At 38.0% G+C, this 143,001-nt stretch overlaps 5 protein-coding genes across 6 annotated transcripts; 4 read left to right on the top strand and 1 right to left on the bottom strand.

The window, feature by feature from the left end:
* Positions 1 to 5,026: 5,026 nt before the first annotated feature.
* On the top strand, positions 5,027 to 26,284 carry LOC145774842 (uncharacterized). The gene is made up of 8 exons (XM_082586169.1): positions 5,027 to 5,152; positions 5,642 to 5,797; positions 6,765 to 6,855; positions 12,463 to 12,611; positions 16,297 to 16,438; positions 21,623 to 21,780; positions 24,008 to 24,157; positions 25,590 to 26,284. The coding sequence occupies exons 1-8, from the start codon at positions 5,080 to 5,082 to the stop codon at positions 25,808 to 25,810; spliced, it is 1,140 nt and encodes a 379-aa protein (XP_082442295.1). The 5' UTR covers positions 5,027 to 5,079; the 3' UTR covers positions 25,811 to 26,284.
* A 5,969-nt stretch (positions 26,285 to 32,253) lies between these two features.
* LOC145774890 (dihydrolipoyllysine-residue acetyltransferase component of pyruvate dehydrogenase complex, mitochondrial-like) lies at positions 32,254 to 40,509 on the bottom strand. The gene is made up of 11 exons (XM_082586221.1): positions 39,891 to 40,509; positions 38,506 to 38,674; positions 38,243 to 38,340; positions 37,976 to 38,098; positions 36,822 to 37,001; positions 36,414 to 36,568; positions 35,833 to 35,956; positions 35,100 to 35,202; positions 34,395 to 34,557; positions 33,967 to 34,106; positions 32,254 to 32,729 (listed from the first exon to the last, which is right to left on the bottom strand). The coding sequence occupies exons 1-11, from the start codon at positions 40,408 to 40,410 to the stop codon at positions 32,600 to 32,602; spliced, it is 1,905 nt and encodes a 634-aa protein (XP_082442347.1). The 5' UTR covers positions 40,411 to 40,509; the 3' UTR covers positions 32,254 to 32,599.
* An 11,484-nt stretch (positions 40,510 to 51,993) lies between these two features.
* LOC145773900 (uncharacterized) lies at positions 51,994 to 63,727 on the top strand. Its single transcript, XM_082585024.1, has 6 exons — positions 51,994 to 52,245; positions 54,582 to 54,695; positions 56,596 to 56,758; positions 59,415 to 59,522; positions 61,581 to 61,715; positions 62,562 to 63,727. Exons 1-6 carry the CDS (start codon positions 51,994 to 51,996, stop codon positions 62,789 to 62,791), a joined length of 1,002 nt encoding a protein of 333 aa, XP_082441150.1. The 3' UTR covers positions 62,792 to 63,727.
* A 16,122-nt stretch (positions 63,728 to 79,849) lies between these two features.
* Positions 79,850 to 97,027, top strand: LOC145774315 (uncharacterized). Its single transcript, XM_082585530.1, has 6 exons — positions 79,850 to 81,374; positions 81,809 to 81,941; positions 83,190 to 83,400; positions 90,240 to 90,420; positions 93,832 to 94,026; positions 95,451 to 97,027. The coding sequence occupies exons 1-6, from the start codon at positions 79,866 to 79,868 to the stop codon at positions 95,892 to 95,894; spliced, it is 2,673 nt and encodes an 890-aa protein (XP_082441656.1). The 5' UTR covers positions 79,850 to 79,865; the 3' UTR covers positions 95,895 to 97,027.
* A 6,749-nt stretch (positions 97,028 to 103,776) lies between these two features.
* LOC145774256 (alpha-1,3-mannosyl-glycoprotein 4-beta-N-acetylglucosaminyltransferase A-like) lies at positions 103,777 to 139,398 on the top strand. Of its 2 annotated transcripts, XM_082585448.1 has the most exons (8): positions 103,777 to 103,861; positions 121,711 to 121,844; positions 123,118 to 123,303; positions 123,726 to 123,905; positions 133,642 to 133,854; positions 135,409 to 135,558; positions 136,153 to 136,268; positions 137,142 to 139,398. In XM_082585448.1, the coding sequence occupies exons 3-8, from the start codon at positions 123,124 to 123,126 to the stop codon at positions 137,197 to 137,199; spliced, it is 897 nt and encodes a 298-aa protein (XP_082441574.1). In that variant the 5' UTR covers positions 103,777 to 103,861; positions 121,711 to 121,844; positions 123,118 to 123,123; the 3' UTR covers positions 137,200 to 139,398. The 2 variants fall into 2 exon arrangements, with proteins under 2 accessions (XP_082441574.1, XP_082441573.1); XM_082585447.1 differs by lacking the exon at positions 103,777 to 103,861 and having other exon boundaries at positions 121,529 to 121,844.
* The last annotated feature ends 3,603 nt before the right edge of the window (positions 139,399 to 143,001 follow it).

Genomic DNA, 143,001 nt, shown 5'->3' with positions numbered 1-143,001 from the left:
AGTTGTTGCAAAATCGGCAGATGGTAAAATAACGTTTGCAATATTTACGTTAAATGTTCTATTGCTGCAAAAGCGAGCTTCAAAGCTTTTACTCGTCGTCGTCGTCGTCTGAGCTTCTGGGGCCGAGGGTCTATCCTTTTACCACCCCAGATTCACGATGTTTCCGGACTACACTGGAAGGCTGCTAGAGAGCAGCCAGTCTTTAGTTTCATCATCCATGACGCGCAGACCTTTCACTCCGTTAGGTGGCTTGAAGATGGTATAGCTCAGACGACGACGACGACGAAAGCTTTTACTTGTAAGGAAAAACCACTTTTTCCCAACAAAAAGGATTCATTTCCTGCGGGTTTGGCTTGCGAGTCTGGCTTGCTGTTTCAAATGTGCAGGGGCAAGGATTGTTGCAAGTGGATTTGGAGGTTAGGAAAGTTTGGCCATCAGTAAATGGCTGGATGCTTGTACTACCGGTTTTGCTAAAAGCTTTTATGTTGTTTGTTTGTCTGTATAACCCATTGGTTTGTATCAATCCGTAACTGCCAAACCTTTTCATCAACAAAACTACAATGTCATGATTAACCTTATGAAAAATGACAGGTAAAACGCGCGCAAACGTGGCTATTTTACGAGGTTGCAGTTTCGGTAATTGCAGCAAGACAAGATTGATACTTTGAAAGATATTTTGAGCTAAAGTCTCAAAATGTAGTATGGCCTACTGCAGTCAATGTGAAAAAAATGACTTAGGCTAACTTATCTTTTTATTTCGTTTAGACCAAAAGCTTTTGCTCATGAATTAAAATTTTATTAGACTTTCGACTCAAAGAGTCGAGAAGACTGAGAAAGCTCCAAGATCTGATTGAGAGATCTGTGGCAAATAAATTAATTCCACGAAATAGAAGCCAAAGGATATAACTTTTAGTTTTGGTTTAGTACAAATTGTAGAGTTGCCCACATTTTATCTTGAAGTCAATTGAACAAAAACTTGTGATTTCTGGTAGGTACTGTAGATAGGTGAGTCTCATACTTGATCCAAGGATCGGGGAGTGAGAAGATAAGGTGCTCATTGTACTAAGCGGTGGGCATTAACGAGAGTAGGGTGGCCAGTTTATTTTTTTTCGGCCGCCTTTCCTTTAGCAACTATGCCCACACAATTTATTACACTCTGGGTAGAGGTGAGCAGTGTTTTCTACAACCAGCTAAAGCCGGGAATCGAGCCAGGATTGCATCGTTATCCGCTGCGCCACCCCATTGCCCGATTTTTGGTAGACTATTATTTTTATAAGGTAATATAGGCGTAGGCCTACTAACCAGAGCAGTGTTGCGAATTTTATTTTAATTTTAAATAATAAAATTAATTAAATCACTTTCAAAGTCAATATTGGCACATCTCAATTAGGATATAGCCTATTTTTCATAAAATTTGCAAGCATCAGGATATTTTCAGATGTTGAAAATAAGTTGAAAAGTTATTTAAAATCTTATGAACTAAACTTGCAGACTACAATTTCAGCTGAGCCTCTGAGCATGTTGATATTGGAGTTATACGTTTGAAGCATTACTTTCAATATTGGAGCTCATTGGATCGGGGTAGGCTATACTTTTCATAAACTTTGTAAGCATTTGGACATTTTTTGCTCAAATTTTTCAAACTCTCAACAAATTACACATGTATTTCTTAACTCTCACAAGTCAATTTCAATGGATATTTTAAGTTTTACATGCATTAAATTTAACATAAAATATAATTTTGATTATTTGAGCAAAAATTCAAAAAAAGCTCCCTGTTATGAAATTTTTAAAACATGCTGAAAGTTTTTGCCCAAATTTTCGACTAATTGAAAAGTTTGGGAGTACGGTTGCCCCTCCTGCACCAGTGGCTGCTACGCCTGTGATTTCGAAAGACAAGTAAGGTAGAACTACCAATTAGTTGGCCTACTATAACATCATAGTTATACTTGGTACCTCCGAACAACTGTTGCCAAGTTTTATACAAAAGAGCTAAAGTTATTCCAGAGTTGAAGTTCAAGCAGGTTACAAAGTCAGGCAGCTTCAATTTGCACCAACAATAATTGAAATGTTTCAGCATAAGTTACCGCCTCTTAGATCGATCACAAGTCGTAGCAAAACCTTGTCAAATCATCGATTTCTCTGAACAGTAATGTAAAATGTGTAGCTTTGCAAGCATCCAGGCTTGAAACTAACTAAGGAGTTGATAGCTATCAAAAGCGTATTGAAGTGGTTTGGTCATAAAAAAACAACTTGTAATGCGTTTGAGCTATAATAAAATATTGCACAGTTTTTTCGTATCTACAGGATGGATGGATGGTCATTTTATTTTTGTTTGGATGCGAAACGCCGAAACACACAAAAAACAAAAACTGACAGTGTGCATCCAATGAGAGAGTGCGAAAGACCGTAGCCCTGAAGGCGTAGGAGGTCGTCGAGTCTGCACTCTCTCATTCAAATAGTTACACAAAAGAAAGTATTGCGTTGATAATATTGTTGCAAATTGACACAAAAAAGAAGAAGGAAGGAAGAACAGAAAAAACAAAACAAATACAGATACTACAAACAATAATAACAATTAACATAGTCAGGTAGTGGATGTCGTTTTTATAGCTCTTGATTATTGAAGAAGTGTATTTTGCACATTTTACTGAAATATTTGAAGCCTTTGTTCATGTTTTTTTTCATATTTTGAGGTAAATTGTCCCATACCTTGATTCCCATGCATTTTAAACTTTTTTGAAATAATTGGATATTTGCCAGTTTAGTATAAAGTGAATTGGAACTTGAACGTCGGGTGTTATACGAATGAATAGATGATACATGTGTAAAGAAAGTTTTGAAGTTTTCCGGTAGTTTATTATTATAAAATTTGTACATAAATTTGCTTATTTCTAGTTTATAAGTAGAATTAACAGTTAGTATTTTATTTTCTTGATAGAGTGGCAGTAATTTAGTTTTCATTTCAAATGCTCCTGTAACGATTTTAATTATCTTATTTTGTCTAACCTGAATTCTATTCAAGTATTTTGTGGGTGCGCATCCCCAGTTGATAATTCCATATTGTAGGTGCGAGTGTACAATGCTATAATAAATATTGATTAGAACTTTTCTAGTAGTGAATTTTCTAAGTTTGCTGAGTACGCCTGAAGAAGAGGATAGTTTTTTGGAGAGGCTATCAATGTGTTTATTCCAGTTGAGTTTGTTATCTATTGTGATTCCTAAGTAGCGCGTGTGGTCAACTTCTTTAATTATTGTATCATTTAATTTTATTTGCATATCGGAGAGTGTAGTCTTTTTATTGTTAAAGAGTATGTAGTTAGTTTTACTCAAGTTGAGTGTCAACTGATTGTTATCAAGCCAAGTGTAGAGTTTACATAATTCTTTATTCATTATCGGTTGGAGGTTGCTGGTACAGTAGTTACATTACCTGAGATTGAAGACTTATATCATGGGCACCGGGAAATAAGGAACCCAGTCTTCACTTTCGCCTTCAAGGATTTCTTTAAGTGTCTTGCGAATACACAGCAGCGTGATCTCGACCAAGTTTCGAACCGACTTCCTTTAAAGCTTCGTACCACCTTCCTCTCTCATCTCTTGGCCATGCAGCTGAGCTCATTGAGTAGTGAGAGACATCGCGGGACTAATGTGGGCTCGGTACCAATGACATTCTAGTGGGCCTCATATGCAAGTCACCACTAAAAAGACCTTACTAAAAAAATTTCAAGAAAATAAATTATGAATAAAGCATTGAAAAAAGAGATAGTTTTGTCCCAAAAGCAGGAATTTGATGCAAATGCACTAAAGAAAACAAAATAAGCTATGCATTTTTAACTTTTAAGCCCCTTATGTCATTCCTGTCCCGGGTTTAAAAGTACCCACTGCCCACTTTTGTCTAGAGTCCAGACTACTGCGTGTAAAAACAGAGTGAAACTGTTCACCAGGCATTTGATAAATAAAGTGACTTGCATTCTTCTGGTGACTATAGACTTGCATTCTTCTAGGCTACTATAGGTTACCTCCTGATGTCAAGGATGATACTTAGCTTTTGTTACCGACGTTTCGTCAGTCAGCACGACTGACTTTATCAAGTGGGCTGAAACAGGTAACCACAACCTGTTCAGCAGCAACTATACTGTGTTGGTTGGTTAGTTTCGAATGTTTATCCTCGCACTGACAAACCTTGATTGGTTATTCCTGGTAGTTTCGCATACTTGTAGAGGCTCTTGATGCAGGGCCGGTTACAGAGATGGGCAGAGTGAAGTTTTCGGATTTCCAGTCACTAGGTGCCACTGAATGGAGAGCAGTCCTGAAATACGTTGCTCAAGCGCATACCCCGAGAGTCGAACCGCAGCGGCGCGTGATCTTCAGTTAGACGCGCATCCACTGAGCTAACCGGGCGGATGATCCAATATGCAATTTTTTGTTTCCATACTCAAAACAGACAAGATTTTATCGATCATTTTACACATTTATCTCTAGCTTTGAATTGCGTACCGATAGGTTGGCTGAGTCATCTTTTTGCTCAAGCGTGCACATTTAGAGCGTATTGTAGCCAACTTGTCCGATGCGTTATCTTATTTTCGGTGTCAAAATGATTGGTTTTACTTTCAATAAATCCACAGCAAGGAAATATTCCTATGAATCTCTCACAGACGTACACGCAACACTCTTGCGAGCTTCAAACGAAAACAATGGAATTGCTGCCAATGTTTTACAACAGACGACAGGCTTTTGCACCGTAATATGCGTTGCTTAATCATTCCGAAAAATATAATCAATCAATCAATAAGTTTATTGAATCAAAAACAAAAAACACAAAGGTGATACGAAACAAAAATACGAACGCACGTTATTGCAATCATAATATTATATAAGTAATTAGTATATAATATGCTTTGTAGCAACGTACATATGTAATACCTACTGCATTAATATGATCTTTAAGTTGAAATGGTATACAATTGTCTATCACTTATGCATAACTTAATAACTGTATATATAAAATATGTTTTCTTTTAAAACAGCAATATCTAGGAAACGGTTTAAGTTACATTGGCGTATCTACAGTAAAGCATCATGAAAGTGGTTATTCTTGTATATACCCTGTTGATTATCAACGGTTACACTAAGAACAAGGTCTCCGCAGAAGGTAAGCAGACATACGTTTCATGCTCCCAGTCCGCTGTTTAAGTAAATACATATTGCAATATTACAAAAAGCAATCTCCGTTTATTCTTGGAGCATGTCGTCGGGAAATTTATCTTGCCAAAACACGCTTGTGTTCTTGCACAGACGCCTCATGGAGCGTTGTGCCGACTGCTCACTAAACATTCGAGCAGTTCTCAGTTTCAAAAAGTTATTATGGATTTTGGTGAATAAGAAAAGTTGGAAGGCTCAACTTGAAAAAACAAAGTTTTTCGCTTGAAAATTGTATTTTTAGAACTTTTGTTTTTTTATTTGTTGGACATCGTATTTGTTAGAAGCTTATATTTTTTTTATTCAGGTTATAGAATAAACATAAAAATATTTTCACTTTTTATCATTTCTTTTTGAATGAGATATTTTATTTGTGAAGTTGCACATGTGTGGCAAAAGCAGGGAATTTAACGTGACACCTGGAAATGGCCTTGCTTTGCAGATTCTGTTCAATCCACCTTGGCAAACTCGACAAGTATGACCATTGAAGCCAGTAGCACAAGGGACACAGGAGCCAGCAGCGCAACAGCAGCAGCAACTGAAAGACCGAGCACAGAGGCTACGACAACATTGGTCAATGCAACATCTACTTTTGGAGGTATCTTGTCATTAGATCCTAATTGTGAGCTAAAGACCCAAATGTAAGAAAATTAATTGCGAATGCTAAACAGAAAAACATCATTACACCTCAAGCTGTTGGTAACACTTTTCGTGCTTGATTAATAAAAACAAAACAGACAAAATTTGTTACACCACTCCTGCTATAAATATTTTTAAACTATGAGCAAGATATTAATTTTACATATGAGTAAGAGCTGGTAGATATAATTCAACGTGCCTCTGAACGTGGCAGTTTTTCAGTTTTGCAATAATTTTGACATTAGCCCGGAAAACAGTTATCTGTCGCAAAATATCCAGTTGGTGTTATGTCGGGTGTGTAAATTAACACGTAGATGCACATCAACTGTACCGTAGTTATTTTACAATAATGAAATTTTAATTGAACAAAAATTCATTGCAATAAGTGATTTTAATATTTAACTTCGAAACTCTCATTTAAAAAACATCACTATTGAAACATGTTGTCTGATGATCTTGCATCATTTATTTTCGCTTTCCCTCATTTCGAAAAAGCTGGGCTTTTAAGAAGGTCTGGCGTGGAGCTTTATAGATACAGTATGTGAGAGCTGGACTGGAGTCGGCCCATCGTATGATGGGTAAAAGTTGATGTGTTTGCGGTTCTAGCTTTTTAATTTTTGAAACTTTCAAACCCAAAAGAAGTAAACATTTCAATAATTTGATTTCTCTAATTTTTAATTATTTTTCTGTAGTCACTTTATCACTTTCAACTGATTCTCCCTCACTTGAGCTGACAACAATAAAAGAAAGCAGGCCTACAACGGAACAACAGACCCCAAGTATACATGAGTGTTTCATGCTAAGATAAATTAAGATTTAGTTTCAAGTTCCAGTACAAACAAGAGGGAAGTATAGCCTAAAACATTAACTTAAATAATCCATGACTAAACATGCTGCAATGTGATAACTGTTCTTTTTATGTTTAGAAACGTGCAGTATCAACAATCCATTCAACTGCAGCTCAGGAGGGGAGTGTATCTCTCGAAATGACTATTGTGATTTTACTTCTCACTGCAGGTACTACGCCCATTGTAGTTTAATAAAAGTTTCATAAACGTTTTTGAAAAGAGTATTAATTTTTTTTAGTCTTTTTAGTCAATAAGACAGTTTGTGTTAATAAATAGGCCACAAGAATTTTCTAGCAGGGTAAACAACAGAAATCACATCAACATGACTTTTGATAAACTTGTTTCAATCAAGAATATCCAATTAAATTTGAACCAGCTGACTTCTACTTCCTTCCAGTTCATCACTAGTCGTAATTTGTTGTTCTCATGTTTATGTATTCCGGACTTTAAATTAGAAATACAAATTGGTTTAACATCTATTGCCTAGTCATCTTTTGCATTCGTGATAAAAGGCGTATTAAAATTGTTTCCTTTTAAATCAAATAAAAAATATATCCCTTTTTGGTTGTATTTTATTTGCAGTAAATTGACACGCAGTGTATTCAAATAACATGGTATTCAAATAAAAAAAAGCCAACTGGATGTAAGCTACTAGATCAGTGGTTCCCAACATTTTTTATCCTGTGGACCCTTTTAGTCGATATTCAAATTTAAATTCCACTCCTATAAATTTAGTTTGTTAAAAACTCGTTTACATTAATACTTTAATCTTAGTCTTGGAGGATAAACTAAACTTTTACTAGTAATAAGCTTTTTAGCCTTTAATATTTCTTTTCATACTAAAATAATTTGATTAATGAAGAACAATAGAGCTTCGGTAGAGAGTTTGTCTTGTTGAACCATAGGCGTACGAAGCCGAGCAACGTTATGAAGTTAATGAAGAATGTTGCTGAAAAGTATTTTATTCAAAGAAGAATACATTCAAATTCAGAATACAAGTCAATGCATTCAACAGTCTGTGTGAAGCTTGTGATCTTTTTGTTTCGACAACTCATGAATGTGGTGGAAGAGTATTGGAGAGAGCACAACGAATATCACTCTCCACGTCTAATCTGTTTCTCTGTTTTGTTTTCATTTGCAAGAGTTGAAAAACCTGATTGGCATATGTAAGTGGAAGCAAACGGAAAGATACTTCGAATAGCTTTCTCTGCCACTTTAGGATGAGAATTACACATTAATGGCCAAAATCCAGTGATTGATTTTTCTCTGAATAAGTATTTTGCGCGAAAATTTGTTTTAAGTTCTAAAAATTCATTCTGCAATTTATCGGGAAGTTTTTCCATCAACAATGTGAATGAATTTCGTGTTAAACAAGCTCATCGTCATAAATTTCAGGAAAATATTGAATGAATTCCAGTTCTAATGCTGTGAGATGTTACAAAATCAATTCTTTTTCCAACTCTGGAAGAACTTGTTCTTTGCTGTCAACAACCAGCACTGATAATAATTCCTTAAACATGATGGTGACATGTTTCATTGTTCATTCTAACTTTTCTCTTTCAATTATCAAGCTTGCTGGTGAAAGCTTCCAAAGCATCTTTAAATGCTGAGCAGTACTGGCATCTGCTCCAGGAAGGGCCACCCAAGCCAGGCTAGTCGAAAGGTAGAGGCTAGACAAAACGTAGTCACCCCGCGACCAGGACAGCAAAGCCTTCTAGCACCTAAGACAATCTTCTAATGACAATGACATAAATCAACCACTCTTTTCCAACCTTTCTTGAACCAGCATGGAAACAGTACTGTTTGTAAATTCATATAGTATCAATGTGTCAATGGCTCATGGATACAGATAACCCATGTTGATGCGCGGAGATGACGATTGAATACCGTATGTTGATTGAATACGCTTAGTTTATTCAATGGACCAAACATATCAACCAAACAAGCAAGGAATCTAATCCATCTGTCATAATTCAGCAATGAAACAAATTCCAATTTTATTTAAAAGTTAAAAATAATTTAAGCTCGTCTATGAGCTCAAACACTCGCTTGGTTACGTTTCCTCTTGAAAGCCATCGAGTATTTGCATGAAACAGAAGTAGGCCTACGTGATGGTCTGCATCCATGTCAGTACACAGTTGCTTAAATAATCGAGAGTTAATCTAATAATAATTTCCTTTTTAACGCTCTAGTCTAGACCAGGGGTCACCAAACTTTTTTCTCTGTGGGCCGGATTGCTGCAAGATTAACAGCTGCGGGCCGGATGCAAATTGCGAAAAGATATACAACTATTTAGACTCTCCATTGACTTGAATTGAGCACAATTAATAACAAAGTCAGCGGTGGAATAGCAATGTTGTGATGAAAATCGAAAGGTTGCTGCCTTGCTGGAAAAGTCATCCCCTGCTGTGATACACTACAGGGCATCGTTCTCTTGAAAAAACATTACACTGATGAAACATTGGTGTTTTGAACAACAAAGTTTGTATGATGTTATAAGAAGAAACCATATTGTCAGACTAATAAAATCATGGCGTAACTCATTTTTTCTTGTTTTGAGATAATCGAAAAAAACTGTCTACACGGTTGTTTTTATCATATTTATTGTACAGTTAAACGAAAATAGCATGTCGACACAAGTACAATGAGCATGTATGCTTTGATTTGCTTTATTTTGCATCCCATAATGTGCTGGGATAACTTAGGCCATTTTCCGAATGCACAGTCATGACTTAAGCCATTTGATATTTTGAGTTTACCAATAGGAGTTTTTTAACGGTGCCATAATAACAGTAATAATACGACTAGAATTAACAGGAAAATCCCTAATAGCAACTCCAATCTAACGATAAGAGTTATATTTCATGCTAGACTGCATATTTTGCCCAAAAACAGTTCAGAGTTGGCAAGACAAGCTGAATAAAATTATCAGTGATGAGGCAAATTATCAAAAAAGAACTGGCACCCTGGTGGCATAACATGTTTCAAAGATTGGAGATCATTGTATTTTCTCAATTTGATTGGAAGATGGTTTGAAAAAATATAAATCCGTGCAGTGTCGCGTAAGTTTGTTTGTGACCGCTGTGGCAGATCCTCCCACAGTGCATCCTCACATAATGAGACCTTGTACAATACCTTTCCACTGCTTTCATGATTCAGGCCTCTAAGATCATGAACCGTGGGAACTCCAGCTTTCTTTCCAGGCCTGATACTCAACAAGCATTATCCATCGATTTACATAAAATCACTGTGTTGCATCCTCTGTACATTGAGATGCGGTCTGATCCTGGCATTCTGGATGATAATTTCGTAATCTCTCGTCGTAAAAATGTCGTTTACCAATTTTCGCTCGATAGTACTGTGCATGCTATCGCACTCCATTTGAGTGTGACCAGCCACGAGGTACTTCTGAGCAATAGTGATGCCATGCTTTCATTCAAGGGCACAGTAGGCACTAAAGACATTAGAGTTTCTATTTTGATATCTACACTACACCCATCACTCCAAATAACTATCTCATCCAAACCGGGGCTTCCAGAAGTTACCCGTTGGAAATGATTAAACTGCAAGAAAGCGAATACTTCACTGCGTAAATCACCTTCTGTTTTATTCCAAATAGAGCAATAAGCATCTTTTGATTCAAGACTGAATAGTATAAAATTGTGTACCTGCAGCTTGGTTTTATAGTACATACATACTGCTTGCCTTAGTTTTGGGACACAGAAGTACAGCCTGTAAATACATTGTCCATACGGATTTTACTGTGCTAGCCGACTCTTTGTCTTTCCTCTTCTCATCTCAAGCTTCATTCTTCAATTTGATATGGTCATCGTATTGTTCCTTGGTAATATTACTGTGTTTGAATGAAACACACACGTCACACTGATGCTTACATAGTATGAACAGAGCACCCGGCAGCCCGTTGCAACCAGTTTCCCTGAAGCTGCACATTTCGATCTTATTGGACCACAGTGGACATGGAGCTGGCCAAGAGTGTGTGTGTAGCCCTCGCGTAGTTACGACCACCTTAAACAACCATACGAGCGAATGGCCTTTGTCTCAATTTGGACCTGAACCAAACAAAGTCCAATGTAGATGATATCACGGGTAACGGAGGCAAGCTTGGTAGAGTTGGAAGCCTCCAGCCCGGTTTCACACATTGGCGGCGGATCTATAATGATCGTCTCCCAGTGCCTTTCGCACACATTTTTTTTCCATGATAGACTGGGCCTCCAAAGCCACATACGACATCACCATCCAAAGCCAAATTCAATTTGAAGACAAACCAATGCTCGGACACGAGCTGGAACCGACAATGAAGATGGAGAACTTCTCATTATGAAATACTTCACTAAAATAGGCTGTGCTCAATGATCATGTTCCTATTAATGATTCAGCAAGCTCTTTGTATTGCCGATGAAGTTGGATTATGGTAGTTCCAGGGTACAAGAATTTCTTCTTTTTGTACGTTGTGACCTTTCTACAGTAATTGGAATGCACAGTAATGGACAGTACATGTAATGGACACTACAATAGGCAAGTCATTGAGAAATTTCGCCAAAAAGTGATTTTCCTCTTTTTCCATTTTAGCACATTTACCTACACATGAAAGTCAATTCAAACGTTTTGAAATCTATGTTTTCCTATGTTCTCCTACCATCAGTGAAATTCAAGAATGATGGCGATGAACCAGCAATGAGCTTATAAAGTTGCTAAGCGTGATATTAAGCTGAGAATCAATTAAGTATCCAGCAATGGCTTCCTACAAAAACTTGCCATGGATGCAAGAAGACTGCGAGAAACGGTGCATTAAGAAGATCTGACCTGTATCACAATATGAGGTGATAAGTCGCACTACCAGAGTACTAGGAAAATGAAGCTTCTCAAAGGAACAGAAAGAAAACAGATTGATTTAAGTAGGGTAGTTATTTGGAAATGGCCAAGATTACGATGCATAGAATAGAAAAAAACATAACTATTTTGTGCTAAAATAATCGTCTAGACTCGTGATGAAGTGGAAGCTTTATTTCTGTACAATTTAGATCGTCGTCTTCTGACCATCTGTTCTGTTGGAGGATAGCTTTACTTCCAGCAAACGATTAAAAAGATTTGTAAAATGGCCTAAGTCATGCGTTTGAGTTAGGCCATTTGACATTTTTACGAAAATATCACTTTCTCGTTAACGTAGGTCTTAGAAAATTATGTGGCAGATACGCTACATTTTCGGGACCAACAAAACACTAATATCTCAATTTCGTCAAAAAGTGAGTTACGCCATTATTTTATTAGTCTGACGATATGGAAAAATCATTAGCAGGTTGCGTGTAGCTCAACAGCAACGTTAGTCTTTTACAAAAAGTTTGATAACTTTTTTTCTTAACAATTGTAGTGCAGCTGTTATTTACGTAGCACGTGGCGGGCCGGATGAAATCAGTTTGCCGGTCGGTTCTGGCCCGCGGGCCGTAGTTTGGTGACCCCTGGTCTAGACCAACTTACTAGGCTTAAAAAGGTTTACAATCCTAAAACAAAATCCCCCCCCTAGTGGAGAATTCCCCCTTGGTTGGGAACCACTGTACTAGATGTATACTACTTCCAGAACCGTTGAAGGCTCCGTACCAACTAGAGGCCAAAAGCCTCATACAAACACATTTAAGAAAAACAACTTTCTTGTTACAAACCTCTAGCTACTCAACATTGATTTGTGGTTAAATGTTAACTGTTGCAAAGATGTAACGCTCCAGTAAGTTAATATTGATAGAAGGTTGTACGTTTATAGTGACGGGAGCGATGAGGTACGCTTCGATAAAAATCTTCATCAAGACATCGGGATAGAATGCCTTGTACGTGACTCTAAAACCGGAAGGGTCAAGCCTTGCCTTTTACCACACGAGTACAGGTGTGACCATGAACTGGACTGCACTCTTGGTAAGTAAAGTATTACTTACTTTACTGTCAATGCAAAATGTTGTTTCTGTAAACCCGCAATATACTGTCTGCAGTCTACTTGACTTAGACTCAAAGTTTAAAGGTGTGCTGGCTTTTTTTAGTCGATTGAGATTTGGCCGGTCTTGGGCCTATAAAACCATTTTCATTCAAACTTGGCTCTAAGTTATATAAATTTTTATTAACTTCATACAGAACTGTTTGTTATTGTCAAGTATATTCAAGGGATGGACGACAAATGGCTCCTCGTGCCCCATCCTGTGAGTACCATCTGCTTTCAACCAGATGAGAAACGAAATTTGTCAACAAAGAGCCTCCACCCGGACGGCACAGCTGCAAGGGGCAATTGATAAGTTCAGACGCCCCACCATTCTGCAGCTCAACATAGAAGGCTACACAACAAGCAAGACCAAAGTTGTGGAGCAGCTTGCCCATACCAACCGGGCACTCGTCATCCTCCTCCAGGAGACCCACTGCACTTCTGCAGATAGGCTAGCCATTCCCAACTACACGCTAGCCGGGTCTACCTTAAGCAGGAAGCACGGCATTGCCACGTTTGTGCATGAGAGCCTTAAGTGGACGTTTGTCGACCAATCTCCAACTGATGCCGAGATTTAGTGGGTGTGCATATGTATCTCAGACTACAACATCGTCAACATCTACAAGCCCCCACCCTCGCGAATGTTGCCATCATCCCTTCCAACGTTCCCCTCCCCCAGTCTCTACGCTGGCGACTTCAACTGCCAGCACATCGACTGGGGCTACAACAACACAAGCAGCGACGGAGAATTGCTTGCTGACTGGGCCTCTACAAACCATCTTGCCCTCCTATTCAATCCAAAGGAACCAGCCAGTTTTCACTCCGACCGCTGGGGAACAGGGACAAACCCTGACTTGGCCTTCGCGAGTGTCGACAGCTCTCTTCCAGACAGACGTGTGCTTGAGAAGTTCCCGCGGTCCCAACACCGGCCGTCCCTCATCATCGCCCCAAAACTTGTGGCTCCTGTCCCGAGTTCACCGGTGAAGCGATGGAACTTCAAAAAAGCCGATTGGAATCAATACAGCCTCCTGACCAATGAGTCTGCTGCAAAGTTACCACCGACTGAAACATGCAACGCAGACGAGGCATACCAGGACTTCTGCAATGCCATAATAACTGCGGCAAAGGCCACAATACCACGTGGCCATCGAACCAGCTATAAACCATGCTGGGACTCTGAGTGTGAAGCTCTCTACCGCTCATACCTAGCCGCCACAAGTGGTGCTGCTTCTAACACCGCCGCCACCAGACTACTTGAGCGGCTGGACACAAAGAAGCTTGAGCGGTGGAACGAAGCTGTCCAAACCATCGACTTCTCACACTCAAGCCGCAAAGCATGGAGCATCATCAACAACCTCACTGGGCGCTCAGCAAACTCCCCTCGTCAGTGCCCCATTTCTGCTAATGCCATCGCTTCCCAGCTAGTGCAGAACGGGGTGTACAAGACAAAGGACAGCAAGGCATCCCGCCTTGTTGCCAAGGAAGTATCTGCCCTATGGCGAGTGGAAACACCACCAGAAGAAACAATCTCTGGAGACTTCACTCCAGAGGAACTCGCCACCGCCCTCCGCCTAGTGAAACCACACAAGTCTCCAGGGCCCGATAAGATCTGCCCTGAGCTTGTGCTCCATGCTGGCCATGCCCTAAAGTCCTGGTTACGTAGATTCCTCTCTTCCTGCCTGCACCACCTCACAATCCCAAAAATCTGGAGAAGAGCTTTAGTAGTTGCGATCCCTAAGCCTCACAAGCCACCAGAGGACCCAAAGAGCTATCGTCCGATATCCCTCCTCTGTGTTCCTTTCAAGATCCTCGAAAGACTGATCTATGCCCGCGTCAACCCAATCATCGACCCGCTCCTTCCAAAAGAGCAAGCTGGGTTCCGGCGCGGAAAATCCACTGTAGATCAGGTCACACTGTTGACCCAGGACATCGAGGACTGCTTTGAGGCAAAAAAGAAGGCCGGCGCTGTCTTTCTAGATCTCACAGCTGCCTACGATACTGTATGGCATCGCGGCCTTACTTACAAGCTGCTTCGCCTGCTTCCTGACCGACATATGGTCCATATGATCATGGAACTTGTCAGGAATCGAAGCTTCACCCTCACCACCGGCAACCCACGGCGAAGCAGACTGAGACGCCTGAAAAACGGCGTCCCACAGGGATCGGTCCTGGCTCCACTTCTTTTCAACATCTACACCCACGACCTGCCAACCACGGTCTCCGCAAAATACGCTTATGCGGACGATCTGGCAATTCTCCACTCCACAAAGTCGTGGGAAAATCTAGAAGACACCTTGAGCCAGGACATGCAAACCATCTCAGCTTATCTCCAGAACTGGCGACTGAAACTCAGCGAAACCAAAACTGTGGCGGCAGCTTTCCACCTACACAATCGGGAAGCTGATCGTGAGCTACATGTCCACAACAACGGAAAACCTCTGTCCTTCTGCCCCGAGCCAAGGTATCTTGGGGTGACATTAGACAGATCGCTCACATACCGCCACCATTTGGTGTCACTGCGCAAGAAACTGACATCCCGCGCTGCATTACTGAAGCGCCTGGCAGGCTCTAGCTGGGGGGCGAGGGCTGACACTTTGCGAATAGCAGCCTTAGCCCTTGTCTACTCTTCAGCAGAGTACTGTGCACCTGTCTGGTGCCGCAGTGCTCACTGCCACAACATCGACACTGCCATAAACAGCGCCCTGCGCACAGTGACCGGATGCCTGCGTCCCACACCATTGGACAATCTCCCCATTCTCGCTGGCATCCAACCTGCTGAGCTTCGTCGCGAAGAAGCCACTCTGTCCCTCGGTCGACGGGCACTGGAGCCTAATCATCTTCTCCACCACAAGATCTCTGCCTTCCCAAACGGGCACCCCCGCCGACTGAAATCAAGACACCCATTCGTGCCAGCCGCTCGGCTTCTGATCAACGAAGCTGACGAACAAGACATCTCTGCGGCTGCTTGGGCGGACCATAAATGGCATTCTGAATGGAGGTCAAGCACCACCAGACTCCATTCATTCATCCCCGACGCCGACGCGCGCCCCATCGGCCTGACACTACAGAGACAGGCATGGGTGCGCCTCAACCGTCTCCGTACGGGCGTCGGGCTTTTCCGCTCAACCATGCACCAATGGGGAATGGCTTCTTCCTCCTCCTGTGAATGTGGTGCCGAGGAACAGACCGCAGACCACATCATCAATGACTGTACCATCTTCAAGCCACCTAACGGAGTGGAAGGTCTGCGCGTCATGGATGATGAAACTAAAGACTGGCTGCTCTCTAGCAGCCTTCCAGTGTAGTCCGGGAACATCGTGAATCTGGGGTGGTAAAAGGATAGACCCTCGGCCCCAGAAGCTCAGACGACGACGAAGTATATTCTGTGTAAAAATCTAGCTTTTATGCCTAGTTCGGGAGGCTTCAAATAAATATGCAGTTTCGGGCATGTTTTAACTTACGTTTTCCAGTTGGGGCGTAGCCTAGAATATAGGGCGCGTTTACAGTTTGATAAGTTACTGAATACCGTACTATAGTTCAACATTGTAGCAATTTCATCCATGATTTTGACTAGCAGGCATAACAAAGCTGTGACTTTCAAGTTAGTAAGACATTCTATTTGTTTAGGGGAAGATGAATGTGGTTGCAATCACACCATGGTTTGTGATTCATCTCCTATTCCAGTTAGAGAAAAGCAATGTATTGTCAGGTCCCAATTTTGCGATAACGTCGTGCATTGCTATGATCGTTCGGACGAAAAACCGTACAGGTAGGCAAGCCCATGGCCCACCAGTTTTTCACCTCTTTTGCTTTCCAGATTTTCAATGACTTAGCCTAGATACTTAGGTCGAGATGACTAATGATAATATTCTACACATCAGAATGATATAGGTCTATCCTGTAAGACATTGAAAAGTGTAGATGCTTCTGTTGCATGCAATATTTCAGTTTTGTCAATTTACGTGGTCTACGAACATAGATGGCTTAGGCAATATGCATAACAACCAGTTAAAGGTCAGTTTTGAAGGATTGTGCGCGTGATCCAAGCCATCTATTTTTGTAGGCTATTCCTAGTCTACGACTTTGTTATCAATTACTATCCTTTGACTCCAGCTCTGAGCAACAATAAGATTTCCTCAAATAATATCTGAACAAATGTCAAAAAATTCGGAAATGTTTGGCTTTGTCTTCAAAATATGCTGTCAATTTTTTAAAGGACTTCTGGCAGGCTTTGCCACGCTGTTGTTGAATTATCAAAACCGAATTGTTTTCAACTCATAAAGCATAATCTTAAAGTCGCTTCAAAATACATCCTTTCCGGTTTTCTCTACAAATCTAAAATTTATATTGTAAACTTTATAATACACAATGAAAGAACTTATTTCTTATGCGTAAAATTGAAAAGAAGTAGGCTAGTAGCCTTAAACAGCTCATACCAGCAGACCCTCATTGACTACATGCAGGGGCGCCGGAAGCGGGGGGGCAGGGGGGCGGATGCCGGATGCGGCGGATGCCGGGGCGGATGCCCCCCCTGCCCTCAATTTTTCTGCAGATGGAGGGGCAGGGGAGCAATGGTGCCCTTTTAAAGTCATGTAAGCTACTGCACATTTTGCAATATAACAATTTCTGCTATTCGCCTTTAGCCTATTTATAATCTTTCATTCTTGCCTCAAAATAATATTTACAGCACAAAATTTTGCAACTGCAACACAGTACAGGCCTTAAAACTAGTTTTTTTTTTTCGGCAGCCATCGTAGCCTACCGGGAGATCCTTGTCGGCGGCCAAATCTGCGTGCTTGGAGGCCAAAATACAAAATAAAAATAACGATAGCACAAGTACGGTAAATAAAATTAAACTTGCAACAATGCTAAAATGATCACTTAGCGTTGTTGAAGTCTGGGCCTGGGCGACGTCCTACAATAGAATCGTTGCACCACGCAGTAACTGCTTTATCGGGATTGTAATCCAGTACTGCGGGACCATCGAACGACACTCGCACGAGTGTCTCCAATGTGGCTGATTTTAAAGAAGTTCGCCACTCCCCTAGAATTCTTTTTAGCAACGAAAAACAACGTTCGACAGGTGTTGACGATGACGGCAAGGTAATAAAATAAGTATTTCAATGATGTGAAGGACATTACTAAAAGAAGCATAATTTTTGCAAAATAACTTATGATCAAAAATTTTTTTCCCTGGGATGTCAACTAACCTAGTTTTCCTTTTTAACAACGATTCAATGTCCGACAACATCAAATCGACATAAAAAGGACAGTATTGCCAGCCGATGTAAATTAGCACTTCGGATTAAGACTTTGTTAAAATGAACGTCCGGAATTACAAACAAGACTTACAGCGCTGGTGATCGCAGATGGATATATTCCATCAATAACAAATATTTCCGCACAATGGCGATTATGGCGCGCTGGCCTAATTTTGCGTCACTCTTTGATACTACATATTTTCGACAGCTAATCCACGATCATTCTATTGCGAAATTGAATAATTGGCTAGAAGAGACCGGCGGCCAAACTGGGCCGATTGAGGAGGTAGCACAGGCGGTCATTCAAGCACTACTTAGCGGCCATGGCCGCAGTCTGCTTTAAGGCTTAACAGTAGGTTACATCATTATAAAGCCAAACATAGCATGATGCCCTTCTTTGTATACCGGACACTTGTAGGCTATCATTACTTAATAGCCTACATGGTGAGCTGATAGATTAGCATTATCGCTACATCTTATTTTAAAACTTGAAAAGAAACTAGCCTTTTAGTAAACACAAGTGCCCTTTTTTTGTAATCTTGCCCCCCCCCCCCAGTCAAAAATCGTTCCGGCGCCCTTGACTACATGCAACTAATTCTTAGAAGTTGTGTTTCACTTTTTGAATCAAGTTTGCTACTTTTTGCTCCAAAGTGAAGTTAGTGGTATATCTAATCATATTAAACCATAACGATGTGTTTGTTTATTTTTCGCAACAGGCGCTTTCTTTTTCATGTAGGTGTCTTCAGTTAATATTTGTTTCAGGTTGCGTTTAAATATAATGTATCTTTTTAATTTACATTTGGCAATATGTCCTGATACAACGAAGACGATAGACGTCTCTAGGCCATGTGTAGCCTACATTCTGTGTGCTTTTAGTCCTGGCGCTACCGGCTACCAATGCGCTGTAACAAAAACAAGAGTGACGTCATTTTGCATGCTCCCGACACCGAATGTTTGTGGTGGGATCGCGGATTGCCAGGATGCAACGGATGAGTGCTTTTGCGACGGAACTGGAACAAGACTAATTGAAAACTGTAAGTAGGCTACAACACCTGCCAATCTTGAAGTAGAAAACTTGAGATGACATCAAAAGAACCAAAAGTAGGTTTTCATTCCTTTCTTTCCCATCCATAACGTATCGTGGATTGTGCTTTGTCACGAAAATGAACTTCTGTGAATTTGGCAGTATGTTTTTAAACCTTATTTTTGATTGAATAGTTGATCACCTGAGAGAATACTTATACTTTGACTCATAGCCGTAGGAGATGGAGGTGCAGGGGGTACAGTCGCACTCTGCTACAAAAAAAAAATAGGCTGAAATGTCCATATATTTAGAAAAATTGCTAATTGTTGCGTTTTAAAACTTATTTGTAAAAACAAAATTTGGTCAAATTTTGTTTGCACTCCAAAATCTTTCATTCCCCTACGGTTACGCTTAGACTCCATGTAGAATCATAGATAACTTAGTTTTTTTTTGTAAAATACTGTAATTAAATAACTTTTGCCAGAAAGTGGAGATCTCCACTGTTCTAGTTTACTGATGGATGGTTGAACGATTGAACAATGCTGGCTAGTTGACTGAATGGAAAAGCGCGCTGCTTTATGTTGGAAAGACACAAATAACATTGCAAAGCACAACAGAATCGATGACTTGTTTTCAGCTGTTACGTTGTTATCTACCTGCAATTGAAGACCTGAGTTTAAGAACCTAATGAAACACATCGCATCGTTTCGAAGTAAGCACATTGCTCACTCAATTAGCCAACAATTAAATTCACCTACTTCAGCTTGAGGTATGAGGTAAAATGTGCTTAGTTAATCTCAGGATGGACACCTTAAATAGATTTTTGAAATTTCATTAGAAGGCTATGGTTTCTGCGGTTGTGGAAAAGTAGCCTATGTCATGGTAACCAAACCTTGTAACTCTAACTTCCACATAAATCTCATTAAAATTTGATGGAATTTGTCAATACAAAGTGAACGTCTTCACAAAAAAAAACAATATTACGCAATAATATACACAAAAAGCGATCAAAACAATTTAAAATTTGTCAAAATGTTCTCTGGGACAAGCTTCTTCAGATCTCACTATATGGGTAGCTACTTTAGATTTTAACCTTTGCATTGCCATTTTCTTGACAATTTGTAGTTCGTCGAATCTCTTTTGTCCCCCCATTTTTTGCCTGCTTACAAGCACACATATTAGGTATCAAGTTTTCAATCGCTGAAAGAAGACCTACATAACTTTTCAAATGCAGCTTTTAGGTGTATTTGTGCTTGCTAGTGATTGAATGTCTGTATATTTACAAACAAATCTCGATAGTATTTTTCTCATTTTACGCGGTCGAGAAATCACAAAGCTCCCAAAAAAAGAAACTTTTATATCTGATTTGAGCTTACATTTGCTGCTTACGCATAGCACGTTTTTTCTGCGACCGTTTGAAACACGGTAGACGGTCCGCCTGCTTACATGTGAAGGCTTGATTACGAAATATCGGATCTGCCTCTAAAAATTCAGATCTGTGCTGACGAAAGTCAGCTCGCATAAACATCGCTTATGATGTGAAGGAGTAGTCAGTCGTAGTAGGGTAACAACAAAATGTAATTGGAGAGCAGTGCCATAAAAATTTCGTTCTGCATTTTGAAGGTGTTTTTCATAGAATTAATATACTGCAGGAGTGTAGGGATTAGGCCGATATACAAACAAAAGAAAAACTTTTCAATACTTCAATATAACTTTTTTTCAGAAAGCTTTAGTCGGTTAAGAGATTTCGTAACTACCCTAAATGCTTTCTTCAGTATAGCCTATGATTTTCTGATTTCATTCACCCTCTGTCATAAGATTTACAATCCTGTTAAAAGCAGCTTTGTTAAAAACCATCCCAGACAGTTATTTTATAAGCAATAAACTTAGATGGTGAAGCAGATTTTCAGTCGACTGCTGGATTTCATATTTTAAGCAAAATACAAAAGCTTAGAATATTTGCTTTAGGACAAACTTTACGTACTTACTTACGCTCAACTTCACACTCTGAAGGGGGCATATATGTGTTTTCAATAAAAGTAAAAATTAGCATATCCTATAATTGACAGAAAACGTGATAGGCTATATTATGCGTTTTATCGACTAAAAAAGATCTGGCGAATGCCTAATATCATTTTTGCTCGCGGTGGCAAATGTTTTCAATAAATTTAAGGTCTCTTGACCTAGCACAGAAATGCTGAGTTTTGTCAGAATTGAATAATTTTTTGACTTTTTAAAAAAATTTTGGGGTTGCTAGTTCACATATAAGTTATTGACAAAAGTTAACAAAAATCTTAGGGTAGTCGTTTTTGGCAAACAAAAGTGCTTATTTATTGACAAAGCCAAACATTTGCAAAGTCCTAGACGTTTCATTGGCAGAGCTTAATGATTTGCAAATGAAAATAAACGTTTGTTGAAAGAGCTGGCTTGCTATTTTGAAAAATTGCCAGCTGTTTTATTGCACCGTATTTTATTGAAAATGCAGTTATTTGCATTGATGTTTAATATGACGTATGGTATTTTTATACTGTTGCTGCATGCTTCTTGGGCTACGTTGTTTTATACACCACAATATATTTGAATGCAATGCATGATTATAGCATAAGCTACAAAAATATATTTAGAACAGCATGTCTTGTTTCCTGAAACGTTTGTGTTATTTTTGCAGCCCTTACGCTGAGGGATTCCATTGCGCTGTTACCAAAACCAGGGTCACTTCCCACTGCATGCTTCCTCATCGTTACGTATGTGATGGGATATCGGATTGTGATGACGCGGTTGATGAGTGCTTCTGTACCGCGCCAGGATCAGGAGTCAGAACAAATGGTGAGTGTGATGTTTAACTTCAAGTTTGTTTGCCAGAAAGGAGCAAATTTGTTTTTAAGCATCACTTGCCGTCAAGCTATTGTGGTGTCACTCATGCTTAGGTATTTTGTATATTTTCTCGCTCTGTCATTTATTCTCAATTTAAATTAATCTGTTGATGATACGACACTGGTTAAAACAAAAATATTCCAAAGAAATTTATATTCCAACAGCCCTAATGACAGTCTAAGTGGTCATATCACAGCATATGCCATCATCAGAGATGGGCGTGATCTTGATCTTGATCTTCAAGATCACTTTTTTTTTGGTGATCTTGATCTTGATCTAAGATCACTTTTTTTTGTGTGATCTTGATCTTGAAGAACAATAAGATCAAGATCACTTTAAAATTGAAGTTTACTTGCTGGAAAGAGGCATTTTTTTAGAACTCGTACTGTACAAAGTAATTAGTGGCAACTACTAACATTAAGCCACTGTTAATACGATATGTGCCCAACAAAAGACGATTTAAAGTCCATCTAATCTGGTCAGTGTTGCCATTTCAAATAGAAAAAAGTTTTCTGTGGTGGTCATAATAAAGAAGTCAACTTCCGTGTAGCCTACTTTATGTTGACTTATAATAAAAATGATTTAACTTTGTTCACAATTTCCATGTGTGAATTTTAAAGAAATGTTTGCTTTCTTTGGCTCAATTTTAGATGTTTCAAAAGTCTAGAATGGCGGTGTTAAAAAATCTGGACTCTAGCCGACTTTGGTCATGTAAAGTGGTTTATTGCAGAAAATCAACCAGACCAAGACTTGTTTACAATGTTTGGGGTCTGAGTATGGAGCGGTTTGTCTGACCGAAAACCTCTGAACTTTTTTGATTACAGACAACAGTATCAAGGTTGCCAGATGGGTCAATGGTGCAATAAACATTGACATAATACAGTGAAAGTTAAAACTACTTAGTAACACGAATAAAACTCCCACATGAACCAGACAAAAATTTGATAAAAAATGATGCAGTTCAGAGTTTATTTTTATTTATTTATTATAAATAAAAAGCATAACACTAATTTGGCGACTTTTTCAGTACTAGTGTATGTAACCTCGGCCTTAGGTGTGACGTTGCGATTATACGCAAACTACGTCAAAAATTGATAGGCCTAAATAGCAACAGTCACTAACTTATTACAATTCTTAGGCCAGCGATCGAGTAGTTAAAAGTTAGCAATACCAACTATATACCTTTACCCAGGTTGCTTATAGTAGGCTAATTATTTTATGCAACATCATTGATCAAAAACTTGATTTTTTTTCAAGTACACAAAAAGTGATCTTGAAAGTGATCTTGATCTTCAAGATCACGATCTTGATCTTCAAGATCACATAGTTTGGTGATCTTGATCTTGATCTTCAAGATCACCAATACTGGTGATCTTGCCCATCTCTGGCCATCATTTTGATTTTAGACGACTTTGAAGTTAGATATTTCTTTTTATTTAGGCTATACGTCTGTATGTGCGGTCAGTTCTGGTGATAGCAAGTTAAACATATCGTTCAATGGCATTATCACATATTACCTATATATGGTAATAATTACCTATTCCAAACCTTCACAGCAAAGCTGTGCTACCATGATTTCTTGCTTCGGAGAAGCTTGCAGAGCAAATGTAGATTAATTGTTTGTTGATAGAGATTCTGTAACGCAATTTCAATTACAATCTTAAATTATTATGCATGAAAAAAGCAACCGTTTGGTTGTATTCCTGCAGTCTGCACCTAACAGGGCAATTAAAGTGGTGTTTACATTCTATAATCTTGCACTGTTTAGAAAAAAGGCCACTCTTAATGTGAGCAAGCCACAATTAAAATATCATCAGAAGAAAACTGAAGACATGACAATGACCAAACGATGTTGTATGTTAAAGCTTTTTGGTACAAGCAGTCTTCATTCCGGCATTGCAATTTTCAAAAAAATTTATGCTGTTTTTCTTTAATATATTGAACTTCCAGTGCTGAAGTATTGATAGTTGTGGAAAATTATTGCTATTTTTCACTATAAAGTATTTCACTAAATACTTTAAATCACTTTGGCTTTGCCCTTTCTCTCTTTACCTCATTCAAATTTATACATCTTTTCAGATTTTAGATGCTTACGTCTTCAAAGAAATGCAATGAATTAAATTGGAAAGTTGGAACGATGCACTATAATGTTAATGTAATGTAAAAATGTTGTTTTCAGCTTTCTTGGACGATCATTGTTTTCGTTGTCTGGATTCATCGTTGGTGATTCCCAAAAGTCAACTCTGTGATAAAACATTTCAATGTCAGGATTTCAGCGATGAGTGTTTATGCGATACGAGGCCAAAGATTTGCGACCAAATATGTAAAGGTAATGATCTGTCGATTTTAAACATAAATAACTGTTGCGTTCTGTATCTGTGGTAGCTCATGAAGAATAGAGAAATAAAACATAGTAACTTTAGCGGGTTTAGCATACTTTATTTCACACAAAATATAACATTTGTTTTGTTGTGAAGAAAGGGGCGTTCTTCCCGGCTATCAGCACAAGGCTGAGCACTCACTAGTACAGCGAGCAGCTGCGATTCGCCAACCATAACGGTGTAGCTTCCACGCTAAGCCATTCAGACCATCCAATCAACAATATGTTTCTCGGCAGCCGATTTGTAGCAAGAATTGACAGCGATAGACACGTGTTTCGCCCATGAGGCTGGGCTCATCAGTATCGCACCGTATTCTGCCACAAATTTTTAAATTTGTGGCAGAATACGGTGCGATACTGATGAGCCCAGCCTCATGGGCGAAACACGTGTCTATCGCTGTCAATTCTTGCTACAAATCGGCTGCCGAGAAACATATTTGTTTTGTTTGTTTGTTTATCTTTATCCTGCATTGCGGGAAAGCGGACTTGAGCGCTATGCATCGGTGTACGCCTTCCGACATACACCTGACCCACGCTGCAGCCGACGACAATGTCAGTTTCCGGTTGTCTACTCTACTTATGACTTAAATTTGGTACTACCCATTACTCGAAATCGATCACTAGGTAGAGGCAATTATCGTTAAGTTTCTTGCCCAGAGAAACAACAGCAAGTGCGGGTAGCTGGAGTCGAACATGCAGGCTCTCGACTGCGAGCCCAACGCGCTAACCACTCGGCCACGAACATAATTAAATAAAATAAACTCAAACGTTTTCGACAGGTAGCCTACGTGTGTCTTCATCAGGAATTAAATCTGCAATACATAAAATGAAAAATCGTAAGATAAATTTGACTATGCACTGTAACTGTAACGACACTCTGGACTGAAAGCACAAACTGAACAATCCATCTCTCAACCGGCAGTTATTCGCCTGTGGCTCATCGTTCCTTTTGTGTGTGTTCTAATTGTTTTGTCCAATGCCTGTAGTCTACACCTCACGTGATCTGTTTCCCACCGCATAATTTACTCGCAATCATTCTCGTATCATTTGTTCAGTTTGTGCTTCCTGATGAGGACACACGTACGTGTCGAAAACGTTTGAGTTTATTTAATTATGTTATATTTTGTGTGAAATAAAGTATGCTAAACCCGCTAAAGTTACTATGTTTTATTTCTCTATGGTTCAACAAAGCAAACTCTCTACCAAAGCTTTATCATGAAGAATACTAGATAGCCTAACATGTTTTGTGCAGAATAATATCCAATTTGAATGTCAGTTAGGAAGTCAGTAAGCTAGAAAAAGTCTGATGTTAGACCATCCTGTTAGCGCTAGTGCAGATAGAAGCTATGTTAAACTGGAAAATCACTTCTTTGTGTTTTAGTTGACGAAGACTGCGGGCCATGCACCGTCGGGCAAGTGATCTGTCAACAAGACGGCATGACAAAGGAAATTCTTTGCATCAACAGAGTTGATGTGTGTGACGGAATATACCACTGCCCTCTCCAAGACGATGAGACTAACTGTGACCAAGGGCTCGGAGAGGGAGGGAAAGTCGGGCAATTTTCCCCCCTAGCTTTTGTTATCTGGCTGCTACATTTGTAAAGGAAGAACGAATAGTTTTTCGGGTTTTCACTTTTGAGGTGGGCCCGTTTTTTGCTGCTAAAATAAAAATTTACCAACTTAAAAATGAACAAATTTTTTTAGTGAAATGGGTAGTTTCAAGTATTTTTCCATAATTGTACTGTAGATCATTTGTTTCATCAAGAACAAATCGTTGTCGTATTAAGGCAGGCTAGGTTCATTGTTCAACTGCTTCAATACGCAAAATCTGCTGCTATTAAACCGCTTCACCGACTCAATCATACAAACGAAATTAATTTCTATTGCAGGCTATATGTTGTAAAAGATTCGCTAGCTGGTTGATAGTTTAGTAACAAATGAATCAAGAAACTGAAACACATCATCGATTAGTTCGAAGTTCTATGGAAATTTCATGGCATGTCTGATGTGCAGTTGCAAGCATGTAGAACAATTTAAACAAGTTGTAGCCTACAATAATGACATTTGGGATGATATGGTACTTTTGAAAGAAAGCTACCCAGCAAACTTGAGCTTCAAACCGGAACTCATCACTCGGGATCTTTACTCAAGGAAATCATTAATCGCAATTTTCCAAATACAGTATTTTGTTGCTTTGAAAATCTTTTACGTAAACCGGTGCCTCCAACGGTTGCGTGTTGAAAACGTGGTTTTAACACACTAAAATTTGTAAAGAATTGCTTGTAAACCATCACTCAAAACCGATTGAACAGCCAGTACATGCTGTGCACCAAATCAGACGTTGCATTTGATGCTGTGATCCACAACTTTGCATTGCTAAAGGTCAGGACTGGATTGAATGCTTTGTTGCGCCTGCAACCTATTGTGTGCTCATAAATTTTGCTCCATCTAGGGCTCTAGGCTATGGCCTACTAAAATTACCAGCTACAACAATTTCGATTCGCACCATGATCGGAAACAATCTTCTTCTCTCGTTTGACTTGTAGTAGCTTAGATTGGCAATGCCTCATCGTGCAGCCATGATACGGTAGTTGGGTCCAATTTTCGAATACCAATGATTCCACTTGGGGGCCGTAAGATGGGGCATTCGTGGAGTATGTGTTGCATTGTTTGTTCTACCGCTCCGCAGACACATATCGGCGTATTATGCAACCCCCACCTAAATAGATTAGCTCCAGTGCAGCCAACGTCACATCTGATCTTGTTCAATGTGACCCATGCCTTTCTTGAGAGGTCTGCTCCAGGAGGGATGGAGAGTGCTGGTATAACTTCTCTTTGCTACTTGTCGGTTTGTTGTCATCAGTCGAATCCAGGGCTCACCACGTGGAGGTTGACAACTTGAGCCCATTTGGAAACAATACTGACCTGGCACGCAGCCTTGTTAAGTGGAGGCAGGGAATGGGATGGAATGGAAGACAGGTTTTGGGATGGAAGATGGAAAATGTCAAGGATGGAAAGGAATGGAAGATCTTGATGGGATGGAAGACAATCTTCCATCATTCCATCCCAATTCCATCATTAACTTTCTAACGCTTTATCAAGACATGCAAAATATTGAAATAATTCGATTTTCGGTTCGTATTAAACCAACGGGACTGTTGCCTGACGCGTATTTGTAAAACCCGCTGCCACTAGGCAGAATTGAGGAAATCAGAAAGCTATGGGTTTTAGGTTTATTTGTGCCATATTCAACGCGGAGATCACAAAATGTGAAGATGGAAGAGATTTCTGAGATGGAATAGAAGATTAATCCATTGCATACGAGATTAATCCATTGCATAGGCTACCAGAGACACAAGGCCTGGACAGGAGATTAACACAATGAGTCCCCTCAAAGCATTACTGTAGTACCGTGGCCAGTGACTTGGTCCAACTTGTCCTTAATACCTTCAATGAAGGTCCTTCTAGCGTCAAATCCGTCAAATCACAATTTTGAACTGTGATCAAGCATCAATAAAAGAAAAACAACAGCAATTCGAGAAGCTTGCAAACAACTAAATCGAAGTAGCCTACAACTTCATAGCAAATAATTTTTTTCTAAATTATTGGGGGGATGCTGCCAAAATATTGGAGGGGTATATCTCCCCCATCCCTCCTACTGCGGCACCACTGCCTGTGCCTCATGGTCAATCGGACCTGCTAATAACAAACAAAATAAAGCAAACGTTTTCGTAAGGGTAAGGGCTATATGTATGTAGGGGAAGGTTTGGTTAGTTGAGCCGGCTAACGGTTGATCCATCCGGTTTTATCGCAACGTCGTGCATCATTAGTCAACCGTTTCATAACAAAAATATGGAAAAAGTTAACGTCCATCAGCACATGTAATTTTAGGGATTTTCTACAAGCAGAAAAGTTGTGCAGCAGTTAAATGTAAAATGGTATAGAAAAAGTAGTTTTGAGAGAAAGAAGAAATGTGCTATTTTTTCCTACGATGTTTCATCGTTGTCTTAATCTAAATTCTGGGATAGGTAAGGGTAACTTAGGGGAAGACGGGGCAAAGCGGAACACTTTTCGTAAAAACGTAATTTCAGCAACAGTGGTTGTTGGATTTAGTTAATTTCTTTTTTAATCGAAAGCCTTAGTTGGTCAGCATATTTGGTTCGAAGATCAAGCGGAATCTTTCTACTGTTATAGTACAAGGGCAAAGCGGGACACTTCATTTTTGCATGATTTGGTACTGTTTAGCCGCTTCTCTCAAAGACAACTTCTTGCTCTTCACATCTTCTATTGCATTCTTAATATTGATAGGCTATCCGTCCATTTACCTATTTTAGTTTTTCTCTTATAGCGACGAACCATTGTCAGAATTAAATTGTGTAGGCCTACCGGTACAATTTAAATGAATGCTGATAAACATTTTACAATCTTGAAGGCTGAAAGAGTTATAAACAAAAATTCAATCAACAGAAGAACCACAGATAGCCTACAATCTAGACTTCTAGAGTCTTATGTTGCCCTAATGCACTGTCCCACTTTGCCCTAATACAGCTGTCCCACTTTGCCCCAAAGTATAGCCTTTAGAAAATTACATCTCTGCTGAAACCTGTAAAGTTTTAGGTAAAAGTTGCTTTTGTTGCCAACAAATACTGTCTCAATGTCCAAGATAAAAACAAAGCTACCAACAAATTCGCTTATGCTAACGAATGTGGTAGGCCTAGCTATTTTTCTATCTCTTTCTTATAACAAACCATGCCAAAACACATTTTACTTCCTCGCGACACGCGTTGTGCTCTGCCAGTCGCCATTTTTTCAGAACAAATACAGTTTATAGTTGCCTAACTAGTGCTTCCGGTTAGAGGGAGCCAAAGAATACAAAACGTGAGAAATCGCGATGTCACGCTTTGCCCCGCGTCCCGCTTTGCCCCGTCTTCCCCTACTCTTTGTTTTAGTAGTTCTCGTTGCTTGATTAGCCAGTTTGTTCTTGGAAATTTTAATGAACAGTTGAGCCATGTGTTTATCATAAGGACTGTAGTTTATGAGCCGATGGTCCTTACGTACTGCCCCAATTTTGTTGTACCGTAGCCTATGCGTAGAACTGGTGGCGTAGCCGGGGGGCGGTCTACTGCCCTCTTTAAACTTCTATAAAAGTAATTCTTTCTGTAATGCGCCAGTTTGAGGGTAATTTTTTTAGCACTCCCCCCTTACATTTTTCTCGATAGCAACGCCACTGGTTGCTAATGTTCGTTTTCTTCACAAACCTCGCGAAATCGTTTCAGAAAGATAGAAGCACCTTCGTGCAATATTTCCTATTCAATGATTCTCACTGTTTTCAGTAGGCCTAAATTAGTATAAACTTCTGTTCGTTCAGCGTTCACTGTTAAGTTATTTCATTTTAAGACACAATAGCCTACACAGTTTAAACATTTTTTGATTGTTTATTTGCAAGATGAACCATAGGCATACGAAGCCGAGCAACGTGATCAAGTTTAACATCTTCAAGTTTATTACATTTACATAAACATAAAACTATGCAACAAATTAAGTATCGAACGTTTTCGACATCACAAGATGTCCTCTTCAGGAATAATATAGGCCTACATACAGCTTAACTACATCTGAAAAAAAATTACAATGGTTAACTAAATCTATAAACAGAAAAAGACAAAAACTGCACAGTACTTTGACTAGCTCAAACTCAACGATATAGGCTCCACGAGAATCAAAGTTAACTGCATCAAAAGGTGTTAAACAGATCACATGATATGGTAGAAAGGCAAGGTGCGAAAAACTAATTTTAAAATACAGAGAGCAAGAAAGACGAGCCGCAAGCAAACAATTGTCTGTTCAAAAGTGGATTGTGACGTTTTATGTACAAGGCTTCCAAGATCTTAGTTTGATACTCAGACCTGCCTCTGGACATGATCTTAAACTGCTTGATAGAAACGTTATTTTATTTGCAAGATGTTTAAGAGAAGAGTTTATTGTGTTTGCTGCAGATTGAGCTCTCTTTTGGGATATCTTTTGCAAGTGAAATAATAGTGGATCAACCGTGAACAATAGGTGGCTCAACCGTGAAATTTAGGGTATCATTTGAGCCGGTTGAGTGTCAATTTCAAAATGCCAATAAATGATATGAATCGGGATCAGTCGCAAACACAAACATGCTCACAAGAACTGCATAAGACTGAAATTTATCATGATGGATTCGGATTTTTGGTAAAGTTTGTCGTTAAATTTTTATTGCAGAAACATCGATTTCTGGCTCAACTAAGTAGACCTTCCCCTAGCTGAAAACGTTTGCTTTATTTTATTTTACAATAGATTGAATTTCGCTTTTAGCAGCGTTGCTTACATTAGCCTACATGTTATTTTATTTGTTATGTTGTTAAATTTTGTGGTGTTGCTCAGCAGCAGCTGTCGTTTAATGATTGTAAAGTTGGTCTCATATTGAGTTTCTGGAAATGAAGAGATAGGATTTTCATAACACTAGGCTTTTGCATTATATAATAATATAACCCTTTGGCATTATACCGAGAATAGGTGGTCAGTTGCTTTCTCGCGGCCGCCTTTCGCTCAGCAACTACTGAAGGCTACTATGTGCCCACCCACAGTAGCGTAGCCTACGTAAGATTTTCTCAAGGGTGGAGCAATTCGAAATATTTTTTGAATCGAAACAAAAAGAACAAAAAAAAAACGGCCATTTGCTAATAATAACCAGTAAGTTGTATTATACGATTAGCCTACCAATCCTACCGCGCTCAGCTTGCACTGACGATAATATTTCAGTTTGCAGCAGCTAGGTTACTCAGTTGGGTAAATTTTGTATTGAAAACAAACAATAAAGTATGATAACACTTTTGATGTAGCCTAGCATATAGGCTACTGTTTTTCGTAAACGACGTAGTTGGCTTACTCAATCCAATGAATCACGCGTAGGCTATTGAGGGCAGGGTCGCTGAGACGATATTTCCAGCCTTGTAGCTACCGTACCAATGAGATTCTCGGACCGCAAATGAAGACACTTCGAAGAAAAATGCACAATAACCTAAGAATACGTGGCGGTTTCTTCAAATTTCCGGGCTTCTTTAAATTCCCATACTCTCAAAATACATTACAATTTACAAACAAAAGGCAGATGGTTTTGCATCACCTTCTTGGGAATAACCGTGCCAATGTCGCTTTGTTTTAACGTTAGGTCTAAGTTCGTATGAAGCAAAGTTAATGGCGGTTATGGAAATAGAGAATCAAACAGGATCAAGCATAAAGTCGATGCAACTATAGTTTTGCTGACAGCTAATCACCAAGAAAATCTCAGCTGGTTCATCGCAAGACTGCCTACTTGTTACAGTAAACCCACTAAAAAGCTAATAAGAACACACCTGGATTCTTATGCAATATAGGCTATTCATAAATTCGTATGCCTTAATTTCTTTTGTTTCGAATTGTGGTTTAGACACCAAACATTTGAGTAACAAACTAGTTTAAGCAGTTTCATTGCAACTTGTAAACTTTTTTGGTTTGTCTAACCTAGCGTATTAGCCTATGAGGGTTTATTAATTTGACGAGTGTTCTATAGAATACCGCTTAAAAACCAAAATTACAAGAGCTTCGCGTTTGTTTTTCTGCAATTCCTGCCCAAATATTAACTTTGTGTTGATCTAAACAGGCCAAAATTTCGCACGGAGAAGAACTGACAGCGAATAAATTGTTCTTTATTTCAGTGTTACGTAAGATTTTTTAATGCATAAAGTGTTCTGTGGCTCAAACAAGGTTGAAAACGCTGTTCTGCAGAGTTTTATTGTGTTTGGATTCACTTTTGGCTTTTTTTTAAAAACGCTTTCTGTTTAGTGAAACACTGGGATTACATCTTTCCTTGACGAACTTAACCTGCCCACGGTTTCTACTTCCTGAAAGAAACGTTTTTTTTTATAAGATCTTGTTTAGGGTGGGGTAGGACTGCAGGAGACTCTCTAGATAGGCTTCCAAACCCGAATCATTCCTTCTGTAGGGACTTCCTCTGTTGATACGAAACACCCAGACACAACGACCAAACATACAAAGTTGTATCTTTCATGCAAAAGATAAGTACAGGATTTCTATACTTTACACAATAAACACATAAATAGAATACGCGAAAAACGTGAATAAATTTGTTTCTTTTTGAATAAACATCACCTCCAGGTAAAATGGCATAACTTTTCGTTGTACTGAGGATTGGCAAAACGGGCTTACAATGGTCAATGGGGTAGGGTTAGTCATTCTACCAAGCTGGACGAGCAGAAAAGATGGAATTGAAAAGCTCCCAAGAACCGATTAAAACAGTGAATTGATCGTTGTTGTAATATGACAGCATCTCATTGGTACGGTTTGTCATCAGACGCGAGTTGCGGGTTACAACAGCATTCTGGTTGGATCTTCAAGGAACATCTTAAACTTTTGCAGCCACTGAGCCCCCACAGCCCCATCTACAACCCGATGATCGCAGCTCAAAGTGACAGACATCAACGTAGCTGCTCGCATGCTGAAAAGAACATTACATCTGATAAATTTTTTCAAACTTTTGCTTGATAGATACACTGCCGTGTTAGATATTTTTAAAGTTAAGCTGTAAAGTCTTGGTGAAAAACAGTAGCCTTGTAAAGAACCAATTACAGAGCAACAGAGACTGACACACATGATTAATTGTGGGAATTTTAGTCTCAGACTGAGAAAGATTCGTTGAAAGCTTAATCCTGGCATATTCGCACACTTGTTTAGGGATTGAACCACTGACGCAGAGCCGCTACCGAGTTTGGCAGAGTGAAGTTTCCGATTGTTGTTAAAGTGTTATCTGAACTATTCCATCTACTACTATGTGCCGCTGAATGTACAGCAGCACTTAAACGCATTTCTCAAACGCACAACTCGAGAATCGAACTAGCGCTACTTGATCTTAATGATTTTGTGTTTATAAAGTCAGACGCTTGACCAATTAAGCTATCTGAGCGACTGAGCTCGACTAAAGTATCGGCTGTCTGCGTTTACAAACACGTGCCCAACAAAGCAGGGTTGTCGGTATTTTACCCAACCCAAAACACCCGGGTGTGATAAAACAACCCATAAAAACCCAGAGCTCCATATCTGTCTAATTTTTATCAGAAAATTGAAAAAATGAACCAAAGTAGGCTACTACAAGTCACTTAAAACAAACTTCAAATTAGGACTTATGGATGTGATTGTGAAGGAAATTTCCAAGGATAAATTGAAAACACAGTGGATATTTCTGTGCACAAAATTCAAGTAATGCCACTTTGTACTACGCTAAAACTCATTTATGCAAGAAGGCCTCATAGACAGCCCTTGTGCATTATTTTATTGAGTTATGCTAGCATGTACTGTGAGTGAGAGGCACTTCATTGGTAAAACGTAGTACTTGTGGTGAAATAAGCATGAATCTGCCTTTTTTGCATCTTTTTTAAATAAAACCCCAAAAACCCCGTTTTTTTAAAAAAAAAACATGCGGGTTGGGCTTTTTTAAAAAAACCCGGGTTTTTCTCAACCCTGCAACAAAGCCATACAACAAATACAACACAGCTTATGTATTTTTCTACATACATTGATAAAAACATTTTGAAAGTTTAGAAAAATGCAAATAACTCTTGAAAACCACCGGTTCAACGGTATTTTATTGTACAACAAGGTGGATATTTATTCGTGCATCATACTATTCAAAAAATTGCAAGTGTAGCACTTTTCATTTGACTCTTATAAGCACTCACCCATCATCGGATGTGGAGTCGGGAACAAATTCTCTTCGAGCAGACCCGACCGCAAGAATACATGCTTGAGGAGGATTTATGATGGCGCTGAAGTGTTTGACACCAAACATTCCAAGATTGCTGATCGTGAACGTTCCGCCCTGAAATGACAGTGGGGGGACGTTGTTAACATGATACAGACAGATCATTGAAACCAAACCACTTGTACTCGATTTCATTGCAAGCTCAATGCCTTAAAGTGATAGACCATTGGAAAATAACACACAATTTTCATAATTTCCTGAAAAAGGTAAAAGGGCATAGCTGGCAAGAACACCTTATTGTACTATAGAGTATGCAAGTGTGTTGCAAACTTCAGAACACTTTGTGCGCAACACGGATCAAATTGAAAAAAAAACAAGTTCTGAAGCCGTGTTCTAAAAACTGACCTGAAACTCTTGAGGCTGAAGTTTTCCATCTCTTGCTTTAGCAGCGAGTGCAATGACATCTTCAGAAATCGACACCAGACCTTTTGCGTGAGCGTCAAACACAATCGGAGTGATCAAACCGGATTCCGTACTGACGGCGATACTCATGTCCACAGTGTTAAATCTGAAAGAACAATGCGCAATCAGTTGCAAGTCAAAATCAACATCACACTACGAAAAAAGCACAAAGATCATATTACACTGTAGCAGTGTAGCTATTTGTTGATTTCAAACAAATGTACGAAGATCTCACCGACACACCAAAATAAACCAACTTTTGTATCCTCTTCAGATCACCAGTGAACAAACTTTTAAATGTTTCGTTGCTTGTCTACCAAACAAAGATTTCGTTGGATTCTTCAAAACTTTCACTAACGTTGCGATCAGATAAAACTGAATTACGAAAGAAAATGACTTCAGAAAATTTGATAATTTTCCTAAACAGTTGGTCAGTAAGGGATTTGGCAAGTTTTGTCAACACCAACTTAATAAAAAAAAAAACTTATTGAATTAGTTTTTCGTGATGAAGGATTTTTGCTTTTTGTCCACTTCGAAGCCCTGATCGCAAAACTCTGTTTTTTAAAGCTGGATTAACACAGCCGAGTTGAAAGGACTCTTTCTAAAATTAGCTGAGTGCACACTGCACAGGTGATGTAGCCTACTTACTGTCTAATGAACGTATCCCTCCACGATGAATTGGCCTCAGGAACCTTCAAGCAAGCCTTTGCAGCCGCTTTTATGACGAAGTCATTGACGGACAATTTGGAACCTGACAAAAAAAGGTAAAGCAAAGTTTCAGCAAAATTTGAATTGCCTGGATCATCATCGGCGTATGAGCAGATCTTTCCAGGCTAGATTGGAGGGCAGGAAATCATCAGTCAATCAACAGTCTCGTCGTCTAGGGCCCTCAGACCATGCGCACCGTGGTCTGAGGGCTTGGACGACGAGACTGTTGAGATTTCCAGGATGAAGCCACAAAACATCTAGTTTGACAACAAACATCAGAATTTCAATGAATGGTGATGCACATAGCTTCTCGGCGACGATTGCAAGAAATGTACGTTCAAATGGTATGGAGTGGTGTTGGTAACACAGTTGTGTCTTGACATGACGCTCATATGTAAATGCAAAGATTGGCTTTCTTGCCTTTTACTTAATTAATCTAAATCTTAATTCACTGGCTATTAGCCTCACTAATACCAGACACAAAATTGGTGATATAAAGCATAATAATCAATACAATATTCAACATAATAAACAGCTTAACCAACTAAGAGTTAATTGCCAAAGCTAGTATTACTCAGCTCTGTATTTAATCACTGTTGGATAAAATTATACAGAGTTTTATTCCTAAAAAAAAACAGTCTCACCGCACACAACTACAAGAAAACCGTGATACCTTCACTAGCCAAGTCCTTGTTAAAGGACTTTCGTATATCTAGCACCTTATCCATCTCCACGTCAATAGTGAGGTAATAATGAGGGATGGATTGTTTTGACTCCAACAAGCGCTTGGCAGTGACCTGGTGAAACGATTTCAAACTGATTGATTCAAACTTATATATTTACATCGAACAAACGTTTCTATACTTAAAATGCAGGAGCAGGCAAGGACAAACTATAGTTTTTCGATTCAAATCTCGCTCTTGTAGTAAGAGAAAGTCTTCAACTGTTTGGTAAACTACTTTCGCATTACGTTGTAAGCGTACTTCGTTTTATTTTAATCTGCAATACAGCATGAACAAACTTTATCCTTAAGTAAAATAAACACGTTAAATCGGGTTGTGTGACTTGGCTTTAAAACACGGGAAAATCTCTTGCAAAGTTCAGTATGATGAGTTTGTCGAATAAACAGAAATTCAAGCTTGTGAATTACAAGTTAGAGTCAAGATTCCCAGTCAGTGTGGCAACATGAAATTATTAAAAACTGTCTGTTTCTCTAGTTGAGTTTGTGATGGCCTTTGTCAATAACAAACAAACCTTTCTTATATTAGACAATGGGAAGTCGGTGAAGTCCCCATCGGTAACTACAGGTGATGTGGAGACCACTGGATGTGGAGCATCCATGGGAACAGCTGCTGGCGTTTGAGATAAATCTTTGGCTCGGATTCTTCCTCCAGGACCGGAGCCCATACCTACACAATATCTAACCAGTAAAATCCATCTTTTTTTGCATTGATTCAACGTTTGCAAACGACTGTAAAAAGGACAGATTTTACTAACTGGGTTTGAGGTATTGTACATATCTGATGGAGCATGAAAATTTGGGGGGAAAATGCAACATCTTTCAGAGCAAAGTGTCCTACAGAATAAATCATTGCAACATTTCCTTGTAAATCTTTATTCATTAAAACAAGATCAAGTTGGTTCAAAATTTTAGTCACTCACCAGAAAATTGGCTTAAATTTAAGCCTTTTTCAGCAGCAATTTTTCTTGCAAGAGGACTAACAAATAACCTGTCTCCAGGTTTGGTTGCAGAAGATTGTGCAAGAGGAGCAGGCTCAGGAGGCGAGATCCCAACACTATCTTTAGCAGGGGGAGCAGATGTGGCTTGTGGTTTAGCTGAAGCTACAACATAAAAAAAAATATTAAAATGAAAGCATCACTGTCCAAAGGAAAGTTAAATGAGCTAACCCCACAACATAGCAATAGCATTCAATCAAATCAGTTGTGTGTTGAATTATCGGCAAAACCTTTTAGGCCTGATCAGTGATCATCTACCTTTTTGTCCCTTTTGGTTGTCGATGTTCGTAAGCTTTAAAGCATTTTATTTCAAAAGTTTTATTTTTTATTATTATTTTTTCATAGCTAAGTTTTAATGCATTTCACATACTTTGGTCAGTGTTTTCCGGGTCAGTTGAATATATTTATTACTTTGGCATGAAAAACATGACCAATAATCAATATGCAATATCATGCAATTATCACACAAACCGTAATTGTAATTTGTACAAGAATGACAAAATAATGTAAAATTTCTTCACATCCTCTTTCAGAGCTTGCTTGCACATGAAATTACGAGATGTTTCCCATGAAGGTTACAGCTGGTTCTCTCTAAAAAAGTTGTGATTGGTGCCAAAAAAAGGGAAGATAAAAGAAAACATGGGAAGACATTGCGAAGGATGCCCTGACAAGGGAAACTTAAAATGGAAAATGCCAACAATATAGAGAAGTGGAGGGGTTGCTGCATACAACTGGTCGACCTTGATGTTTCAGGATGAAGACCAGGCTTCTTTGAAGTAAAATGACAAGAGAGAGATTCTAACCACCACATTCCAGAACAAGTATATAATTAAATAATTGATGAATCACCCTTGAAGCAAAACTGACTTACAAAATGTTGTGTTGTTGTAATCGAGTGAATACAATAATTGCAACATATGTTAAGTACACTGAAAAATGCACAGTGACCTCCCCCATTTTCACATCGTACAATATACCAACGCAAAACATAGTCTGCTCAATTTAATGTTATCACATGCACTGCCTTGCAGTTTCTGCAAAATAGATGCCATAGAAAGTATAAACGTACAGTAACTCACCTGTGGAAGAGGCATAGTCTGCAAATGCAGCAACATCATCTTTATTTGACACAATCACACAGAGAGGAGTGCCAAGTGGCAAATCTTTTGTTCCATCTTTTATTAGGATTTTGGCAAGATAACCTATGATTGGGTCAGACTGTTAATTTTTATGTTTTTTTACACACGAAAAGAGTGTTAAAATGTTGTATTTAGTAAAAACGAGACAAATAAATCTGAAAGTTTTGAATAAGAAAGTTTTGACTTTGATAAGAAATATTTCCATACCCTCTTCTTGATGTTCAAGAGCCATCGTTGCCTTATCGGTTTCAATTGTCGCTATAGGATCACCTTCCTCAATTAAGTCACCTTCATTTTTTTCCCACCTGAACAAACGCAAAAAAACTTGAATAAAATACATCACACTTCAACCTTTTTGACATAATATAACCAAATTGTGTTGCAAAAACAGTAAAAATAATAAAATGCAATGATAATACTATACAATATGCGACTATTCAGTGTTGTAGTTTAAAGTTAAATAAACTGACGCTACGATTGTGCCAGTGGTCATGGTGGGTGAAAGTGCCGGAAGGGTGACTACATCGTGTGATGGAAAGTTGCTGCTGGGTTGTTGAATCGGTTGAGAAACTGGCTCTGCTGCTGTTGTTTCATGCTTTTCCACAGGAGCAGGTATTGCACCAGCACTTGTCAATTCATCTGAAATAATTTAGAAAATATTACTTTCAGCAAGGCAATCACTCTAAATATTAGTTTTTATCAACTTGATAATAATAATTTAACTAAAATTAAGACTTCATTTTTCAAATTTGATTGTGAGCCAACATAATCATACCATATGTCGTTTAAGCTGGTAGGCTGTAAGTTGAGTCTCACAGCCATCATGGAAGTATAGTTTAAACACCCTTTAAAGTCTTTTGAAATAATGACATATACAAGAAGAGCATGTACCATTCCATTCATCAAAAAGAGACTGGAGATTATCTCAAACTATCAGGGTTGCCCAATTTTTTTGCAGTGATGCTTTCTTTTACTCAATTATTGCTATCAAAATGCCGTCCCGATAGCTCAATTGGTTAGCGTGTCACTTATGGAACGAAGAAACTTTAAAATCAATAGCGGCGCTGGTTCGACTCTCAGGGTATGTGCTTGAGCAACGCACGCTAAGGACTGCTTTCCATTCAGCGGCATCTAATGAATGGAATAATTCCCCGGCAACAAGACTTCAACAATCGGAAACTTTAATCTGTCAATCTCGGTGACCGGGCCTGCAATACTGATTCAAAGCCTCTAAATTCTACAAGTATGGGAACGTTCAAATATTACGTAACGCCTTCGAGGGGGAGGGGGGGTTTATGCAAAGCGTTACATTAGCGTCACATCAGGGGGGAGGGGGTTCAAGCAAAACGTTACGTAACGCTTTCGAGTACGAAATGGTAGTTTTTTGTGCTGAATTCGTAGTGAAAAAGTGTTACATGGGGGAGGGGGGGATTGAAAAAGCGTTACGTTGGCGTTACATGGGGGAGGGGAGGGTCAAAAATTCGGAAAAAAAGCGTTACGTAATATTTGAACGTTCCCTATGTGAAACTGCCAGGATTACGCTCTGCAAGAAGCTTTCCCAGTCCAAGGATAAAGATTCAATCAATCAATCATAGTTAAACTTTTCTAATACAAATAACCAAGTAAAATGGAAGCGTCATTGCACAGCAACTGTACAACCGTCAATGTCAATTATAACTTGAGAATCAGTTGAGTTTAAATTCAACTAACATAGCCCACATACATAACTAATAATGACACTGATCAACAGTACAAACAAATAGTTATCGTATCCTTCCTAGATGCCAGTATGCTACATATTATTATAAGCCTATGATGAAATTGCCTTCACCTCGTTTAGTAGTAAATATCATACCTAAATTAATATTTTTGAAAGCTTGTAAGTCTTCTTCATTCTCTACAGTTATGGCAACAAGAGTTCCAAGTGGTATATCTTTTGTTCCTTCTTTGACTATTATCTTTGCTATATACCCCTCGTCAGCAGCTTCAAAACCCATTGTTGCCTTATCAGTTTCTATATCAGCCAACAAGTCACCGGCCTCGAAGTGGTCTCCTTCTTTTACATGCCACTGTACGATTGTTCCCATTTCCATGGTAGGAGACAAAGCAGGAAGCAGGACTTTGGTGTGTGAAGGAAGTGAAAGACATCGTACTTGATTGTTAAACAATGATTGGTATTGACTTGGTATAAGCTTATTGGAACTCAGAAAATGATAATATTTTGTGTTGTATTTTATGTGTTTGTCAGTGAGTAAATTTGAATGTAACAGTGCTGCTGTATTACATCTCCCGCTTTTGTCAGCTAAAAGCCTTTCGGTCAAAAAGCAATCATGCTTTGTTTTACTTAATGCACGAACCAGTCCACGACGTAACATTTTCAGATAAAAAATTGTACTAACAAACTTCAAAAGTGACTTCAATAAATCCACATTTAAAAGTTTAAAACACTACTCCATTCCAATGAAAAGTAACAAGCATCTGCAATTTACAGCAATGTATCTTAATCCTTCACAATAGATACAGTAGAACTTGGATAACTCGTCTTCGGAAAACTCGTCAGTTTGCCCAAGTCGTCAATGATTGGCAGGACCTGGCAGAAAGCCTATCTTTTGTACACAATCAAGTTCGGTTAGGTGGTCATTGCATAATTCGTCAATTCGATTATGTCGTCACTGTTTTTCTTCCCCTGGGACCTAAAATTCGTCTAAGATGTCATCCACCCAAATGCTGACGTGACATTTACAGACTCTTTGGAGAAGAAATTACTGCGCTAAGACGTGTGCACGCACACACTCTATCGGGCCAGACGCACATGCGTGGAGTATGTTGGTCTGGTCGATTGCGGGTGTGCGCGCATGTGCTCTGTTGCCGATAAGAGAAGCGCTGTTCAGACAACGCCGGTTCAGCACGTGAGTGGTTCATTTGCGACAATACTGTTTTGTGTAAACAAAAGTTGCAGCAACGCAAGATATCGAAGAGAAAGTGGTGAATTTGCAAGCTCACTATCAAAAATGCATGACTACTTGGTTGACAAGACACTTGCAAGCAAAACACAGTCAAAAATACCTGTGTTCTTCAGTTAAGCTGTTAAGTGCGTTATTACTATACTTTATTGTGTACCGTAATTAAATTCTTTTCTTGCTTTCCTTTTCGTCTCACTTTACCACTATCGCATTTAATTAGGTCGCGGAGCACCATTAAATTAATGCAACGCGAAACAATGGCAAAATTTAGCTGTTTGCATTGGTCGTCAGTTCGCGTAAGTCGTCACTTTTTCTGTTCTCCCTGGGGTGACGAGTTATCCAAGTTCTACTGTATATATAAAAATTTATACATAGTCATTATATTTACCGTTCAATGCAACAACATACTTTTCACATTGTGAATTGCAGATAGAACACAACTCTATAGTTGTCGAGTCAATTTCCAGTGTGGCATGTCATTAAATATCTTGGCAAGACATATCCACATTCTGAATTGGATGCCTGTTTAACTGTCAAACAGAGACTTTCGCCAACAAAGCAAGCAGCCCAATAAGTTGGTAAAAGCAGTATGACACTCTCCTGCAAACAAAAGCATCTAGCTGAACCCTGGGGCTTTTTTCGCTGAGACTTTTCGGTCATTTGTCCGAAATGACTTGAAAAAATTCGGTCATTTTTTACTTATTTTGGTCATTTTGTCTGATGAAAATATTTCCTTTCAAGTAGCTGATACAAACCAAAATTTGCACTTCCTGACTAGCTACAACATTAAGTTTCACTGAGAAACGTATATATTTTTTCGGACATTTTGACCAAATTGACTATATTTTTTTCGGACATTTTGTTAAAAAATCGGTCAATGACCGATAAATGACCGAAAAAAAAACCCAGAGCTGAACTAACTTTGCTTTAGATTAGGGTTTCTCTTGAAATTTCTCCAGATTTGACCGTGACTGAACAAAACACTTACTGGCATGCCTAAATAATGGGAGCAGCTGACATGATTACTCTCCACTCCTTTGCTGAGCTTCCTATTATGTGTTGTATTGCATCTGCAATTGCAGTGTGTTGTTGTTGCAGGGTCTGCTACTATTTGGTGAGTCCGATTCGGTGAGTTCCTAACCTCTAACCCCTAACCCTAAAACGGCAATGATAATTAGGCTACGGTACCAGATAATTTTTTTAAAAAATTGAAAAAATTCACCGAATAAGGATCGGACTCACCGAATCGGACTCACCGAAACGGACTTACCAAAACGGATCATAGCGGTTGTTGCAATGGGTGAAAAATAAAATACTATTAATTTAACCACTCTTTTGCAAAAAGAAAAGACAACATTATAAGCATTTGGTTGCAGAATTAAGACTTTATTATGCGTGTTTGCAACTCACATATCAATCAATAAACAATCTTAACAAATCAAAGTAAGTTACTAGGTTAATGCAACAAAAACGAGTAAATATTACAAACTAGCATAGACCTAAACAAATTCACCTAAAAGTGTACACTACCCTAATAGAGAACAACTTTATATCAATATTATACAACATGAATTAGAAACGTTGAGTGAACACTATTTATTGCATATTACCTTGTAGGCTAAATGGGTAGCCTACTTTTATGGTAAACCTGACAGTAAACGAAACACTATATATGCATACAGTATGCATAGGCGCCACCTTTTCAAAAAACCGTGGGGGGCGAGAAAGGTGATGACGTCATAACCATAACGCTATTTTACTCAATTAAAATAGTCTTTGATTAAGCTTAGTGTCTTGTTTATATTGACAGTTGACACCTCGGTCCTAGGTCGCAAACCGAATTTATTAGAACCGCTGCTTGAAACGATTAGTTTTACGCATGCTGTACGCCTAAAGCTGTATTTTAAAGCCTGTATTTTAAAGCCTAGTTGTAAAAATTTTGATATTGTTAGCTCATAATTGGAACTGTTGGAAAACAAGCCGATTCATTTCCTTTTCGTGCGAGTGAATAACAACGATCAAGACAGTGAAGTTATCGAAATAAAACGCAAAAAATCATGATCTCAAGTAGAGTAGAGACCCGCTATCAGTTTTATTAACCTCGTTTTGCTAATTACTTATTTTTAAAGCGCTAACAACGACAAAGTGTTTTCTGTTTTTTTATCAAAAGTCTTTACTCTTTATAGTCTTTTATCGAATACCGTATATACTCGAGTATAAATCAAGATGTTCGCAAGTGATTTTCACCTCAAAAAGACAGGTTCAACTTATACACAGGACAAGCTGTTGTCTCCAGCTCGGCAGTTTTCAAAATTTTTGCTGGGGCGAAATCATTGCCGACGTAGATTACGGAGTGTGTAATGGCGTAGTCGTCGGCTGAAATCAAAATTTTGAATACGTTTATTTGCAGTCATTCAAACTTATGTAAGCTTCAAATTTAATGATTACTTGTCAATTCTAAACCTTATGCAATGTTAAGCAGTATGCAAAGCTCACGAGACAAAAACAGCGGAAGGAGCTGTTTTAAGAGATCAATTTTTTTATTTTTGCGTGTAGGATATAATCGTTCTTATTACGTAACATTCCATGATCGTTGAAGTCGATGTCAAACCTTAGCGGCCGCATAAAACGATGTCAGTTGGCTTGGTGATAATAGCCGTAAGAGGCGTCGTTAAGGCAGGTAATATCTGCGACCAAAACCATTGAACACCTTTTCTTTTATCGGTTTTCGATTTAATTCTCACACATTGCGAACAAAACAATGCGTTCTGTTGAATCATAATTGATCTCACAGCGGGAAGACCTCGTTGACAATAGCGCGTCTAATTTAGCTGGTTTACTTAATATTGCAATGAAGAGTTACATGACTATTCTAGCAGCGTAAGTTACTCTACCAATCTACCATCTACTTTGAAATTTCCATACCGTATGAGAAAGCCAGCTGCTGTTTTGCGGGCAAAAGCAACGTAAGTGTTTTATCTTGGCAGTGGCTATTTGACCGGCTCCGGTCTTTGAATCTGAAACACTATTTGACCGGTCATGACGTCACTACATAAGCACTTTTTTCTTTTTCTCTTTCAAAGCAACAGACGAGAAGCGCCGATATAAGTTCTAACTTCAACACGAATTTTTCGACTCAGTCCGTGGCGCGTGCGATACGTCTCCGGCTGCCAATCTAGAAGGGATGAGTTCGATACCATCCGAAAGCATTCTTTTTTTTCATTTTTTTTTTTTATCTAAATTTTGACCCGAAGCGCATTTTTGTGGTCAATTTTTAATTTGAGTAGCCTTTCTCACACCGACAAAGAATGTTGCTGAGGAAAGTGTCACAAAAAGGCTGAGTTTTAACCTATGGAAATTCCGAGACTAGCTCTACCCTCAGTGGGAAGCAGTGCAACAGATAAAATTTGGTCGGTTGGTTAAGGGGAAATGCTTTTTAAGGTAATGATGGATTTCGACTTGGCTGGATGGGGAAGAAGCTCGAGTAGGTCATACATGGGTGGAAAAATAACAGAGTTAAGAGGCCTGGTATCTTCATCTCAACCAGCTACGTACAGACAGTGCGTACGCAAAGTCTGAGTGTACTTGTATGCAGTGTTTTTTTTAAGGTGTATTGGGGGACCGAAACGGTCCCCCAAATTTCTCCAGCGGTTTCCCAAAATTTGGACTTGCAACTACAGTAGAAAAGTAATGGTTGTTTCTCGCTATGTCTTGTCGATAATACGAATATAGCCTACGATCAATAGTTCACGTCCGGAAAAAAGAATAAGTGGAAGTACAGCTAACAGCTGAATCAAAGAGTTATTCACAAAAGAAGTGCACCTTCGATACTCGTCAATGTATATTTCTGATTTATGGCGCATAATGATCAGTTTTTACGTGTGGAAACATAACAAGCAGAAGCCAACAAGCACACTTTCTTTGATTGTGCAGCAAACTTGTTCGGCGGCCGTGTTGGCCAGGCTGTTTGGTCGCTGTCACAATCATTTAAGCTGTGCCTTGTCGAATAATTCATTTTATGTTGCGTTGATTGTATGTAGTTATGGCTATTTTTTGGTATTTAAATGAAACACTTGCGGTTTCTTAAAACTACTTAGCGGTCACCCAAATCAAACCTTAAAAAAAACCCTGCTTGTATGTACAGTAGCCTAAACAAAATCTATGTATCATTGCTGTTATCAGTCACAGTAAGATATCTTGCTTTATGCCTCTCAACATCCAACATAAGCTCTAAAGAAAACTAGCGAGGAAATGAACAAATGAGACTTTTGTTTCGACAACCAATTTGCCAAATCCCAAACCCAAATGATTATTGATCAAATCAGAACAAGACAGTAAAGTTGCCATTTAAAAATTGATTTTTTTTTTGTTTACATTGCAAATAGATGAAACAGAGTATTTAAATGTCAATTCAAGTTGCAAAAACAGAACTTCAAAACAAAACGCCAAAAAATGCCAATATACTAATCCAAAAAAAGCATGCTATTTGCATTTAAAAACTTTAACTTTTTCGAGCTTTGCAATAAAACTCCAATATGGCAACTCTAGCAATGACCTTCTGAAAAATTATGATAAAAATTTGGCGTTAATTTGTGCCACATTTTCTGGCCAATTTTGAGAAGATTTTCTTACAAGTCAGCAGTGCCAGTTAGGAACTGAACAAATGACAGTTGAGCGATAGACAACTGAGCGAGTAACATTTCAGCAATTGGCAAATGATAAAACTGAGCAAGTACGTAACAACTGAACAAGCCGAAGCTTAGCATGTCACAAGTAAAATTCAGTTTAGCAAGGGCGAATTGAATAAGCCTTTTTCGTTGCTCGAAAGAAAAGAAAAAAGCAAGTGATGACCAAGCAAGTCCAAACTGAGCAAGTAAATCTCATTTGTTGCCTTGACAGTACGGTAGCTAAAGTGTAGCCTACTTGCTGAATTAAAGCACTTGCTGTCAGATAGTGTACGCTTAAGCAATGCATATTTAGGATAACTCTCCGTCTAGCGACATTTATCAGACGACCAGCTCATGTCGAGAGTCGAACCAGGTTCCTGTTATTGAAAAGCGAGCGCTTTATATTACCTTTGCCATCCCATTTTATCGTACTACCCAATGCAAAATTATCATCACTGCTCTTTTCCAAAAAATGAAAAAAATTCTATTTTAATGAAAAATTTGCAGCGGTTTAATGTAGACTAATAGTAGGCGAAATATAAACAACTGCTGGTTCGATACCGTAGCTCATGCAATTCATCCGCATTTTTAAAATTATTTTCGAAACGTAAACACTCTTCTAAATAAAAAAAAAAACGATTTTTTTGCAAACCATTTGGTGTGTACGATTGAGCCTACGTTTGTGTCCAAAATGGCATTTTCACTATTTTTTGTGAAAAAAACGGATGAGTAAGCTAATTTATAAAAAACGCCGCTTCGATGTTTCCAACTGTTGTATCGCGTTCATGTAGAGGGCGCTTCAGTAGTTTTCCTTGGAGATTTTGCAAGAAACCCCCATTTTATGATGTGTAGATATGTAAGGTGTTGCGATTTTTCATACGAAATCAATCAGTTGTAGGTTATAGAATTTTTCATTTTGGACAATTGACAAGCGTTTTGTATAGCAGCAATCAACAGTCACGTCATTCATTCATTAACTAAAATTCATTTAGTAAATTATTCAAAAACAACCTACATAGTAGGCTATTAAATAAATTTCCTAATCGCACAGTGGTAACAAAATTTAGTTTAATGATAAGATGACCTATAGGCTAAGTTAGATTAGATGACCAGCTGATCTGGTCGGATAACATAAAACATGTATCGCATCAGTTGGTAAGATATTCAGAAATTTTATATCAATTACGTGACTATATATCGCAAAATACGCTAATATTTTTTATTACATCTTAGTGTAGGTAGGAACAGCCACTAAAACTTTTCTTAATGAGGTTGACGTAACACTCAATAATGTTGCTTTTTTTGTGCGGGAAGGATCGACAAATAAAAAAACATCTCTCTTTTCCTTTATCACGAAAACTCATTCACCCTATCCTTTCCCTCATGGTGCGCGTTGTATCGCTCATATTGTCACCGGTGTACAGTTAGTCTACATAGGCTTGCCGGGAATCTCACAGTGTTAAAAAATCAAAGTTTTCATAAACCATTGTATCTCTTATTTGAGGGTTTTGAAATCAATCCTTTCATAATTTGACATTCGATAGGCAGCATTGTTTTTTTTTTGTCTTTCAGCAGAAACAGCTGTTTTCCATTTACATGTAAATTGCTTGGCCTGCAAATCTTTTGTTTCAAAGGTTCTTTTTTTACTCTTGGGCAGCGGTAGTGGCGGACTGGCGGTGACTCTGGGTGGGTGCCAGGGAGTGTAGAAAAGCCATCTGCAAATATACATTGTCTGAACAATCCGATAGCGGGCAAATCGGTCCAATAAAATTTGTAGACTTTTTCAGAAACGTGCTCAAAACCGGACAATAGAATGACAATTTAGTTGTATGGCAGCACAGCCAGTTAATAGCTTTTCAGTAGCCATCGCACATAGCCTACAGGGAGAAAAAATGTTGCTGGGCCAAATAGTTGTGAAATAATCTCCTAAGGTTGAAACAAATTTGATCAAATCTAAATCATCAGGAATTCATCATCAGGTCGGCTACAAGAAACGCAGAAAATGCTATATGTAGACTTATGTTTTTTTCAATCACCGTATGCTAAGGGGAATAGTTTAGCGGTTTAGCCTACTATGCAGTGAAAACTAGAATAGCCCATACTTTACACTCGTCACACCACAAAAGTTGTTTCACTTTTAAGTAAATTCATAATTAACCGACATAAGCTACGCAATACGCATACTATATTGTAAGCAATAGGATGCAGACTACTTTTTTCTTGATTGGTAATAAAAGCCAGATAATTAGTCTTTAGTTTTTTTAATCTTGATTTTTTTAGGTTGATTCAACGTTTGTTGATGTTGAATTCGTGTAAAATACGTCAGATTTCGTGGCTGTAAAACTTGCCGTTGTGAACATTTTGATGTTCATTTTTTTCCTGTTAATTAATGGATGATCTTTAATCACGTGACCAAGCGATTTTATTGTAGCTTCTATCACCTACAAGTAGAACAATAAATCAGTAAGTTACTTTTTAGTTGGCACAAGGTTTTGTCAGAGATTTTGCACTGATATGAATCAGGGAAATGAATGCGATTATAACACATTAGTACCACATCAGTAGGCTACACTAATGGTTGGACGTTTCGGACTTACATCTATAAAGAAGATATAGAATTTATATCTAGCCGACAGTAGCCCATTACGCCATTAGGTACTGGTTTGTTTTTAGAACAATCGTGTCACGTTGTAGGTTTACGTCAGGGTAGAAACCTTTTCAAATGTTAATAACTTTTGTGCAATGATATTTGCAGATCAATGTCTGCTGTGTGAGTCACATTTGACAAAGTTAACGATTTTGCTTTCGTGATGCAATGATTTTGTCTCATTCTATTGACATTTTGTTGCTCTGTTGCCAAACCCAGACGCCTACGTGTAATTACTCAACCAAACCTGGCTTGATGTGTACTCGACAAACTGTAGATCAGTAGCATAGCCAAGAACTTTTAAAGGGAGGATTTGAATCAGGGATATCTAGAGAAGGGGATATGAAGGCTCGCAGCGATTGCCTTATTCTCATGACACTACCAGGGCGATAGTTTGTAGTGCTTTAAATATGTGGTTCTTTTTAAAATCATAAAAAGTTTTGTAGTGCAGCTGGTGCAATGAGCTACAGAAGACAGTTAGCGAATGTTACGTAAAGCATATTTAAAGAATACTTGTAAAGCAAGCAGGCGCGGATTTATGGGGGGGGGCCCAGGGGGCCCGGGCCCCCCCCCGAAATTTTGTAAAAAATTGTAGAAATTGTATGTTTCCGCATCAAATGGTTTGATATGCTTCTAAACAGCTGATATTAGTCCCTCGGCATCACAAGTGATGAAAATGGTTGTTTTAATGTCTATTTTATAGCATATCGTATATGTCGTAGTATCATTGTTCATATCTGTTTAGCTTTTTCTTTCTTTTTAATTGATTTTCAATTTTTCTGGCCCCCCCCGAAAAAAACTCTTAGATTCGCGCCTGAAAGCAAGTATATCGGTAGTTGAATTAACAAGCAACCATGAGCATGCTGTGAATATCCAGGCCTGATACTAATAGCGCAATGCAAGTTATCATAACACGATTTATTAAACTACTATCGAGTACCAATTGTCATTTTACGATAAACACAGATTATTTACGACAAACAAAAGCCCTTCTATTGTCAGACGTAATAAAAGCCTTCGTATCCCCTTCTTTAGATATGCCTGATTTGAATTTTTAATCGTATCAGTCATGTATCAGTGAACAAAATCAGTTATTTTTTTTGCAATGCATTAAAAAGTGAAAAATCATCAAATTGCAATTTTTGCAAAGAAACACACAATGTAAAACTTTTAAACGTAACTCCAGAATAAACACCTAAACCAAAGGAAACAGCTACTAGCCTACTGCTACTATAAATAGTTTGGTTCATTTATTGTCACTCTACAACTGCTAAGGTCATTTAGCAACAGGGCTCATTTTTCGCTTTGTATCATATTTAACATGTCACCACATTGTTATCCGACCTTACTTCACTGATGCAAGAAATAACATAATCGGTCATTTTTATCCTTGGACTGGAAAAGCCTCTGACTGGCTATTCCTGACAGTTTCGCAAACAAAAAACGCTCATAGTACATGGGAAATGTTTTACAGGAAGTCGGCAACAAATAGCATCATTTGGGAGATAAACAAACACAAGAAATATTATCATAATTTTAACGTAATTTTTTAACATCGCAAAGTAAATAATTAAGCGACTTTTAACAATGAATTAAAGCTACCGTACGAGCACCACAACAAAGGCATTGTTTGTGGAAACTAGCCGACGAAAAGCAGACTTCGATATCTATGACATCAGTCAATACTCAGGCAGGAGTGTCATTAATTTTAACCTCGATGGTCAATTCGATCAACGCCCATCTTTTTTAAATTATTATTATTTAAAACAACTGACATAGACCGTTCCAGCTAGCCTAGACCCTAGGCTACATCACATACAGAAGGAAACTTAAAAAATGCTTACGCATACATGTAAGCTGTCTTACATTGTGGTTGCAATGTTATATGTTGTTGCATTTTCAGTGTGAAAATATTTGAGCTTAGCTAATCGCTTCTCTAATCTTGAGGTGACGAAAAAGGCGATTTGCAACACATCCGGGTCCAGACAACGCCAGACCACTTCACATCGCGTGTCAGACACGATTCTGTGAGAATATAATGGTGCACAGAAGTAAAAAAGACTAAACATAAAATCTGGTGCCTTTGAGGTCGTGATAATCCGATTCTTCTGTGCCTAGAGCCTTGCAGACTATCTGTTTACAAATTACTTTATCACGAGCTTTGAAAGCAGAGTCGATAATCATGTTCTTGTTGTGTGAGGTGGATTGTATTTCAGCTGTCAAAGTACATTTGTTTAATGTTGTTTTCACGTCTGCAGACGTGAAGTTAATGTATAGTGGATGCATAGTGTCATCTGGAATATGATTGGAATGAATGTACAAATACATTTTGACAACAACAATCATGCTTAGAATTTTAATCTTTATTATAGCCTAAGCCTATTACAAATATATAAGACATCGCTAAAAGGTTGGTTTACTCCAGTTAGTTTAAACTCTTTTGAAAATTTATTGTCTACTAAAATTGCAAAAAAAAAATTTGAACAAGATAGAAGTTTGCATAGCGATCATAGCATAAAAACGATCAAAAAATGTTTGCCTGAATTATGCAGCGTCGTATAAAGTCAGCTCATACAGTTAATCTACCTATTTCTGTTGCGAATAGGTTTAATTTAGTATTATCTTTATACGCAACGTACTAGCCTACCTGCCAGAACGTTTCTAAGCTAAAATAATTTTATGGGCTGTTGCAAAGAAAAAACTTTTTTTCTGCTGCCTGTAATACGAGCGTGTAAGTTACGTTATGTACAATAAGCTATTGTGAGAAGTGCACGAGTTTTCTACAGAGCGTAAGCTTACTTTTTAATTCAACTAAATTTCGTTTATCCAGTCTTCAAAGGGTAAATTTACTAAAGCAAGAAAAGGAAACTACATAATGGATATTAAAATTGGATTCTAGTGGGTGTAAATTTGTGTTTAAATCTTTGACAACGGATAAACGAGAACAAAAAGCTTGAAAACAACCGGAATGGGGCTTTATAAAAGTGAATTTAGCACAGTTTTGGATGAAAACGCATAAAGAAACTCAAATTATTTCCGCCTCGAGACCATATGATGAAACAGCACTGGTTTCGTAAATAAAACTCCCTTTGAACACAATATTATAATTTTCTATCAGCGGCTGCAGTTTTCGTTTGATAAAGCTGCAAGTAAAAAAGTAGAAATTGTTTTTAAACGAAAAGAAAAAATACCTGGCAAAGCTTTAACAACAATTTTTTTTTTTTTGTTTCTGTTTCTGTTTTATCGAACAACTCTGGTAGAAAAGCGAATAATCCTGTTACGTAGGCTACGATATCAAAACTGCAGGCCAATATAACACTAAACATAATAAGTCTATTGCAGAGTGTAAGCTACTGTTGTTGCTTTGATGATGAAAATACATAATTCCACAGTAAATCAGAAGTCTTTTTACAGTTTATTGTCAGTTGTCAACGTTTTCTCTCATAAACTATTTTATTTTGTCCCAAATAGCCTAATTTTTGCCAGGTGAATGACATAAACAAATATACGCATAGCAAAATATTTAATTAGATCCAAGAAATTGTTTCATTTTGTTTTTTGATGAAAAATCTTATTTTCAAAGTTTTTTACTGACATAATGTGACATGTTGACAGGTGGTGTTTTGTTTACAGAATTTATTGATTGAGTTGTTTTCTAAGTAAACCTCCAACTCAATAAAAATGTTACTCGGCCGAAAACTGCTGTATCATCGAGGAATCGATGACTCAACAGGAAATTATATCACCAATTATTTGTTGTTTGTGGAATGCTACATATTTGTTTTATACTTCATTCGACTTTTTGTGAAAAGTCGTGGAATTTCTAAAACACAAAGAGGAATTGGCAAGTCAACATACGCCATCGCTGCTCTATGCGCGATCGTAGGCACTGCTTCATTTATTGCTGGTTTAACCCACCAATTCCTTCAAACGGTAAAAATTGAAATGTTGGTTAAAAATAAGTGTTTGATTTACTTACATTATACTTTTGACTTGAACTAGAATAACCTCTTCTGTAAATTGAATATCAGACAACGGAAACAAAATGTCGACTGCATAGCCGAGTGGTGAGAGCCCTGGTGCAGCACTCGAAAGGGCGCCGGTTCGATACCGCTCATGAGCGTTCAGCTATGCCTTTGAGAGGACACTTAAGACATGCTTAAAGGTCGAATCGAAAATTGACTTCCTTGTCTTCCCGTCCAAGTAAATAAAATCTTCAACCACCAGACGTAAAATACGACAAAAAGAAACTTTCAAATAATTACCGAAGTCCGTCATTTCGGCTACCTCACGACTTAAGTATATAGGCTATGTGAGGTAGCCTGCAATATCCACAACGCACAGAGCGAAATGTGAACTAACTTCAAACAAAAATGATGGAAACCATTCAAGCGATGATAGATTAATATCAGCTTAATTTGGAAAAAACGTGGGTTTAATTCATTTGCTTGGCTAGATCTTCATTTTTGCTTTTGCTGGTTCAATAACTCTTCAAAGTCTTGAGCACTGACATTAACCAGGCCATCCGTATTACCGGTTTGAAGGTTCTGCCAATTGGCAAAGCAACGAAGTAGCGATTAGCTACAAAAAAGAACCGGTAATGTTTTGTTTAACTCAATAGGGAAAGGACTGGCAGTTGATACACTTTTTACATTTTTTCTTTTTGCGTAAAAAGTAAATATGGTAAAACCTTGAAATTTCCAGGTAAAGTAGAATATGAGCTGTGGTTGTATATTAAAGTAATTAATTAAAGTGGTGTTTGTGCTGTGGTTTTTCGATTTGAATTATCGTTAGCTAGCAATATTGTTTTTAAAAAGTTTTCTTTTTCTAGAAGGGGGTATATCAACTGACCTTCCGGGATGTATCAATTCACCTACAAAGAGCCACTCACTAATGTGCAGCACAATTTTCAAGAAAGATTCCGTTTAGATTTTTTAACATGATAAGTTGGTAGCTTGCTTTACATTTCTACGCATTGCCAATCTTGTGCAAACTTTGGGTTTGCAGGCGTCTGCAGACGTTGAATCAATGTAAAAACAGATGATCTGCTGCCTGGGTTCCACAAATGAAAATTTCAGCTATCACGTGAAACCATTATCGAATTTTCAAGAAAACTTTTGAAGATCTTGTTTATATTTTAATATTTATGTTTATATCTCATTAATCAGAGATTGGAAAAGCTTCATGTCAAAATTTTCGAATCGGAAGCAAACTTATGTGAGATGTTTCATTAACCCTATTTAACCTAGCTGGGTAGTTGTGTGATACCTTCACAAAAATATGTTTACCTTCTTTGTCAAAAATTAGTTAGGCCTACAATCAAAAACAGAAAGTGACAATCTAAAGACATCTAAAAACAAAAAGAATATGAAGATAGCTAGCAAACAATGAGTGATAGCACAACACACTCCTAAGCAATTTGGATGGGGGAGGGCAGCAAAAAAAAACTTTATTGGGTAAATATGTTAAACAGCCAATGTAAAGGTACCCAGAAATATCTTGTTATTGTCAAAAACATTGTCTTCTAGGTGTAAGCATGGCCGCCTGGAGATGATGGGAGGAATCAAAACTTTGTATTTCATACCAACCATTCCCGTAGCTACTTATAGGCCTATACTTGTCTTATGGCCTGTTTGAAGCACCTAAGAAAACTTGCCGTTGATCTCAAACTTTGACTCTGCCCGGCCAGAAACGTTTAATTTCGACGTCAGTAAACAACGAAACGCTGTAAAAACAGCATATTTTGATGTTTAGATATACTGTAAAATGTAGATAAAAAATATGATTTGCCACTCAGTGGAACTGCAAACTTCAATAAGTTGTTGCAGCACCAGCGTTTGGCTACTGTAATTTAACAGGGCAGTGCATCAATACAATAGTAAATTGATGCAATATTTAGCTTGAGTTTGACGTACTATTCAGGTCTTTAACATTTTACCAGAAAAATAATGCTTTTAATCTACCGGCACGTATAGGTTACTTCCTGGGTAGCACTAAGTTCACATCTTGTGTATTTCTTCGTAATCTGTTTGCGTTTTATTTCACCTCATCTAAAACAGCTTCGGTTGGTCTTTGTTTTGCGAGTGTACTGTAGGCTATAATCGTGTTAAAACAATTACACAAAGTTTTGCTATGACATAGTATGTTTCAGCATTCAGCGTAAGCTGGTATGCAAACACACCTTATGAAAATTTACCTAGCAACTTCCGTTTCAACAAACGCAGGGTTGCCAAGATAAAAATTAAAATAGTTTATAATTCTTTTTTTAGATCGAGCCTTACAAAAATTGGCATGACAGTAAAGGATGGCTGATCGCTTGGAGGGTGGCGGCTGCATTATCTGGAGCAGTATCCTTTGTTTTTTTATTTCTTTCTGAGCACATGGTAAGAGGTTTGCAATGTCTACTGAGTTAATGTTTGAATGTGAATTAACTGCATGTTGCGGTACTCCTGCATTTTTTATTTGTTATCATTCTTATTAAACAAAACACTGACGCATTTAGTTGTTTGATCTTGCCAAGACATAAAAAAAGTTTCAAACAACTTCCTGGTAAAAATGCTTTTGTCATAATATGAAAATATTTTGTTTAATAACAGCTGACAATTTTATGGCAGCTTTTATAAACATTTCACGTTTTCATCCGTAATCTCACCATTCATGGTGTGAAACACTTCAGCTTAGAAGAGAGATCTGCTTCTGAGAAAACCGTAAACTAACAAAGAAAATGTAAAATTGTAAACCTTCTTTCTGCCCATTAGCTTTCATTTGGTAACAATGCAGGCTTTTGAAGTGGCAACGTCGTAAGAAGAAAATATTGATTGTATCCGATCAGAAACAACAAGGTTGGTTTCAGAGTTTGTTAAACTGCTGACTCCTTCCTGCTTATCTGTAAATCCAATGCAGGTGGTAGCTTACCTGGAACAATTAAAGTCATTGGGTCAAAAACAGAAATCTCATCCAGCAATGTATTTAGAAAAAATAATCGTCGCAATGATTGTTTAGTGCTGTAATCTTCATTATATTTTATATTATATCAATTAGCAGTTTGTTTTTAAAGTATTGCAAGGATTGATTATTACAGCAGTATACAATCCTTGCAACAAGTATACAATCCTTGCAACCAGAGCAAAAAAGGCAATTTCCTTCCCCTCTCCCCAAAATATTCTCAATAAACATTACAACCTGTTTTACAGCATCTTTTTACAGAGTCCTACTATTGATTTAAGATGAAGGTACTCTCATAATGCAATATTTTGAGGTATTTTTTTCAAAAAATTCTAGGGCAAGCCCCTCACACTTCGCTTCGGGTGCTTCGCCTTCGCTGACTCGTTGCCTGGCTCACTGACATGCGCAGTAACACTGATTTTCCACCTCCCTTCCGAAATTTTGTGTTGGCTACGCCACTGATTATGTAAAAAATATAGAACGCACCCAAAGAGCCAAAAATTTGAACTAGAGAGGAAGCGCAACCCAATCACATTTAATAATTGTGCCTGGCTTGGTCCCAGCAAAGATTGCGTTGTTTTCTCAAATTTGCGATAGTCAGTACTATTGTGTTTTGATGGCCAGTGGCCACACTTATCCAGTATTCGTTTGTAGTTTGTTTGCGGTGGCTAGTCCAGGGATCACTCGTTCTCGTGAACCCTCTCTAAAAAAAATCATGCAAATTTACTAGTTTTATTACTCACGCTTTGTGCACACGCACGATATACAGGCCTGCTTCAATGTAAGTTGAAAAGGAGATTTTCTGCAAACGGTTCTGTACAGTCAAGTGCTGTCACAAAACGCTGACTTAATTTATTGTCAAAATTTTGTTTTTTGATTGCAAAAGCGGTTTTGGAAATAAAATATATAGCAAAAATATTACAGTTTAAAAAAGGGTTTCTGTGGTTATAAAGCTTAAACAATTATAGGTTTTAAAGATTATCATATGTACACAACTGGGAGGCTTTCGTTTTATTTCTTATAGCCACAGCAACCCTAACTGTAATATTTTTTATCGAAGTTATATTACGCAGTGGCAGGAAACAGGCTAATCGCGGTTATATCAAATCAAATTCCAAGCAAAGTTGCGATAGGCTAACATGAATGACAAATGTTTTTTCGAAAACGTGATAATTTTATTATTTTGCAACATTGCAGCTTACTGCAAAAATAAATGACCAAAGAAACAATCTCGCTGTAGTTGAGTTAAAAGGTTTTAAGATTTGATAAAACTACATTATCTCAGCCTTCTGCTTGTTTTTGTTGATGTTTGAGTAAGTTTTTTTTCTTTTGTTTCAGCTCTCTGCAGAGAAACTATTGCAATTCAAGAGAATTCCGTTTAGAATTTACTACACCTTTGCAGTACTTGTGTGCATTGGAATCACAGCTCATAGTTTTTGGCTCATAACGGCGAAAGATAATCCTTGGACTTTGACACTTACCCTTTCATTTACTTTTGGGAGTAAGTAGCTTTAGTGTATGGCAATAATTATAACAATGTGTGTTATGCGTATTGCTGTATTGTATCAATCACAGATATGCGTTGTTCTCAGGGCTTTTCAAAGCAAGCAATATAGTTGGCACTTGGCAGCAAATGTCTAATCAAGCATGTGATTTGGCGAGAGGCCATAGTAGCCATAACACTTACATTACATCATACACGTTTTTATATTTCCATTTGCTACTAGTCATCCCTTAATCTTGTCGAGATATGAAGTTACCGGAATCCATACACAGATTGGAGGCTGGCTTTTGCCATAAATGTGTCTAATTTTCAGTGTTGTACGCGTCATTGAAATAATTTGACGGCGTCAGCGTCAGCGCGAATCGCCTAAAAACTTTACGGCGTAAAGGACTGCGTAAGATCTTAAAGAAATTGACGGCGTCAGCGTCAGCGCTAATTTCTAGCGCTATTTTTTGCCAGCGTCTCATAAAACGGAAATATTTCAACCAAGTTCAGGTTAACAATAGCTATGAATAAAGAGCAGGTATTATGTTTTGAGACTGTATTGTAATTAGCTGCTCAGTCTATTAGTTGTTTCCTTGTAGAAAAACAAGCATTTCAAAACGTTTTTCTGACAATCTGCAGCGTTTGGGACGCATATTCAGGGGCGCCGGAGCGATTTTTGACTGGAGGGGCAGGAGTATGAAAAAAGGGCACTTTTGTTGCTGAAAAGCCAATTTTTTTAAGATTTAAGATAAGATATAGCGATAATGCTCATCTATCAGCTCATTATCGAGTAATGATACAAGTGTCCGCTATAGCCTACAAAGAACAATGGCACGGAAGGGCATCATGCTATTTTATAACTTAATGATGTAATATAACTTACTGTGATAGAGAATTTTGTGTCGTGAATATTATTACTTTGGTGCGTTATCAGCACTCTTGATAACGCACCATGGCCGATCTTCATAGCAACTGTCCATACAAATCTTCAATATATCAGCTAAAGTTATGTAGGCTAATAAAGTTATAGCCTATAGGCTATATGTTTATTTGTTTTGTAACATTTTTTATTTTTTTAATTTTCCCTTTATATCTTAAATTTTTCTGAAGGTGTTGCGACCGTGCCAAATTTTTTTCAACTCAATAACTTACTTCGATCACAAGCACGTTTTAACGTTCGCGTTTTGTCGCTTCTACCTTTTTCTTGACCTTTGCTATGTTGATGTGTATTGTTTTGATATGATGGTCAGAAATAAAAAAACAACTGAACTGAACTGAACTGAACTGATTTCGAGGCAAAAATAGAACCTTATAATTAGGCTAAAAGCGAATAGCATAAATTGTTATATTGCAAAGTGTGCAGTAGCTTACATGACCTTAAAAGGGCACCATTGCTTCCTCTTCCCTCCCCATCCACAGAAATTTGAGGGCAGGTGGTATCCCCTCCCTCTGCTCCCCCCCCCCCCCCGCTTCCGGCGCCCCTGCGCATATTGTCCATTCTAAGTGAAAACATGCGTTCCACAGCAGCGCTGGTTGGCATTGGTGTGTTGTATTTCAAAACAAGTTGAAAACGTTTAGTCAGAAAGGTATCACTGTTCCAAGCGTGTTGTGATAGTTTAGCATGTATAAATCTTTTAACGAGGTCCACTGCACCAACATCGCTCTTTTCAGGGGCATAGAGCTCTTGAAATAAAGTATCTTCAACGTCCGCGATGCCATTCATGGATTTTTTCGCTTTCTGTCTCTGATCCCTCGTTCTCAATACATGGGTGATCACCATTTGGCGACCTTCTTCCGCGTGTATTCCAGGGAGCCATTCCAACCAACGCAAAAGCCGGCAATTCGGATGAGTCGCGCTGGCCAGAATACATTGTGAAACCATAGGTGAAACTCTTATTGTGAAACGAGATTTTCCATGAAAACAAAAAATGACGCTTAGCGCTTGACGCTTAAAATCGGAAAAATAGTTGACGGCGCTATCACTTCCGTCAACTGAAAAATAAATTGACGGCGCTAGCCTCAGCGTCAACAAAAAGTTGACGGCGTCAACGTACAACACTGCTAATTTTCCACAAATATGACAGACAGAGTGTCTTTGGTCTATCCTAGAGGGCGATTTGACCATCACAGCAATGAATATCTCGTCACTGGATTTCATTTAACGCATCAAGACAAGAGCTTTATCTCTCACGTTGATCGCCAACACTCATAATGTCGCACAACGGACAACCAACATGTCTAAGAAATATTTATTTGCTTTATGTTATTTTTTTTCAAAACACTAGTTTTTGAGATTTTCTTCCTATTTTCATCCCTTTTTAAATTTTCAAGGTGTTAAATTTTCAAAATTCTAAAATTGAGGCCTCACTGACACACTGGTAACCTAACTTAGGCCGATATTTGAGCTTTGATGTGAAAATACTTGGGTCAGATTGTTTTCTGAAATTTATTAATCTTTATTTCGTTTGGCTTGCCTTTGTCAAATGGTGTTGTTTAGGAAATTTGACCCTATTATGGATTTGTTATGTGGTTAAATCTTGAAAAATAGTTGAAAGTTGTCTGGTTTAAACTTGCGATTTCGTGTTCTGAGCAAATTACAACCTAAAATTGAAGGCTCCATGACGACTCTGACGATTATGGGCCCAGTGCTCAATAAAAATCATTTCAGGCGCCTTGATCGAGTTGCTGGTTCTTGGAGTCGTTTTAATGAAACGTTACCGGACGGATGGAACTAACTCGGCCTTTTCTAACGATACAGTTGCTCTAAATACTGAAAGTGAGTCTAATACTAGATATTAATTTATACAAACAAAACTTTTTAACACTAAATTGTGTATAGATTTCCATGTTGTATTTCAACCATTGCTTGTCGACAGTGTTAGGCAAGGGTGGATCTAACTAGTAGTTTTAATTTGCGATTTTAACAAAACACAATAATGTGTAAGTCTACATTAATCCAACCCTGCAAAAACACCGTAATTACAGTTTTTTGCAGTGTTTTAGAGCAGGTGATAGCCCCAATCTCCCCTGGTATTACGTTTGGTTTTGTTTTACGTCAATAATTTGTCCACGAGAAAAGAAATAAAAGCTACTTCACAATATCACAATAAACTAGCGTTTCATTAAACAAAAAAAAGATGCTTAACCAGGGGGTTTAAAATAAATTTAACCTTGTGCAAGTGATTGGTTTCATACATGTTTGATTGAGGAGTTTGGAAGCGGTCTTTTTGCGCATATCAATTCTTCAGCTTTTTACTGATGGATTACCACCATTGCAAGTGGTTATCAGTTATTCAGGAACTTTAAGATAACGATTGAGAACCACAGCTCTTTTTTCACATAACACCACAAATCATGTATTCATACAACATTAATACAACGTGTTATTACGTCAAAGACACGTAAACAAATAGCATTCCTACCGAAACAACCGAAACGTTTCTACACTATCACAGTGTTTGCCACTTTGAAAGCACAAGTTTTTCTTTAAGTTCGGTAGAAGTAACGTAAAGGTAGTCAACACCATTTGTTGGTCGTTGTCCTTGTGTTTTTGTTTTCTCCACATGAGCACGTACTACGTGATAGCCTAATTGTCATGTCGGTCTTGAAACACACTCAAGATCAACTTTGCCCTTTTCAATCAGCCAGGTGGACTGGCTACTGTAAAAACCACGACGTGAAACCATATAAGGCAAAGCAAATCAAACTGCACCACAATGATGGTAGAAGCCAGCTAATGTTGTTTTTTTTTGCATTGTATTTAAACTAAGAATAGCCTATCTTGGAGGTAAGAGAGAACGTAAACGTTTATTTCGTATGTTGTGAGAACAGTTTGGTAGAAGCGTAAAATCAATGCGAAAAGACTAGCAGTAGCACTATCAAAAACTCAATTTTATAACAGACGGAGAGCAGCGAAAGAATATCGCCTACCAATCATTCGGCCAGCTGTTTCCCGTGTCCTTTCGGACAAGTGTCAAGCATTGGAAAATTACGTTTAAACTAGATAGACTGATGTACAATAAATGTTTAATAAAAATTAAAAGGAAAAAATGTTTGCTCTTGCGACACTCAAGTAAAATCGCATGGTTTCATGTAAACGTTTCAAAAAGATTATCTCTTACAAAAGCAGTAGGAGAAAAACAAATATACAATAACGACAACTGTTATTGATGCAGAAGCCCACGCTAAAAAAATAATTTAAGTTCATTGGGCCGTTTTTTGTTGGCTTGTTTTGATAGTAGGCTGCTCCATCTACATAAACAGTAGTGGATCCCGGGGGCACTTGATCAGGTGACCCCCCCCCCCCTAAAAACACAAAATAAAAACAAAAAACATGTGATTTCTCTCTTTTTTCAATCTTTTTTGTTTGCTTAATTTGCTGGGAAAAAAACACGCTACAGTAGGTATGCCATAAAATTCCAAACTTTCAACAAACAATTTATTGAAAACGGGACTTCACCGGTAAAGTCAATAATAAAAGTTATTTAAAACGTAACTTTACCTTCAAACTAAAATTTGTAACTCAAACTTTTACGGAAATCCAGTTTTAATTTGATAAATTTGGTATAATGCAAAATGGGCGCCTTAATCGAAAAGATAAAAAAAATGTATAAAAATCGTCCAAAACAACGTTAGTTTTTATTATTCTTCTGATCTGGTCAATATATATTGCGGATCTAAACTTTTTGATTGTTCGTTTTGCTTTGTTGAAAATTCAGTGCGCCCCTTAAACGATGTTTTAGACCCTCTACTCTCTATTGAAAATCACTTGTGACAACTTCCGTGACGTTTTGCCATCAAAAACCATTGAGTAATATTGCGTCACTTGTCAAAGGTACAGTGGAATCAAACAGTTTGACCGAAAGAAAAAACAAAGAAAACATACTTAATAACAACCCTACACCAACACCTTCTCGAAGAACTGATTTGCTGTTACATTTTATGGCTTGTCTGCTTCTTATTGCTGGAGGTAAGTCATAACTGGTTTTTCATTTTTATTAGAAGGTGAGAGTTGCCAGATTAATAGCTCATACAGCTCAACGGAATAGCTCAACAGGAGAAACTTTTTTCACCATTAAAGAGAGATTTTGGCATTAACATACTTTGATTCAAATTGATTGAAAACTGCTTATATTTGCTTGTATGTTTATATAAATACCAAAGTGTCAAAACAGAAAAATCACCTAATAGGGTGCGTGTAGTCAGAGGTGGGCAGTAGTGCGCTACTTTCTAGTGATGCTACTTGTACGCTACTATATTGGTAGCAATAACGGCCCCAATTTTTCGTTAAAGTAACGGTTGGAATGGCGAAGCTACTTTTTCGCAAAGTAGCCTAGCGGAAAGAAGAGTCGTTTGTTTCCTTCGAACTTTTTTTTTTGTAACATTTTCTTTATTTTATTTTCCCTTTGTATCTTAAATTTTTCTGAAGGTGTTGCGACCGTTCCAAATTTCTTACAACTCAATAACTTACTTCGGTCACAAGCACGTTTTAACGTTCGCGTTTTGTCGCTTTTACCTTTTTCTCGACCTTTGCTATCTTGACGTGTATTGTTTTTGATATGATGGTCAGAAATGAAAAATAACTGAACTGAACTTCCGCTACTTTCCAATTAAAACAAGAAAAAAAGACTCATTTTTAGAGATTTTCAAAATAGCGGATGCCCACTTCTGCCTGTACTGGATGCTAGGCTTTAATAAAAATGGGCTTCAGGTTCAAGGTCAAATTTTGCAGTGACGCTGTGACATAGATTGACAACTTTTCAAGATGTTTTAAACACTGTTTTGGGTCCTTAATAATACTTTTTTATTTTTTTAGGGGTTTTTCAAATCCTTATGGGATCATTTGGGAAATGCAGTCAACACCGTAATTCGCAATCTATCGGATGTCCTCTTCCAGATGAATTCAACCATAACGCTGTTTTCCATATCTCTCAAACCATCGCAATTGCAATATTTTTTGCTGCTGAACTTAGTAGCATAAAACATCGGCGACAAAAATTACTTCTCGAAAGAAAATCGAGTGAGGAAGAAAACATTGTTAATTGATCACCTTGATAATTTTTTAATTATTGTTTTTGCTTAAATTTTTTTCTTTCCCTACTACTTTATCAGATAGCCTATAGCTACTTATTATTGCTGCACTATTCCTTAACTTAGTGATTTCCAACAGGTATTCCACGGGTGTTCCGTCAAAAATTCTCCAGGTGTTTCACAAGAAATTTTATTATTACTTTGAATAGAGTTTTATAAAACACCGGTCGAACGTCAATATCACAAGAGCTTTGTCTTTGTTTTTCTTTTCGTCCGCCCCGTTAGCTCAGTGGTCACGCGCTCGACTCAAGATCACAAGGCGCTGGTTCGGCTCTCAGGGTGTGCGCTTGAGCAGCGCATTTCAGGACTGCTCTCCATTCAGCGGCAACTAGTGGATGGAATAATTTTTCGGCAACAACACTTCAACAATCGAAAAACTTCACTCTGTAAGTCTCGGTAACCGGCCCTGCGTCAAAAGCCTCTGCAAGTATGCGAAACAACCAGGAATAACCTATCAAGGCTTTGTCAGTCCGAGGATAAAGATTCAAAACCAACCAAACCAAACTAGCTTTGTGCTTATCCAAACAGACCCGAATGTCGCACTGAGAAAAAACTGACAGAAAATAATTTATGTTTTTTAATTTATTGCATCATTATAAAGTTTTGCTTTATGTTCCACAAGATTATTTTAATGTATGAAGTGTACGTAGCGGAAAGAACGTTGAAAAACATTGCCTGAAAAAAGTTATCAAAACTCCAGCTTAAACGGAACATGATCAGTAGCTTTTGGTTTATTTAAGGAACAATTTGATTATAATCCTGATGTAGGCTAAAGCTATACAATCATCTGGTAAAAATCAAAAATGTTATCAATTTCATTATTTTTCATAACCAACATGTCTAGCCTAATTGAGACATGTTTTCCAACTGTTCAAAAGTTATCTCTTTTTCTTTTTTTTGTACTTTTGACTAATTTTGTAAAATATAATTGCTTTAAATGCAGTGATATTGGTACAACTTATGTTTTGTTTTGCTGTAATAAAAACTTTGATATTTTTGATTTGCCTAGTAGCCTTCTCTATATAAAAAAGCCGTCTGGTGGTAAATTTAACCGTAGCCAGTCGTTTGGTCGACAGACATTTGGTCGACAGGACGTTTGGTCGACAGACATTTGGTCGACAGACATTTGGTCGATCAAACGTCTTGGCGACTGAATGCCTGTCGACCAAATGTCTATCGACCAATTGGCCGGGTGCCAATTTAACTAGGCTGTATGAAGGTTAGCCTATTTGATGTGCTTTATTGCCAGAGGTCAGCATCCGCTACTTTGAAACTAGCGCGCTATCGTTACAATAAGCCAAATAGCGGCGCTGCCGCTACTCGTTACCAGTTGAAAAAAAGTAGCGCGCTACTGCTACTCAAACCAAAGGCAGGGATATCTGCGGTTATTTTTTAATTTGCATAAAGTTTTGTAGTGCAGCTGGAACAGTCAGGTACAAAAGACAGTTAGCAAATGTTACGTAGAGCATACTTAAAGAATAGTTGTTTGGAGAGACTGTTGAAAAGTTACCACTAGCCTAAGCTATTTTTCTTAACAAAGTCTTTGCAGTAGGCTAGATGCAAAGCAAGTGGGCCTATACGGGTAAGTTAGTTGGATTAACAAGTAATCATGAGCATTTATGGTGAATACCCGTGCCTGATGCTTCAGTGGTTTGATTCTGGATCAAGAGGTTGAAGATTCGATACCCACTCCCGCTGTTGCGATTCTATTCATGCATAACTTACAAAACGTTTTGTCCCTTTACAGTATAAGTTATTATGTTCGATTTTTCGTCATGTTGATGAAAACAGTTCGTGCTGCATGGGATGGGGCAGCGCTAATCAAGAAAAAAAATTATTGTTATCGAACATTATCGGCGATAATTTTATCGTTTATCGTTATCGCTTAATTTTTTTTGATTTATCGTTTATCGTTATCGCTTAACTGCAAAACGAGTTATCGCACCCAACACTGGCTACTATTGACTATTGTAATAATTATGCTACTCAACTGCTGTAGGCTACTGTGTCATATTGCATTGCCGCTATGACACCTGCGGCAAATATCAGGTTAAATTTTCGATAACTGTAAGCAAGCCTAGGCTGAGTGTCATGCACAATCGACCGTACAAGTAGGCTACCAGTATAGGCATATTTTCAGCCTCAAAACTTCACACTTAATCATTACTAAAAATTATTCCACTGCCTTATTTCTCATATCAATTTAACTCCATCCTGGTGTTTTCATTCAAATATTCAATTCAATTCAATTCAATTTATTTTTCTTTGTCAGAATGCAAAAGAAATGATATTGTGAAAAAGAAATACAGTAACAAAACTAGCAAAAGGAAAAGGTGGCAAAACCTTAATGGTTTAAGACGTGCATGAATGGATCTAATATTGCGGTATGAATCAATAAATATAGTTAAGCACGGCCACCAAACCTGATACTTTAAAATAAGTTGATGAATTAGTTAAAAATCAGTCGCCTCCTCGTTCCTGGAACAACTGGAGCGCCAATTCTTAAAGCAATGAGAACAAGACTGAACCCAACATCACAAAAACAAACTAATATACACAGTTACACACACATATTGAAATTACGTAACGGACTATCAAAACAAGGACTATTTACAGATTTCATACAGAAATAAAGTGTTCGCAGCAACGATATTAAGTAGCCTATAGATTGCAGAACAAATACATAATATGGCAGCTCATTATCAAGATAAAATAGTTAAAAAAGCTTTGTTTTTTTAAATTAATTTCCTGCGCAGAGCATAAGAAGCATGATGATATAGCAGCGTGTTTTTGGTATTTCTAATAAGAGTTGAATCATCTTTTATAGCGTCAATGAGGGATGGAGTGTTTTTGGTATCGCTAATGAGAGGTGGAGATTCTTTGGTAGTGCCGATGAAGGATGTAGTGTCTGAGTTGTTTCAAGCATCTTTTCCAAACCAACCTAAATAATAATCTTACGAAAAGTCAAGCGATCCTCTGAACGAACATAATAGCTTATAATAATCAGGGAGTAGTTAGATGCAAGCTGGTAGTAACTTAATGATATATTCTTATCTGGCAAATATTAAATTATGCAAAATGGTATAGTAGCTTATTCATGGAAGAGTAAAGATAGTAATCATCATCCTTATCCGGTCGGGTGTAATATATGATAAGACATAAACGTATAGTAAGATATGTTAATGTATAATATAGTAATATATGATATGTAGGATAAATTTACAAAAGTGGCATTTGGAAAGGCATGCTATACCAGGATATGGTGCAACAATCAATAATACAGTCAGATAATTAATTAAAGAGTTACAGCATACAGGGCCGGATTTAGCTGATGGGGGGCCCGGGGCACTTTCAGATCGGGGGGCCCCCGTGCAAAAAAAATTTTCGCGCCTACGGCGCGAAAAACCATCTCTACGTCTGCAGTAGCATCAGTCCAGTACTGCACAGCATTTTGCAGAAACTTTAAAGGCCAAAAGGAAAAAAATAACGCAAAATCACATTTTTTTCCACATAGGGGGGCCCTTCAAAAGTCGGGGGGCCCGGGGCAACTGCCCCCTCTGCCCCCCCCCTTAATCCGGGCCTGACAGCATAGGTTGTTAGAGGTTAATTTTCAGAACGCAAGTGCTTTTTCAGGTTACCGTACTGCAAAATATTGAAAAGGATTCAATTTCAGTGATGGTTTTCGGGAGATGGTTCCACACTTTAACTCCACTAAACTGAATGGATTGTTGAGTCAAGCTTTTGGAGAAGTAGGGGAGGAAAAAGTGATTGTTGCTTCTGGTTGATATTGAGTGCAAATTGTTATTAAGTTGAAATAGAGAATTAAAGCATTGGGGTAAGTGATTGTGTTTGAGTTTGAACATAAATTTTGCAGTTTCTATTGTGTATAGTTCGTCAATTGTGAAGAAATTATGGGATTCAGAGTGATTTGATTCATGTTTTGCAATCATTTTTATAAATTTGTTGCAAATCTTTTGAAGCTTTTTTAAAACAGTTACATGACCATTGACCATGCTTCCATACACTTATGCAATACCGGAGATTGCTTTCGATTAAGGAATGGTAAAGGCAAATCAAATTGTTGGTGTTTAGGTAGGGCTTAACCTTGCGGATAACTCCAAAGTTTTTGCGAAGTTTTGTAGTAAAGATAGCATGTGGGGTTTCCATGACAAGCCTTCGCTCAGCAAAATGCCCAGAAAACTAATAGTGTTGACACGTTCAATGGGTTGATTGCATATAGACAGTGTGTAAGAGAGGTTTGAAAGTTTATTTGTACTATTGAATAACATGTATTTTGTTTTTTTTACATTTAGTGATAACTTATTTGCTGCTAACCAATTTGTTACTCCTGTCATTTCCTCATTCGCCATTTCGAAAAGTTTATCATAATTTTTACTGCAAAAGAATAAATTGGTATCGTCAGCAAACATTATAGATTCAGAGTGTACTAAACATCTCGAAAAATCATTAACATAGATTAAAAATAATAGTGGTCCAAGGATCGATCCTTGTGGTATTGACTATGACTATGCATAGGCTACCACTTAGGCTACTGGCCCACCAGTAGGTCTACAGCGTAGTCTCCAACTGCAAGCGGTGCTGTCGTTCCCGCTACTATGAGGTAAACTTTGGTTGCACTGCATGCTTTCTAATACCCTACGTAGCCTAATAGACGAGCCAATCCTGATTTGACTGTTATCGACATGCGTAGTGGTAGGCTAGATGTATTTTAAGGTAAATGTAGCCTACACACTGTAGGCAACAGCATAGATTTACTATGCATACCGGTAGGCTACAGCTTATTCTCGCGGGCTTGAGCTTGACACATTTGCATTTAAAAAGAGAAATGAAAGTAAAAAGATCGCTTTTCGTTTTTTTTCCAAAATTCATCAAGGTACCGGTAATCAGGGACCCCAAATGCTTTCTTATGGACCCCAGGTTGGGAACCACTGGTAACCTATAGGCTATCCCTTCTTTAGACACCTGACCAAAGATAGCTCGCTGCAGCGACTTCTACCTTTCTACGCTGCTTTTGTCTTAAACTGACAGTGGAAAGCTCTGTTCAAGTATCTTGTAAGTCAAAATGATCCTGAAAACGAGTGATATCACGTTTTAGTAACGTAGGGAGAAGGTGGGGCGAGAAGTCACAAAATTTACTAATTAAACCATCTACACGCCCTGGGTGGGAATTTCATAAACATTTACGAACTAAGGTTTAATGTCATACTTCGAGTAGGGAAGATGTGGGACCAATGAACACCCATTTTTCTGATCCTTGTTAAACACTGAAAAAAATCCAAGAGCACTTTGCTTATTTCACAAACGAAGCGTTATATGATGAATTTATTTTTAATCAAGAAAGAAATTTTTATTTTCCATTTTTTAGTCCTTAAAATAATATATTTGAAAAAACAAACAAATGTTCATTGGTCCCCACCCTGGTGGGATCAATGAACAAAGAGGTGGGGACCTATGAACAAATACAAGCCAACGTCAAACTTACGCAAGTTAACATCAAACATTGAGATTTTACATTTAACAAATTAAAACATAATAAGGTACAAGCAACTGTTCTTATTTGGACAAACAAACTGTTCATTTCATGTGGAATTCTAACAGGTCCACGGGGTACCTCATAGCGTTGGCCAGTCTCTTGGTGTTGGAACACGAAGAGGGATTGGGCAACACAGTAAGAACGTCTTCATTCGAAACGGATGCCAGGTCTTCTGTTTCTGGCAACATGAATCCATTTTCTACTGTAGAAAGATACTTCAAAATCGTTATCGTCAATGGTCCCACCCCGAAGCCTGTTCATTGGTCCCCTTGTCAGCCATGTTACATAAAATGAAGTCTATAGTTGTACCTGATAAAGTTTATTCCTCTTCAATTTCTATAAGAAACTATCATTCAATGTTATACACCCAACACACTGAGAAGGTTTTTTAACTTACAGTCAGAAAGTAAGAAAACTTTTCCTGGCACCTCCAAATGTTACTTTTGCAACACAAAACTAGAATAAGTGGATTTTTTCTCCTACAAATTGTCGACCAACTTGCAAAGTAACTCATATCTACACATAGAGCAGACCGCAAAACCACGTGACAGTAACCAAGCGTATCCCTCACACACAAAAAAGAAAACGTCATTGATCCCAACCTGTTCATTGGTCCCACATCTCTCCTACTTGAAGTACATAATATAATATTCCACATAACTATTTTCTTTATCAAAATTTTTCAACATTTTGAATGAGCACTGAGGTGAGACTTTTTACCCCCGCCTGGGGTTAGTTATCACAAGCCTTGGAGTAAATTGTCATACGCAGTTTGGAACGCATAAAGTTTATTTAAGATGCAGTACAATGGAATGAATAAGATAATACAGATAGGCTACATTAAAAAGCCAATTATACATAGTATTCACTTTACAAGTGTGGTATTTGTTGTTTTTTTATTGGCTTTTGTGTGGAGTCCAAAACTACTGCACATTGTAAGTTATTCAGATAATTGAGAACAGTGAAAGATAAACAAGTTCGCTACTCGTTTTGTTTGTCCACAAACTGGAGTTGAAAGCTTGAAGACAACATCCTCTAGTGGTGAAGGTAAGTATCAGGATTTTCAGGAAAATGAACCTGCCTGTTTTCAAATTTATCAAGGCATTTTTTCCGCATGAAGTTTGATCTAATCTGATCTTCGGTGACTTCTAAAGCTCTCCCAACGTAATATTGTGTGGCTCGATCACTTTCGAATTTCACGAGAATGTGGTCGTCAATATCTATGTTATCAAGGCTAAGTGGTGTCTGGACACAACTTTCATCATCTGAGTCTTCATCGGTGGTATGATCGAACAAGGCTGTTTCATCTAAGCTTTTATTATCGTCGGCAGCAATGGCGAGTGGTTAGCGCGTTGGGCTCACAGTCGAAAGCCTGCATGTTCGACTCCAGCTACCCGCACTTGCTGTTGTTTCTCTGGGCAAGAAACTTTACGATAATTGCCTCTGCCCAGTGATCGATTTCGAGTAATGGGTAGTACCAAATTTAAGTCATAAGTAGAGTAGACAACCGGAAACAGACATTGCCGTCGGCTGCAGCGTGGGTGCAGGATAAAGATAAACAAACAAACAAAACAAAAAAATCCTCACTTGATGATTATGGTGCTGGAGTCTTAGTCTTCTTTTGAAACTTTATCACTCTTTTAGCGGCTGTTTTCTTCACTTTTTTTTGCTGTTCTTTTATTCTGTCATCCTTTTCATAACAGGTGAGTCTGTATATATCTCGGATTTTCCCTTCTTCCTTTTCCTGGACTCTGCTAAACTATCCTCCATAGCTGTGGTCAGCACTTGGCGGTGAAAAGTATAACCAAGCTGGACGTCCTTCAGGCTGTTGTTGTTACCTTATAGATTGGAATATAACGACTTAAGGTTTTGTTGTTAACATCATTGTTGCTAGCAGATTTTCTGATGCTCAGGCCACCATTCACAACCGCTTCTGCAGCAGCCTCCGTCGCGTCTTTCGAATACTGTCCACGTTCAGTTTTCCTTTGGTAGTTACACATCTGCAAAGATATAGGCTAAGTACCGGTTTTATATGTTAAAGAAAAAAATAAGAATTAGCCTATTGGTACCTAATTATTATAGAATTATAACAGAAGTTACCTACCTAATTATAACAGAAGTTACAGAAATACACTCTGATTAAAACAAGAGGATTAATGAAGTATTAGAATTGATCCTCGGGGTAAGTTGTCACACCCCAAATCATCTTTAGTTTCAAAATTCTAAATTCTGGTCAACATGCTTCAGCATTTTAAACGATAAGTTCATTCATATATTACTGAGATTTGTCACTACTAACAGAAACAAAAAGGTTCTGTATATATTCAGAAACGTTTAAGTTATATCAAAAATACCTACCTTGGGCAATTTATCTTCGCAAGAAGCAGAAAATCGCTACAGGTTATTGTCTAGATTCTGTTCACTTCTGTTGCTTAAAACAACATGGCCGATCTCAACGTGTAACCAAGGAAGTAGTACTCGCTTTTTATTACGTCAGAAAGTAGTTTCCTACATTGGGTGCGCTAAACTCAGGCTTGTGACAACTTACCCTTGACTTTTAGCCCCTCTCTCCCCTACCACATTCCTTATAGGCTACACTGCCATTTTGAAGTCGTTATAAAAAGACAAGGTTTAGGCAAAATTTTACGGTAGGCACTTTAACATTACCCACTCGTCGAAAAGCGTACTCGCGATTCAGCTGATTTCAGTCATGTGACTCGACACGTGATATTCTGGTCGAAAAATTTTGATACAAAGAAATTTAACTGAATGCTTCGCTACAACCAGCGTTGTCTAATGGTTAGGGCAGAGGAGTAGTAATTTCGATTTCGTGGGTTCGATTTCCACCCTCTGCTAATACTATTTTTTCTTCTGCAACTGAACTGAGTGCAAGAAGGATCTTAATGACTGCAATCAATGGAGTTTATGAGGAAAATTGTGACTAAAACACAAAGCAATTTCACACTGAAAAGCAGGCACTCTTCGACGCAGTGTTGTCAGGTTATGTTACAAAAACAAGCAAAAAATGTTAAAAAACAAGCCCAAAACAAGCAAATTTACACAAAACAAGCAACAAAAAACAGTCAAAATAGCAGTTAAAAAGTTGCAATATGGCAAATTTTTATAATACAAAACATTCTACAGAGAAGTAAAACATAGTAACTTTAGCGGGTTTAGCATAGCCTACTTTATTTCACATAAAATATAACATAATTGAAATAAAATACACTCAAACGTTTTTTGACACGTAGGCTTACGTGTGTCCTCATCAGGAATTAAATCTGAAATACGGTACATAAAATGAAAAATTGTGAGATAAATTTGACAGTTGTTGACTGTTGTGTGTGCTGGAATTCTTGAAAAGTGTCTAGTGCAGTGGTTCTCAACCTTTTTGTCTTGGTGGATCCCTTTTGGTGCCTTCGAAGCGGTCGTGGGCCCCTACAAATTTCTATTTGAAATTTTGGTACGGTATATCGCGTGTCCTCATGGAATCATATGTTACATAAGTTTCGAAGCAACACACTTAAAAGAATTTGCTGAATTAACAACGCACTTGACGATTGATGAGATTGACGAAATTATGTTATGACGTTAGAGCTATATGTTGGCATACAAGATCAAACATCGGTAACCAATATGCTCATTTAATGTTTTTCGATAAATTTTATCAAAAGTTAATAGAATACATGCGACCGTTACAAAGAATTTCTCCCTTTTTCCTGATTGCGCCATAATCTAACCAACAGTTGTACAATGCATTGTTTTGACAATTACATTTTACTCTGATTATATGTTTAATATATGGCGCTGTTAAAACAAAATAAATTGACTTGACTTGACTTGACTTGTAATCAATATTAATTCGTTACAATCACAGTTATTGCAAAACTGTGCGTGGTGATAGACTGCTGACTAACGTTTGTATTTCTAATTTAATCATTGATCAACAATCTGTTGTCTTAAAAGAATTTAGTTAAACATAGCCAACATAGGTGGATACTAAATCTAGTGTTGCCAGATACTAAATCCGTTTAAACAGAAAATTAAAACAGCAAAAGTTCCAGAACATTTAAAAATGTCATAATAATTTAAAACATCTAACAATTATACCAATAAAATGAAATATTTAAATAAAAATAAAACAACAAGCCCAAAAAAAGCAACCCGCAAGTCTTAAAAAAAAACCGCAAACCCAGAAAAAAACAAGCCCAAATTCGCGGGAAAACCGCAAGGTTGGCAACACTGTTTGACGAGTGGGTAATGTTAAAGGGTAGACACTTTTACGTATTGCACTGCCCGAAAAGGTAACCGCAACCATGCGTGACATACGACATCGTTGACGTTGGTAGCGCTATCATGCGTGACATGACTCAACACGTGATTAACTGGTCGTCTTTATCGAAAGATTTTGATACAAAGAAATTTAACTGCATGCATCGCCACAACCAACGTTGCCTAATGGTTAGGGCAGAGGAGTAATAATTTCGATTGCATGGGTTCGATTCCCACCCTCTGTTAATACTATTTTTTCTTTTTCAACTGAACTGAGTGCAAGAAGAATCGTAGTGACTGCAAACAATGGAGTTTATGAGAAAAGTTGTGACTAAAACACCAGTAATGTCATATACGATACGCATGGTTGCGGTTGCCTCTTCGGGCAGTGCAATACGTAAAAGTGCCTACCATGTTAAAGCAAGATATCTATGGTTAAAGTGCCTACCAAATTTTACTCTTATATTCCAGTGTTTCCATCAAAAATCTCTAAAAACAATTCGTTTTTTTCCGCTTTATATCGGAAAGCTGCGGGTAACGGAAGTAGGCTATAAATTGTTAGAAAAAAAAATTCTCCTGCATTTTTTCTCTCTGCTTTTTTATATTTTTGAAAATTCTATTAAGGTGTTGCGACAGTGCCATATTTTTAACTGATTATCTTGCTTTGGTATCATGCACGTTATAACTTATAACGTCCGCAATATGTCGCTTTTACCTTTTTTTAGACCTCTGCTACGTTTGGCATCTATTGTTTTTCGTTGTGATGGTCAGAAATAAAAACAAACTAAACTGACTGAAGAAAATGTAGGCCTATAGCACTTCCACAAAAGTAGCGCGCTACTGCCCACCTCGGTTTATTGCGGCATTGAAGGAGTAGCTTACAGATAAGTATAACCTCGCCCAGTAGGCCTGCGCAGAAAGTTTGGAAGAGACATGAAATGCATTTTTTGCCTGAAGCTATGTTAAGCTGCGGCTAACCTATATAGAGTAGCGACCTACTTTGCTCCATTTAATAGGCTTAAAGCCCGTGTCAAGTTTGACAAGGTCATTTAAAATATAGGCTACAATTCACATTAGGTCACAGCTTATGCTTCTTTTTCTTCATTGTTAAATCGATCGATGCTGCAATATCACTGTTGAGACTCAAAGTGAAGACTATTCAATATTTATATAGCCCTTTTCAAGCCTACAAAAGAAAATATTGTAATAGAAATAGCCTACTATAGAATCATGCAGTACCACAGCAAAAATATGCTCTAAGTCTAACCTAAACATTTGAGGAACTGCTTTAACTTAATTGCTCACAAAATGATTACTGAAAGATTACGCAGCACAACGGGTCAAGTATTTGAAAGAGGTAAAATTTATTGTTCAGAGTGGATGTAGGCCTAAGCTACCCAAGCAGATTACGCAAGATAGATAGAAGACAACACGATCTCTCTATCAATAACAAAACCTAAACATTGTATGTATTATTGTTTTAAAGCTAAAACCTCAATTGCTAAGGTAACAGGGATCAGTTGTCAGTAGATGTTACAGAAAATATATTTCGCACTTATAAGTGCGAAATATATTTTCTGTAACATCTACTGACAACTGATCCCTGTTACCTTAGCAATTGAGGTTTTAGCTTTCTAGATATGGAACAGGGATCGTTTCAGAATAAGACTAGGTCAGAAAGCGAGGCAGACTCCGACGAAGCTCAGCATCAGCCAAGAGCAGTTAGCTATATTATTGTTTTATGTCACTTTTGTGTTTTGTTTTTTGATAAATAAACGATTGATTGATTGATACTGGCACAAACAAAGCAAAAAATACAGTTCATGCTTCTCTAACTTGTTAATTCTATGGTTAGCCTATGTGTAATGGCTTACAGCAGGGGTGTGCAACGTGCGGCCCGCGGGCCAAATGCGGCCCGCGAAGAAAAATTGTACGGCCCGCGAAACGTGTTTAAACTGTTTACAATTTAGTTTAGTCTGGTACGTGCGAACAATTCATTGTAGAGTGAATCATTGTAGGCTACATTTCGCACCTTCTGTTAATCATTTTAGAAAACCGGCCACGGCTAATCCGACTGTATTTAATTATTTAGAACATCAGTAGATCAGAGACACAGAATTGCTCAGAGAATAGGTCAAACTATGAAGCCGTATTCTGACGGTAATTTTGTGAAGGAGTGTCTTTTCGATGTCGCAGAAGAAATGTGCCCTTAAATGAAGAGTGAGTTCGAGAAAATAAGTCTGTCACGGTAGACGATAGCGAGGCGTATCGATAATCTTGCCTGTGATATTAGTGACACTCTCAGGGATAAGGTGAAGAACTTTGTTTCATGGAGTTTTGCGATCGATGAAAGTACGAACCAGAAGGACACAGCACCGTAGGCCTTATTTGCAAAATGAGTGGACAAAGACTTGAACGAAAGGGAGAGCTTCTGTCACCACAGTCAATGAAGGGCACGACAACTGGTGCTGACATCTTTACTGAAGTAATTGATGCTTTTGACAAGTTTGAATTGGACTTGTCCAGCATATGCGGAATCGCAACTGATGGTGCTCGATCCATGTCCGGAACTGGCATTGGATTTATAGGTCTCTTGAAGTCTGCCTTGAGGGAGAGAAAAATCGATGATGACATAGCAATTTTTCATTGTATCATTCACGAGCAAAACTCTTGAAGTTTAAACACGTCTTGAGCCCGGTTATTGTGGCAGTAAATTTTATTCGAACTCGAGGGTTCAACGATCGTCAGTTTCAAAAGTTTTTGGATAATCTCAACACAACACATAAAGATCCACTGTATTTTCCGAGGTGCGTTGGTTAAGCAAAGGCTGCATGTTGCAACGATTTTACGAACTGCGGAAAGAAGTCATCATTTTTTTGATTTTTACCGAAAACATCTCAACCAAGATGACTTTTCACATTTGAAAAAATTCATGGCTTCAAAAATGGCTTTTTTTAGCTCAACGTATTTGTGCAAACAGTTTTTTTCTAAAATGGGCGTCGTAAAATCTCCCTATTGATCGGTTCTGACAGACAATCACTGGGAAAATGGACTTCGAATTGCAAGCACTTCCATTAAAGTAAATTTGGAAAAAGTCGTCAGGAAAAGAAGCCAGCTTCAAATTTCTCAGTGAACTCGTTTAAAGACGGTGTGACAATACATTTGAATAGCAGTTTTCTTCAGAAATTTATGCGTCTTAACTTAATATTCCTGCAAGGAGATAACCTCTAATCATGCCATAAGATCAATAACAAAAATAAACTACTTTTTTGTGCCTGCAACTACTATAGAAAGCACATTATGTTAAATAAACGTGCGGCCCGCGGTTTCACCCAAATATTTATATATGGCCCTCCTTTAATAAAGGTTGCACACCCCTGGTGTAAACGTACAACACTGCCTAGTAACTTCTTATTTACTGTACCAAATAACTCTACTTCAGTTTTGTTACACTTAATAATTGTTCTATCATCAACAAACAATAAGAATTACTTTCGGAAAGGCAATTATTAAAATCATTCACTGCTATTCTCTTCCCGATTTTGTTCTCTTCCCAGGACTTCAAATTTTTCAATTGACAAGTTTTTGTCTTCAATTCGATTTTATTTTTTGCTGCTGGCGCAAATATGTAGGGCAAAGTGGGGTGTGTTGTCACAACTTTTACAAATCAGCATATATCTCGTTTTGTGCCAATGATATTGAGATGCTAGATAGTGCAATTGAAAGAGGTATATATCATTCGACTTCTTTTAGCTACAGCTAAAGTTTTTCTAGATTATTTCATTTTTACAAAAATGCATGTTTAATGCAAGTAAATGGGCTGTGACAACACGCCCTACCCCGGGGCGTGTTGTCACAGAGCACCGGGCGTGTTGTCACAAAATTTCTGCACATGCTTTATGATTAAGATTAAGATATGACAGAAACCAATAAAAATTGGTTTTAATACAGACTGAACGAATAAAAAAAATGCAAAATGCAAAGAAATTAATTTACAACATATTGTTAAAAAGTTTATGCCCATTGTCAAAAGCAATAAAAATGTCATCTTGAGAGTTATGTGTCACTATTGAATATATGTGTGTAGGCTATCATTTATCCAATTTTAATTTTTTTTTAAAAGCGTTGTATTTTAACAAATACGCATATATCTCTTTGTATAAGCAAAATTATTTTTTTATGTTTCTTAACATCAAAAATGCACACCATGGGGCGTGTAGTCACAGCTGTGACAACACGCCCCGTGGTATGAAATCACGTGGTTTCAACAACCATGTGTACATCTTTACTTGCGTGTCTTATCTGTTTGGTAGGCTATGATGAAAAGAGCAGGCTTAAAGCAAACAAATGGTATCTTTCCTGATCAGTTATGATCATACCTTAGTTTGCTAGATCATTTTTTAGTTTAGTTATAAAACCTGATTTTGCCCAAAATTCAATGGCACTCCTCATAATTTCTGCTGTGGTGACAAATTTATTAACCTTCACTGCTTGTACGAAAGAGAACTGAAAACTATGCCTTCCATTGAAAACTTGTAGTTATACGCTTGGGTTATCACATGGAAATCGTGCTGTGACAACACGCCCCACTTTTCCCTACAGAACGACACAGGATAGCATAATCAGTTAAAATTTGGTTTAGCTTCTAATATGCTTCTGGTTAAACTTGGAGTTATTCGACTGCTGTTACTCAAAAACTATTACTCAAAAAATTTTAAAGAAGCATTTTTTTTAAATTGTCTGATATTTAATTGTATAAAAAACGGGTCTGCTACTATTCGGTGAGTCCGATTCGGTGAGTTCCTAACCTCTAACCCCTAACTCCTAACCTCAAACCCTAAAACGGCAATGATAATTAGGCTACAGTACCCGATAATTAAAAAAAAAGTTGAAAAAATTCCGCGTTGAGGGATCGGACTCACCGAAACAGGCCATTCCGATAAAAACAATGTAAAGAGAGGGGTCAGTTCAGTTCGATTTTATTTCTGACCATCACAAGGAAGAACAATACCAAAGCAGGACAATTAGTTCAAAATATTGCACCCCTCCTGTGTATTAGCAGGCCTCGAAATTCACGGCAGACTTGTCCGCCGTCACAGCATGTGATGTCCGCGGGAAGTACCATCTAGATCGGTCATATTTGTTCGCCGAAAAATAACACAAGAACCAATACAAATCGTCATTGCATAGCACGAACAATTGTTGCGAGAATACAATTTCCCGCACATTCTAGCACGCATCTTGAAAATGTGAATACTGTATGCCTTAGCTTTCATTCAAGTCAGAAAACTTTTGATTTTTACGTTGTTTCAACGATTGATGACATTGAATCATCGTAATATTAGGTGAATTCTTCGCAAAGAATCGATAGGAGTACGGGTACTTCTACACTAATCACGCGCAGTGTCTGGCTTTGATCTCCGAGTAGCCTAATATTGATCAAGAAAGATTGGCTACAAAATTAGAAATACGAGTAGGCTATTACAGCAAAATACAGCAAAATTTGTTAGGTTTTGGTATTGCAGTAGAAAAAGCCCAGGGAAAATTCACTTTCGCTCACATGACACACAAGAATAAACCTTAAAAAAGCCTAGTGATGCTTTGCACAGCATAAAATAGTAGCATTAGTGTAGAAGTTTTCCGACTTGTGCCCAGAGCATTGTGAGTGACCTGGGTTTTTTTTTTCGCTGAGATTTTTCGGTCATTTGTCCGAAATGACTTGAAAAATCTCGGTCATTTTTTTATTTATTTTGGTCATTTTTTCTGATGAAAATATTTTCTTTCAAGTAGCTGATACAAACTAAAATTTGCATTTCCTGACTAGCTACAACATTAAGTTTCGCTGAGAAACGTTGTGGTGTTTTATCTGAGAAAAGTTAGAACAGACAAACGTTTCTTCAACGTTCATCAGCGAAACTCAACCAACAACACCCGGCCACAGACATTGACTATAACTATATTTTTTTCGGACATTTTGACCGAATTGACTATGTATTTTTTCGGACATTTTAACCGAATTGACTATATTTGTTTCGGACATTTTGACCGAATTGACTATATATATATGTTTTCGGACATTTTAACCGAATTGACTATATTTTTTTTCGGACATTTTGCTAAAAAATCGGTCAATGACCGATAAATAACCGAAAAAAAAAACAACCCAGATTGTGACGCAAGAAGCCACACGACCTTGTTCGTTGGAAGTTAATCAGGTATGCGGCATATTAAGCAGCTACTCGGCGCTTTTACTCTGCAAGCGCACGTTGTTGGTCTGATGAAAGCCTTTCAGAGTGACTTCACTGAAATTTAAAGCCTTCTAAACCGTATAGTTATAGTTCTCAAATGGCAAAGAAATATCAAGATAAAGTGATTAAGCATGACGATCGATGTCAAAACTGGTGTGTCCGCCGTGAGACTTAATTTGTCCGCCGAAATAGCTGCTCAGAGCCTCAGACCGGACACGTTTGTCCGCCGTCAACAAAAACGAATTTCGAGGCCTGTAGTGTGTATGCTATTGGCTAATGGCTATGCTGATATTATATATATTATTTTTTACTTTACAAATGTAGATATACAAACAACCTGTTTTGACTTGATGCTGTGGGTTCGCTGTGGTAGTAGCGGTTTGCACTAGCTTTTGAAACAAGGTTCTCTATTCAGTAGTCAATAGTCATGTGCTATAACGAATGTTGTTGGAGTCAGTATATATGATATGTATTTCTTTTGTAAGGTCGTTTGCATCTACATTTGTGAAGTAGGCTAAACAATGATCATGCTGCTAAAAATGAAACTCGATTGATTGCCTATTGTTTTTGTCATTAACGTGTCCAGTATACTTATTCTAGTAGCCTAATCGTATTCGAAATGTTTTTACAGGCTGCGTAGGCGAGTGGTGAGAACGTCTACGCGACGTTCGAAAGGACGTGGGTTCGACACCACTCCAGAGCATACGGCTGTGTCTAGGCAAAGACACTTAATGGCAAGCCATAATAGGGGGAGCAGCCGACTCGAAGACTATATGTCACTTCCCTGCTTCCTGTCGTCTGTTGTATCGCATCTGTGATCGCAGTGCACTGTATGTTATTGCAATGGGTGCAAATAAAAACACGATTGTTATTATTATTTTTATGTTATATATTGGCCTATGAAAAATACCTCATGTTTTGCTAGGTGTAAGTTTTTATAAAATAGTACCGTAAGATGGGTCGCCTGTGGTGGAGAAGGCTCCGAATTCCTATATATTGCATCATAGTTATGATGGCAATGCGATTGTTTTGGTATTCCTTATTTTCAGAGTCGAAGCAGATAAATGAATATGGGCTTAAAGATGGTCAAGGTATGAGAAACCACCCTGTAGACTCTGATGAAATGGAACGAGGTGACTCAATAAGAAATATAAATCTTGATATGAATGAACGATTTAAGCTGGGACATGACTATAAAGCAGATGAAATAGAAGCATCGGACAATGCAGTACCATCCAAATACCGAAATATCAAACAAAAATTTGTTACCAAATCTACCAAACAATTAAAAACATCCACAGAAGAACCAGACAATGTGTTGCATGATATTCAGGTAATGCCACCACATTTCAATGCACTAGATAAAAGTATTCAAACAAATGATGAGTTGGAAGATGTAGAAATGTTAGAAGACAACAGTGAAGAACTCGACCCTTCCGCAGTTTTGCAGTTGGATCAAAATGATGTATTTCATCACCCTGATCAACAAATTGACTCAAATAAATTTGATAAGCCAGAACAGCCTGTAGTTAGTAAAGAATCTACAAGCGCAGAAAAAAATGAAAATACTGCCAATGAGAAAGTGTTGAAATATTCTGAAAACTTTGGTATGAAACCTAGTGACAAAGAGGATCTCTCTCAAGATCGTGTTCAATTTACTGATGATAGGGAATTTCGTAAAGAACCTGTCAAGTCTTTAAAGCCAAATCAATTTGAAAAGCATGTTAATGAAGAAGAATCAGAACATCATGTACCAGATAATAATCAATCTGAGATACAACTTGACCATGAAAAATCTGTTAAAACAGAAAATCAAACTGTCAAAATTTCACATTCTATCCAGTCGGAAGCCTCACTCACCACTAAAAAATTGAAGGAACCTCATCGAGATCAAAAATTTTCCAAAGCTAAAGGACAGCTTAGTTTTCAACAAATTGATAAACATGATACATCAGTACAACCTCTCAAAAGTTTGCGTCCTGTTCAGACTGACAAATCTTCTAACGTTCAATGGCAAAAACCCATAGATTCTCAACAATATATTCAAACTGAGAGGACAGTTGAACTTGAGCAACCTATAACACACAAAAATGACAGCAAGTCTAAAAAACTCAGTACTGTTACGAGAATGAACGACAATACCTTTGATAAATTTTCTCCAATACAAAAATTGGAAGCTACTGAAAAACATGCAAATGTACAAAATCTTAACAAAGTTATGCAACACTTTGTGACAAAAGAAGGTATAAAAGCTGAACAGTTGAAAAATTTTAGCCAAACAAGTAATTTATTCAACAAAAGTTCATTGCTGACGCAACCTATCATGTATGAACCTAATTGGGAATCCTTAGACAGCCGCCCTTTACCAGCATGGTACGATCACTCTAAGTTTGGTATATTTATTCATTGGGGCATATTTTCTGTCCCAAGCTTTTCTAGTGAAAAGTTTTGGTGGAAATGGCAGGTATGTGAAGATAATAATCTGCTAGTTTGTATGTAACAAATTAACATAATTCTTGTTTGAATATATATTATAGTTATACCATAGTTGTACTAGAGTACGGTAATATGGTTACATGACGATATATGGCTAGGAAAGCGTTGTTCAGTCAGAACCAGTTTTGGAATTGGATCTTTGAGTGAGTTCTCTTCATGAATCGCAAGGACTTGTACATTGTGCAAGCCTTCACACTGATACAAAATTTATATATATAAGTCATACATAGTTGCAAATGGTGTATGATTTGAACTGTCGTATTTTTGGTTTCAGTTATGTTCTTGTAAGCCTCGGTTTTGTCTTGTGACTGCTTTCTCATTTCAAGCATACAATTATAAAAAAATTTTATCTAAATATTTCATAGTACCGGTAACAGTCTTTTAACACAACTTCCATTTTAGGGATCCGAAAAAGATCCAGCTGTTGTACAGTTTATGGAGAAAAACTACCCAAGAAACTTTATCTATCCTGACTTTGCCAAGAATTTTACTGTAAAGCTTTTTAATGCGACAGAATGGGCTCATCTGTTTCAAGGTAAGTATTTGCTGTATTCTTCATAATAAAACTGCTGTTTTAAGATTGATTTCCAATGTATTTGCAAATAAAGTTGGACAGCACTTATAAACTTTGGGAAGAATCTGTGTTCTTCAACCCAGACTGCAAAATCTGTCATTTTTACATTGATTCAACGTCTGTGTCTGGGGGGATGCACCTGTTTTAGGCGCAGACAGTTAGGCACAGGTCAAATAGGCTTGCGCACACTGTGGCGTCAGGATATTTAGGTGCGGAGCACTGTGGTGCCCGTTCATTTAGGTGCTATTTCTAGTAAAGTCTGCAGATTGTATCAGCTCAGCTTTGGCAAAACCTAGTCAGGGTTTTGACGGAAAACTAAGTTACTCTTCATTCAAGCGTACCACCCGCTTGAATACAGGTTACGGTATATTTTTTACTGATGTGTAGTGTAGTTGTTATTTGACCTAACTAAAAGTGAACTCAGTCGTGTTCAAAAACTTGAATAACTTATTGATAAAGCTTTCGCCGACGCAAACCTGGACTAACAACAAATAAATGCCGAACACGCGCATTAAAAAAATAAAAAAATTTCTGTTCAATATAACATTTTGTGTGAAAAGCATTGCCGGTTTAAGCAGCTTCACTCACGAAAGCCATGACATATTTTTCTGTTCGATATGACATTTTGTGTGAAAAGAATTGCCGGTTTAAGCAGCTTCACTCACGGAAGCCATGACATATTTTTCTGTTCAATATAACATTTTGTGTGAAAAGCATTGCCGGTTTAAGCAGCTTCACTCACGAAAGCCATGACATATTTTTCTGTTCGATATGACATTTTGTGTGAAAAGAATTGCCGGTTTAAGCAGCTTCACTCACGGAAGCCATGACATATTTTTCTGTTCAATATAACATTTTGTGTGAAAAGCATTGCCGGATAAAGCATCTTCACTCGCTGAAGCCAACACTATCAACAAATAAATGCATGCGCATTAACAAAACAACATATTTTTTTGTTCAATATAACATTTTGTGTGAAAAGCATTGCCCTATCTGCCCAGTGCCAAGCTGATATAATCTGCAGACTTTACTAGGAATAGCACCTAAATGAACAGGCACACAACTCAGGCGTGTTGAAACAGTAATTTGCAATTTCAAGTGATTCATCCATAAGTTACATGGGTTAATTTTAGTACAAAATTCAAACCATTTTAACTCGAACAATTGCATTATATATGTCGTTTCTACCATTTTTGTTTTAATTATCAGAATCTGGAGCACAATATGTTGTCCTAACCAGCAAACATCATGAAGGGTTCACCTTATGGCCATCTAATATATCTAAAAATTGGAATTCTCAAGATGTTGGGCCACACAAAGACCTTGTTCGATTGTTGGCAAAGGCAGTTCGCTCCACAACCAGCCTTAAGTTTGGCTTATACTACTCACTGTTTGAGTGGTTTCACCAATCATATGCAGAGTGCGTATTTCTTTAAATGTTGATATACTGCATGAGAAACAGGGTCTGCTACTATTCGGTGAGTCCGATTCAGTGAGTCCGATTCGGTGAGTTCGATTCGGTGAGTTCGATTCGGTGAGAGCCCTATTCGGTGATTTTTTTGAATTTTTTTTTGAAAATTATCGGGTACCGTAGCCTAATTATCATTGCCGCTTTTACATCGTTTTAACGTCGCTAAACGTTGAAATAAGACCCTAACCACAACTCTAACCCTTATCCCCTTGGTCACAGCGGTAAACCATAATCTCTTCGTGGGAAATTTGTAACATAAGATTCCCAGATCCGTTTGTCTGTATGTAATGACCGAAAGAAACACTCCTTTGAAAACGTCTATTCAAAATTGTATTTCTGTAAAATTAGCCACCTGGCTGTCGAAATTGGGATGCAACACCGTACACCACTAAAAACTTGTCACTACGATACAAACTACTTAGATAAAGACGGAACTTTCGTCCAGCTGGCAAGCACTAAGCAAACAGTTGAATATGCTACCAACTTTCAAGCAACCATTTTACGAATGACCAGAATACATTGCATTATCTCAAACTCACGTACGCAGTTACTGTGACGTCATAGTGAAACATTGTGAAGTAATTCTCAACAGGTGTGATACAAGTCTTACGAACGATGGTGCAATCTTGGCTCATTTTTAGGAAAAATTCCATGACGTAATACGCTAAGATTCAGTAGACCTGAACGGTTTTTATATGACGTTTGATTTGGTAAACAATTGTCTGGAACATAGCGCACCCTAGTTATGACAGTCTAACATGGCATAACTAAGAAAGAATTGACGGCAATTGTGAGCCAATGAATAAAAACACACGATACACAAATTGTTTGAATCACTCACGTTTAAGTTAATACGCAAATACAAAGGGCATGCAAAGAATGAACAACAATAAGAATAATACGCGACAATACATGAAATTGGTACCATAGGTACATGCTAAAGTGACGCTATATACAATTGTTGTGATAATAACCGACTGTTCTGGGCTCAGACAAGTGTCGGCCACTGCAGACAAAACCAGGCTCAAACCCTAACACTTAGGTGTTCTCTACGGGGGCGAGGAACGAAATATCCCTCAACACGTAGTCTACTTTCACTTTCCCCGTACTCTCTTCATAGTTGCAGACGGCAACTTTAGCTCTACGAACCACAGGCTTCCCTTTCCTAATTTGTGGAACTATCTCATGCACCCTCCCAAGTTGATACTTCCCACGTTTACCAATGTCTTGGAGAGAACCCACCACTACAAGTTGACCAGGCTCCAAATTCTCGGCCATTTTTAGCCATTTTTGCCGACCCTAAAGCCCTGGCAAGTAAAAATCGATCCATTTACTCCAAAACTGCTGAGAAAGTGACAAATTGAACCGATAATTCCTTCTTAATTGGTCACGATCATCTGATTGCCCAACAACAGCACAGTATGTGTCTAAGTATGGGGTCAAAAGTGAGGCAGGGGTGAAGACAGTAAAATCCTTAGGGTTGTCACTCAAAGGTACCAAAGGGCGTTCGTTCACGATCCGAACGGCACTGCTCGTGTACGTAAGCAGTTCAATAAAATTGGGCTTACGTATTGAAAAGTCCAAAATGTGAAAAAAGTACTTAGTCATAATGGCCACGAAACCAAATCTACTAAGCCGAAATCTGGCCAAGAGATCTGCCAGAGGGTTTAACAAGGCAGGACACGGAATTACATCATTAACACAATTTTCTCGAAATTCAGACTTGCCATCGTAAGCAATACGCTTTTTTTATTGTGACCTTACAAAGTATGGTAAATACCACTCAAATCCCTTTACATTTTCTGCTTCACTAGCACGCTCGATATAACCATTAGATTTAAGATCCTTCATGGTGTCAGTAAGAAAATCACGAAGTTCCGGTTGTTTTAAAGCCTTCTTCCTTAAAGCAGCAGCTCTATCTGACGCCAACACAAAATTGTTAGGTAAATCAATATCTTCCTTCAACGGTACAGGTATCTCAAATCGATCATCTTTCAACTCAGTATTCGGTTCAACAAGTTCTCTAGCCAAAATGTCATTGCGAGACAATTCACAGGTTTCATTTTGCAAGTTCAAATCCTGAATGACTTTATTCAAGTCTGCTATTTCCATATCACAAGACTCAATTTTACGCTGAAAGCCAGAGATGACATCCGACTCTGAAGACGTCTGCACTCTGCACACATTAGCAACGCTTTCATTTAAGGGTGACTTACCACCACAAGCCAACCAGCCGAGAGGAGTGAGTAAAGCATGCGGTTCACTACGATTTTCACCAACACGCTCTTCTTTAGCCCACATCAAATAAGCGTTGTCGTTGCCAATTAGTACATCTACAGTACTACAATCCTTCAAATGAAATATATTCACGTCATAAAAATGACGAAAACCACTTAAATCCTGCTTATGCGGTAAAGTTTTAACATCGTCAGCCCAAGCTGGGTTAACCACCGAAGTTATATCACAAAACAGTTCATCCGTCTCTAACGACTGGATGTTGAGTTTAACAAGGTTAGCACAAGTAGGTTTCTGACCAGCCAGAGTATCCATTTTAAACGACGCTTTATCATACGGTTTAACGCCAAGTTCGCACACCAAATCACTCGAAACAAAAGTCAACTGCAAACCAGGATCATGCTGACAATACACCAACTTCGATTAGCCAGTCATTGGATTCAAAACACGAGCAGCAGTAACGCGGTTAAAGGCTGCTTCAACATTTCCAATCTTAACATTACGCACAGGAACTCTGGCACCAGCATCTTCTTTGCCGATCGAATCCAGAGAATCACGTGACGTCACATAAAAATCATGCAGAAGAAAATAGTGTTTCCTATCGTTGTTAGGCCCACATTGACGACAGTTGTTTGCATGATTACAGTTCCTAACCATATGCTGGCGCAAACAATTCAAACATTTGCCAGCTTTCACAATAACATCTCTCCGATCTTTAGGTGTCAAGCGCAAAAAATCTTTACAATTAGACAAAAAATGATATTCAACTTGACCCCGTAACAAACAATAAATGCATGCCGGTAGGTTTTTACTTCTGGCCTCACCACCGCGCGGTGCGCCAACAGCAGTCGAGTACTGCGAACTTCCTGAAATCACATTATCATGGGGTTTTACCGACGTCTGCCTAACCGGACATGAAGGCAATTTTCCTTTGCCAAACTTTTTAAAATGCTGCGACTCACCAGAATCGCCCATTAGCATAATGCTAAAATCAGTCGACTTACGCGTTTCCTCCTGTACTACAAATTTGAACAAACTCTGAAAAGTAGGCTCATTAGTGCTACCATACTGATCACCTAAAAAGTCAAGATAACGCTGCTTAGCGTCAAACGGGATTCACTTAGCCAAATCCAAAACAAAACGTCTTTCCAATTTATCACGCTGACCATAAGCTTGCGCGTAAAGCAGACACTGCGACAATTCATCTTTAAACTCTTTCAAATCACTGGAAGACATCGAAGTTAATTTGCTACCATAGCGGTACTTCCTAATTTCTGGTTCGGCAAAAAGACCTCCACGAACTCCAAAACGTTGGGACAAGCGATCTAACGACATTTCTATCCTGTCTTCCTCTGACAAGCCAGGAGTGTCGGAAACCAAATTAGCAATCATTTGAGCAGCTGTCTTAACACAAGCTGCTTGTAACAAAGTCAAACGAGTTCCTTTAAAGGGCGAAACTGCCATCAAGGCCGTAATACGATTTTTAAAGAAGACAAATGGCATATTATTACCATCGTAACCAATCAAGGCCGCCTTATCGAAAAACATCCTACTATTTTGGTATTCAAAAAAGCTATCCTGTTGTTGAGAACTCGATTTAGCGGGAGAAGACAAGCTGTATCCCTTAAGGGGCTGAGGGGGCTCAGTCACGTACACAGCACGATCAAGATCCTCACAAACGTTAAAATCAGTAGACGCGACACGCCTCTCACAACCACCCAAATTACGTGTAGCTGGGCGATCAAAACCTAGCGGCGCAGAAAACTGTGAAGGGGGCAAAACATTACTGCTGATGGCGGCCCCGTGACCTGTACGCTCTGGGGGAGGAGTTCGGTTATTATTCGCAGGCCTTGGCTTTAGATCCTTAGGAAGACCCTTAGCCGCAGCCCCGAGACCTCCTGAAACAGCTTGAAAACATGTGGATTGTACTGGACCACTTACGGATTGAACTGGTGTCTGGAAAAGGTTATCTAAATTTAACCTAGATTGATGTTCACTTCTGGAATGCCTAGATGATCCCTTCTTAGAGCTATGCCGGGAGCCCGCCTCTGATCGATATTTAGCTAAAGCTACCTCCTTACGTTGTTCAGCCCTCAACTGGGCGTCTTTGAGTGCAAACTCAGCCGCTCTCGCGGCGGCCTCAGCAGCTCTCACTTCGGCCTCAGTTTTCGCGACGGCCTCAGCAGCTTTTGCTTCAGCTCGTATGGCCTCAGCTCTCGCGGCGGCCTCAGCAGCTCTCGCTTCGGCCTCGGCTTGTATCTGGAGCTCTTCTCTTCTGAGCTGTAGGTTAATTTGTGCAACTATCCGAGGCGAGCTCTCAGACATCCTAGTGCTTACATTTGAGGCGCTATCCTCAGGATGTATGTCAGCATCCAACCTATCTGAGAACTCACTTTCTTTTTGTTTGAAGTTATTTTTTAACGAGTTAAATTCGGGATCTACCCTATCACGAAGTTCTGCCAGAATTGCAGAGTAAAAAATTTTACTCAAAAGTGCATGGAAATGCCGTAATTCCTCTCTTAAAGTAGATAAGTTAGATCTAAAAATTAACAGTTCCTGCTTATCACTCAAAGAAACTAGGGCTACAGAAAGTTTCCCAATTTGAGTCAAAATATCCCTTCTAAGATGCCGGGCCTCTCGAACTGACTTAGCCTCATCGTTACTGGGTCCCTCCCCAGAATGGCCTGCCCGACCGCAAAGAACATCATCAGGCTTAAACTCAGTCGAGTCGACGGCGGCCGAGTCCCTGTCGCCACCGAGTGTAGACATATTAAATGTTGGGGCTAAATTTAACAATTAAAAAATTAAGTTACACAAACACACAAAATATTAAGTTATAAAAAACTTAACTGCAAAGACCGTAAAAATACAAAAGGAATTTAAATACACAGTACCGTAGTTGTAGGGTTATATCTATGAAGTCCCAAAGTTCTACAAAACTTGCTTGGATTCGTCCACTTGAATCTTCAAGCACAGATCGATTGTCTTTAATCTTCTATCTTGCCAATGAATGTTAATGTTGCTTCCAGATGAAATGATAAACTTCTTCAGATTTTTTCTTTTTCTTGCTAAAGAGCCAACAAACAAACGTCTTTATTTTTTCAGCTTGAAGTTCTTCAATATACCAACTGAGAAGAATCGTCTTGATTATTTCTTGTGCTTCTGCAGCCTACCAACCAATAACTTTGTCTTTATTATTTTGCTTCAGTACCAAACACTAGACAGAGTAACGTCTTTATTTTTATTTTTTTGTGCTTCTAAGTTCCAACTGACAACAACGTCTTTATTATTTATGCTGCCTGTGCTTCCGTACAAACACCAGCTAGAGTAACGTCTTTATTGTTTATGGTCACAGCGGTAAACCATAATCTCTTTGTGGGAAAATTGTAACATAAGATTCCGGATCCGTTCGTCTGTATGTAATGACCGAAAGAAACACTCCTTTGAAAACGTCTATTCAAAATTGTATTTCTGTAAAATTAGCCACCTGGCTGTCGAAATTGGGATGCAACACCGTACACCACTAAAAACTTGTCACTACGATACAAACTACTTAGATAAAGACGGAACTTTCGTCCAGCTGGCAAGCACTAAGCAAACAGTTGAATATGCTACCAACTTTCAAGCAACCATTTTACGAATGACCAGAATACATTGCATTATCTCAAACTCACGTACGCAGTTACTGTGACGTCATAGTGAAACATTGTGAAGTAATTCTCAACAGGTGTGATACAAGTCTTACGAACGATGGTGCAATCTTGGCTCATTTTTAGGAAAAATTCCATGACGTAATACGCTAAGATTCAGTAGACCTGAACGGTTTTTATATGACATTTGATTTGGTAAACAATTGTCTGGAACAGCCCTAAACACTAACCCTTACCCCCTACCCCCTAACCCTATAACGGCAATGATAATTAGGCCACGGTACCCAATAATTAAAAAAAAAATCACCGAATAGGGCTCTCACCGAAAAAGGCTCTCACCGAATAGGGAACTCATCGAATCGGACTCACCGAAACGGGCCATTCCGTGAGAAACAAGTATATACTGTGACTATGTTCCAGTTTGTTCAGTTTCTTTACACGTTATGACACTGTTGAAAACGAAATGGTGTCAGAGAACCAACTATACTGTATATACTACTCACTGAAAATTTCCATGCTATGTAAAAACAAGTAAACCGAACGTTTTTGCCGCAACGTTACACTGTATTTATGTTCAGTGTTCAATATGTTTTGTTTTTTTAACCATAGACAAATAAAGCCTTACCATCAGGCGGCATTTACCATAATAACATGAAAATAAACTAAAAATTACGAACGTTTTTGGCCATACTCATGTTAGCCTTTTTTTAAACATTAAAAAATCGATTATGTTGCTTAGTTTTATTTGCTTGTGGTACAAAAAGTAAACTCACCATCAAACCTTTAACTCGATTACCACTATGTACCAAAAAAAATTGAAGAAACTGTATCATCTCTTGTGAAACACTTTCAAGACTCATACTCATTACACAAGTCAGCTTTTATATTTAACAATCATTTCAGAGACAGGCTACGAGGGTTTCAATCAACAAAATTTGTTGATGAAAAAGTGTTGCCAGAGCTTCAATCTCTCATCAATAACTATGCACCAGATATAGTTTGGGCGGATGGTGATGTTGGTCCAGCACGTTACTGGAAATCAAAAGAATTTTTAACTTGGCTTTACAATGAGAGCAAAGTTAAGGTAACCCATTTTAGTCATAGTCGCATTTGTGGAAAGATTTGTTGTGCTTAAAAAATACTAGTGGAAGTTAATCGAAAAAATGATTTGTAGTAATAATTAAAAGGACTCATAGTAATATTGGTAAGCGTAATTGCAATATAATAATAGCATTTATGTGATACAGTATAGTGCCACTGCCATGTCCTTAGTGAAAGCTATACTCCTAAGTTATTTACATGACAATAGTAAAACAAAATGTGTTTGGCAATGTAAAGTAGAATTGTTTTCAGACTAGTCTTATAATGATGCCCTTTTCTGAGCCCTTTATGTGAATAGGTGAAGGATTCCGACAACTGGCGGCAACAGCCCGAAAGCTACGGCCGTCATAGTGCGTTTTGCCCGAACAGTTGATTGAAAGTGATTAACTGACATCAGAGTAGTTAGTTCTTTTAGATGTTTTTGCTCAAATTTTTAAGTTTGTTTAGAGAATATATAATTTTATCGTCATTTTACCTCGAATTTATATAATTTGCAAGTAAGTCGTTGGATCTTTCTCTTATCAGCACGTTTTGCCAACAGTACTTTGTGTGGTGACATTTTATTGAGGTGGTTCATGTGATGTTCATAATAAATAGAAAACAATATTTTCCGGTTTCAATTTAAAAGAACTACCTTCTTACTTGGTAATCATTTAGCCCAGTGTTTCCCAAACTTTTTTTTACTAACGCCCCCCTGGACAACGAACAGAGAATGAAAAGCCCCCTTCGACAAAAAAGTAAAACCAAAGTTATTTTCCATTTATCACAACTTAAAGTCCAACTCTAATGAGATGGATGAGATTGGTGCAATGTGATAAGCCTCTTGATATCGGGTTCCAGTTTGGATAGGAACAGTCTTAAGTCTCCCCGTCTAACTATGTCAAGACGATTTCTTTTGTTATCCAGAAGCGTTGTCACGGCACTGAAAGCACGCTCCACCAAAGTATGAGCTGGGAAAGGCAATGATAAAAACTTTGACCCGATTCCACACGTGAGGGTATTTCTCTTTGATTTGGTTCTGTAGCCAGAACGATTGATACAAGATATTGAACTTTGGTTTGAGTTTAAAGTCGCTTTGCAATGTGATCAGTTCCTCCTCAAGAATTCCATGTTCGGAAATATCACAGAATGGGTCGATTATCCAGTCAGGGATTTCTAACTGGAGTACATCCTGGAATCGAACTCCCATGTCTTTGTGCACTTCTTGAAGATCAACATCAGATATGCCTCTGTCACTGGTATCAAGTTGATGTAAGCTTGAGAATTGGAAAAATTCTCATCTAGCTAAATTTCGCTGATACAACACTAGCTTATTCCTGAACCCAGACAGAGCCGATTTCACCTTGATTAAATTTACTTCGTTACCCTGAAGGGATAAATTCAATTCATTAAATTTGGAAAATATGTCTGACAAGTAGGCGATATCATTTCTCACAACCAAGACGTCATTCGCAAGGCTAGGTTCACAACTCTGTAGAAATTCCACGACAGTTTCAAACAGCGAATAAAATCGTGCAAGGCAATTTCCCTTGGAAAGCCATCGTACTTTGGTGTGGAGTAGTAAGCGCTCAAAAGCTTCATCATTCTCATTGCACAATCGTTTGAATAAGCGTGTGTTCAGAGCGTGCGCTTTAATTTTATTCACTGCTTTGATGACAGTCTTCAAAGATAGATTGAGACGAACGCTCATATTTTTGGCCACCAAATGCTGCCGATGAATTACACAGTGAATTGTGAGCATGTGGGAATTTGTTGCTTTTAGGAATGCGTTGAAGCCACGGTAACGGCCCACCATAGATGGGGCACCATCAGTTGCACACGCCATGATGTTGGTCAGTGGAATTTGATATTTTTCAAAATATGTTTTGACTTCCTGAAATACTGTCTCACCCCGGGTATCCGTATCCAGAGATAAAGCCATTGCCAGCTCTTCATTTAAGACTCCATCGTGCACAAAACGAACATATCCAAGTAACAGTGATTCATTTCCTGGCAAAGTAGACTCATCCAGTTGGAGACTGAACTCTGTATTCCTGATTATGTTGCACAACCTAGCTTCTATATCGGTAGCCATCTCATCAATCCGTCTTTGTACAGTATTATTACTCAGAGGAATTCACTTGATAACTGTAGAAGAGGCCTTGTGATGTAAAACAGTGTCCAAAACTTCCTTTACTGATGGTAAGATTAGTTCTTCGCCAATCGTATGAGGCTTGCCTTTTCTTGCAATCATTAAAGACAAATTGTACGACGCAAGCAATCCATCATCACTTTTCTGGGATGAGTTTGACAACATGGTATCAATAGTTTTTTGTTTTTTGAAATTGTCCCAAAGTGATCGGAAAAATGTTGTATTTTTGCCTGCTTTATCTGGATGAATTTTAGATAAATGTTCGGAAAGTCTGGAAGGTTTCATCGCTGCATTAGAAAACACTTTATTGCATAGCAAACACATCGGTTGCAATTCAGAACCTGGGGCTGGGATAAATCCATATTGAAGGTAGCTTATACTGTATCGTCTAGAATCTAGATTTTCGTTTCTCAGAACTCATTGTAGCAATCTTATATTTAGCTTATTGCAGATGATTGTTCTAAAAATATTTTATATTTATTCGACTCAATATATCAGTAGCCTACAAAATTGTAAGCAAACTACTGAATTTTTTTTAAATACTATAAGCCTTGATTACATAGTAATGCTCTTCCACACCCAAGCATTTCTTATTCTGACTGCACTAATTTATTCAAATCAAATGATTCTGATCATAACATCACTGCGTAGGGTGGTAGGCTATATTGCTCTGGGTCTGGCTGCAGTTGCAATTTTCCAATCTCACCAGTGAATGAAAACCTAATTATGACATCACAAAGTTAGAAGAATGGAATTCGCATTTCTAATACAGTAGGTAAACTGAAAACTCGCTCGATCAAAATACTCTACCATTGTAAGATCGGATTTGCATAATCGCAGTGCTTCAAAGTAAGTCATGCGTAATTACGACCTCAGCAAACTTGTAAGGCACTGCGAAGCGACGTTGCCAAAAATGAACATAATTGCCACAATATCTGCCACAGAGCTTGTATACTTGTATAGTCACCCTCTTCTTGTATTTCTTTGAAGTGAAACATGACCAAAAAATGCTTTGCAATCCTCTTCTTGTAACTGCCCCGATTTACTCTCAGCGCCCCCCAATCGCCCACTTTACAGCCAGCGCCCCCTTCATGGTCGCAAACGCCCCCAGGGGGGCGCTGGCGCCCACTTTGGGAATCACTGATTTAGCCTAATAATCCATTTGCATGACTGAAAATTTTTATCTGAAAGTGTGTCTCAACTGTCGATTACCAAAAAACAAACAGCCTTTTTATATTTTTGCCTGAAAACGTTTTTATTTAGAACACTGTGGTGACAAATGACCGATGGGGAGATGAAACACATTGCAAGCATGGTGTCTACACGTTGTGCCCTGACAATTTCCAACCAAACGGCTCAGAAAAGTGGGAAAAGAGTACGTCAATAGACAGGCTATCGTGGGGTTTCAGACGCGAAGCAGAACTCAAGGACTTAATGACCATTTCAGAAATTCTTAATGTGAGTTGTATTGCTCGGATAGTGTAGTCGCATTAACAGTGTCCAGTGTGTCATATACTTTAGGGCAATGTTTCTTAAAGCCTAATTCGTCCAAAACCGAAATTCGCTTAATTTTTGCTGAAATGGCACTCTTGTCTTTCTCTTAGTTGCCCTCCAATCAAGGGCTTTGGAGCCAGAATGCAAACCCTTTGCAGCCCATGGTTTGAGAATCCTGTTTCGGGCTCAGGTTTATAAAAAAAGGGGGAGAGGGAAGAAAATATTTGCTAGTTTTTGATTTCCGCCATATTCTTCCATCTGCCCCCATCGTAAGACAAATTAGTGAAACGTGTTCCGATAAGTGAAGCAGTAAAATAAATCAATTAAACAACAAACAGATCATTCTGTCTATTTTTGTCCATCTAGAACAGCGTTTTTCAACCTATTTGTCATCGCGCAACCCCTGATATACTTTCGCGTTTGCTAATGCATCCCCATTGGATTCAAACAATACTGTGCTTGTCAATATCATAACAATGAACAAGTGAAGCAACAACACGTATCTTTGTCGGATATTGGCTGCAAACAACCTCTCGTTTGACTAACTTACCTAGGCTACTTGAAGTGTAAATGTGACATAGTGATCTAAAAATTCAGAATATCACATCAATATAAAAAAGCAAGAAATTGATACCCCTAACAATCGATAAACCCTCACGGAACCCCTGTTGAAGAGCACTGGTCTAGAAGCTATTAGTTTTGTAAAATGTTGTAGGCTATTTCAGCAAGACTGTAATACTCACCAAATTAAAGATTTCATTTTGTAAACCAGGAATGTCGGACTGTCGGTCACTATCAGACCGCTGTCCGGTACCGGTCTGCTAAACTTTTGTTACCAGTCCACGCACAACGAAAATGTGTATCAAATTTGTAATCATTCCACCGTGATGGTCAATTGGTTAAGTGACCGATTTTGCGCACCAAGAAACGATCAAGCTGAGGTAGCGCTGGTTCAGCTTTCGATGCGTGCGCTTGAGCAACGCATTTAAGAACTGATTTCTATTCAGTGATATCTAGTAGATGGAAGAATTCACAGACGGCAACACTTCAACAACAATCTGAAACTTCACGCTGTCGATCTGGATGACTAGACTAGGCCTGCGACAGTGGTTTGAAACCTCTGCAAGCATGCAAAACTGCCAGGAATAAGCTGCTCTCAAAGAAGCTTTCTCAGTCCAAGGATAAAGATTCCCACTGTCAATTCTACATAACATTCATCTTGAATACAATGCAATAACGTTGCCCATTGCTGGTTGAATTGCCCATTGTTGTTCATTGTTGCCCATTGTTGTTGCCCATTGTTGTTAAATACTCAAGAAAATATTTGCTCAGAGTAATAATGTTGATCTTAATAATTGCCAAAGTTAAACTTTCTTTACTTCTTGCAGTTGTTGGTGACCACTGTAAGCAAAGGAGGTAATTTTTTGCTGAACATCGGCGCCACAAAGGAAGGCGTCATTCCACCAATTTTCCAGCAACGCTTGACAGAAGTGGGGAAATGGTTGAAAGTGAATGGAGAAGGAATATATTCGAGCGTCCCATGGCGTTGTCACAACGACAGTTTAGCAAGTGGTGTTTGGTACACTTACAAAGAAGAGGCGATATATGCCTTTGTTACAAAGCCACCCGAAAATAGCACAATTTTGCTCGGGTCGCCAATTGGATCAATAGAATCCAAAGTGTATGTTTTAGGTTGGAATGATGTGGGAATACCCTGGAATAATAGATCACGTGACCGTAAAGCTGGAATAAGAGTTAGAATTCCTGAAGAATGCTGGTTAAATGGTACTTCTAAGTTGATCGTAACTCTAAAACTGGTCAACTTTAAATAACCCGAATTCATAAAGCTGGCTTGACCCAGTGGGTGTTTGAGCAGCCAATTTGTTTGCATTGTGTTTCTCGGCTGACGAGTGTACCAAGAATTGGGATTCCGTAGGTGTGTTTATTGTGATGCTGTTGTGCTAGGGATTGTACCGCAAATTCTGTGTGAAGTTGTCCTTCATTGAGTTGCACTTCTCAAGGAAAAATGGCCTCAACTTGCGTATGATGTCATTCATATGCCACATTGGCACTTTTACTTTAACGTTGAATTAATTTTTCTAAAGTTGAATTTTAGTTTATTTATAAAAGAAATAGCAATTGTGTCAATTTTTTCTATAAAAACGCACTCACTAAGTAATTGCCCTAAAAATTCAATCAAAGAAAACACATAAAGCTCTATTTACGATATTACCACGGTTTGCAGTGTTTGAAAAACATTACTTGTGTGTGTGTTGAAATTCTTATGATATTTAATTATTTAGCCTACCCAAGTTTTTAGCTCTGTGTGTTTGTACATTTACGCGTTGTGTTTTTTCTTTAGTTTTGCCGCCCTCGCTGCTTGCCGTAAGAAAGGATTTTACTTTTTTCAATCCCAGTTAATCTTGGTCACCACCATCTTGTACATGAAACTGCGATTTTTCATAAAGCAGTTAAGTAGTTTTTGGTATCTTTTGCAACGTAGTTTTGAATCCACGTGGCAGCACTGTAATTAGATTTACCAGGGACATCACATTACGGGATGCGAAACTGGGCTTTTCCTTCACACTAGAAGGGTCAATTCGAATTTTTTTCGCCTCATCACAAGCTTGTTTTTTATAAGAAGCATTCAATTGCTTTAAAACTAACTTCACTGCTTCTACATAGCCTATTAAATAAAAGTACTATACTTTACATATCAGGAAAAATGCGACCCTTGTGGGGCGGATAACCCAAAAGAGAATGTAGTTTCGCATCCCCTAATTTCAAATCCGTACTTTAACTTGACATAATCTCATTATTGAACCGCACTTAGAAAAACTGTGATGATGCTAAAGAGTTCTCTTGCCTGGTCTGTCATATGTCAAACAAATGACTCAAAATCTACGCTTTACTCGTTATAAACCGCTGTTTATACGTACTTTCAAGATAATGACGTCATATTTCATTGTGTGGTTTGATGGTCTACATCTTGGTATAGCCTATCCAGTTGCAGTGTTGTACGCGTCATTGATATAATTTGACGGCGTCAGCGTCTGCGTGAATTGCTTAAAAACTTTACGGCGTAAAGGACTGCGTAAGCTCTTAAAGCAATTGACGGCGTCAGCGCTAATTTCTAGCGCTATTTTTTGCCAGCGTCTCATAAAACGGAAATATTTCAACCAAGTTCAGGCTAACAATAGCTATAAATAAAGAGCAGGTATTATGTTTTGCCGAATGGATCAGAAACCAAACGAAATTACGAGATATAGCCTATTAAGCACAATCAAGAAACTAAAATGGTCCTGGGCAGGTCATATAGCAAGATATCAGGACAATAGATGGACTAAAAAATTAACAACATGGACACCACGAGAAACCAAAAGAAAGAAAGGAAAACCAAAAGTGAGATGGAGGGACGACATTGACAAACAATGCAATACAACCAATTGGTACCAACTAGCACATAATCGTGTAAATTGGCATGAAAAGGGGAAGGCTTACGCTTTGCAGTGGGCTCTCACAGGCTGAAAATGATGATGATGATTATATTTTAAGACTGTATTGTAATTAGCTGCTCAGCCTATTAGTTATTTCCTTGCAAAAAAACAAGCATTTCAAAACGTTTGTCTGACAATCTGCTGCGTTTGGGACGCATATTCAGGGGCGCCAGAGCGATTTTTGACTGGATGGGCAGGAGTATGAAAAAAGGGCACTTTTGTTGCTGAAAGGCCAATTTTTTTGTAAGTTTTAAGATAAGATATAGCGATAATGCTCATCTATCAGCTCATTATCGAGTAATGATACAAGTGTCCGCTATACAAAGAACAATGGCACGGAAGGGCATCATGCTATTTTATAATGATGTAATATAACTTACTGTGATGGAGAGTTTTGTGTCGTGAATATTATTTTGAGGCAAAAATAGAACATTATAATTAGGCTAAAAGCGAATAGCATAAATTGTTATATTGCAAAGTGTGCAGTAGCTTACATGACCTTAAAAGGGCACCATTGCCCCCTCTTCCCTCCCCACCCACAGAAATTTGAGGGCAAGGGGGGATCCGCTTCCCCTGCCCCCCGCTTCCGGCGCTCCTGCGCATATTGTCCTTTCCAATTAAGTGAAAACATGCGTTCCACGGCAGCGCTGGATGGTATTGGTGTGTTGTATTTCAAAAATAAGTTGAAAACGTTTAGTCGGAAAGGTATCACTTTTCCAAGCGTGCTGTGATAGTTTAGCATGAATAACTCTTTTAACGAGGTCCACTGCACCAACATCGCTTTTTTTAGGGGCATAGAGCTCTTGAAATAAAGTATATTCAACGTCCGCGATGCCATTCATGGATTTTTCGCTTTCTGTCTCTGATCCCTCGTTGTCAATACAAGGGTGATCACCATTTGGCAAACTTCTTCCGCATGTATTCCGGGAGCCATTCCAACCAACGCAAAAGCCGGTAATTCGGATGAGTCGCGCTGGCCAGAATACATTGTGAAACTCTTATTGTGAAACGAGATTTTCCATAAAAACAAAAAATGACGCTTAGCGCTTGACGCTTAAAATCAGCAAAATAGTTGACGGCGCTATCACTTCCGTCAACTGAAAAATAAATTGACGGCGCTAGCCTCAGCGTCAACAAAAAGTTGACGCCGTCAAATGACGCCGTCAAATTGACGGCGTCAACGTACAACACTGTCCAGTTGCAGGGTTGATTTTAAAAGTTTTGCCCCGATAGCTCAGTTAGTTATGCGCTCGACTTTGTGCACGATGAAACCTCAAGATCAAGCACTAGGCCTACTGGTTCGGCTCTCGGGGTGTGCGCCTGAGCAACACATTTCTAGGACTGCTCTCCTTTTAGTGGCACCTAGTGAATGGAATAATTCACAGACAAGAACACTTCAACAACAAGCTGAAAATTCACTATGACGATCTTGGTAACCGGGCCTGCGTCAATGCTTCAAGCCTCATTAAGTAGCTATTCGAAACTGCCAAAATAAAGCTTGCAGAGAAACTTTATCAATCCCACCAAACACTCTTCAAGCCACATATACCAAACAGCAGATCTTAGATGTGACAACTGAGATGCTTCGGATCTCAGATGCACCAACCGCGGATGGTTATGCGGCAATTAAGCTGATCGTTTGCTTTGTTAATCGAGAATCAGTTTATACGAAGTTCATTTGCTGTATAATAAACAAAGATTTTAACCAATAGGTTATTACACAAGGGAAAAGCAGTTCGCGAATTAGGCTAAATTTCCTAATCGGCTAATTTTTGAAGATCCACTGTCGGCCTTCTTTCAGAAGTAGCCTAAAACTGCTGTAGCCTATATTAAAAAGTTTTGATAGAAATAAGGAGGTGAAACGGCCAATTGAAAACGTGAGGGCTTCGCTGGCTTTGTAGACTAATCATTCAGTATAAACTTTTGATAAGCGTGCTATATTACATTATTTGCGCAATGTAGCAATCTCGGTGGATCAGCCATTCGGACGCAGTTTTAGTGACTTCAGGTCATAAGATAGCATATGGTTGACTGTTGCCAGAATTAAACATTGCATTTTTTTTTTAAGTGAAGCTAGTCAGACAAATACAATTCTAAATGAATGCCAGTAAAATAAAGAAAAAAATACAGAGTAATTTTGAAGTGAAAAGGGTGAAGTAAGAGAGCGTCAACTCATTTTTTTGTTCAACAGTATTTTAATCAGAGCGTACAAAAACTGTTACAACACCACTTAACGAACAGTTAGGTGTTGTCTTTGCATTGCAGATGCTTTTCCATTGTGGATGGTTTGGTTTTAAATATCCTCTGACTAACAACGCCTCCGGTAGCTTCACATAGGCTACTAGAACTAGCCTACTTGTAGAGGCTTTTGACGCAGGGTCGGTTACCAAGATTGGCAGAGTGAAGTTTCCGTTGTTGAAATGTTGTTGCCGGGGAATTATTCCATTCACTAAATGCCGCTAAATGGAGAGCAGTCCAGAAATGCGTTCAAGCGCATACCCTGAGAGCCGAACCAGCGCCGCTTAATCTTGAGTCAAGCACTTAGGCTAACTACGGAGCAAACGGGGCGGACCAGATAACATCCATAGTCTCAAATCCGTGAGTTTAAATCCGCTCCAATAACAATGCCACGTCGGAAGGCTCTGCACTTAGATTAAAATCAGAACTATTTGATGATTCAATCTACTGCTTGGCATTTAGACTAATGGTCTGCAAACTTTGTCATTTTTCCTTCCAAAGTCTCTTTAAGAGAATGGCGTCATCCAGTTGTAGTCTATCAGCTACAGGAGCGGATATAGATAAAAGCTTTTTTGGGAGCATCAACGTTTCAACAAAGTAAAGTATGTAGGCTACAGTAAGACAAAATAAACAACGTAAGTTAAAGTTTGAAAGGGAAAATAGCAACTATAGCCCCTCAGAAAAATGTGACAAATTTAACTTTGTTTTGAACTCGTCTTACGCATTTGAAAATAAAGAAAAAGTTTTTAATTAAATGCATTACTGAAAGCCTGCGTACCCACTACCCAATGCCGCAGGTTAAAATAGGTTTAAGCAAGCAAGAAAAGTTGCAAAAGAAGATTAGCCTACATGTTTTTTTTATACTTTTTGGATCAAGTACCCCCTTGGATTCGCTACTGCTTTTGTATAATCCAATTTCCAGATAGAAACGTTTCAACTTCAAAAGTATAATTCCCTTCGAGATAAGCTAACGTATAACCGGATTGAATGATAGACAAACAGCAGCTGGCCATGACGAACAAAATACTTTGAGGTTTGGTCATAGTCGCCAAATTAAGCGTAAAGTTTCTCAACCATGTATTGCGGACCAAAAGATCTCCATGCTTGTTTAATATAACAGGTGTAGGCCTACTTGAATGTTAAGGCAGGCTCAAGTAGTAGGCTATAGGCTACAAAAAAAAAATAGGAAGAAAGAAACTTGATATGGTTATTTGTCGGTCGTTGATGTTCTGTCAAAGGCAACTGAAAATTTTAACGATGGTTCGGGTGACTAAATTGTGTGAAAAGTGTGCTTTCAAAAATCACACAAATGACAGTTTTTTTCAGTTTGTGCAGCCAATGTGTAGCCTATCCATGAATTTTCAGAACAGCACTGTTGGAGGCGTGTGTCTCCTGTAGAAGAATAGCTGTTACTTGGTTGGCCTTCACTAGTTGTTCTAAATAAAGATGTCGATTTTAGACTTGGTCAAGTCTTCCACATTCAACTGCAGCAAGGTGATGCCTTCCCATACGACAACCGAAGTTGCCGCCCTGAACAGCTATTAGACATGAAGGGCGCATGCTCTGGTTCGGCATCACTCTGTACAGGATGGAGCTCTGTGAGCTACAATTGCTGTCTCGATTTGTTGTCATTCGCTTGATTGCAAGAATCCATTACCAGGGCTCATCACTAGGAGGTAGACAACTTGAGCCTCATGCGTTTTTTTCAGTCAGGGATAGGCTATCCCTTGTATCTATCTACGCATGACGATTCACGTAGCCTACAATACAAGTGGTGCATGAACCAAAGTTTGTACTGTTGAAACCATCAATATATCACATCAGTTTGCAACGTTCGTTTAACGCAGGGGTGACGAACCTTTTTGCGGTCGCGGGCCACTTTGTCAATGACACATAAGTTATCGGGCCACACAACTTTTTAATCGTAACCTACTGTACTACCGGTATGAAATCTTTTAGAAGCGACTCAAGATATTATTCATGAAAAGTAACAAACGGCAGATGAAAGTAATAAAACCCAAACAGTTGAAATTATCTTACACAGAATCGAAACATACAACAGTAAAAAATCGACCAAAAATACAAGATGAAGTTGGTGAATAGTGTTTTCACTGCTTTACCTTATAGCTTTCCTATTTTCTAACATTAAACCCTGAAAGTTAGTGTTTATGGCAAGAAAACAGCAAAGTAAAGATGTACCAGTGAAAGCATAAAATAGTTTTGAAATGTCTTTTGTCTTGCATGAGCGATTGTCAAATTGTTTTGCGGGCCGCACAAAATTCTTTGACGGGCCGCAGGTTCGTCACCTCTGGTTTAACGTAAAACAATGTTTCTTTGGCGCAAATAGTTGTCACAAAGAAATGGATTCCATCGATACAAAGTTTTTTAGTTTTATTAGATCCATTGTTAATGTTTTCCCGACTCGCCTACGCTTCCTGTGCATTAAATAAATGCTGTCCAGATCGCTGTGGGCCTGTTATTTCTGTAAGAAGCTGTTCACGCATCGTCTGACAGACTGGTAGCTTCACTGCAAGGAAAGGTTGTGATTATTAAACTAAAATCTGGATGATCATACGTTGCCCAGGACAACTTTAAACGTCACGTTTGGCGTCATAAGAAAATGACGTCATACTTCAAAATGTCTAGCGGTTGGCAAAGCATCGGAGATAAACTTAATCCTAACGAATAAATTTGCCTTTGGCTATTGTACTTTGGCTGATAAATATATCAAAAACAAATTTCTTAACCTCTTCCTTTCTAGCACTAGTTGCAACGTTCATCTGATGAAAGTGAAAGCAACAATGACCAGGTTGGTATATTGCTTCACTGACGTTTCGCGCACCATGACAATGCACTTCCTCAGAGCGAATAACATACAACATAAATTTGTAAATTTCATTTGTAAATTTTATTTTGTATGTTAGCCTATTCGCTCTGAGGAAGGGCATTGTCATGGTGCGCGAAACGTCAGTGAAGCAATAAATCAACTTGTTTATTGTTGCTTTTACTTTCACTTTCATCAGATGAACGTTGCAACTCGTGCTAGAAACGATAATTGTCCTGATGAACACCCAAACTTTTCAGTATCCTCTTCCTAGTAAATGTTTCTAGGCAGCCGAGTGTAGCAAGAATTGACAGCAATAGACAGGTGTTTCGGCTTTGAAGCTAGGCTCATCAGCAGGTTAGTTGATACAGTGTATCAACTAGCCTGGGCTAAAATATATCAACTAACCTTTTCCTTACTTTTATCAAAAATGTATCTGCCATCAATCTAACTAAGTCGGTTAAAAATGATTTGATTTATGCAATGATACTATACACCTATATACTGCCTGTCGCCAATAAGTTAATCTTTTACTGTTTTTCAAACACTCAAGAATTAACTGAATTGTAAATTTGAAAAATTTTACAAAAAAACTCAATTTTTGAACATTTTGCATTATTTTACAAACTTGAAATTGGATAACAGCGAAGTCATCATGTCACCACTCAATCATTATTCTTCACCAGTTGGTGGCGGTATTTGTACAAAATCTGTTTTCTGGAATCCATTTTTAGTGGTGTATCAACTAACCTTCTGTATCAACTAACCTGCCCTTGCCCTATCACACCATTAACTCATGCCACGGAGTTTTCGACCGCTGCTCTTTCCAGTCAATTGAATGCCTTCGTACTTGCTATTTGACGAATAAAGGCAACGCGTGATGTACCATTTGGAGGATTGATTCTAAGTGATGTAGATATTTGAAAGTCTTGTCCAAACTAACGCCAAGGTATACAGGCATAGGATTAAAGAGCAGGATGTTTCTATTGATATTTATGTTCAACTCACGCTTTGCTTCCCTTTTGTTCAGATGAAGAGCAGGAGACACTCTTTTCGTTTTTCTGAGCTTGAGTTTCCACCTGTAGAGGTAGTCTGACATCTTGGCAATATCCTGGGTTGGGTCTTCTTCAATTGGAACCATCCCAAAGCATTGTGCACAATAGCCAGGTTGTCGGCATAGGCATACAACTTAAACGTGGTTGACGAAGGTCGTGGATGTAAAGTTTTTTGACTTCACAAGGTAAGCCACTTGAGGAAAGCTTTCCAGTGTCAGCTCACGTGAACATTGATTCAACGTCTGCAGACTAGATGCATTTGCAATGGGATTGTTAAAACTGAGGGCTGATGGTGACGTCATAGTATCATTGTCTTCCATCGGAGGGGCATTGAACGTTAATGCAGTAGCCCCCGCTTATTAAACCCACCTCGGCACCGGACGATTCTAGGCTTATTAAGCGGGTGCGCCTATTACGTATTTATAACAGTAAAATAGAATCTCCAACAGCTTTTAAATGTCAGTATGCAGTTACGTAGCGCGGTCGCCTACTGAAAGTTGAAATTAACCGCCAAGCAGCGTAATTATCTGCCGCGTTTTATTACCAATGGTAATTTAAATATTATTTAATCTCATTTCAAGCAGGCCTACCACAAACATGTAAAAGAAAATATAATTAAATTGTTTGCTATATTGTTATATCACAACAGCTTTAAAAATTGCGGCGGGTAAGCCATTTTAATACCGTGGTATTTAAAAAAATGGTGACCTCAGCAGTGGCGTAGGAGCATATGCTGCCGCCCATGGCTTTCGTTGAAAATGCCGCCCTAAGTAGACTGCAGCAAATTTTGAAATAGTTTCATGTTCAAGCAATCTTTTCAATAAAAATAATTACAAATAATGTGCCGCGTCTCAGAAGTTCTATATTGCTTGAGCAGTGCCGGTCTTAGGGTATTTCGGGCCCTGTGCGGAATGTGCTTTGCGGGCCCCATAATGACAATGATCCAATTCAGTAGCGTAGCTAAGTATTTTGAAAGGGGAGGGGGGGTTGACGGCCAGCGAGCAAAGCCTGACGGCGTGTTCGCCGAAGGCGACACCCAGCGGTGTGGGGTCTGAGGAGCCTTCCCTAGAAAATTTTGAAAAATTACTTTGAATTTGGTGCATTCTGAGCGCATGCTCAAAAAAAAAAAAATTTGGGTATGAATATTAACTGTAAAATGGTGCTGTCCGGTGGCATAGAAAAAGGATAGGATCATGTTTTCCCTGGCATTTTTCGGAAATAAAGCTGAGTCTCCATGTTTTCTTGTTACTAATTCCTAAAGCCGCAACTGACTTCAAGGATAACGGTACTTGCTTGTGAATCGATTTGAATTTTTTCCATTGGAAACGACAAAAATTACTGCATTTCCTGAGTAAATTGCGGGCCCCCTAATTTGCGGGCCCTGTGCGATCGCACGGTTTGCACACCCCAAAGACCGGCACTGGCTTGAGAAAGAAACCTCACTGTCTCAGCTTTAAAGCCAAAAATAAAAGACAAAAAATGGACAACAAATGTTATAGGCAAATAAAAGATCAATAGCCGCCTCAAACTTGAACTTTTCGAGCTTTCGCCGAAGCAAAATCAGCGATAATATCTTCAAAATCAAGTTTTTGAACGTTGTCTCTTTCTATAGAAAGAATCGATAGAGCTGATAGCCGATCATCATTCATGGTAGAACGTAAATACGACTTTATCATTTTGAGCTTTGAGAAACTCCTCTAGATTTATGACGTAATAAATGTTACTAAGAATTGAACAACAGACGGAGTACAGGCTACAGCTATCCAACATCACGCAAGAAGCAACTCGAGCTTTTTAGCTGTTGTTCTATATATAAATTTTTTAAGGTGTGCTAGCTGTCTTTTTGTAAATCATTTTCTTGTTTTACTCTCTATTTATTTTGCATTACTTCATTTCATGAGCTGTGTGCACTGTGCAGCCTCATTTTGCCGCCCCCTTGCAGCCTGCCGCCCCTGGCGCAGAGCCAGAACCGCCAGGTGGCTGCTACGCCACTGGACCTCAGGGCCATGTTAACCGCCCCTCGGCCGCGAAGTTTTTCCCCAAGAACTTTCTGTTACTTGGCATGGAGTTTGTATGAATACCGCGTTTAATGCGTTGACGTGTTCATTTCAGTGGTTTCTTCTTGTGCCTTACGTTCGTGGGAACAACGGTTCGACACCCCTCGAAGTCATTTTTTTTTCTTTAAATTAATGATTGCGGTGCACAAAAGCTTTTCAAAAAAAGTAGGGTTATAGGGTTACTTAATGGGTTAGGGTTGATTCTTTATCAATTCGGAAAATCTTACTTTTAGAGTGACCAGAATTAGCCTAAGTATACTTGACTAGGTGTGTCTCCAGGCTACGTTTTTTTTTAAGCTTAATGTTTAGATTTAGATCTGAAGGGCAAAAATTGGCTGCTGACTTTGTAAACTGCAAGAAAAAGATAAATCGGTAAAAACAGTTACGCGCGCCGCGCGGTAAGCAATAATGGCAACACTTAGGCCTACAAAAATATGCAAATGAGACAGAAAGTTCGTGGGGACAAAAATTTCTCGGCCGGGAGGGCCAACGGCAGTTTAAAGGCCCACTCGTTTCAGTAACTGTAGTGTTTATTGGCTGTTTAAAAAAGAAAAACCCTGCTGCAAAAGCTCAATAATTAGGCTAAAAGCTTAAATCATGAAAGGCCCATTTACTGCTTTTCCAACCCCGACTGGGGTTGGGAAAGTAGCCTAATTCATTTTCCCTTGAGACGAAGATTATGTCGGAAGAAGAATGAGACAATTGGAAATTGGTCAAAGAAAGCGAGGGAAGCCAAAAAGATGGAGACTGTGTGGCAGAAGATAAGGAAATGAAAGTGAAAGAAGAAGATGCTGTATACCTACAGGGTGATGTGGAGGACTGTAATCCGCACAGGCAATCCTAGTTGAAGTGGGAATAAAGCCAGAAGAAGAAGAGTCACACAATTAGGCCGTTTAGCATTGAAACTCAGCACAAGCTTTCGAGTTCAAAGGGAAGAGGGATTATTTTATACAAGTACACGAGCACACGATGCACACAAGTTTCAAATCATGTAAAATTTTCGCCACCAACCATGTTAATTTACTCTATTTGAATTTCCATTTTCTGCAATAAATATTACCGACGAGCAGCCTGACTTATTGCCAGTAAGGAAACTGGCGTAGTAAAAGAATATACCTTCTACCTATGAGAGCTCAAACGACGACCAGCAATTCAAGTAGGTTATCCTGTTAATCAAAGCATTCACAAACGTAAGGACAATCATTGTGTTACAACCGGAAAGCAGCTTACCATTCAATAGAACTGGGGTTTGAAAACTCTTTGTCTGACAAATTCAAACTGTCTATTTATTGCAAGCATTTCAGAAATATGCACTGAAGGAAAGCCAAGAAAAGCATTAGTTGCTTCAAAATAAAATGAAAAAAATTTAATAAAAAAATGAACTCTGAAAAAAGCAAAAGAAAATTTCGCTTTCTACCTCACAGAAACTGTCTATTTGAGATTCTCAAACTACTGTAGTGGCCGAGCCTAGTATAGTTTCGCATGACAGTTTCATACGTTCAGCTGGTGATTCCATTCATACAAGCTTGAGAAGTGTTGGATCAAACTTAGTCTTGCAGGTCATTGCGTTCTGAGATTCTCCAACTTTTTACTTTTATTTTAAACGCATAACAGTATAAAATTGCTTGGATTTCCAAAACGAATGAAATGTCAAAACAAATCGAAGTAGGTTATTTCTGTTTTAAATGTATGTCTATCTCCCACTTACGTAGGCTATGCTGACATATGGGCCAATGACAAATCATTTTCTTCCAAGTTTTAAGCTCTAACACAGGTAACCTACCAGTAGGCTATTTGCTGAACTAAAACAATTCCTGACTACGTTCAATTGAAAGCACTGAAAAATGTAGGAATCTGCAGAGCAATTGCATCGAAGACAATGGCACTACGCCCTCCCATCTACTCCAGCTTCAACAATCCCATTGTATGTTGTCTTTGCCTCTATGTAGGCCTAGGCCTAGTACGAGTAGTACGTCATGCTTGTGATGAATGTAACTTTTGCAAAGAGGCTCCTAACTATTTCAAGAATCCCGGATCTTTACGAAACCACCTCGTATTCGTTGGACACAATCCGTTTTTCTTAGAAATGTCTCAATTTGAGACTCGAAGATTTCATTACTACCGGGCCATAATTATCCTCTCAACGGCACTACCATCTCATATTCGTTCCTACACTAGGATAGATTAATTTCATTGTTTATTTAGTGTAACCTGAGTGTAGTTGAATGAATTTGTTTTCTCAGAAATGTCGCAGTATTTCTCAGTTATTTTGAGGGGCATACGAGCAAATTCCTTCCTTCTTTTCTGCGACTGATTCAAAACACGAATGCCTCCATGCCACAGATGTCATTATGCTATATTGCGCCTGAGCGAGCAAAGCGAGAGAGAAAAGTTTGCACAAACGAAGAAAAATTTAATGCGTCTTCTTAGTTTTGGAGGCGCGTGACTAATTGCTCTCCCGATAGACCTCCTAAGCTGCTACTGTCTCTCAGTTTCGAACAAAAGTTGCTGTTGATAGTTTTTATGAGTTTGAGAATACATTTAAAGATTTTTGATAGAATAAAACTTTTTTCCGTTTGCATAGCCGAGCAAACTGGATGAAAATGTAGAAACGCAATAACGATGGTCGAGTCGCTGTATGCGGCGTAGAATTCGCGGCGTATACGTACATCTCTGCCAATGGTGTTGTTTTAATGCGAGTTTCAGTGATACATATAACGTCAGGAAGGGTTTGTAGTGTCGGAAGAAAGTTGTACAAAGAATTATAGTTTGTTTGAATAGACCTAATATTAAAATGAAGAAACGCTTTAGTTTTATTTTGTTTTCTATTTAGTGCTGGAGAATTTTGTTCGTAATTGTTACTTGGGCTAATATTTTTTACAAGCGACTTGTTTAGAGTTTGACACAAATCAAAGTTGTCGTAAGGATTGCAAATAAACGTGGCTAGTTGACTTGAACGCAGAAATTCAAAAGGATTATAATCAAGTGAGCTGAACATGAGCAAGCAATTTCCGGCGCATTCTCAGAACAACACATTAGTTTATTTGCTTTCTGTTTCAGTGTCAGAGTTGGTTTCCAATGAAGTAGCCTATTTACGTTTAGTAGTAAATTCATAATTTAGCTTGTTAAAGTCAATACCAATTCCAACCTTAAACAAATCATTACAATATTATTAATATGCAGCCATTGTCCAGTACCTTCATCTTTTCCATCTCCTTTTACCAGTCCTGCTTTTTTGCCGATTTTTATCACACGAATTCCGCCATTGATGGTGTGCGCAAGAACAAATTTAGCGTCGCAATGATTTTTTATATATGAAAGCAGTTTGGACTTTATAGTGATGAGATCTTCTGTGATAAAGGCATTGTTGTAATCGTGGTTTGCCTTCAGGTTCTTCTTCACTCTAATTATTTGCTTCCGTTTTGTACAGTTGAAAAAGCGAACGATGATCGCTCTAGGCTTGCTTCCTGAGCGCTGTTTCCCAAGGCGATGCACTCGCTGAATTTCATTCTCATTCAAACTGGCGTGTAGTGATTTAGCAATATTTAATATGGTTTCTTCTCCGTCGTCTCTGTTAGAATTGATTTCAGGTACACCATGGATTTGTAAGTTTTCGCGTCTGACGTAGGCCTTTTGTTCCGGTTTATCGGTCTCATTAGTTCTAAATTTTCCTCGTTCAGTAATTTTAGATGGCTTTTTGAAATTTCTGCAAAATGTGACAAATCAGGCCGTATCTTTAAGTAGCCATGGGCTTTTTCTCTCATTAGTTTTCTTTTATAATTTGAATTTGTTTAGCTAAACTTTTTACTGTATTGTTCATTTCCTTCAGTTTTTTTTTTAGTTCAGGAGAGAAATTTCAAGTTGACAATGCTTTTGTTAAATTATATTTACACAATTTTCAAACTAATTAAACTTATCTTGTCGTATCCTATTATTCTGATTTATTTCTAGCAGTAGAAATTTTTTGTTACATAGACTGGAATCAATCTTTGTATCCAGCTTGAAGTTCAACGTAACTCAGCAATTTTTTACTGCTTCTTATGATATTAACCAACATGCAACGGCCAACTCTGCTTGCTGAGAAGTGTATTGTCAAAATGCGGCAATACGATCAAGATTCACGATTGACATTAAACCGACGTTTTTTTGGCGTTGTGCCACTTGCGCGGACCTCTGGTTTCTCAGCTGTGAGGCATCATTGCCATTTACTCGTTTCCGTTTTCATTTCTATTTAGGTTTGCCTTCTTACTAGAAAGGTACCGTAGTTATAGTCATTTATTCTTGTTCGAATGCATAACAAAACGTAACGTACTAAAAAAAAACAACATTCAGTGTGCACTGTGCATCCAACGAGAGAGTGCGAAAGACCGTATAGCCCTATGTAGGTGCGAGAGGTCGTCGAGTCTGCACTCCCTCATTCAAACAGATATAGGCCTACGAAACAAAAGTTAAGTTATTCAAAGAGTGAAATGAAACAATTAAGAAGAAGAAAGTGAAAAGGGAAAAATAAGAATCGAAACGAATGCGGGCGAAAAAACTACTAAAAAGGAAAACACCCAGAAATACTCAGACAGTTTATATGACCTAAATCTGGTAAAGATCTGGATCAGATAAAGTTGGGTGATGACATTGGAAAAAAATATGTCACGTGATGGTAGTCGCTTTTACAACTCTTGTTTACTGACGAAGTGTTTTATGCAAAGTTTCCAGTTCATAGCCTTTTTCCATGTTTTTTTGATATTCAGAGGTAAATTGTCCCATATCTTGATTCCCATGCATTTGCATTTGAATTTTTGAATTTTGAATTCCCATGCAAGCGAATTGAAACTTGACCTTCGGGTGTTCTAGGCCTACGAATGTATAGATGACACATGTGTGATCTATAGACGTTTTAATAGCTTTTAACAGCAAAATTTGTGTGCAATCTCTGTATTGCCCATTTCACCGAAAGGTGTCCCACTTCTCCTAACAATGTGTCCCAGTTCTCCTGCACGTGTCCGGCCAGTGGCGTAGCCAAAGGGGAGTTTTGGGGGTTACAATCCCCCCCCTTTGGCACGCATGTGACGTCATGATATTGAGAATGATGCTTTCAGTCTCTATGTCTCTAAAACAAAGTTTGCCTAATTTTAAACGAAACTGCATTAAAAGAGCGAGTTTTGCCAATACCAAACATTCAAATATCTCAGCCAAAAATTAACAACAAGAAAACATAGAAACTTAGCTTTATTTCCGAAAAATGCCCAAGAAAACATGATCTTATCCTTTTGCCATGCCACCGGACAGCACCATTTTACAGGAATACTTATACCCAGACTTTTGTTGAAAATGCTCTCAGAATGCACTAAATTCAAAGTAATTTTTCAAAAATTTCTGGGGGAGGCCCCCCAGACTCCCCGCCGCTGGGTGGTCAAAACCCCCCCTTTCAAAATTCCTGGCTACGCTACTGCGTGTCCCATATATCCCCATTTGACTCACTGCTTTCAAATTCAAACCATTCATTTCTCTTTAAACCTATGATTTCATGCAATCCAGGATTGATGAAAGGCATCAAACTCCACAAAATACAAGCGCTAGTAATAAAATCTCGGGAAGCAAAAAGTCGTAATTTGCGTTTTTCTGAACCCTTAAAATTTTGTCCCACTTATCCCCAGTCTCCCCTATTAAAGACTTGGCTAAGAAAAAGCTATTAAGAACTTGGAGCTCTTTATCATTGTTAAAAGAATATCATCGTATCCTGAGGACTTATTATGCTTAAATTCGTCAATGATGTAGTTATCATTTAATTGCCATCTGTTGATTGCATTGCTGACAGAAGAGACAGGGCTAGGCCGAGCACTTTTAAGAGCATTTATGTAGGCTATAGCTTGTGCATGCTTGTCTGCCTTCAGTTAACTTGCATTCGGCTAATTTGTGGCAGAAAGCATCTTACTCTGCAAACACTCCTTTCTCGTCAAAAAAAGTAAATTTTCAGTCGGGATAAGAAAACAATTGCTCCTACGAGATAAACTTTATTTACAACAGGCTTGTTGTTCAGTGGTTCATTGAACGATACGGCAGCTTAAGATTGTAATTCAACATAGAACGTCGGCTGCATAGCCGAGCGGTGAGAGCCCTGGCACGGCAATTCAAAGGGTGCCGGTTCGACACCGCTCAAGAGCATGCGGGCTGTTTGTCTGGCAGGATACAGGCATGCCTGAAGGTGGTCATAAAGATTGGCTTCCTTGCCTAACCGTTCACTTCATTTAAATCTTCAACCACCGGGTGCAAGCCTGGATACGACAAACATAGAACGTGTAAAATGAGTGATCGTGAACAGCATTGCTTTCAATCTTTCAGGCTATATGCTGCCTGCTTTAAGTAACAAGGGCATGAATGATAAGCAGTAGCGTTGACGAGGGTACAGGGGGTACTTTTGGACCCGGGCCCGAAGTGATTTTGGGGGCCCGTAACCTTTCCTGGAGTCCTGGAACTTGCGGAATCCACCGCATATATTTAAGTATAGAGCATTTTTTAAGTGTCTTCATTTAGGGCCCGAGAATGTCATCGGTACCGGGCCCAAACTACCCTCTCAGCGGCCGTGATGATAGACACCAGCTAAAGCAAAGGGAGGTGTGCATAAAAAAAGGTTGGGAACGATTTGTCTAAAACTACTGTTGCTTTCAATAATGAAGTCAAAATGAAGTTCTTTAAGGCAGTCGGTATAAAGATAGATTCTGAATTCGAACATTTCGTATAGCCTATTAGTTGCGTGGAAGTAGATACATTTGTGAAAATAGCCTACATTTTCTGTTATGAAACAAATTGAATGTTTAAAAACATTCGAATACCGATACCGAAAAGAACTGGAAAATGGCCTCCGACATGCTACACTACACACAACATTAGTGGTAGGCCTATTGAAGTGGAAACAATTAGTAGGCCTATCTAAGAAACTGCGACCACACTCACACTGAAAGAGATCAGTAAAAAGAATAATGTTTTTCATAATTTTTAGTAACAACTGCAATCATATATTTAGCGTGTCTTTGCTGACTTTTAGCTGGAAATGTTTCAATGGGTTGTTTCAGCCTCCGGCATGATTTCAAAACTGGTTCGCAAACATGATATGTGCTAAAAATATAATAATTCATGCGTGATATAAACTGGCTTGCAAGTCGTTAAGTTTTTGGCAAAGTGGGCTGTACAGCAAAGGTAGCTGGACACGCTGATTTAAAGTGTCAGCAAAATAAACATGTTTTGATTGCTAGAAGGCTATTCAGCAGGCTTCTCAGCATCTGGTATGCAAACCAAAACTAATAACTTTTGGATAGTTAGGCCTACTGCAGCATCAGACAGGTTATGGATTTTGAACAGTTTGTAAAACGAATAACAAAGGATTGACAAATTCGAAGTCAACCCAAATAAAGCAGCAAATGAGTTAGCCCGTTGTAAGATAGCAAGAACTGTTGTCAAAGATTGATGGATTTTCTTTCAGCGTAAATTGTGTGGCGAAATAAAGAAGTTAATTGATACCGCAGTCAGTTAGCCTACCCCACTGAAGTACCGTAGTAGTTTCGTGTGGCATTTTAACAGTTGAAGCTCGTTGTCTTTTAGTCAGTGTTTAAAGATCGGCTATTGATACTGTGTTGAAACCATCGGATAGTGTTTGTTTGTTTTGTTTTATTATCTTTATCCTGCATTGCGGGAAAGCGGACTTGAGCGCTATGCATCGGTGTACGCCTTCCGACGTACACCTGACCCACGCTGCAGCCGACGGCAATGTCTGTTTCCGGTTGTCTACTCTACTTATGACTTAAATTTGGTACTACCCATTACTCGAAATCGATCACTGGGTAGAGGCAATTATCGTAAAGTTTCTTGGACAGTGTATGTCTATGTCTATGGACTGTCTATGGACAGTCTAAAATCAAATGATCAACAGTTTGCCTGCATTTTTGCAATTTAGACAAATTGGTGTGTTTTGATGGCCCCATCGATGAAGAGTAGTAGCAGTTTGGGCATGACGGGATTAAACTTTACTGTAACTGGTCCATTCCTTTCTGTTACATGTCGAGAAACCTGAAGCGTGGCGCTGGATCGTCGATAATGTCTCCACCATATGGTCGCTTTTTGTCCAATATTCCTTCCATTCGTGGTTTAGAATTCGATTATTGTTTTTATGTGTTTGGTTTTAAAAAGGATAACGTGACTAAGCGGTGGGTGTTTAGCTTCTACCATTGTGAACACGCATTGCCTGGATTAGGGCTTTTCGACCTGTGACATGGTATTCGATCAATTCAAAGAGATAAGTTATAAAGTACATTTAGCCTAGAGCAGTGGCGGCTCGTGAGGTGTGGAAGTGGTGGTGCTGCGGACGGGCGCAGCCCGGCCGCGTCTTCGCCGAAGGCGAGTAAAACGGCGGGGGGTTTGGGGGGCCTCCCCCAGAAAAATTTGAAAAATGACACTTAATTTGGTGCATTCTGTGCGCATCTTCAGCTCTAAATTGTAATGAAAAGTTAAGATAAAACTTGTGCGGTTTGAACTTTTTCCTTTTGTTGGTTTCGTTGCTGTATTTTATTTACACTATATCGTTTGTTTTGTATTAAGACAAGGAAAAATAAATTGAATTGGTGTATTGGCTGCAGCCATTATTGTGACAGAAAGCGTTGCTAAACACTTTTGCAATGTATTGTTCTGCAAGTAAGTTAATATAGGTTAGGGAATCGCCAAACACAATTAATTAAACTAAATCGGTTCTAAAAAATAGTTAAAAAAGAACCAAATAACCAAACCCCAAATATGTAGACAAACACCTTTGAAAATGGGCAATTTTTTTGAATTTGGCGATAAAATCGCCAATATGGCAACCCTAGGCGCGCTGTTCAAGACAGCGCCAAAACGACAAACGTTAGCATTGCCAGACTGATAAACTACGTCATTGTCACGTGACTTCGACTTGGTTTGTTTGCTTTTATGACGCTTGCGCTTCGGTGCACGGAAAATCACAGCGCCTCACAGAGCGAAATCATAGCGGTCAAGCTTGAGTGGAAGTCATGTGACAACGAGGTAGTTTCCCTCTCTGAGAGAAACTTTTTTTCTTTCCCTCTCGCGTTTCCAGTCAACAAAGGAAAAGGTTGGAAAGGTCTGCAAACCTAAACAAATTTGATAAAAATAATGAAAAATCACGACGTGTTTTACGGGCAGAATGAGCCCAAAAATTGGTGGAGCTGCAGCGCCACAGCACCATTACACGAGCCGCCACTGGCCTAGAGTTCAAAGTCAAAATTACATTGGCCTCTAGTCATCAATATATGTTCACAACTTCAATTCAATTCAATTCAATTCAATTTATTTTTCTTTGTCAGAACGCAAAAAGAAATGATATTGTAAAAAAGAAATACAGTAACAAAACCAACAAAAGGAAAAGGTGGCAAAACCTTAATGGTTTAAGACGTGCATAAACAGATCTAATATTGCGGTATTTGCATCGATAAGTATAGTTAAGCACGGCCACCAAACCTGATACTGTAAAACAGTACTTCTCAAACTGTGCGTCGCGACGCCCTGGTGCGTCGTTTCACTTTTCCAAGGGTGTCGCAGAATAGTTCCGTTTCTTGGCTGAACTCAGTTTAAGATTATAAAAATGAGGTTAACCCTTTGAGGACCGCTGGGATTGGACCACATGTGTCCCATGCACTTAACCGATTACACCGCAATTAACTAAAAAATTTGCCACTGCTAATACCCCCACTGCTAACCCCCTAATACCTAGTACTGGATGTTTATCCTTCCAAAAAAAAATTGGAAACTCTGAATCATTTTTCTTGGTGTTATTTCAGTTTGAAAACAGTGAAGAGTTGAGGTTACAAGTGCGTTTTTTCCCTTCAAGCTTGCAAAGCATATTTATTTACATTTGTCCAAGCTCGAGTCGAAATTTGCAAAATACTTCCCGGAAAATTTTTCAAACTACGAATGGATTCGTGATCCTTTCATAGTAGCAAATCCGGCAAAATTTTGGATTCAATGAATGACGATTATCCAGGTTTGGTGAAGAAAGCACTACGAATTATTATCCCATTCGCTACGTCGTATTTATGTGAAGCAAAATTTTCTGCCTTGGCTGTGATAAAACCAAATATCGATCACGAATAAACAGTGAAAGAAAAATGCGGGTTGCAATTTCAAAAATTTTCCCAAGATTCAATAAACTTTGTGAAAACAAACAAGCCCACACGTCACATTAAATAATATGCATCGCTTTTTGTTGTTGTATCAATAAACAAAACTTTAATCATAAGTTTCTTCATTTACTTTTATTTGCTGGTGCGTCGCAAGTCCAGAAAACTTTTCCAGAGGCGTCGCAACAAAAAAAAGTTTGAGAACCACTGCTGTAAAACAAGTAGCCTAGATGAATTAGTTAAGAATCAGTCGCCTCCCCGTTGCTGAAACAATTGAAGCGCCAATTCTTAAAGCAATGAGAACACGACTGAACCTAACAACATCACAAAAACAAACTAACACACACATATTGTAATTAGGTAATGGACTATCAAAACATGGATTAACTTGACAAGGCCTGTGTATCGTCTACAAATCGCTATGATTTAGATCTACATCCGAGATGCCAGGATGCTTTTAGAACGATTTTTGTATTTTTTCGCTCCTTGACGTTTTGTTTATTAATTTGTTTTAGAGGTGTCTTGTTTTCAAAAGCCTAAAACTTTATTGTTACCTGGCTCCAGGGGCTCCGAGAGTGGGAAAGTCGTGCAACTTTTTCCCCTAGCATTGCATTGTAAAGGAAAAACCAGTAGTTTTTGTGTCTTCACTTTTGAGGGGGGGGGCACTTTTACTACTAAAATAAAAATGTACGGTACTAACTTTATAATAATATAAATAAATGAAAAAGTGCTCTTTTGCTTTTTCCTAACATAGCCTACAGTACAAATTGTAGCCTACATAAATGTGAAATATTTTAACTTGCCCTATTGTAGGCTAAATAACCTAGTTGTTGCCAACAATTAGTAAAGAACGTAGTTTTAGCTCATTAAAATTTGTAAAAAAATTTCGCCCTTCACCATGACTGAAAGCCGATTGAACAAACAGCATACGCACGTCGTGCATTAAGTCAGGCGTTGCAAAACCTTTATTATTTGATGCTATGATCCGTAACTTTGCATCGCAAAAGATCCTGAAAAGAATGAATTGCATGCTTTGTTGAGCATGCTATTTTCGTTGCCTATTGCCTAGGCCAGTGGTTCTAAACCGCCGGTCCGCCATTGACAGCAACCTTTGTGTTGTTTCGCCAAAGAGTTGGCTTCAGCTATTCAGTTTGCTCAATAAATCAATTTTCGCTTCGTTGTTTCGTCATTTGTCTTACGTAGGCTATATGCATAATTTTATTCTATTTCTACTGTAATATTCTTCTGTGAAGCTAGACTTATTTCAATCTTATTTCTGGCAGTCATATTGTTCAACTGATTGTACAAACAGTAGCGGATCTAGAGAGGGCATCTCGTGCTACATGTAAAGAAAAGTGACAACATGTGTGTGCATGATTTGACAAGTAGCCTAGGTTGTACAGACATAATACAAAATATTCAAAGGTAACATATTTGAAAAAATTGAAACGATTAGACAAACAAGTAACCACAATACTGCGACCGTAAGTCTGAAGCGATGGGCTAAACACTACAATAAAAGACATGACATAATGCTGTGGGTTTGTGCGAAATAATGAAACAAAGATAATTTGCTTGTGTGAGCAACGTCCTATGATTTATCGCTATGATTTGAACCTACATCCAGGATGCCAGGATGCTTTTAGAACGATTTCCTCGTTCCTTGACGTTTTCTTTATTAATTTGTTTTAGAAATATCTTGTTCTCAAAACCCTAAAACTTCATTGCTACCTGGCTCCAGGGGCTTCGAGACGGGGGGAAGTCCGGCAACTTTTCCCCCTAGCATAACATTGTAAAGGAAAAACGAGTAGTTTTTTGTGTCTTCACTTTTGAGGGGGGGCCACTTTTACTACTAAATTAAAAATGTACCTACTTTATAATAATATAAATAAATGAAAAAGTGCTCTTTTACTTTTTCCTAATATACAATACAAATTGTACATAAATGTGAAATATTTTAACTTACCCTAGTGTAGGCTAAATAACCTAGTTGTTGCCAGCAATTAGTGAACAACGTGGTTTTTAGCACACTACAATTTGTGAAAAATTGTTTGTCCTTCACCATGACTAAAAACCGATCGAACAGTTAAGCATGTTATGCATCAATTCAATTTAATTCAATTTATTTTTCTTTGTCAGAATGCAAAAGAAATGATGTTGTCAGGCGTTGCAAAACCTTTATTATTTGATGCTATGATCTGTAACTTTGCATCGCAAAAGATCCTGAAAAGAATGAATTGCATGCTTTGTTGAGCATGCTATTTTCGTTGCCTATTGCCTAGGCCAGTGGTTCTAAACCGCCGATCCGCCATTGGCAGCAACCTTTGTGTTGGTTCGCCAATGAGTTGGCTTCAGTTTTCAGTTTGCTCAATGAATCAATTTTTGCTTCGTTGCTTCGTCATTTTTCTTATGGATGCATTAAGTCGAATACGAAGTGCGAGTCTTATGCGAAAAGACATATTATTGGAGTACATGTATGATGTAGCCTATACAAAAAGCGACCTAAACAAAGCAAAATTTGGATCTTGAAAATTTACATTGTTTATTTCTCTAAGAATTTTTGTGTCATTTTAAATTGTGGTGCACTTCATGTTTTTTTCTGGACCCGCTATTGCGTACAAACCAGGACTTTTGTATTTCAATCTCAATAGTAGGCTATTTTATGCAATATTTTATAGATATTTATACGACCTATTATATACAAGCAACTTTAAAAAAGATTTTGACCCAGCACACACTAAAATATTTGCTTAGGCCACACTGAATATTTGAGTATAGTTTTGCATAACTTGTTTTTTATTTCCTAGCGCACCTCTCCTAAAATAATCGTGCCTTCGATACTGCGGTTAACGGGCGGCAAAAACATTTTTATATTTTTACCGTCAGGCAGTGTCAAAGGTTGAACCACTGGGCTAAGCTATTGTGTGTTCACAATTTTTTCTAGACAAAATAGTTAGCAACAATGGCTGCTGCAAGTAGGTTATGATCGAGTAAATTGTGAAAATTTTCATATCGAGAGAAGTTTTCTATCCATATCGTTGTTAAGACCGAATGTTGAAAGGAATTCAATTTCACGCCAATAAAAGTAGGCTCAGTTTATTGATACGAACATGCAACGCATAATAAATGTTTTGCTTTTATTTTTGCTTAAAAATATTTTGTTAGGGTCCACTTTTCGTATTGTTTTCCGACCAGTCCTGATTTCTTTCGGAGGCCCTGCCTGGCCCTGACTGATGACAATTGCTGTTATCTGTGAGAGAGGTTTGACTTTACAAGGTGGATGGAAAGGGCTCATTTTAAGGAAAGAAGAAGATTAAAATAGGCAGGACTATTTATCGATTGGTAGTTAGAAAATGAGGAAGACAAACAGATGATGGAGAGATGGTGTTGGATGGATATGGAGCCTTTCGGGCTGAAGAGAATCTGCACAATACACTATTGTGGAAATAAAAAAACTACCATATTCAAAGTTTTGCAGTGCCAAATACTTTTCTAATCAGCCGATATACTTGTTTAGTACAGGCGATAAATTTATTGTAAAGTATTGGTACAGAACTATTTTTACTTTGGCGAAGTTGACAGTTGCTTTATGTGTTCACATAGCCTACTTGAGATTTTACTTTTTCTTCGTGTATATTTTTTCAACATTAAGTTTTTGATAACACATTCTACAAAGTCATCATTTTTGTTTTGTGGTCTCAAGTTCATTTTTAAGACTTAGCCTGGAGCCATGTTCTATGCTCTTCGTACAAACACAATATTTGTCATTTTTAATCTGTTCTTGTTCAAATATTTTCTTCCGAAAGCTTTGTGCGACTAGTTTCTGTAATATAATTGCACAATTAAAAAAATGATTCAAATTTTTTGACAGAAAAAATCTTCGTCTTCGTAAGTTTTGTTTGTGTATTGGGAACGCAAACGTTTGCTTAGGGCTTAGGCTACGAACAAAAAACGTTATCTACTAACAGGAAATTATGACAATACATTTAAAACAATGATTATTTATAGTCTTCTATTAGTAATAATATAGCCCGCTCAAAAACAAGCATATTTTCTAAAACTTGACTACAACACATTGTACAAATTTGCAATTGTTTACAATTAGCCTAGGAATCAAATAAGTTATAGTAGTCATAAAGAATGGAAATGTCCCAAAAATGGTTTTTCAGAAGAAATAGATACGCCTTTACCTTACGGGTTAGTCTTGTCGGTCACAACTTTGAATTTATAACTTCTGCTTATTTCTTGTACATCGTAATATTTTTCACCAAGAAAAAAAACATATAAAATACCATTACAAATATGCTCATATATCTTTCGTCATTCGTAAGCTAACCGTGAGATAACCTTTAGGACATCCTAAAAACCGCAATGAAGTAAAACAAAGATGCTTGGATTGCTGGGGTCCAGCTTAACTTTACAAGTCATGTAAAAATTCTTCGTGAAAGTTACGAATGGTCTCGATCATTAGTGAAAGTCTACGAAAAAAATGCTCTTTCTACAAAGAGTTTTGAAAATTATGACTTACAAAAAAATCTTCTTACGAACAAAGCGATTTTTACGAACAAAACAAAGTACTCGTACAAAGAAAAATACCTTCGTACGAGTTTTGGTAAGTTTTGTTTCTAACGCAGACCATAGCATACTGAATTGCCGAATCACGAATATTTGTGTTCGTATGAAGAGCATGGTATGTGGCTCTGGTTTGATCTGAGACTATCGACATCTGATGCTACGCTTCAAAGTTTTCTACGTATGCAATTCTCACAAGTTGGCCAACCATGCAATAGATTATGTGTTCGCTTGTAATATCAGCATGGCGGTTGCTTACTTCACAATGTACTGTAGATACTAACGACCTGTTTACTGTTTTAGCCTGATGCTGCGAGTTCGCTGTGGTAATACAGGTAGCTATTTGCACTAGCTTTCGGAACAGTGTTCTCTATTTATGTGGTATGACGAATGGTGTTGAAGTCGGTGTGCTGTTGTTTTATGCGGTTCTTTTCTTTAGCTTGAAGTTTTTTTCTAACTGTGTTCAGCCCAAATGAAACACTGGATTAATGCGACTGTTTCTAGCAAGGGGAGTAGCAATAGCTCGCTCAAATCAAAACTACAGTATAAAATTAGCTGCAATAAGCCAAGACATTTTTTTTCTTAGCATCTTTTACGTATTAGTGCATTTTGCATAGGCTACAATATTGTGGTTAATACAATTGTATGCAGAAATTTGCCGGAGGATATGCAAAAACATGACTTCTTGCAAACCATTAGTTGGTTGAAAAACTAGTATAGGCGGTTATTGCAACGGTATGGATTTGTTATAACTATTCCACCACTTTAAACTTTTCGCGGTTCAAGTTTGTGTTTTTGACATGGTTTTGTTTTGGCTTTCACAATAAACTTTCGGGTGCGTTGAAGAGATAACTTGAGTTCACTCCGATAACGCGTGAGTGACTGAGGCTGTTGTCATAATACTACAGATGATTAAATTGCTGCTGCATACGAGTTGGGTTACATTTCATTGACCTAGTAATTGAGCAGAGTTCTTCGTAAAAAGAAAATCAAAAATAGCTTGAGTTTTTTTAACTATTTGCAGGCCCTAAACTTATTGCATATTTTTAACATATTTTCAGAAAATTTTAGCTTTGTAAACCTAAATAAAAGTTAGACCTAATTAATTAAAACTTTTGCCTTATTTCTGCCAATGTATTGATTTGCTGCAACACTGTCCGCAAAACTGATTTGCAAAGAATGATTTACTAGGCACGATGCGGGTAAAACGAAAAATTATTACAATCATTCTACTTTTCATGTTTGGAGGACTTTTCTTCATATCTGTTTTGGACATTTGGGACATATACTTTCGGACAAAACAGAGCATCTGTACGTCACAATTGGATGTCGCTACATCATCAAATTATTTAACTGATGACACAAGAACGATAAAATTTACAGTAAGATTTTTAATTAGTTAGAACGTTCATTCAACCGTTTAACCTTAAGTTAGGCAACTTGATCACAAAAACACTCAAAAAACTAAAGACTAATAGACAAGGACAGTTAATCAACTGGAACCTTTATAACGTGTTTGCCCTGAGTCAGAGTTAGGATCCTAAGCATTGATTATTAGCGAAACATTTCACAGAAACTTAGAAGGGTTAAAGCGAGAGTGAGCTTATGAGATTTTCCCAATTGTCTAGTTATAGGCTGTAGTTGTTTTCAAATCACAGGCCATGGTTGCCACGTTGGCGTACGCCGCAATAATTTTTCAAGATAGGGTTGTGTAGGCTAGGAACTACGGGAACCAATATAATCCTATTTAGAAACTTTGGTGCTTGGTGAAAAAGTGTCAAATTTATTACCGCTTGCTTGTTGAAATATTGCTATTTATTCAATGTTTTATTTTTATAAATAACAATGTAGGCTGTCTGTTTATTCAACTAACTGCCTAGTAAACGACTGTAGCCTATTTAATTTTTATTTTTATGTTTACATTCTAATGCTTCAGGTTGATGGCATTTATTATTGTTCAAACTTAAATATTTTCCCTTAGTTATTGACAAATATGTCACTGTTGACGCAATGCAGCGTGTAGATCGGTTCTACTCTATAGTATGTCAAGTACTGTTGAGATAAAAAGAAAGTGTTAGATTAAGTTGGCAAACTGATCCAGCTGAAAATAAATCAATACAGTTTAAGCAAGGATTAGAATTTTGGTTGACACAGCATTACATGATTGGCGATAGGGCACATACAAAAGCCTCTAGGCCTAGGGCATGGCTCTCATCAAGACTGTGATCTTGTGTTTGTATCAATTATAATTAAAACTCATGTTTTGCATGCCAGTCACGAAAATACCCTACGTAATTGCTGATGCTGGTCGATTTTCTGACACGCATAACCTGTCAAAGTTCTTTGCAGATAGTGAAGTGTTTGAAGTGCTACCTAAGCTTCTGGAATCAAATAATTAAATTACTTTTACCTCTAATATTGTTGAATCAACGTAAGCAAACTGTTGCTTTGTATTCGATCTTATCACAGCCAGTGAACAAAGTGGGTTACGTCATGGATAGCATAAGCAGTCACGCTTATTGGTCAAAGCTATTTCAGGAAGATATTCAACTACAGATTGAGTGTTGTAATTTTTTGACAACTGTCAGACCCATTCTTCGTTCTTTGTTTTCTGTGTGGTTTTCAGGTGTAATGTGGTCAAACTTATTGTTACAGAATTTTATGTCCACTTTAAAAAAAGACGATCCCTTGCACAGTGGGCTGCATACAATCAACAAAGCACATCATGTGAAGGATCCTAATCACCCCTTGAATGGTGGAGTACAGCTGCCCAAACCTGGATTTACATTCGGTGCGATAAAAAACGCTTCAGACATGACCATTGGCATAACAACAGTTCAGGTGAGTGCTGGATAGGCTATGCATATAGGCTTCATATTTCCCACTGTGTCGCACAAGGATCTAACTCAATAGTCCTTCACCTTTCCAATCCCGGAGAATATATTCCTGAAGGTATTGGCTTGGGGACTCTTCGTCCACATAGCATACAATAAAGTAGCATACATGATAAAAGGACATTTGGTATTCCGTCTAGGAACCCCCAGGTTTGTCACAGGAGACCCTTAGGGTCCCTAGACCTCGTTAAAAACCACGGTTCTAAATTAGGACCAATATTATTTTCAAGATCCAAAGACATTGCTATTTCAGATTGTAAAAAATAATAGCTGCAGCCTAGTGAACTTACCTCCACAATTGTAACGATTAGAGCAGGTTGGTATATAACTCATGCTAATTAAGTGATTATTATTTTTGTGATGTTTCAGAGAGACAAAGGTGATTATTTGTTCAGCACCTTGGAGTCGTTACTTAACAATGCTGAAGCAGGTGACAAGGTGGTCAATATTCTTATTTTCATTGGAGAAACGAATAAAACTTATCTGCATTCAAGATGCGAAGCTATGTATAAGGTCTTTAAAGAACAGTTTGATCATGGAGTAATAGAGGTTAGTACCAGCACTGGTTACTTTTATTGTAAGCAAGGTTGTAAAGTCGGAGTCGGGAGGGGGGATTTGCGTGTCTGGAGTCGGAGTCGTTATAAAAAGGCCGACTCCGACTCTGGCTTGATGGAAAACGATGAACAATAAAAATTTTGTTTTGCAATATTTTTTCAAAATGCTTCCAAAAAACAATGCTTTTTCAAAATATTGTTTATTTTTCGCCGTATCGAGCTCTAAATCTTTACAGAGAGAGAGAGAGAGAGAAAGAGAGAGAAACCTTTTATTTTGTCAGTTGCGAGAATAGTGCGGTACAAGTATACACAATACGAAACTTGAAAATTTTAGGACCAATAATGCAAAATGTTTTATTTACGGTACAACGCTTCACTGATATTACAGAAAATTAAATTTTTACATAAAAAAAATGTCCGAATGAATTGCAAGCCGTCGGACACAATATATAAAATTAGGCCAATTTTCATTTTTGTCCAAATTTTACAAATACTTCCAATGTACTTTACAAATAAACAATTTCTGAAATTTTTTTTTGAAAATAGCCGCAACGTTAATAAGCTCAAAATCATTAAACATGTTTTGCAATGCGTTGAAACTTGCATCAAGAAAGAAAAAGCAGCAACGTTAATTTCGATCCTAACTTAAGTGAAATCAAACTTTAAACAAAGAAAAGTAGCCTAACAATGGTCATTTTCTAAATAAGGAGATAACGACTTCTGAAATATCGGTTTGCTGGAAGAGTTTAGCCTACTTCCTGTGCAAATGTCTTTCCAGTCTTGCTGTGGCCAGTAAGCTACTTGAACTGACAGTCAGTGCCATAAGGAAAGCTACATCTTGTAATTGTGTTTCCATTTGCTTGTAACTTTGTGTCAAAATTCAAGCTTTGCGTAAAAAATGTCGGATATTAGACTAGAGACATCATACACTCTCTTTTGGAAACACTATTGTCTTTCTTTTTGGTCAACACTATTTTGTTCTTTGAGGACGTTAAAGTGCCCCTGACAGGTTGGATCCAAGTATAGTAACTTTTTAAAGCATTTCCTATCGCAGAATTATACTTAGAGAACTTTTTAATCTTAACCTCGTAGCTCGACTGATTAGGGCGTAATTTAATCAAACGACTGCTCCGCAGCGCCACCATAGGCGAAACTCCATATTTCACTGCTCTGGGACGACTTTGGTGGCATTACGTCATCCTAAGTGGGCGTCGTTAGCAACGGATGAAACAAACGTTTCCTAAATGTAATTGGTGGATCACAGGTTGGTCGGAGTTGGTACAAGCGGTTGCTTTTTTCGAAGATTTATTGTTTTTTGCGGTTTAATAAAACTGTACTGGATACGTTCCTACAAAACCTAAAATATACTTGAAGTGAAAAATGAAGAAATCGTACGAATCATCATTCATATTTAAATTCGTCATCACTATTCAAAAATAAATAAAAGTTCTCTCTCTCTCTCTCATAATGTGTCTTCAGTTGGCGATTGAAATCCGGTGTAACGGCCATCTGGATCTGGAAAATTGTTTCGGATTCGCCAAACAATGCATGACGGCATCACAATCCGATTGTTGCTTCCGAGAGCATCACCTTGTAGTATCCACTCCAACACATGCCTGTAGGCATTTTTACTTGAGTGGTATTTACAAAATCATCTTCAGTGAAGTGAACATATACGACTAGATTTGTATGGCCCATCCCACTTTCGAACACTTGAAGAAAACTTTGACCATTTTCTTCTCAGCACTTTGTTTTGTGGGAAAGTGTGAAAAGAAAGCACACGGTCTAAAGTGTGAAAAGAAAGCACACGGTCTTTGTCACTGACAATGTCACATAAACAGCAATTTGTAGGCATTGCCTCAACCATAAATTAAAGGCACTGTTTGTGAGATACTGTTGTTACACTGCAAATGGCTATAGCCAGATTAGTACAAATAAAAAAGTATGAAAATTGTAGCCCTATATGAAACTGCAGTTTCAATTGAATTGAGATGCTGTTTGATAAAAGTAAACTCAACATATTTGATCGAAACCTGATAGTAATAATAAGTTCACTTTTTCATTTCGGTAATTCTTAATTTGCACATGCTTTAGACCAACAGAGCCCCAGACATTCACGTTTTGCAGTAGCTGTACCATACTTTACCAAGTCATCACAGAGAAAGAATGTATCCTTCCCGCTTACTGTGACGTCACAGCTGTGTTGCCGTTTTTATTTTCGCAATTGAATGAGTGCCAGATTCGCCGATGTCAACGGAAGTTTGCAAGCGTGTAACTTAGTAGCCTGTTGATATTTTTTACGATTTGCTGGTCAGGGAAGTTTGTTAGTGTCGTCTTTTTGGTATCTTAGGTAAATTTAGCGAATTTATTTACCTGTCAGAGGCACTTTAAAATATGTGTAAGCGTCCTTTCCATTTTAAACAATTAAAATAAAATGCACACAAAAAACTTGACAAACTATCAATGGTTGTAAAAGTAGAATCACAGAACCATTAACGAAAACATGAAAATGTTGAAATCAATTCATTACACTCAACAGCATTGCTCCATTATCAATCGTTTGCTGTCAGTATGGGAACTAATGTAACTTTTGCATTGTGTAGGCCTATATTACAGTACTTTGCATATTTCAAACATGTACTATGTTCCTCTTGCTGTTACTGACAAATAAACTATTGATTGATTGATTTGCTGGAGGTTAGGCTAGATAACGTTATCCAAACCAAAACACAACTTGTTTTCTTTGATATAGTCGATAAAAGCTAATTTGAAATCATATTTTATTCCATGCCGAACATGTAAAGTAAAAATATCATTTTAACTGTCAACACAATCATTTTTGCATGGGGCGCTACGAATTGGTGTGATACTGTGTGGTAATTTTTTAGTTCTAGATTCGCATTTTAGGTCTAATCTCCTTTTCTATCAGATAACTATATGACTATATCCTTTTTTATCAGATATGTTTCCTGCTAATATACGCGGTACCAGTTTCATGATGTAGATCAGGGGTGGGCGAACTACGGCCCGCGGGCCGCATGCGGCCCGCAAGACCATTTTATGCGGCCCGCCGGCACTTGCAGAAACTACTACTCGTACTCATCATTTATTGTTTTAATTAAACAGGTTACATGACAAAATATTATTCCCTTTCCGAGTGTGTTTTTCTCTTCACTTTCAGTGCGTAAACACACACACGTCAGTCGGGCATGTACTGCAACATGCTCTCACGCATTGTTTGATCATAAAATACAAATACGGTAGCGGCTACCGTAGGCCTACCAGTATTTCTACTTTCCTCCAAATAACTTTTCATTGTTATTTGAGACGCACTGTTTAATGTTTTCTACTTCGACAGGATTTTTGTTAAAAAATAAAAGATTTATATTTTTACTCTGTTGAAATAATGAGTGCTGTTAAGAAGCGAAAGATTGAAGATGAAAGTCGTGTTTTCAATAAGGAATGGATTGTTAAATACTATTTTATAATTGGGAATAAAGCAGTTTGCTTGTTGTGCCGTGAGTCCGTGGCTGTTTTCAAGGAGTACAATTTAAAAAGACACAACCAAACCAGAAGATTGTGAAAAACTGTGAACAGTTGCACAAGTCTCATTAACTTTTGTGATGATGATTGCATAGTTTTAAACGTAACTGAGTGTGAAATACAAAAATTGTGTTTAATATGAATATGCGTTTATTTACACACCGGGTAAATTTTCCTACTTTGTAACGAGAGTGTGCGGCCCGCCGGCTGCAACATTTTTTAAATGTGGCCCTCAGTACAAAAAGTTTGCCCACCCCTGATGTAGATTAATTAAATTAAAGAAAACATTTAAAAAAAAATCAGGTAGCCTAAACGGGCAAGTGTAGGCATGGCCAGTGTTTTTTTTAAGGTGTTTTGGGGGACCGAAACGGTCCCCCAAATTTCTCCAGCGGTTTCCCAAAGTTTGGACTTGCAACTACAGTAGAAAAGTAATGGTTGTTTCTCGCTATGTCTTGTCGATAATACGAATATAGCCTACGATCAATAGTTCACGTCCGGAAAAAAGAATAAGTGGAGGTACAGCTAACAGCTGAATCAAAGAGTTATTCACAAAAAAAGTGCACCTTCGATACTCGTCAATGTTTATTTCTGATTTATGGCGCATAATGATCAGTTTTTACGTGTGGAAACATAACAAGCAGAAGCCAACAAGCACACTTTGTTTGATTGTGCAGCAAACTTGTTTGGCGGCCGTATTGGGCAGGCTGTTTGGTCGCTGTCACAATCATACCCTATTTCCTGTGGGGGGGGGGTCGGTGGGGACTTGCTCCTTTGCAAAGCAATATCATTAAAGAACTACGCGATCCACAGCTTTAAATTTTCTTGACTTTTCCTAAAAATTATTCAAGTATTTATTCCGCTTTAAATGACGTTTTTATTGTCTATAGTTTTAGAGATATGGCATGATTTTCATAACATACTCTGATATTTTAGCTAGCTACTAGCTAGCCCTTTTGTTTTCAAATTATACGGATTAATAGGATTACTGAGCGCCGCCGTGCGTGGAACTGCGACGCAGATATCTCATGAGTTGGCTTTGTTGTAAAGCATTCAACCATAATGAGTCCGCCTTTTGTTTGCAAACTCGAGTTTTGAGTTGCTTTGATTAATCTTTTAATTACATCTGAGTTGTTTTGAAATTATCAGAGAGCATCCGATAAGCTATACTGAAAAAATGTAATTTTACGTTGTTTTCTATGGCAAATACATTTTGTTTCTAACTTATAACAAGAAGCAGTAGGAAAATTCTTGCCAAAACTCTGTTTATCTCATAAAACAAACAGACTGATGTGGTAAGTTTCTTGATTTCTTGTCGGAAAGCAAGGAGTGCGTTCTTGACCCGCCAATAAACGTTTCCATGTACCTGTACACTTATATTCACATGAATGTTGTGAAAATGTTTTATGAAAACGAGAGATTGATGGATATTGAAAAGAACTTGACACAGACTATCTAAACTGTTTGGCTTTTGTGGAAAAACACGCGCAGCTAAATTATTGTGCTTTGACAAGCATTGTGCATATTGTATCATCACTGAATCTTTACCTAAATGGTAATTTTGCAGTTGCTTGAGAGATTACAAAATTATTTTTTTATACGAGGATTGAAAAGTTTTGATATATCTCAGCAGAAACACTATTAGGACCAACTCAATAATTTCAAACTTTTCATTCAAATGTTGGTCTTCAAAAGCTTATTTTCACAAAACGGTGTAGGCCTACATCTTTTTCTCCATAAATTTAGACGTTTGTGTCATTTGGAGCAAAGTTGTTTGTTGGGTTGAAAGAATCTGAAATCAATGCCTCGTTTGTGTAACGTATCGTAACGTAATCTATCAGTCAGCGCTTTTGTGCCTTTTTGTTTTCGAATACATTTCCGTGACAAAAGATTGGCTTTTGTAATAACGCCATCAACCATAGAGTTGTATTCTCTGACTGCATCTCAAACGCTATGCCATTCTCAGCAATTTTTCTAAAGCATTGTTACACAAAATGCATATCTGACAAAAGAAGGGAAATATGTTGAATTGAATTATATTTTATACGGATCGTTTTCCTTGTCCTTGAAAAAAGAAAGAACGATTTTTATTGTTTGGCATAAAAATATGCATATTGAGGTTCACCTTGGTTTGCATAATGAAAATCACCACAAAGAATTGCTTGAAGTGATTTTTGCAGCTATTTGATCCTTCGCGATGATATCAATTATAGTTTCTATCAGATGAAACCTGTTCAAACTATTTTTTTAAAACTATGGTTCATTCAAGAATATAATACTTTGTAAATATAGCTTACTTCATTTTTGCGTTTTTACTTCAATTTTTTCACAAGCAAGACTTTACACAAAACAAGTTATTTGCAACGTGAGTTGATTGACCATAGTAGCCTAAATGGACCAAAATGCTGTGGCCAAAACTTGATTACTTTTTATCAAAATGTTTGCACATTGGAAACAGCAATCACTTTGTTTCAAATCAGCAAATCACTTTTTGTCATTGGTTCAACGTCTGCAGACGTCTAATCTAATATCCGACAAAATTGGTTTTCTGGGTCTTCGGTTCGGAAAAACATCATTATGATGTATTGTGACGTGGTCTATCAGCCAGCAGTAGTTTATGCGTCTTTTGTTTTTGGATGTGTGTCAATTACAAAAGATGATTTTTGCAGTAACGCCATCAACCGCAAACTGCATCTAAAATGCTATTTCAAAATTTGAACAGAAAGAAATCTTCTAATGCGTAATAAATAACTTGACACAAAATGCATGTCCAACAAATCAGAAAAAAAATGTAGAAAACGTTATTTTGCAAATCTAGTTAACAACATGAAAAAAAACACTTCAATCATATTGACACAAACGTGCATTTTTAAAATATCAATAACCTTCAATTTTGCCCAAGGAAAAAGTCAACACTTTAGTGATTTTTTGTTTTTTTACGACAATAGCACTGGGCCTGAAAAATAATTTTTTTCTATTTTTTGTATCGTTATGCCACGACTTTGTGTTTGTCACGCAGAACGGGAGTTCCATTTGGCAAACGACCTGTTCTATAGCCTACCAACACGATTTGACTAAACGATTATTATCACTACATTTTGTCACAACTGTTTGCAAAATTGTTTCATTCAAAGTGATCATTGTTGGTAAGTATTGAAACATTTCACTTTGGAATGCATCGTGACATAGTTTATCAGTAAGGAGTTTTAGACGCTCTTTGTTTTTGGAGTGCATGATGGCCTAAAATGGAACAAGCTCCTATCGAAACAAGTCACTACCTTTGGATAGGTTGTTGTTCAAATACCACGTGACACCACAGGCTACCTTACTTTTCTGTATTCAACCGCTACCCAGACAGCAAATCAGACACTTTTTACATCGATTCAACGTTTTTAGACGTTGAAATAATGTTAGAAACGAATAAATAGCTTCCTGAGATGTGCTGTGAAATACAAAGTGTTTCTTGATCATGCATAACCAAATTCGACAGTGTGAATGTGAAAAAAAATTTGCTTGATTTAGTTCCAATATCAAGTAATGACAGTACGTTTGAAAAAGTGTAGACTATAAACATGTGAATCAAAAAGAGCTTGAAATAGTTTTTTTGTGGTGATTTTGTCTCATTCTCTGCAAATGTTGAAACAAAGCAAATTTTTTTTACAATGCCTCCGGCAAAACAACAAGCAAACGCGAGTCGGACGCCAATTACGATTTCATTGAAGCGTGGACGACGTCTCCGCGTAAGAGATTAAAATCTACACAATGAAATTAACCCGTCACACTCAATTATAAGTTAATTACGAAGCAATTTCTCAAGTCAAATAAAAAAATATGACCAACCATCAAATTATTTGATTTTTCAAGTTGCGCTGTTGAACAAATTGCAAAAGAGTTTCGATGTTATGTTGTCAGATAAATTATCTACACCATGTGAAAATTTGATTGATCTATCTTGCGTAGTTTTTGAGTTACACGAGCTCAAAGTGATAGTGTCGAACCGACCCCCCCGTCCGCAAGTCAACTGGCCAAAATACGTCACAGGATAAAGGGTTAAGCTGTCCCTTGTCGAATAAAGCTGTGCGTTTAATAATTCGTTTAAGCAAATATGGCTATTTTTTGGTATTTAAATGAAACACTTGCGGTCTCTTAAAACTACTTAGCGGTCACCCAAACCAAACCTTAAAAAAAACGCTGGGCATGGCTACCTAAAGATACGGCGTGACTTGTTACACTTTGCAGAATTTTCCAGATTTTGCTAACTTTGGGCGAATGTTTAAATAATTTTTTCTAAAAATTATATTTTTACGCTTTCGTTACTGTTTTTCCCAGATGACACAATAGGTTTTAACATCTTCAGATGTTAAAAAACAAAAAAAAAATTGATTTCGAAGATTTTAGTCAGACTGTTAATTTTTCAATAACAGTCTGATTCAGCGTTTTTCAACTTACTTTTTCTCATTTGCTATTGCTTCCCCAAGGCAACAAAAAGCTTTTATATCGCTAGGAGACAGTAAAAACGTGGTTCTCAACCTTTTCTGAGTCATGGCCCCCCAGACTGTGGCTCTAAAAGACGGTGGCCCCTTGAGTGAAATAAAAATGTATCTGTTTAAAAAACAACGAACGAAACGAAAACATCACAAAGCCACGCCAATGCTTTCTTTTTCGTAATAGACTACGCCAATAAATCAAGCGTATCCTTGATTGTTACGTTACAATCACAAAAGATGATGCAACATGCAGTGAGATAGAACATACCATGAAAAAACATGCTTTTAGCTAGCTTTACGATACTAACACCTACATGAGTACTTTTTGTGTCACAATTTTACGTTTCTATCAATTAATACATGTTATAATTCATTAATGAAGCCTTTTATCGTGGCCTTCCTGAGAACGCTCTGTGGCCTCCTTGGGGGGCCGAGGGCCACGGTTGAGAACCTCTGGTCTAACTGATATACAGCAGGTTTCAAAGTTTTTAGAGTTGCATACAAGTTTTTAAGCTTTCTGACCTCTTGTGCTTGATCCGGCGGCTTTCAGCATAGTTTGGCACACAATGGCTGAACTTTTCTTTCCCCCCTGTTGTACAGTATGACAAGTTTTACCGCACCTTAAATTTTCTCATTGAACATAACTTACATCTTCATGATTGGACAGTGTGAGTGAAACCTGTAAGTAGGCTAACCTATTTTTAGCTCGAAAGTTACTGGGAAATTTCAACTAGTTTTATTAAAGGCGCAAAACCCATGCATGAGCGATAGAAGCGATTGATACTCAATCATAGCTGCATGCAGGGCCATTGAGAAGAATTTAATTTCAGTCCGCCGTTAATTTCAGTCCGCCGTTAATTTCAGTCCGGTACCGATGAGATCCTCGGGCACCATATCAAGACACTTTAAAAAAAAAACGCACTTTATTTAAAAAAGATCGCGGTGGTTTTTCAAGCTCCCATGTCCCTTGAAAAGATTTCGTCCCCTAAGACCATCTGGGGACCTTGGCCTAAAATTATTCCCTGCAAACGCTACCGGCTACATGACAACACCAATGACGCAATCATAATATCATTTTGTGAAAAGTTGGCAATGCAGAGAATAAATTAGCAAAAAATGATTCGTCCATTGTGAAGCGCAATAGGCGGAATTCAATTGCACTTCGTGATGTTTTTTGACACCATCTCGGTAATTATCCCGGTTAAAATATCACGTATTATTAATTAATTAATGGTAAAAAAGAAAACGTGACTTATTCTAATGTCGTGAAGAATAGTTCGAAGTGCGGTAAAGATGGTGACATAGTGTCATATGCTATCAAACTGTCTAATTTCCCTATTTTTAATTGCATCAGAAATTAATTTGCTGCTTGTCCCGAAAGTACATTTGTTACGGTCAAAGAAGTAAAATAAATTAATTTACTGCCTGTGAAACCACTGCCACTAGCTCATTACTTTAATACAAAATTGCGGGATTTTAATTAGTACATTTTTTTTCTACAACATACAATAATTAGATAAAAAAAATGTGTTTGCTGACTTTGCCCGATTTGTGCATGGAAAGCTACAATGCTTCTTCAATCAGAATTCTGATGGTTAGTTTTTAAAATGCTTTCAAAGAGCAATAGCTTAATAGAAATGCATTAGCCTAATCAGCCTATTCTTGTATCTTTTTACTTAACCACCAGCCTACAATTATACTCAGGTGATTAGTCCACCGGAAGACTACTATCCAGACTGGAAGCAAACGTTAGCTCTCAACTTTGATAACACTTTTGAAAGAGTAAAATGGAGGTCTAAGCAAAACCTAGATCAAGTTTTTCTCATGATGTATATTTTTAATCTCTCTCCCACTTATTATCTTATGATGGAAGATGATGTTATTGCCAGCAAAGGATACACTCAGAAGATTTTTCAAGTTAGAATTTAGGCTACCTTTTGTGGAAATATTACTGTATGCTAAAATGTTTGCAGTTTTTCATTTTAGTTGTGCATTATTAAGCATAAATTGCAAGATCAATACGGAAGGGTAATTTACAGAGAGTAAGGAGTGCTGTGTCAGAGGGGGGCAGGGGGGTTCACCCCCCAGGTCCATCATCTGAGTGGGATCACAGATAATAGACTTTTGCGTTTCAATAACATGTCTATCGTACTGCTTTAGACTTTCATTATGAGCAAAGGTAAATGACTTGATAGACCTGTGTTTGCTATCAGTTTCATTTGTGTTGCTTTCTGTGTTGGAAACAGCAACTTTGTAGCCTAATGGGCATCTTTTTCTTTGTGCATTTACCACCACCTAGTGTGTTGATACTGTATTTTCAATCTTGTTTTAGCATGCATGTTCTTTGCTCTCAATACTCTTTAGTATGGTTTTCGTTCGGCCGTGTTAAGATCATGTGTTTCCGTCAATGGTCTTTCGGTTTTTTGGTCAATGTTTGTGGTTCGGTACAGTGTTAGTTTTAGCATGCAAATAAATCCAGGGTTGGAAGTCGTTAGTCAAAAAGCAATGACTATTTCACTATTCGATAGTGCCCAAAAAAGCAACGACTTTCCGCTATCGATACTTAAAAAAAGCAATGAATAGCAATTACTAAAAATAATTAAAAAAAATAACGAGCAGCCCGCAAACTAAAAAAACAATACGCAAACTTGAAAAAAAAACAAGCCCAAACTTGCGAGAAAACCGCAAGGTTGGCAACACTGTTAACGACCCTCACTGGCGGTAGGCACTTTAACAAGCAGATTTCTAATAATCCACGAACCAAACAGAAGCTACGCTGTTCATGACGTCATCAAGATTGCGTTTAGAAAGAATAAAGGAAAAACGCAAATTCTAGCTAAATTAAATCATCGTCTTGCCATCGGTTGACTTGGCGCATTGGGTTAGGGCGGTGGTAGTCATTACATTGACGTGGGTTTGATTCCCGCCTCTACTATAGCTCTTTTTTCTTCTGTAATTACCGAACAAAGTTTAAAGTAATAATTAATTCTCTGGCTGAATGCTGGAATAGTCACAATTAGACAGATAACGTAGCATCTCATTGGTTCGTGGTTGGATTGGATACGTTCGTGGATTATTAGAAATCTGCTTGTTAAAGTGCCTACCCTCACTGGCATGGTTTTTCTGAACTGAGTTGCCGCAAAATTTTCTTTAATCCTTTAAAGTTCGTAAACCGGAAGGGGACTAGGTCGAATAGTAATGCAAAAACTAAATCTCGTAAATTCGTTTTGACGACGAAATTAGTGAACAACAAAAAATGATTCAGCAGTTCTCCTAAATATCGATTAGTGAATAACGAATAATGATTTCGTTGCTTGCATAAAAAAGCAGTGAATAACGCGCATTTGATATTTATTTTTAAAAGGAATGGGTATAAGCATTCGATATTCAGAAAGCAACGAATAACGCTATCGAATAGTGACAACTAGTCGTTACTTCCAACCCTGAATAAATCTATTGTGTTTGTAACAGGAAATTGAGCGTAGACGCGAGAGCGATTGGTTCCTCATATCATTTTGTAGACTGGGTGCCATCGGAAAGTTATTTCGTACGTCTGTGATAGGAGCATATGCTTCGTTTATTTACATCTTATGGAACAAAAAACCTTTGGACTGGCTACAAGTAGGTATATCTCTGCAACACTTTGAAGCAATGCTATTAGGTAGCAGTTCAAATTTGTTAAAATGAGTTGGCATTTGAGGTTAGGCTACTGTTGGTCTTGGGTTTTATCTTTGCCAATGTTTTCAAGTCAGTTTTCTTATCTAGGATAATTATTTATCAGAAACTGTATAGTATATTTCTTTGAACTTTTTATTAACTTCCAGACTTAGTGGTTAAAGTGTCCATCTTTGAGCCTGCAATCGTGGGTTTGACGCCTGCTGGGTCACAACAACAACAACGTTTTTCAACAATCAAACAAATTTTGTTTCACTTCCGTCCTCAGCATTAAAAGGAATGAATTCAAGTATTCGGGCAAAATTGCGAACTGCGTTGAAGCTGTCTGTCTTGCAAAGCATTGAAAGTAACTGGAATGAACAATGAAATCTGTCATTTTCACAATGTTTCGGGACGTCTGCAGACGTTGAATCAAAGTAAATAATGACAGATTTTGCGGTCTGGGTCTCTAGGATAACGCCATTAGCAGAAACGCACAATATCATTAGCATACGACAAATAACAAGACTATCACAAATTTTGTTTTTTTTACTCATGTAGATGGATTACACCAGTTCAATGTATTGTAGCTATGACGAAACTGCAAGTCAATGCAAGGAACGGCTCAACAGCAAAGTGCTTTCTGTGCAATCATCTTTATTTCAACACATGGGAAAGTAAGTTTTTCTATACCTAACGTAGGCAAAAGCAACTTTTATTTTTTATATCTACTTCTTGTAACATAAGCTCATGGGCTCATGACGAATATAATCAACTTGAAATGTAATTTAACTAGGCGCTCTAACTATTTTGCTCCTAACCTTAATGCATTATACGACAATCCCTTAATCTTTCTATTTTTTTGAAAGCTGATTGGAAAACATATTTAACCGATGCTGTTAAATAAAATCTACGTAGAATGACCAGTTGGCCACCTACTTTATGCGAACATCTCAAGTCAATGTTTCGTAATGGTATTGCCATTGATTTAAGCTCCTTTTGAAAAAATTAAAGAAAACATTTGAGTTAGATCCTACCGACCCCACCCAAGCTCCTAGCATATTTTTAAGTCATATTGCTTTGTGTGATGAAAGCAGAGTGTTTGATAAATAACGATTTTCTAGGGTCTAATCTAAAGAGTCTTCTACGTTATAATTATGTATGCAGGATTGCAGGTGTTGACACTCTATCCATTGTAACAAAGCACTGGTTGCGATACATTAAAAGGAACGTAAACTACATTTAAATTTGTTTTATGGTAGGATTTTTCTAAAGACATAATTGGTAACTCGTGGTTTAAAGTTTTAAATCGTAAATTGATGATGAGTTTATATGTATGAACCATAGACAAACTCTCTACCGAAGCTCTAGTTTTATGTAGTAGACTAGTCAGAATCATCACAAGATTTGAAGTGAACCCTTTTATTCGAAAAGACTACGCTGCCGATGGTCTACCATTAGGCCTACGTGGTCTGCAGGCTAATAGATTATGGTACTTTGAAATTTTATTTTACCGTTCATAATCAAAGTTATTGTTTTTATTTTTATAGGTTCTCATCTCTTAAAGGAAAAACGCAGAACTTGAAGGATAAATCATTCAGACCATAACTTATTCATAAAAGTGCCTGGGTGCGTTATGCGCTGAGTAAACATGTACGACCTCTGTGGTGCAATATGTTAGGAACATTGCATTCAATTTGTGAAAAATATCGTTGTCATGTAATCCAGTAGTTGATTGAAGGAAACTCAATAGTTTTTCCAAAGTGTCAGGCTAAGCAAAATGTCACTTGTAGGCAGAGATGTATGTATAGGCCTACGCCGCAAATTCTGCGCCGTAGACTTGCGGCGTAACTTTTTGTGTACGCTAACGCTTACGGCCTCATTTTTTTATTTGGATAGTTGTCGCTTGAGGCTACGCCGTAAAGTTTTCGCGGTTTTTTAGCGTATAGCGTCAACGTATACTTTTTAACCCTTTGACCGCCACCAAAAATTTACCCTACCGTCACGCATGAGTGATCACGAGTTTGTTGGCCTTAAATACCTCATGTATGATTCCCCCCTCAATAACCTTCACATGAATGTCGAAGAGCAATTCTTTCTCTTTTCAACAATGTAAAAAGATTATTTTATACAGTTATATTAATTAATTTTTGACCTCGCAAAGTTATCTGCATTTTTTTTTATACTTTTCTCACTTCAACCCCAAATAAAAGCTAAATTTTCAGCTCTTTTGGTGTTGAAATTTAATAAAATGTTTGAAATATTATCGGCAACACTGAAAAAACAGTTTCTAGCGCGACGATAACGCTCTTTCGTTTGAAGCGAGCTCGGAAAATCCAAGCAAAAATTTTTGTCCAAGTTTGGCAGTAAAAATCTCGAAAAGTCTAAATACAAACCATATTTTTTTAATATATATTTTACTTCTCCATTGCTTTATCTTTGATTTAATAGGTCAACGAGCATCAACGATGCCACCGTTTGCAAGATGTTGTGGTTTTTAGACTTGCACTCAAATATGAGTGCTGGCGGTCAAAGGGTTCTTAGCTGTTTTTTGCATTTTTTTTATTAAACTGCGAAATGTTGACGTCTTCGAAAGCTTTTCAAAATACTTTTTTTCGCTACAACACGCCAATACCTTCCAGCGCTGCAGTTGAAAGAATATTTTCAATGAGCAAAGGCATATTGAAACCAAAACGCAGCAAAACATTAGATGAACACTTTCAGATGCTTGAGTTTCTTCGTGGAAATTCAAAATAAAACTTGTTTGTTTCGAGTGGTTTATACCGTGTGAATGTTTGGCACCTAGCAAACAAAATTAGTTTACGCTAGTGTATGCGCTGACGCTGACGCCGCCAACTTTTTTTACAAGTTACGTTGACGCATACAGCGTATGGTTTTTCGAACGTTTGCGTTTACGCTGACGGCGTCAATATTTTTTGTATAGCCTACGCGTACTACAGAGGTGGGCAAAGTTACTTTCAAAAGTAACTGAGTTACAGTTACTTGGCCAAAATAGTAACTGAGTTACCGTTACAGTTACCGATTTCAAAAATGTAACTAGTTACAGTTACTAGTTACTTTCGGTTACTCATAAATCTCAACATAAACGCTGTAAACCAAATTTAAACAAACAATTATTTGCGGGAGGCGCATCCATTCTCCTCAACATTTATTAGATGTATCACGCACCCTGTGGTGCAAATTCTTTTCTAGTTACGCAGTTGCCTTTTCCTAATGTAATTTGTTTTCCGTCTGTCTGTTTTCCACACTATTGCTTATAATCGTTGCGTGTTTCTTGATGCTTATAATCAGTTAGTTATAGTTACTTTCAAAAAGTTTAAATTTATTGTAATTTATACATATTTTCAGATTCCTGATGAGGGCTTAAGTTAAACCGAAAACGTTTGACTGTTAAACTACTTGTAAATATGTAAAATATATTGTTGTCATGCTCAACCCTGTGGTATTGTTGTGTTTTGCCTGTCTTTGGTACAAAAAAGCAAACTCTCTCCAGAAACTATATTCTCTTTAAATGCTCGAAACAAAGGAAATAATTTGTTTTCCCTGCTATGACTCAAGTTACTTAGACATCGACTTCCGATTTTGAATCGAGAAAACAATGATGTAATAAGGTTGCGAATAGTGAACGTAACACCGAGACTTCGGGTCCTAAATACTCCAAAACTACGGCTCCTGTACACCTCTGGCAGCTATACGACAAGCATGAACTGAGCTATCAAGTGTTGCCAAACACTTTTGCTAAACATTGCATAGAAAGTCACATATTGATCAATCACCAAAAGCAATTAATTTAGCCAAATTAGTTCTCAAAAAGCGCTAAAAAAGAGCCAAATCGCCAAACCACAAATATGAAGCCAAACGTCTTAAAAAATCGCCAGATTTCTGGATTTTGGCGATGAATTCGCCAATATGGCAATCCTGCTCCATAAGATCACAAAAGAAGAGCGCCGCGCATGGGCAGTGCTGCTCCGAGTCCGATACAGCTGCGAGAAGAATGCATTATTGCGCGCAAACACGCATAAAGCATGACACAAACATGTGCAGAGAAATGGACGGCAATTAGAAACAGAAATTTCAATACAAAAGTAACTTGTAACTGTAACTGTTGAAAAAGCGCTAAAATAGGAACTAGTTACCGCGTTTCGTTACTTTTGGAAAATAGTAACGAAGTTACCGTTACAGTTACTCGAAAAGTAACTAGTTCCAGTAACTAGTTACTTTTGTAACTAGTTACTGCCCACCTCTGCGCGTACATCACTGCTTGTAGGGCTCTTCCCTACTTTTCCCTCTTTTACAACCGTCCAGTGACTTAGCCAAGATAGAAAAAAAATTTTCAGGGGAAAACATTTTATTATTTGAAATGAAGCGCTAGTAAATATAGCTACTGAATGAAGCCAAACATTTATGAAACGTCATTTAACATGGAATACAAGGACAAGGTAATTTATTTTTTAAGGGCGAAACAATGTATGACAAACATAGCAGAGGTCTAGAAAAAGGTAGAAGCGAAACGCCTAGAACGCAGACGTTAGGCTATAACGTGATACCAAAGCAGGACAATCAATAAAGGGAGGACGATTGCTTTCAAGACCGACCAGTGGCTAATACGTCCCTGGCATCCGTACTGCCAATCAGGAAAAGTAGAAACGCACTGTAGGCTACATGTGGCCTTTTTCCATTATGAGAAAGCACGTGCAAAGGCTATAGCAATGGTTCTTAATCTTTTTTGTGTGTTTACCCTTTTAACAAAGATGAATATCAGATTTACCCCCAATAGATAAAATGGTAGGCTACTTATTTATTAAAAAACGAAGTAACAAATTCCATCAGTGATATCCTATTCAATGCGACGGCTGCCGTTGCTTTTTGGAAACGAGTTATTCAATGTTCAGTGTCTGGTAAAGTAGGAGATAATGCACTACAAATATCGGATTCAACATGAAGTTGGTTTCGTGCTTTAGATTTGATAGTAAGCAGAGATGTACGTATACGCGCAAATTCTACGCCGCAGACTTGCGGCGTAGACTTTTTGTTTGCGCTAACGCTTGCGACCACAGTTTTTTGGATAGTTGTCGCTTGAGGCTACGCTGTAAAGTTTTCGCGGTTTTTTTAGCGCATAGCGTCAACGCATACTTTTTAACCGTATCTGTTACTGCTTCCTTTTGGCGGCAAGAGTTACTGGCCGAGACCATCAGGTCTGCGTCTCTCTTATTGCTAATTACTCCGTCGGCTTATATCAAATAACAACGGGAAAAAGTATGCCGTTGGTCAAAAGCCGTATTTATCACTTCAATCAATTTATTTCGCAAAATATATTCGTGATTGTGTATTTTAGGTAGAAAAGGTGATAAAGACTCGGTTTTTGGCCTATTTTCGCCATTTCTTGGTCAAATTTCTCAGTTTACATTTTATTTTGAAAGTCTTCTTGCATTGAACACAGAATTTCATCAATTTTGTTTTTCCGTTGCTGTGCAAACAGTATTCCATGCACTTTTTGCACTACAAAGCAATTTGTGCAAATAACAAATCACCTTCCTAATTATTGTCTGCCAGCAAAGAATGTCTCATATCGCGTCAGAGACCGACTCCTCACCCAGACAGCAAAGTCGACGTTGAATCAATGTAAAAATGACAGATTTTGCTGCCTGGGTTTTGTAATGGAATTTTAGCGCCGTTGCGTTATGAGTGACAAACACAGAATGAAACCACACGCTAATAGTAAACTGTCAATCAAGCTGTTGAATATCAGCAAATTTCTTGCATTTTATAACTGGTTGTGACAAAAGGTTTATTGTGAACTTCACGATTATCCGATACCAACACAATCGGGATTATAAGTTGAGGCAAGAAAAAAAGTAAAAGTCAAGAAATCTCAGGTTTCTAGCGTCACTGGTTCTATGTGAAATTGTTGAATTAGCAGAGGGCGAGACCATAGGGTCTACGCCATTAACAGGTACGGTTAATGTCTTAGTTGTTATTTGCATTTTTTTTTTATCAAACTTTCCAAATTTTGAATAAGTTGAAAGAATGTTTTCAATGGGCAAAACCATATTAAAACCAAAACGCAGCAAAATGTCAAATGAACACTTTCAGATGCTTGTGTTTCTTCGTGGAAATTCAAAATAAAACTTGTTTGTTTTGAGTGGTTTATACCTTGTGAATGTTTGGCACCTAGCAAACAAAATGAGTTTACGCTAGTGTATGCGCTGACGCTGCCAACGTTTTTTCCAAGTTACGTTGACGCATACGGCGTATGGTTTTTCGAACGTTTGCGTTTACGCTGACGGCGTCAATATTTTTTGTATGCGCGTGCATCACTGATAGTAAGCAATGCACAGAAGCCGCATTCGCATGGGTAAGTTGAAGAAAACGTGACCAGAACATTCAGAGTTTGAATACCTATCATTGAATAGCAATGTTATCTTTTAATCCAAAACTTTTCTAAGTTGCAAGAGTGAAACTCATCTTTGCAAAAGAATCGTTTGTTAATTATATAATTTCATCTTGGATTGCTTCAGGAACATCTTTCACTTTACATACAAAAAGATTATTTCTCGCTACTTTCATCAAAATGCTGCCAGTATTTATCTCGGGAAAATATCGTTCAAACTCCTTCTGCAAGTTTTGAAGATAATTGATGATGTCATCCTTCAAGCTTCGATTGAGATCATCTCCAGTTATCTCCGTCAAGCGGTGAAATGATATCTACAATACCAATGGATATTTTGATTGATAGCTCATTTACCCCCTAAAACGAGAAAATTTACCCACAGGTACAAATTTACCCCAGTTTAAGAAATGCTGGACTATAGGAAGAAGAGTGACACAAGCGAAAACCAGCCGAATCAGAAGGATGCACCATCATAAACAGTCATTTGTAGGCTTTAAACTGCAGTCTACAACTGTTAGTTAGGCTAATGGCGGCGCCTTCCAGTAGCCTACGGTTGTTCGAAACAAACTTTTCTGATCATGCTAAAATTCTTCACAAATAAATATAATTCAAAAGAAAATTAAGACAACTGATTTTGTCTCGAAACAAAAGTATTTCAAAATTGTAGGCGTACCATGTTTTTATCATCTTGATAATTGTAACTATTTGATCATTTCACCTTGAATAGAAAGCGATCTTGTAAAACTAAATTGGGTTTTGGTAGAGAATTCAATTTTTTTTTCCATATAAATTGAGTTTTGTTGCCTTGCTGGCTGTCGCTTACTGCCCAAAAAAAACTATTCATGAACATTCAAAACCCTCCAAAGTTTGTCACATTTTCTCTTTCATTGAAGTACTTGAATATTCCTCTTTACAACTGTTATAGGCGAGTAAGAAGTGACATTAGACCAGGACATTTTTGATAACAACCATTTTTTGGTTGCAGGAGGTTTGTCTGG

This window comes from Aplidium turbinatum, chromosome 7 (genome assembly GCF_918807975.1).
Source record: "Aplidium turbinatum chromosome 7, kaAplTurb1.1, whole genome shotgun sequence".
Classification (NCBI taxonomy): Eukaryota; Metazoa; Chordata; class Ascidiacea; order Aplousobranchia; family Polyclinidae; genus Aplidium; species Aplidium turbinatum.
Note: the sequence above shows the minus strand (reverse complement) of the source record. Positions and strands in the feature narration are given on the sequence as shown.

Bases quoted from the DNA above. Each gene is read 5' to 3' on its own strand.
- LOC145774842 (XM_082586169.1), top strand. From the start codon at position 5,080: ATGAAAGTGGTTATTCTTGTATATACCCTGTTGATTATCAACGGTTAC. The intron at 5,798-6,764 runs GTATCTTGTCAT...TTTTATGTTTAG, and splicing joins TGCAACATCTACTTTTGGAG to AAACGTGCAGTATCAACAAT. The intron at 6,856-12,462 runs GTACTACGCCCA...GTACGTTTATAG, and splicing joins GATTTTACTTCTCACTGCAG to TGACGGGAGCGATGAGGTAC.
- LOC145774890 (XM_082586221.1), bottom strand. From the start codon at position 40,410: ATGTTACGTCGTGGACTGGTTCGTGCATTAAGTAAAACAAAGCATGAT. The intron at 36,569-36,821 runs GTGAGTGACTAA...GATATTGTGTAG, and splicing joins AAATTTAAGCCAATTTTCTG to GTATGGGCTCCGGTCCTGGA. The intron at 35,203-35,832 runs GTATCACGGTTT...TTTTTTTGTCAG, and splicing joins CAAGGACTTGGCTAGTGAAG to GTTCCAAATTGTCCGTCAAT.
- LOC145773900 (XM_082585024.1), top strand. From the start codon at position 51,994: ATGTTACTCGGCCGAAAACTGCTGTATCATCGAGGAATCGATGACTCA. The intron at 59,523-61,580 runs GTGAGTCTAATA...CACTTGTCAAAG, and splicing joins AGTTGCTCTAAATACTGAAA to GTACAGTGGAATCAAACAGT. The intron at 61,716-62,561 runs GTAAGTCATAAC...TTATTTTTTTAG, and splicing joins TCTGCTTCTTATTGCTGGAG to GGGTTTTTCAAATCCTTATG.
- LOC145774315 (XM_082585530.1), top strand. From the start codon at position 79,866: ATGGGTCGCCTGTGGTGGAGAAGGCTCCGAATTCCTATATATTGCATC. The intron at 83,401-90,239 runs GTGCGTATTTCT...CAATCATTTCAG, and splicing joins TTTCACCAATCATATGCAGA to AGACAGGCTACGAGGGTTTC. The intron at 90,421-93,831 runs GTAACCCATTTT...GTTTTTATTTAG, and splicing joins ACAATGAGAGCAAAGTTAAG to AACACTGTGGTGACAAATGA.
- LOC145774256 (XM_082585447.1), top strand. From the start codon at position 121,659: ATGCGGGTAAAACGAAAAATTATTACAATCATTCTACTTTTCATGTTT. The intron at 121,845-123,117 runs GTAAGATTTTTA...TTATTGTTACAG, and splicing joins CAAGAACGATAAAATTTACA to AATTTTATGTCCACTTTAAA. The intron at 133,855-135,408 runs GTTAGAATTTAG...TGTTTGTAACAG, and splicing joins ACACTCAGAAGATTTTTCAA to GAAATTGAGCGTAGACGCGA.